Genomic DNA, 144,179 nt, shown 5'->3' with positions numbered 1-144,179 from the left:
CCCCCCATGAGCGCAGCCGATCGCTATGACATGCTATCCCGTCACTGGTAATTAAGTCCCAGGTCACCTTGACGGGATAGTACGTCAAATGGGATTAAGGGGTTAATGAGAAAAAAATGAACTTGTTTGAATTTACCAAATGGCTGCAATGAAACAAAGAATTAAAAATGTAAATGGGTATTAATACTTTACGTATCCACTATATTTCTGGTACAAACTCGAAACAGCAGGCTGAGGAAGTCTTGACGAATCTTCTAATTGTAAAAGTCATGCTGCATTACCTTCTAGTGTGGTCTTGTATTGTTTGATCCTATGCTGTTCATTGCTGCTGCTTTCCCTTGACAACAAACCAGGCACTATGCACTTTACCTTAATCTAGCCTGGGTTGCTGCTAAATCTATGGGTCTGAATTTTGAAATATTAATACTGAAGGTTATATTGCAGCACACTAAAACTTTTTTCCCCTAAAAAGGCATAGTAGCGTGTTGGACTCACTGTCCCTGAATTAATGGTGTCTTGTGGTCCTGATTTTATTGATGTGTAATTTTATACTTTATTAATAAAGATTTTGAATATAAGGATTATACTCCCTTTGTGGTCTTTTGTGTACCATAATTTTTGTAATGAACAGTATGTTTTGAGTTTTGTGTCCTTTATATTATATTGGGAACATTTTTTTTGAGTATTAATAGATTTGAGTTTGAAATTGTTTTGAGCAGATATTTGATTGTTTACAGGCCTCATCCACAGTTAAAAAAATACTTTCTTCTGTTAGTAACGTTATACAGCAGGCTAGATGTCATTATTAAATTTTTGGGTCCTTATATTGTTCTCCATACAGGGGTATACATGATAAAATCAAAATTGATTTTCTTACTATCGTGCTACCAAAAGCAGGCTACATTCCATCTTTTCATTCTTTGGTTCACATGTTGTTCTCCATAGAGGGGTACATATGATAAAATATTAATTTGTTCTGCTAGCATCATGCTCCAAAATTGTGGCTACATCTGAGGTTATCATTCTTTTGTGCTCAGATTCTGCTGTATCCAAGGCTCATTCACAGTAGCAAATCTATTTTTTTCTGTAACAACCATGCTACATAAAGCAGGACACATTTTATCTTTTAATTGCTATATTTTGGGCTGGTATTTATTGTGCTTAAAGCGTGGTCCTTAAACCATGCCACATTTAAGCATTGGGCATGGCTTTGAGAAGTATTTCTTACTTAGTTTGATCAGTAACTGGTGGATGAGTGACAGGTGTAGGTACTCTGAGAGCTGTGTCAAATTCAGGCATCACAAATGAAGGAGACCCAACTTGGAGAGCAAATGTTTCCACACACTTTGGGCAGATACCACAAAAAAGTTCAATTTCTATTTAAAATTTTTTTTAATCACTTACATAGTACCAATAATTCCACATCGCTTTACAAACATTTACAGATATTAGTGGCACTGTGCCCTTTGGGACTCACAATCTAAATTTCCTATCAGTGTGTCTTTGGAGTGTGGGAAGAAAAATGAGTACTGAGAGGAAACCCACGCAAACACGGGGAGAACATACAAACTCTTTGCAGATGCTGTCCTTGGTGGGGTCGGATTCCAAGACTCCACAGCTACAAGGCTGCTAATGTTTTTGTGTTGACGACTCAATGTTCCCATGGTTGGAAGCCCATCACTGCAATGCACACTATGTGCCTCGCTGCTGTCTTGGGTAAATCCACTGTCAAGATTGTCTTCAAGTATGTTTTGGTACTGCAGCATGGGCACGTCCCTTTCCAGGGGTGAAAGCAACTGTCAAAATTAACTTTTGTATCATGCATCGAACAGACTGACAACCCAGTAGTCAGCACTATTTAAAATCCCAACAATACGGGCAACAATCATGTTGCAGATAGTGCTGCAAGAAGGTGCTCATGGGTCAGTCTCTTTCCTGAGGTACAAGTCCATAGTGTGTTGGTGGCGGATAACACTCAAGCTTGCTTCCACCATCCCTTCCTGGCAACAATGGACAACAGAGGGGAAATCATTATTGCCTTTATCTCCTAACTGTTGGTGTCCATCACCTCTTCGTTCTTGTCCTTCTCCATTTGTTCCTCCCATGGCAACCGCCTATGAGACGACAGACCTAAACCTAGAGATATTGTTAACTCTTCCGCATCCTCCTCTGCATCTTCTGGGATCACCACCACATTCTCCCTCAGACCAGACAAAGTGTGTTCCATAATGTAGATAACAGTAATAGTGATGCTGAAGATGGCATCGTCAGTGTTAACCATCTTAGTAGCCATTTCAAAAACATTCAGAAGGGTGCAGAGGTCCTTCATATGTGTCCACTCGTCAAGTGTGAATTGCACCACGTCCTTAGTGCGTTGTGCCAGGCTATGCAAAATGTCATACTGCATCAGGTCTCGGCGCTGCTGCCACAGTTACTGCAATATGTGCAGAGCTGAATTCCATGGTGTGGTCACATCGCATATCAACCAGTTAACTGGTAGGCTGATAGATTACTATACCAACTTAAGTAGAATGATAGAAGTGAGCACAGAACGACAATGGTATCTGCATCATCGCATCCAGGCTGGAACTGTGGCGGAGGAATTGCTGTACCATCAGGTTGAGGATGCGAGCCATGCAGGCACGGCTGTGAGGTTGCCCTGGTGTAGAGCAGCCACCAGGTTTGCACTGTTATTGCACATGTCCTTCCCTGGCTTCAGGTTGAGTAACATAGAAACGTAGTAACATAGTTTTTAAGGCTGAAGGAAGACTTTAAGTCCATCTAGTTCAACCCATAGCCTAACATAATATGCCCTAACATGTTGATCCAGAGGAAGGCAAAAAAAACCCATGTGGCAAACAGTAAGCTCCACATTGGGGAAAAAAAATTCCTTCCTGACTCCACATACAGCAAACAGACTAGTTCCCTGGATCAACGCCCTATCAAGGAATCTAGTGTATACAACCTGTATCATTATACTTTTCAAGAAAGGCATCCAGTCCCTTCTTAAATTTTAGTAATGAATCACTCATTACAACTTCGTACGACAGAGAGTAAAGACAGCCATTGCTCAAACTCGGCATGGATAGCTGTCCAAAACTCTTGATCTGTATGACTGAGATCTCCAAGCCATATTAAATTAAACACTGTCTGATTGCGGTGAGCCCTGGCTACGCAGTGCAGAGGTGAGGGGGGATTCTCTCTGCAGTGTTGGAACCTGTGTCTCATTAAGGCAGGGGTTGAGGGTGCAGGTGGAGGCCCTAGAGGAGGTGGTGGAGGCAGAAGCACTGGAGGAAGTGTTAGATACAGAGATTTGTCCTGCAAGCTCTGGGGATTCCAAGACTTGGTGTCTAGTGACTCCTTGGTGTCTACTGCTTTAGTTCTCCATCCACTGGTGTCTACTAGTTTAGTTATCCAACCCAAGCTGTTTAGTAGTTTTGTTCTCCAACCCCTGTTGTCCAGTAGTTTAATTCTCCATCTTATGGTGTGTATTGGTTTAGTTCTCCATCCCCAAGCACCCTGCAAGCCTTGGGGATTCCAAGACTTGTGGAGCAGCCCCTTCCCCGACTGCCCCCCAAACCATTAGCATCACCCAGCGCCTAGTCAGCGAGATGTAACGTCCCTGTTCATGGTTGCTCATCCAGGTGTCATTGTTGAAATGCACCCTAGCAAACAAAGAAATTTTCAGGGAACGGGTGATGTTGTCTGTGACATGCTAGTGTAGTGCAGGCACATCTTTATTAGAGAAGTAATGGTGACTTGGCAACTGGTACTGGGAAACTGCAATGGCATATCGGCTTTTGGAAACTGTCTGTATCCATAAGGCGGAAAGGCTGCATTTCCATGTCCAACAGATTGGATTGGCCATCCAATAATCACAGAGATCACAAGCCGTGAGTCACACAGAACTACTCGCTGTGATCTTTGGAGTGAAGAGCTCTCAGCTAGCCCCTATCGTCCAGAAAATGACATGGTTGGGTGATAATCAACCGAGAAAGCCGCAGGCTGTTCGCAATATTTAGTTCTCAGAAAACTAATAGCGAGCATATGGCATATCCACCTCTGGATTGGAACGTACTGAATATATGTATATACCGCCGTACAATCATTGCTAACTCTACAATAACTCCTAGCTGCCACTAACAATCCTGTTTTTAAAAAAAATAAATAAATACAAGACCATTGGATGCCATTCTTCTTTGGCAGGGTCTTCCATCCTCTCTCCCTCTGAATAGTACTGATAAACCGTCCCCCAGGCTCACCGACCCACTTCCTTGACCACTTTTATGCCTTGCTGCCACACTTCATGTCCTCAGAATCGCCAACCCTTATCTTGGGAGACATTTACAGCCACACCTTCTGAACTGCATCCCAGTTTCTATCTCTAGCTACTTCACGTGGCCTCTCACAACTTTCAACCTCTGAGACACACATATGGTAACACTCCTGATCTGGTCTTTGTCCGGCTCAGTTCAATCTCTTACCTAGATATCTCACCCCTTACCCTTTCTTCCCCATGAAATTAGGAGTATAACCACAAATTATACATTTCTAGGTGCTCCCTAAAAACACATCTGTTTAGGGTTCCCTAATCAAAGGTTTTTTTTTATATATAGCCTATTTTCTACTTCTCTGACCATAATTCGCCATCAAACTCAACCATTCCCAAAAGCTTCATTCAGGCTTTTTCTACCGCCTATTTCCTCAAAATGGTTGGACCATCATTGTAAATAAGTGCCTGTACTTTGTGTCACCCCTGCAGATTATAAGCTGTGAAGAGCAGGGTCATCCTTATTTTAGATTTAATTGTTTATCGTAAACTTTCACAAGGATATCAGAAAAATATATATAAGGGGAGACAAGGGGAACAGAATCTAAGCGTAGGTGTATATTCACCGTGAAAAAAAAATTATTATATACTGTATGTTGTTGCACTCACCCTTTATCTTATAAATGCATTCAAATGATCCATGTAGTGGATCCGCTCCTTGTAATCATCCAGTCTGCAGCACAATTGCGGGAACTATGGCAGCCTTGGTCCAAGGTTTGCATGTGAATATATTGATAAATAAAAGATTTCCCTTCTCAGCGCTTCCGGAGGACCAGGATGGTTTGAAGTAGAGAAAGCTTTCTCAGTATCGAATTTATTAGGACAGTTAGATGAGAACAAAACAACGTGTTTCAGCGCGCAATGGCCTTCATCGGGTGAAAATATGTGCTTTTAAATTTTTTTTAAAAGAAAGTTGTCTATATAGACTGGTGACTACTGACACACAACAGGGGTGTGCCTCAACCAACTAGTGTCAATCCCAATTGGTTTAGGCACACCCCTGTTGTGTGTCAGTAGTCACCAGTTATTATTATTAGTAGATTGAATATGGTGAAGTTCAAGCTCTTAGCTTTGTCATGTGTAGGAGAAAACAATCTTTTATGTGAGCACAATTGCACAAGTGAGGGCTGGCTGCTGTGCTGACAGAGGGTGGAGTAGGGTGAACAAGACAAGCTACTGTACTGTGAGAGAGGCGCAGGCGGAGATGTTACAGTGGATTGAGAAAGATGAGGTGTGCTTGGTATGTAAAATCAGTCAAAAACAGCAGGCATGTCCACTTTCATATTAGCTGACTCATATCACTCACCCCGACTGTAGTGGCTAAACAAGTCGAGGTACTGCGGAGATCTCTGTGACAACACTTGCCAAGGTGAGGGAGGAGGAAGAATCAGAAGATGTGGTTAATGGGGTGGACGATGGTTGGCGAGGCCCGCTAGTCTGCAATTTAGTGAGATTCCCAGATTAATGCATGTGGATCGCGCATGTGCCAGTTCATGCATGTAACAGTCAATTTTTGCATTTTTTGACTCTGTCGTTTTTTTTAACAAAGCTGGCAGATAACGTGATTTTTGTCATTTTTGTGGTCTGAAAAAAAAGACCCAAGCTAGGCAACTGCAGACCCACTGACACTGCTGGCCACTGACAGAGTTGTGTCTGAGGATGCATTTCTTTTCGTCTTTGCATAACTCTGTGTCTGCAGGAAGCTGCAAAGTATCCTCCTTGTCTTCCTCCTCCTCTTCTGCTGAGCTTCTCAGCTGTTTGCTTCTAGGTTTACATAAAGTGGGATCTACTACCTCATTGTCATCCTCTCTGCTCTCCCACGCCTCACCCTGACAGTCACCCTCCTCCTCTTCCTGCCCTGACCTCACAGTAGAGTCCGTGGATGCCTCCATCCTCGGGTTTAATGTCTGTTGAGATTTTTGTATTCTGCTCGGACCTTACTTCGTCTGGCCTTGGATCAAACTGAAATTTTTTTTGGCATTGGTGCAGATGATTTCCTCCTCTTGACTCTGTGAATCTTTGGAGTACACTTCCGATGGTCATGGAATAGAATGTGTGAACAGATCTTCAGACTCAGCCAACTGTGGTTCCCTACAGTGAGTTGGTTGGTTGGAGAGTAGTGACATTGGGGAAAACAAGGGTAATTGGGATGCTACCTCTGAGAACTGTAGTGTGTGTGATGTTAAAGGGACTCTGTCACCCCCTCCAGCCGTTATAAACTAAAAGAGCCACCTTGTGCAGCAGTAATGCTGCATTCTAGCAAGGTGGCTCTTTTAGTTTTTGGTGCAGTTATTGCCAAAATAAAGCGTTTTATAATTTCGCCAAAATACCTTTCTTTATACAGGGAGGCAGGTCTTAACCCCCCTGCTGGAAACGCCACACTGCCGTCACTCAAATCTTCAGGGGCGCCGGGTGCCGCCCCCTCCGTGCTGTTTTCCCATGAAATCCGGCGCCTGCGCTGTTTAGTACTGGCTGGTGCAGGCGCAGTCTGCAAGACTGGATGTGACGTCAGATGGCCAGAGCTCACTGCGCCTGCACCAGCCAGTACTAAACAGAGCAGGCGCCGGATTTCATGGGAAAATAGCACAGAGGGGGCGGCGCCCGGCGCCCCTGAAGATTTGAGTGACGGCAGTGTGGCGTTTCCAGCAGGGGGGTTAAGACCTGCCTCCCTGTATAAAGAAAGGTATTTTGGCGAAATTATAAAACACTTTATTTTGGCAATAACTGCACCAAAAACTAAAAGAGCCACCTTGTTAGAATGCAGCATTACTGCTGCACAAGGTGGCTCTTTTAGTTCATAACGGCTAGAGGGGGTGACAGAGGCCCTTTAAGGTGGAGGAAGAGGATCAGAGGCCACTTGATGCAGCACTTGCCATCTACTGGAGCACTTGTTCTTTCTGGCCCTCACCTACAACGTGTACCGCTGTGTGACTGACAAAGAAAAGCAATGGAGTGGCCAGTCCAGTAACAGAAGTTCTAAAAATGCTGCGCAATTACTCACGGCAGCAAAACAAACTTACTTCTCATTTCTCATATCATAACTGTTTCACAAACCTAAACAGCTATTCAGTTCTTTGAATTCTCTCTTACGTCCACCAGCTCCCTCTCTCTATCCTCTCATCTCAGCTGAAGACTTTGCTTTACCACCTGTGAACTTGACCTAATAACGTCCCACCTTTTTCCAATCCTTACCACAGTCTTCATCCCAAGCCTAACCCACCTTTTCAACCTGTCACTAACAACTGGTGTCTGCCCCACCTTATGCCCTCCCTCTGTGTCTAGCTATTGCCCCATCTCACTTCTACCTCCTTCTCAAAGGGACCGCACGCATCGCCCTAAAGTGTTCCAAGCCAATAAGCTGCATCTGCTGGGTTGGCTGTAGTGGAAGAGGTGTTGGTAACCATTATACTAGTTCTACTCTGGTGAAATTGATGCCACTTTGGTAGTGTTTGCCACTAATTTTTGGAAAAGTGTAGACTCCTGGTTGGGTCTCCTTCATGTGTGTTGCCTGTAGCAGTAGGCCTCCACTTCCTTTCAGTCAGCTACCTATTTTACTATCCTTCCATTTTTCTGACAGTAGTAGTCTACGAAATTGATATTTGTGCCACCTGAGTGTGGTTCAGCATGAAACAGGTTGAGCTTTTGCGTGTGGTATCAGGGCTCCCAGCACAACAGGCCTTCACCAATCCCTCACCCACCTGGCCTTAGTTTGAATATTAAATTCAAAGCTGTAAATGCTGTACCAGACTCTGATACCTCATGCCTGGCAGATTGCTGCCATGCCATTCTAAAATTTGTACTGTGGGTGAATTCAGGCCACTTTTTTGGTGTTTGCCCCTAACTTGATGTGTTTTGGCAGCTTTTAGACCCATTTTGAAGGTGTTGTGTATGCATTTGTTTTTGCCTCCCGTTGACTCCAGTGCCGTTTGGCTATGTTCAGCACTAAATCGGCGAATATTGCAAAATCGGCGATCATAATCCGAACCGAACATTGAAATATTCGCTCATCCCTTGTGCTAACCCTTTTTATTTGTAAAGCACAAATGTGATGAGTGCATTTGTCATTTCTGTTAGGAAATATTCTATAGTATATATATATATATATATATATATATATATATATATATATATATATATACTAGCTGAAGAGCCTGGCGTTGCCTGGGCATAGTAAATATCTGTGGTTAGTTATAGCACCTCACTTCTCTCATTTTCCCCATCACATCTTACATTTTCCCCCTCACATCTCTCATTTTCTCCCTCACACCTCTCATTTTCCCCCTCACTCCTCTTATTTTCCCCCTCACTCCTCTAATTCCCCCCTAACACTTGTCATTTCGACCTCACATCTGTAATTTTCCGATCACTCCACTATTTTCCCTCACTCCTCTGATTTTGCACTCACACCTCTCATTTTCACCTCAGTATATACATGTTTGTCATTTCCCTTATATATAGTATACACCTGTATGTCATCTCCTGTATATAGTATATACCTGTATGTCATCTCCCCTGTATATAGTATATACCTGTGTGTCATCTCCCCTGTATATAGTATATATCTGTGTGTCATCTCCTCCTGTATATATTATATACCTGTTTGTCATCTCCTCCTATATATAGCATATACCTGTATGTCATCTCCTCCTGTATATAGTATATACCTGTATGTCATCTCCTCCTATATATAGCATATACCTGTATGTCATCTCCTCCTGTATATAGTATATACCTGTAGGTCATCTGCTCCTGTATATAGTATATACCTGTGTGTCATCTCCTCCTGAATATAGTATATACCTGTATGTCATCTCCTCCTGTATATAGTATGTACCTGTATGTCATCTCCTCCTCTATATAGTATATACCTGTGTGTCATCTCTCCTGTATATAGTATATACCTGTGTGTCATCTCACCGTACATAGTATATATCTGTATGTCATCTCCTCCTGTATTAGACCTCGTTCACACGTTATTTGGTCAGTATTTTTACCTCAGTATTTGTAAGCTAAATTGGCAGCCTGATAAATCCCCAGCCAACAGGAAGCCCTCCCCCCCGGCAGTACATATTAGCTCACACATACACATAATAGGCAGATCATGTGACTGACAGCTGCCGTATTTCCTATATGGTACATTTGTTGCTCTTGTAGTTTGTCTGCTTATTATTCAGATTTTTATTTTTGAAGGATAATACCAGACTTGTGTGTGTTTTAGAGCGAGTTTCGTATGTCAAGTTGTGTGTGTTGAGTTGCACGTGGCTACATACATGTAGCGACTTTTGTGAGATGAGTTTTGTGTGGCGACATGCATGTAGCAACTTTTTGTGCGTCGAGTTGCATGTGACAGGTTAGTGTAGCAAGTTGTGTGCAGCAAGTTTTGCGCATGGCGAGTTTTGTGCATGGCGAGTTTTATGTGTGGTGCCTTTTGAGTATGTGCAAGTTTTGTGTGAGGCAACTTTTGCATGTGTTGCAACTTTTGTGCATGTGGCAATTTTTCCGTGTGTGGCGAGTTTTCCATGAGGTGAGTTTTGCACATGTGGCGAGTTTTGCGTGAGCCTAGTTTTGCATGTGGTGAGTTTTGAGCGGCGAGTTTTGTTTCGACTTTGATGTGGCGAGGTTGGTGTATGTGTGGTGAAATGTGTGCTGAGGGTGGTATATGTGTTCAAGCACGTGGTAGTGTGTGGCGCATTTTGTGTGTGTGTTCATATCCCCGTGTGTGGTGAGTATCCAATGTCGGGGCCCCACCTTAGCAACTGTACGGTATATACTCTTTGGCGCCATCGCTCTCACTCTTTAAGTCCCCCTTGTTCACATCTGGCAGCTGTCAATTTGCCTCCAACACTTTTCCTTTCACTTTTCCCCATTATGTAGATAGGGGAAAAATAGTTTGGTGAATTGGAAAGCGCGGAGTTAAAATTTCACCTCACAACATAGCCTATGACGCTCTCAGGGTCCAGACGTGTGACTGTGCAAAATTTTGTTTCTGTAGCTGTGACGCCTCCAACACTTTTCCTTTCACTTTTTTCCCCATTATGTAGATAGGGGCAAAATAGTTTGGTGAATTGGAAAGCGCGGGGTTAAAATTTCACCTCACAACGTAGCCTATGACGCTCTCGGGGTCCAGACGTGTGACTGTGCAAAATTTTGTTTCTGTAGCTGTGACGCCTCCAACACTTTTCCTTTCACTTTTTTCCCCATTATGTAGATAGGGGCAAAATTGTTTGGTGAATTGGAAAGCGTGGGGTTAAAATTTCACCTCACAATGTAGCCTATGACGCTCTCAGGGTCCAGATGTGTGACTGTGCAAAATTTTGTTGCTGTAGCTGCGACACTTCCAACACTTTTCCTTTCGCTTTTTTCCCCATTATGTAGATAGGGGCAAAATTGTTTGGTGAATTGGAACGCGCGGGGTTAAAATTTCACCTCACAACATAGCCTATGACGCTCTCGGGGTCCAGACGTGTGACTGTGCAAAATTTTGTGGCTGTAGCTGCGACGGTGCAGATGCCAATCCCACACATACACACATACACACACACACACACACACACACACATTCAGCTTTATATAGTAGATATATATATATATATATATATATACACAGTCATGGCCAAAAGTATTAACACCCCTGCAATTCTGTCAGATAATACTCAGTTTCTTCCTGAAAATGATTGCAATCACAAAATCTTTGGTATTATTATCTTCATTTAATTTGTCTTAAATGAAAAAAACACAAAAAGAATTGTCCTAAAGCCAAATTGGATAGAATTCCACACCAAATATAAAAAAGGGGGTGGACAAAAGTATTGGCACTGTTGGAAAAATCATGTGATGCTTCTCTAATTTGTGTAATTAACAGCACCTGTAACTTACCTGTGGCACCTAACAGGTGTTGGCAATAACTAAATCACACTTGCAGCCAGTTGACATTGATTAAAGTTGACTCAACCTCTGTCCTGTGTCCTTGTGTGCACCACATTGAGCATGGAGAAAAGAAAGCAGACCAAAGAACTGTCTGAGGACTTGAGAAACCAAATTGTGAGGAAGCATGAGCAATCTCAAGGCGAACAAGTCCATCTCTGAAGACCTGAATGTTCCTGTGTCTACCGTGCGCAGTGTCATCAAGAAGTTTAAAGCCCATGGCACTGTGGCTAACCTCCCTAGATGTGGACGGAAAAGAAAAATTGACAAGAGATTTCAACGCAAGATTGTGCGAATGTTGGATAAAGAACCTCGACTAACATCCAAACAAGTTCAAGCTGCCCTGCAGTCCGAGGCTACAACAGTGTCAACCCGTACTATCCGTCGACGTCTGAATGAAAAGGGACTGTATGGTAGGAGACCCAGGAAGACCCCACTTCTTACCCCGAGACATAAAAAAGCCAGGCTGGAGTTTGCCAAAACTTACCTGAAAAAGCCTAAAACGTTTTGGAAGAATGTTCTCTGGTCAGATGAGACAAAAGTAGAGCTTTTTGGGCAAATGCATCAACATAGAGTTTACAGGAGAAAAAAAGAGGCATTCAAAGAAAAGAACACGGTCCCTACAGTCAAACATGGCGGAGGTTCCCTGATGTTTTGGGGTTGCTTTGCTGCCTCTGGCACTGGACTGCTTAACCGTGAGCATGGCATTATGAAGTCTGAAGACTACCAACAAATTTTGCAGCATAATGTAGGGCCCAGTGTGAGGAAGCTGGGTCTCCCTCAGAGGTCATGGGTCTTCCAGCAGCACAATGACCCAAAACACACTTCAAAAAGCACTAGAAAATGGTTTGAGAGAAAGCACTGGAGACTTCTAAGGAGGCCAACAATGAGTCCAGACCTGAATCCCACAGAGCACCTGTGGAGAGATCTAAAAATGGCAGTTTGGAGAAGGCACCCTTCAAATATCAGGGACCTGGAGCAGTTTGCCAAAGAAGAATGGTCTAAAATTCCAGCAGAGCATTGTAAGAAACTCATTGATGGTTACCGGAAGCAGTTGGTCGCAGTTATTTTGACTAAAGGTTGTGCAACCAAGTATTTGGCTGAGGGTGCCAATACTTTTGTCTGGCCCATTTTTGGAGTTTTGTGTGAAATGATCAATATCTTGCTTTTTGCTTCATTCTCTTTTGTGTTTTTTTCATTTAAGACAAATTAAATGAAGATAATAATACAAAAGAATTTGTGTTTGCAATCATTTTCAGGAAGAAACTGAGTATTATCTGACAGAATGGCAGGGGTGTCAATACTTTTGGCCATGACTGTATATATGTATTCTATATTATATGCTTTGTCCAATGTGCACAGTGAGCACACGAGAACTGATCTCAAAGGTTAAAAGAGAAATTATAACTCTGCGCTCAATCTTGAGGCATGATGGGACTGACATTTAGGATAGAATAGAGAGAGAGAGAGAGAGAGATGTATCACTTCTTTTATGTCTTCACTATTTATGCACCATGTGTCTGGCATTTTTGTTGAGCTGAGATTTTGTTGCTTTTATTTGGTCCCTGTGGGTCACAATTATTTCTGCGTCATGACAAATACATATTTGCTTGATGAATTTTAAGTTTATGAGAAAATTTGAAAATGCTGCAGAAATGTGGGCTTGCATGATAAGTGTTTTTTTTATTCTTTGCAACTAGGCTTTCAAGCAAATTGGTGACCAGAGTGAAGTCAACAAAATTCCTCCCTTGATAATCATTGGTATCCCAGGTTAATAGCTAATTTGGTTTGAAATGCTGCAAGAGTTAGTGGAAGTGGTTAAGGCAGAACCGATTAGCCACAACTTCATTTTAATTAATGTAGATAGATTAGAAATACTCAATGGTCCAAGTCCTCTGCTCTCCAACGCACCACAATATACTGATAAAAATCAGTCTGTAGCCACCACTAGATGGCGCACACTACATAGAAACACTGCATATGCAGCTCTCATTGATTTCAGTCATAAAACTATGTGCCCTGAGCTCCCACTAGTGGCAGTGGAAATATTTTGAACAGCTGGGCAGAAGTGTTCTGTTGAGGATATGACAGTGTGAAAAGAGGATATAATATCAGAAGAGATTTCAATAAGTGGGACTCTTTCTGAACATTGGGGGTAAAATGCCTAATTAGCTGTGGTTTATTGCCTTTGCACTGATATTTTGATGATTTAAAATAGACCATACAATATGATTCTTGCAATATTGTGCAGTTTGAGCTGTATGAAGAGGTGCTCTATAGCTCTAAAGTGTCATCTGGCACAGCACCCCAGTAAAGCAGGTTGTTAAGCAATGACCATATTCTAAATGCCATTAACAACTCCACTGTAACAAAATTCAGCTTGAATTTTAATTTCTTAGGATTTATTCTGAACATTAAGCAAGACAACTCTTATGTAGTTACTCCCATTAGGGTTTATAATTGATTTTACCCAAATAGCTAAATCTTAACTCTACTTATTGTCACTTTGTCAAATTGCAAATTTGAAATGGAATCCGTCAGCAGGTTTTTGCTATGTAATCAGAGAGCAGCGTAATGTAGCGAGAGAGAGACCGTGATTCCAGTGATGTGTCCCTTACCGGGCTAGTTGCAAAAAGGAAAAAAAGACGGCTCACGCAGTTGCCTAGTCTTGCCAGAGCACAGAATAAACGTTGCTGCCACTGGCGATGATAACCTGAATGTGGTAGAAGAAATCAGCTCAACAGTATAAAACCTTCTGCTATATTTATATATAGTTACCATATCCACATGCATCATTGGTCCATACATAGGGCTGCTTTCTGTAGTCTTGATAAAATCAGTATTTTATTAGCAGGAGATTATCATTAGAGGACTAGTAAACCTGATAGGTAGTTTTCCATGTTCATAACCTGGTGCTAGAACCATCAACTTTTTGTTTGACTTTTTAAGTCTGCAACCATGAATGTCCAGACTGCCCATAACCAGCAGAACAGTTGTGGTCTCTTCTGTCCTTTGAATTCAGTGACCTGACACATGTGAGGTTACACACTTGTGTTATGGTGCCATCTGCTCCAAGAAGCCGACATCATGTATGTTGTTCCCAGGGTCTTGTAGGAAAACTAAGGCATTTCAGGTCACAACATAACCTGGAAATGCACATGTCGTCACTGAAGCACTAGCAGTCTCAACATAGTAAATTCACATTTGAAGCAGGATTAACCTATCCTGGGGGCTAGCACATCCAAACTTGTGTGTATAGATGCCTATTAAAAAAGTATAACTATAAGAAAAGATTAAGTTGCACTCTGAATTTCTAAGAATGATAACTTTAGAAAATTGGAACTGCATTACTTTCATAGCAATATTACAGTTTCATTTTTCCAATATTCCATATGAGTTCAACTAATCTAGCCACACCCAAGCCTGATTACTGCCATACCTGTTCTCAATCAAGCAATCACTTATAAAGGACCTGCCGGACAAAGTGAAGTAGACCAAAAGAACCTCAAAAACTAGACATCATGCCACGATCCAAAGAAATTCTGGAACCAATTAAAAACAAAGTAATTGCGATCTATCAGTCTGGAAAAGGTTATAAAGCAATTTCTAAGGCTTTAGGACTCCAGAAAACCATAGTGAGAGCTATTAACCACAAATGGCAAAAACATGGAACAGTGGTGAGCCATCCCAGGAGTGGCTGGCCGACCAAAATTACCCCAAGAGTGCAGCAACCACTCATCCAAGAGGTCATAAAAGACCCACAAAAATGGCCTGCATGGAACAGTTCCAAAACAAAAACCACTGCTTTGCAATAAGAACATAAAGGCTCTTATCAGTATTGCCAGAAAACATCTTGATGATCCTAAAGACTATTTGCAGAACACCCTGTGGTTTGATGAGACAAAAGTTGAACTCTTTGGAAGACATATGTCCCATTACATCTGGCATAGAAGTAACATAGTAACATAGTAACATAGTTAGTAAGGCCGAAAAAAGACATTTGTCCATCCAGTTCAGCCTATATTCCATCATAATAAATCCCCAGATCTACGTCCTTCTACAGAACCTAATAATTGTATGATACAATATTGTTCTGCTCCAGGAAGACATCCAGGCCTCTCTTGAACCCCTCGACTGAGTTCTCCATCACCACCTCCTCAGGCAAGCAATTCCAGATTCTCACTGCCCTAACAGTAAAGAATCCTCTTCTATGTTGGTGGAAAAACCTTCTCTCCTCCAGACGCAAAGAATGCCCCCTTGTGCCCGTCACCTTCCTTGGTATAAACAGATCCTCAGCGAGATATTTGTATTGTCCCCTTATATACTTATACATGGTTATTAGATCGCCCCTCAGTCGTCTTTTTTCTAGACTAAATAATCCTAATTTCGCTAATCTATCTGGGTATTGTAGTTCTCCCATCCCCTTTATTAATTTTGTTGCCCTCCTTTGTACTCTCTCTAGTTCCATTATATCCTTCCTGAGCACCGGTGCCCAGAACTGGACACAGTACTCCATGTGCGGTCTAACTAGGGATTTGTACAGAGGCAGTATAATGCTCTCATCATAACACACCATTTCAGAAAAAGAACATCATACCCACAGTAAAAAATAGTGGTGGTAGTGTGATGGTCTGGGACTCTTTACCATGACCTGGAAGACTTGCTGTGGTAAATGGAACCATGAATTCTGTTGTCTACCATAAAATCCTGAAGGAGACTGTCGGGTCATCTGTTCCTGACCTGAAGCTGAAGCTCACTTGGGTTATGCAGCAGGACAGTGACCCAAAATACACCAGCATATCCACCTCTGAATGGCTTAAGAAAAGCAAAATTAAGCTTTGGAGTGGCCTAGTCAAAGTCCTGACCTATATTTGATTGAGATGCTGTGACATGACCTTTAAAAAGGCAGATCATGCTCAGAAACCCGCCAATGTGGTTGAATTGCAGCAATTCTGTAAAGATAAGTCAGCCAAAGTTCCTCCAGAGCATTGTAAAATACTCTTTCCAATTATCGGTAAAGCTTTATTGCAGTTGTTGCTGCTAAGGGTGACTCAACCAGTTATTAGGTTTAGGGGGCAATCACTTTTTCACACAGGGACTTGTAGGTTTGAATTTCTTTTTACCTTAATAAAACCTTAATTTTAAAACTGAATTTTGTGTTATCTTTGTCTAATATTTACATTTTTTTAGTGATCTGAAACATTTAAGTGTGACAAACATACAAAAGAGTAGGAAATCAGGAAGGGGCAAGCACTTTTCACACCACTGTATATAATCTGAGGGCAGCATGAGATACGGGCAGAAAGACAGATTTCAGTGGTTTCCTTTACTAGACTGGGTGTCGTTTCAACACAATGAATGTTTTTTCACCAGTAGATTATCACTGACTTGGATACCACTCTTGTGAGCCCTGATCTGGCCCTGCCCAGTCCACTAATAAGCAGCTCACTGTACATAGACAAGGTACACATAAAGCTATTGTTGGGGCTGGGTCAGCTTTTGAGCTCTGCTACATCTAAAAACATCTGATTGTGTCACGACTGCTGCACCCAGTAAACTAAGTGATATCATCATGGAATCAGGGTCTTTTTTCCTACATTATGCTGTGCTCAACTGATGCAGCAAAAACCTGGTGACCGATTCCTTTTAACACTGGCCCTGGTGGCCCTACAGACATGATAGTTTCTGCTATGATATTTAGGTTGCATCGGTCTTATATTTTCTTATTTTCTAACATTTTCCTACAATCAGGGCCGGTTTTACACAAAGTGGGGCCATGGGCAAAAGTTTAAAGTGGGACCCCAAATGCTCACATATTGCACCATCACACAGAAACATTTCAGTGGCATTTACATCTGCTGAGTTCAGGCCGTTAATTGAGCGTGATCGACAGTATTGAAGTAATTTGATGCTTGTTCCCGGGCCTCTATACATCGGCTGAGGAACAATGATGGGGACAGAACAATCACTAGTAGATGAATTTGTTCATGGAGCGCCCCCACATCAGGGCAATGGGGTACTCGGTACCGGGTCCTTCGGTTCTCGTCAGGGATGTCACGGTGGCTAGACCTGGCCCATAGCCCTTTGAGGGGCGCCCAATAAAAGGACAACAGTTTATAGAGATAGTGTTGGTGACGCCACCTGTGGTATTCGGTCAGGGCGACCGACGCTGCTTTGGGGTCCGCTGGGGTGATGTTATGGCAGCTAGATGGTATACCTTCCCACAGGTGAAGTGTGTCCCCAGGGCTTCCCAGAGGGATGATGGTGGATGGTGTAAGGCGCAGAGAATAACGAGGACACAAGGTTGCAGTCTCTTTACCTTTACTGAAGGCTTCAGCATCCACAGTCCAGGGTAGGGACCACAGGGTAGGCAGAGTCCAGCCGGTCTGAAGGCAAATCCAGAGTCCCCTTATCCAGGTGGAAATCAATAGCCTTCCCCTAGCGCACAGTAATACAGTTGGTCCCTATTTGCATAAGCTCCAATAAGGTCCTCACTGTTGTTACTCCTCTCACTGTTCCCCAGATGGTGTGGATAGAACAAAACACATATGACCGGTGGCCTGAGGCTTTTTATAGGGACCCTAGAGACGCCCCGGCCCCCACAAGTTGCCACCGAGCCTCCTGTGTATGATGGGTCGGACAGCCAACTTGGAGTTAACTGTCCTGCCAGTCTCTGAAGTAACGGCATAGAACTCTTTACTCCCTCGGTGTTCTGGCTACCGGCTCTGCGCTTCAGAAAGAGAGAACCAACCACAACTACAACCCGGATAGCCGAGAAAGTGCACCCACACAGAAGATCAATTAAAAAATAGCCTTTATTTGTGGTGATAGTTGGCACATAAGATAAAAATAATTAATAGTACGCGAATATAACAGGACACTAAAAAAGTATGTTAAAAAGAAATAGGATATAAATAGGTGACCTCAAGAAGAATTGTTAATGGATATATATTTCATGTGGTAACAGCCCAAAAAATTAAATTAATTAATAGTTGATATAGAAAAAATCCAAGAAAAAAATATAAAAAGTGCACTAAAAAATATAATTTCCAAGTTAAAAAATAAATTAAATATTATTTAAGGTAAGTGCAAAAAATGCAAAAAATATATATGTGTACTACCGCAAGACAAAAAACACATTTGCGGAATAAAATTGATTATAACAAAGTGCAAAAGTGCTGAACAGAACCACTATATAGAGGCATCTGCAGGGCATACAATGTGCCACAATCAGGTAATTGAGCAACACCATAAAAGTGCAATGTGCTAATGAAAAACGACCATACAAATCACAAGAGGCAATGTTACTCCACAATATACCTTATTCAAGGGGTCACCAGGTCCCGCTATCGCGCACCCCGACGCGCGTTTCGGAATCTCTTCCTTCGTCAGGAATTTATGACGTTTGCATAAATGCTTCAGAAAGAGGCAGCCTGCTTCTAGCTGGTCTCCCTCTGATGTTTCACTCCTGTTGCTACGACATTGTTGCTCACTCACTGCAACACACTTCCTTTCGTGTCCTTTCCCAGGATGCTGCCGCATGGGATGCAGGCGCAGCTCCGTGTACCCTTGTCCTCCTCAGACCGCAGTCTTGATCTGACTGAAGATCACTCCAGCCAGCTCGACCTGGAAACCTTTCCTCGTCGGTCCCCAGTCAGGAACTCCCTCTCTTCCTCCCCAACCCACCAGTTTTACCCTAATGTGAGGAGTGGCCTAGTAGATAGAACCTTTGCTCCACCTGGTGGACTGGAGTGTGGAGTGTATTTAATGGCTGTGATACCTGGACAGAAGATCTCCTTCATTGCCTTTAGACGCAACATCACTCCCCCTGGTGGAAGAATAACATTACTGCAACGAACAAGGACTCTTGGGTGCTGCATTCACATATAGTATCATGTTATCAGCAGCATATTTGCAGTTTTCACCAGGCGATGTGCTGCTAAGAACAGTGATTTTTGTTCTGACATAAACAATCCAATCCAGTCCTCTATATAGTATGATACACTCCCCATATTCCTCCATATAGTATAATACACTCCCCATCATCAACCATGTAATACAATACACTCCTCATAGTCCTCCATATTGTATAATGCTGCCTGCATAGTCCTCCATCAGAGTATAATGCAACCGTCCCATAGAGTATAATGCAGCCACCTAATAGAGTATAATGCAACCACCCCACAGAGTGTGTTGTAGCCACCCCACAAAGTATAATGCAGTCCCCCTCATAGAGTATAATGCAGCCCCCCTCATAGAGTATAATGCACTGCCCCACAGAGTATAATGAAGCCGCCCCATAGAGTATAATGCAGCCACCCCGTAGAGTGTTATGTAGCCACCCCACAAAGTATAATGCAGCCACCCATTAAGTATAATGTACCACCCCATTAAGTATAATGCAGCCACCCCATAGAGTAAAATGCAGCCCCCTCACAAAATATGATGCAGCCACCCCATAGAGTAAAATACAGCCCCCACAGAGTATAACGCAGCCTCCTATAGAGTATAATGCAACCCCTCATAGAGTACCTGGCAGCCCACCTCATAGACTACAATGCATCCCTCCTCAGAGGACAATGCAGTCACCCCATAGAGTATTAAACAGCCACCCCATAGAGTAAAATGCAGCCCCCTCAAAAAGTATAATGAAGCCACCGCATAGAGTAAAATGCAGCGCCCTTACAGAGTATAATGCAGCCTCACTCAGAGAATTATGCACCACCCCTCAGAGTATAATGCAGCCACCCCATGGTGTATAATGTAGCCATCCCGCAAAATATAATGCAGTCACCCCATAAAGTATAATGTACCAACCCATCAAGTATAATGCAGCCACCCCATAGAGTAAAATGCTGCCACCTCATAGAGTATAATGCAGCCACCCCATATAGTATAATGCAGCCACCCCAAAAGTATAACGCAGCCATCCCATAGAGTATAACACAGCCCCCCTCATAGAGTACAATGCAGCCCCCTCATAGAGTATAACACAGCCCCCTAAAGAGTAGTACATAGCCCCCATAGAGGATAATGCAGCCTCCCATAGAGTACAATGCAGCTAAAGTATAATGCAGCCACCCCATAGACCAGTGGTGGCAAACCTTTTAGAGACCGAATGCCAAAACGGCAACCCAAAACTCACTTATTTATCACAAATTGCCAATATGGCAATTTAACATCACATCACAGAAGACCTGCAAAGTACTCCCCCTTACACACACATACACACACACCCACACACACACATAACCTCTCTTAAAAGTATATACTCACACTCACTACCTCTCTGCAAAATATTTACACACACTACCCCTCTGCAAAATATATATAAACACACATATACAAATACACATACACGTCCTCTGAATAAAGCAGCCCCCCAACCCACCTCTCTCAAAACTAAACTTAATACATTTAATGTCCGTCTCCTGCTGGAACTCTTACCAGTGCACGCCTGCACTGTCTTTACTCCTTTTGGGCCCCGGCAGCAATGTTGCACATTGGACATGGGGCTGACAGCATCACCGGGGAGGCACATGGATCACCAGGGCGACACAGAGATCACCAGGGGTGGCACGAAAATCACAGAGGGGCACATAGCTGGAGGGAACAGAGATTAGAGGGGACACAGAGATCACATGGGAGCACAAATATTACAGTGGGTACATAGCAGGAGGCACAAGGATCACAGGGGGACACATAGATCACAGGAGGGCACAAAGCTGGGAGCCACAGAGATCATAGGGGTGCACATAGCTGGGGGGCACAGAGATCACAGGGGGCATAGAGCTGGAGGGCACAGAAATCCCAGGGGGCATATAGCTGGGGGGCAGAGCGATCACAGGGCGAACAGAGATCACAGGGGGCACATAGCTGGGGGCACATAAATCACGGGGCACATAGTTGGGGGCACAGGGATCACAGAGGGACATATAGCTATGGGGCACAGAGATCGCAGGGGGCACATAGCTGGGGCCAGAGAGATCACAGGGGGCATATAGCTGGGGGGAGCAAAGAGATCACAGGGGGCACAGAGATCACAGGGGGCACATAGCTGAGGGGCACATATCACCAGCACACAGACACAGAGCTGCGGGCACACAGATCGCTCTGGACTCTGGCAGCAGCTCCTTTTCCGGGACAGGAGGACAGGAGTGCATTGGGCGCTAACCCCGCCCACCCCAAAGACATCATCATTCATGTGCAGGCAGCGTTCTGTAATGAACGCTGTGTACCGTGCACTTGGGGGTTAAAGGCCTGGCAGTTGGCAGGATACGACTGCTGCCCGAGCATTGCGGACTCCGGGGACCTGCCCACTGGCCGCATGGAAATTCATTTGAACATCGGAAGGGCTCTCCATGCCAGCTGTGGCACGCGTGCCATAGGTTCGCCATCACTGAATAGAGTATAACAGCCCCCATAGAGTATAACGCAGCCCCCATAGAGTATGATGCAGCCCCATAGATTATAATGCAGCCCCACAGTCCTTCAGTATAATAAGTTCTCACTGATATAAAAAAAATATATACAACACTCACCTCTCCTCAGTCCCCTGCTGCTTTGGTCTCTGCAGAGGGTCTCAGCAGCTCCACTGCCCAGCACAGCATGGTGCGCAATGAAGGGACGTCATCGTGCACCTCCTGCATCAGAGGCAGAGGGGAAAGAAGGGGCAAAGAGTCTCATATGAAGCTCTCTCCTCTATCATTGCTTTCAACTGTATCGGCATCTATAGAAGCTACGTGGTGTGCCGCTATTAGCAGCACACCACCGGCTTGGGGCCTTTGGGTGAGTGGGGGCCCTAGGGACTGGGAGATGCCTAGTCTGCCTTCCCCTAATGCCAGCCCTACATACAATGTCATGCATAGTTGTGTGCTACATTTAGAATCCTTCTAAAGTCTGTTGGCAAACGTGGTAACTACTGAATATCATTAATAAGACAAAAACATGTGCCATAGGCAGCAGTGAAGCTGGCAACAAGGCTGGAAGTCACACAAATGAGTCCTAGTAATAATCCAACCTGCATTACCACTTCACGTCTAGACTCCCCCAACTGTTAGATGCTCCTCAAGATATTATCAGTTACTTGTGACCCTAAAGTTGTATTTAGATAAGCTGATAATCATCATTTTGCTAGTAAAGGTACCGTCACACTGAACGATATCGCTAGCGATCCGTGACGTTGCAGCGTCCTGGCTAGCGATATTGTTCAGTTTGACACGCAGCAGCGATCAGGATCCTGCTGTGATGTCGTTGGTCGCTGCAGAAAGTCCAGCACTTTATTTCATCGCTGGACTCCCTGCAGACATCGCTGAATCGGCGTGTGTGACGCCGATTCAGCGATGTCTTCACTGGTAACCAGGGTAAACATCGGGTTACTAAGCGCAGGGCCGCGCTTAGTAACCCGATGTTTACCCTGGTTACCATCGTAAAAGTAAAAAAAACAAACCCTACATACTTACCTTCCGCTGTCTGTCCCAGGCGCTGTGCTTCTCTGCACTGGCTGTGAGCGCCAGCCAGCCGGAAAGCACAGCGGTGACGTCACCGCTCTGCTTTCTGGCCGCTGTGCTCACAGTCAGTGCGGGAAAGCACAGCGCCGGGGACAGACAGCGGTAGGTAAGTATGTAGTGTTTGTTTTTTTACTTTTACGATGGTAACCAGGGTAAACATCGGGTTACTAAGCATGGCCCTGCGCTTAGTAACCCGATGTTTACCCTGGTTACCGGCATCGTTGGTCTGTGTGACAGCTCTCCAGCGACCAAACAGCGACGCTGCAGCGATCGACATCGTTGTCGGTATCGCTGCAGCGTCGCTGAGTGTGAAGGTACCTTAGAGTCGTTATCGATTATCCACTTATGTAAACCTGCCACTTATCACATGAAAAAGGAGTAAAACATTCAATTGGCAAGTGACTGGATGGCTTATTCTGCCAAAAAAAATCATTGTTATCACCATCACATCGCCCCATACAGAATAAACCGGGAGCATGCTGCTGATAACATGATGCTGTATGGGGAAAGAAATAACAATAGTTGTTACTTTTGGCCTATATTAACAGACCAGTAAATGACTGTCAATCACATTTTATGCAGTTAGTCGGCACTTAATAATGGGACCGCTGTATAAATGAACCTAAACATCACTGGTTATGGTTTAAAATGAAGTCTGTAATGAGAAAACACACAGAGATAAATATGGCCATTATAATCCTGATTCATAGGTACAGGACAAGCTGTATCAGTGCTAAACGCAGAAGTTTTTGAATACAACCCATCACCAAATTAAAGAGTAAACTTTCCTTTTTTATATAATTTTGTCCAGTATGGAAAGCTGTAAAACATTGCAAATCACTTTATTAGAGGATTTTCTTCATTCATATAAAAAAAATCCATCTGAGTGTCTTCCCCTTATTTTCACCACTCTGTCTGTCTGCACTGATATCAGAATACTCATTTGGAGAGAGTCAGAAAGACAGAGGGGCCGTGCAGTCACGTGAGGTTCTGCAGCTCCTGGAAAGGAGAGAGAAAACGATGGAACAAGCTGCAGAGATCGTGAAGGAGGAAAAGGAGCAAAGGAGAGTTGAGAGCTGGACAGAAGCTGCGACTGGCCTTCCTCCACCCTGAGCGCAGATACCGGTAGCCGGAAGACCGAGGTTGTGGGGGTACTCTATGCCCAACAGGAGAAACCGTTGGACAGCAGATTGTAAGTTACCTGTCCACCATTAACACCCGAAGGCACAGTAGCACATAGAGCCCGGGTCGGATAGAGATCCTGTAAAAAGGCTGGAGTTATCTATCGTATGGGTAGTGTCCTATCAACAAGGGGGACAGAGAAAAAACGTGAGGACCTTGTGAGAGGCCTAAGGCAGCAAGGGACTACAATGCAGCACTAGTAGGAAGGCTTCCAAACCCACCTGGTAAAGGGGATTCCAGATTCGCTTCCAAGCCGGCCGGACTATACCTGTACCTATGATCCGGGACCCTGGACTGTGCTTGCCTGAATTCATCATTAAAGAGGTAAAAAGACTGCAACCCTGTGTCCTCAGTTTCCTTTCTACACCACCTTCCACCTTTCCCTACTACACCGGGAGCCCTGGGGACCCAGCTTCATCTGTGGGAAGCCATACCATCCCCGCTGCCATAACATCACCCCAGAGGACCCCTTTAACCCCTTCAAGACCCAGCCTATTTTGACCTTAAAGACCTTGCCGTTTTTTGCAATTCTGACCAGTGTCCCTTTATGAGGTAATAACTCAGGAACGCTTCAACGGATCCTAGCGGTTCTGAGATTGTTTTTTCGTGACATATTGGGCTTCATGTTAGTGGTAAATTTAGGTCAATAAATTCTGCATTTATTTGTGATAAACACGGAAATTTGGCGAAAATTTTGAAAATTTCGCAATTTTCACATTTTGAATTTTTATTCTGTTAAACCATAGAGATATGTGACACAAAATAGTTAATAAATAACATTTCCCACATGTTTACTTTACATCAGCACAATTTTGGAAACAAAATTTTTTTTTGTTAGGAAGTTATAAGGGTTAAAATTCGACCAGCGATTTGTCATTTTTACAACGAAATTTACAAAACCATTTTTTTTAGGGACCACCTCACATTTGAAGTCAGTTTGAGGGGTCTATATGGCTGAAAATACCCAAAAGTGACACCATTCTAAAAACTGCACCCCTCAAGGTACTCAAAACCACATTCAAGAAGTTTATTAACCCTTTAGGTGCTTCACAGAAGCAGAAGCAACATGGAAGGAAAAAATGAACATTTAACTTTTTAGTCACAAAAATTATCTTTTAGCAACAATTTTTTTATTTTCCCAATGGTAAAAGGAGAAACTGAACCACGAAAGTTGTTGTCCAATTTGTCCTGAGTACGCTGATACCTCATATGTGGGGGTAAACCACTGTTTTGGCGCACGGCAGGGCTTGGAAGGGAAGGAGCGCCATTTGACTTTTTGAATCAAAAATTGGCTCCACTCTTTAGCGGACACCATGTCACGTTTGGAGAGCCCCCGTGTGCCTAAAAATTGGAGCTCCCCCACAAGTGACCCCATTTTGGAAACTAGACGCCCCAAGGAACTTATCTAGATGCATAGTGAGCACTTTGAACCCCCAGGTGCTTCACAAATTGATCCATAAAAATGAAAAAGTACTTTTTTTTCGCAAAAAAATTCTTTTAGACTCAATTTTTTCATTTTCACATGGGCAACAGGATAAAATGGATCCTAAAATGTGTTGGGCAATTTCTCCTGAGTACACCAATACCTCACATGTGGAGGTAAACCACTGTTTGGGCACATGGTAAGGCTCGGAAGGGAAGGAGCGCCATTTGACTTTTTGAATGAAAAATTATTTCCATCGTTAGCGGACACCATGTCGCGTTTGGATAGCTCCTGTGTGCCTAAACATTGGCGCTCCCCCACAAGTGACCCCATTTTGGAAACTAGACCCCCCAAGGAACTAATTTAGATGCCTAGTGAGCACTTTAAACCCTCAGGTGCTTCACAAATTGATCTGTAAAAATGAAAAAGTAATTTTTTTTCACAAAAAAATTCTTTTCGCCTCAATTTTTTCATTTTCACATGGGCAGTAGGATAAAATGGATCATAAAATTTGTTGGGCAATTTCTCCCGAGTACGCCGATACCTCATATGTGGGGGTAAACCACTGTTTGGGCACTCGGCAGGGCTCGGAAGAGAAGGCGCGCCATTTGACTTTTTGAATGGAAAATTAGCTCCAATTGTTAGCGGACACCATGTCGCGTTTGGAGAGCCCCTGTGTGCCTAAACATTGGAGCTCCCCCACAAGTGACCCCATTTTGGAAACTAGACCCCCCAAGGAACTTATCTAGATGCATATTGAGCACTTTAAACCCCCAGGTGCTTCACAGAAGTTTATAACGCAGAGCCATGAAAATAAAAAATAATTTTTCTTTCCTCAAAAATGATTTTTTAGCCTGGAATTTCCTATTTTGCCAAGGATAATAGGAGAAATTGGACCCCAAATATTGTTGTCCAGTTTGTCCTGAGTACGCTGATACCCCATATGTGGGGGTAAACCACTGTTTGGGCGCACGGCAGGGCTCGGAAGGGATGGCACGCCATTTGGCTTTTTAAATGGAAAATTAGCTCCAATCATTAGCGGACACCATGTCACGTTTGGAGAGCCCCTGTGTGCCTAAACATTGGAGATCCCCCAGAAATGACACCATTTTAGAAACTAGACCCCCAAAGGAACTAATCTAGATGTGTGGTGAGGACTTTGAACCCCCAAGTGCTTCACAGAAGTTTATAACGCAGAGCCATGAAAATAAAAAAAAAAATTATTTTCTCAAAAATGATCTTTTAGCCTGCAATTTTTTATTTTCCCAAGGGTAACAGGAGAAATTTGACCCCAAAAGTTGTTGTCCAGTTTCTCCTGAGTACGCTGATACCCCATATGTGGGGGTAAATCACTGTTTGGGCACATGCCGGGGCTCGGAAGTGAAGTAGTGACGTTTTGAAATGCAGACTTTGATGGAATGCTCTGTGGGCGTCATGTTGCATTTGCAGAGCCCCTGATGTGGCTTAACAGTAGAAACCCCCCACAAGTGACCCCATTTTGGAAACTAGACCCCCAAAGGAACTTATCTAGATGTGTGGTGAGCACTTTGAACCCCCAAGTGCTTCATAGAAGTTTATAATGCAGAGCCGTGAAAATAATAAATACGTTTTCTTTCCTCAAAAATAATTATTTAGCCCAGAATTTTTTAATTTTCCCAAGGGTTACAGGAGAAATTTGACCCCAATATTTGTTGTCCAGTTTCTCCTGAGTACGGTGATACCCCATATGTGGGGGTAAACTACTGTTTGGGCACATGCCGGGGCTTGGAATTGAAGTAGTGACGTTTTGAAATGCAGACTTTGATGGAATGCTCTGCGGGCGTCACGTTGCGTTTGCAAAGCCCCTGATGTGCCTAAACAGTAGAAACCCCCCACAAGTGACCCCATTTTGGAAACTAGACCCTGAAAGGAACTTATCTAGATGTGTGGTGAGCACTTTGAACCCCCAAGTGCTTCATAGAAGTTTATAATGCAGAGCCGTGAAAATAATAAATACGTTTTCTTTCCTCAAAAATAATTATTTAGCCCAGAATTTTTTATTTTCCCAAGGGTTACAGGAGAAATTGGACCCCAAAAGTTGTTGTCCAGTTTCTCCTGAGTACGCCGATACCCCATATGTGGGGGTAAACCACTGTTTGGGCACACGTCGGGGCTCAGAAGGGAAGTAGTGACTTTTGAAATGCAGACTTTGATGGAATGGTCTGCGGGTGTCACGTTGCGTTTGCAGAGCCCCTGGTGTGCCTAAACAGTAGAAACCCCCCACAAGTGACCCCATTTTGGAAACTAGACCCCCCAAGGAACTTATCTAGATATGTGGTGAGCACTTTGAACCCCCAAGTGCTTCACAGACGTTTACAACGCAGAGCCGTGAAAATAAAAAAATCATTTTTCTTTCCTCAAAAATTATGTTTTAGCAAGCATTTTTTTAGATTCACAAGGGTAACAGGAGAAATTGGACCCCAGTAATTGTTGCGCAGTTTGTCCTGAGTATGCTGGTACCCCATATGTGGGGGTAAACCACTGTTTGGGCACACGTCAGGGCTCGGAAGTGAGGGAGCACCATTTGACTTTTTGAATACGAGATTGGCTGGAATCAATGGTGGCGCCATGTTGCGTTTGGAGACCCCTGATGTGCCTAAACAGTGGAAACCCCTCAATTCTAACTCCAACACTAACCCCAACACACCCCTAACCCTAATCCCAACTGTAGCCATAATCCTAATCACAACCCTAACCCCAACACACCCCTAACCACAACACTAACCCCAACACACCCCTAACCCTAACCACAACCCTAATTCCAACCCTAACCCTAAGGCTATGTGCCCACGTTGCGGATTCGTGTGAGATATTTCCGCACCATTTTTGAAAAATCTGCGGGTAAAAGGCACTGCGTTTTACCTGCGGATTTTCCGCGGATTTCCAGTGTTTTTTGTGCGGATTTCACCTGCGGATTCCTATTGAGGAACAGGTGTAAAACGCTGCGGAATCCGCACAAAGAATTGACATGCTGCGGAAAATACAACGCAGCGTTTCCGCGCGGTATTTTCCGCACCATGGGCACAGCGGATTTGGTTTTTCATATGTTTACATGGTACTGTAAACCTGATGGAACACTGCTGCGAATCCGCAGCCAAATCCGCACCGTGTGCACATGGCCTAATTCTAAAGGTATGTGCACACGCTGCGGAAAGCGCTGCGGATCCGCAGCAGTTTCCCATGAGTGTACAGTTCAATGTAAACCTATGGGAAACAAAAATCGCTGTACACATGCTGCGGAAAAACTGCACGGAAACGCAGCGGTTTACATTCCGCAGCATGTCACTTCTTTGTGCGGATTCCGCAGCGGTTTTACAACTGCTCCAATAGAAAATCGCAATTGTAAAACCGCAGTGAAATGCGCAGAAAAAAACGCGGTAAATCCGCCATAAATCCGCAGCGGTTTAGCACTGCGGATTTATCAAATCCGCAGCGGAAAAATCCGCAGAGGACCAGAATACGTGTGCACATTCCTAACCCTAACCCTAGCCCTAACCCTAACCCTAGCCCTAACCCTACCCCTACCCCTAACCCTACCCCTAACCCTAACCCTACCCCTAGCCCTACCCCTAACCCTAACCCTACCCCTAACCCTACCCCTACCCCTAACCTTAACCCTAACCCTACCCCTAGCCCTACCCCTAACCCTAACCCTACCCCTAACCCTACCCCTACCCCTAACCCTAACCCTACCCCTAACCCTATTCTAACATTAGTGGAAAAAAAAATTTCTTTATTTTTTTATTGTCCCTACCTATGGGGGTGACAAAGGGGGAGGGTCATTTATTATTTTTTTTATTTTGATCACTGAGATAGATTATATCTCAGTGATCAAAATGCACTTTGGAACGAATCTGCCGGCCGGCAGATTCGGCGGGCGCACTGCGCATGCGCCCGCCATTTTGGAAGATGGCGGCGCCCGGGAGAAGACGGACGGGACCACGGCTGGATCGGTAAGTATGATAGGGTGGGGGGGGACCACGGGGGGGATCGGAGCACGGGAGGGGTGGAACGGAGCGCGGGGGGCGTGGAACGGAGCACGGGGGGGCTGGAATGGAGCACGGGGGGGTGGAACGGAGCACGGGGGGGGTGGATCGGAGTGCAGGGGGGGTGATTGGAGCACGGGGGGGTGATTGGAGCACGGGGGGAGCGGACACGAGCACGGGGGGGAGCGGAGCACAGGGCGGAGGGGAGCCGGAGCAGTGTACCGGCCAGATCGGGGGGGTGGGGGGGCGATCGGAGGGGTGGGGTGGGGGCACACTAGTATTTCCAGCCATGGTCGATGATATTTCAGCATCGGCCATGGCTGGATTGTAATATTTCACCCGTTATAATGGGTGAAATATTACAAATCGCTCTGATTGGCAGTTTCACTTTCAACAGCCAATCAGAGCGATCGTAGCCACGAGGGGGTGAAGCCACCCCCCTGGGCTAAACTACCACTCCCCCTGTCCCTGCAGATCGGGTGAAATGGGAGTTAACCCTTTCACCCGATCTGCAGGGACGCGATCTTTCCATGACGCCGCATAGGCGTCATGGGTCGGAATGGCACCGACTTTCATGACGCCTACGTGGCGTCATGGGTCGGGAAGGGGTTAAGCAACGTCGGTCACCCCTCACCAAATACCACAGGTGACGTCACAATCTTTTATTATTTCACAAACATCTTTAAAGACCGTCCCTTTAACATGGGCACCCAGGGCCACGGACTGGGTCACCACTGCCGTGACACATCCCTTTAAGTACCAAACCCCGTACCGAGTACCCCACGGCCCTGGCGGGCAATTCATAGACACTAAACTGTTGGCCAAACCCTTCATTATCGACTTGGATTCTGTACTTAAAAGCACAACATATTTTCTGTGCCTTTTTCAGTCTCCCAACAGAAGCCTATGAGGAATAATGCACATTTTAAAAGCGTCTTTAAACGCACAGTAGGGATGAGGTGTCATAAATTTACATCCACTTTGCTTGACTGTTAAATGCAGCAGATTTTCTGGACAAAAAAAAGCAGTTGAAAAGAGCAGCATTTATGTTATGTGTGAACAAGGCCTCAAGCTTGAGCCTCATGGGTAAACTCTGCTTATTAACCCCTTTCTGACCTCGGACGGGATAGTACGTCCGAGGTCAGATCCCCTGCTTTGATGCAGGCTCCGACGGCGAGCCCACATCAAAGCCGCGACATGTCAACTGTTTTGAACAGCTGACATGTGCCTGCAATAGCGGCGGGTCAAATCGTGATTCACCCGCCGCTATTAACTAGTTAAATGCCGCTGTCAAACTCTGACAGCGGCATTTAACTACCGCTTCCGGCCGTGCGGCCGGAAATGTGCTCATCGCAGACTTCCGTCACATGATCGGGGGTCAGCGATGCGTCAGGATAGTAACCATAGACGTCCTTGAGACCTCTATGGTTACTGATCCCAGCTTGCTGTGAGCGCCACCCTGTAATTAAGCTACATAGGGGTGATCTGATGATCGCTGCTATGTAGCTGAGCCGATCGAGTTGTGCCACCTTCTCGCCTCCCATGGAGGCTATTGAAGCATGGTAAAAGTAAAAAAAATGTTTAAAAAATATGAAATAAATAAAAAAATATAAAAGTTTAAATCACCACCCCTTTCACCCCACTCAAAATAAAACAATAAAAATAAAATCACATATACACATATTTGGTATCGCCAAGTTCAGAATCGCCCGATCTATCAATAAAAAAAGGATTAACCTGATCGCTAAATGGCGTAGCGAGAAAAAAATTTGAAATGCCAAAATTGTGTTTTTCTGGTCGCCGTGACATTGCATTAAAATGCAATAACAGGGGATCAAAAGAACATATCTGCACCAATATGGTATCATTAAAAACGTGAGCTCGGCACGCAAAAAATAAGCCCTCACCCGACCCCAGATCAAGAAAAATGGAGACGCTATGGGTATCGGAAAATGGCGCAATTTTTTTTTAGCAAAGTTTGGAATTTTTTTTCACCACTTAGATAAAAAATAACCTAGACATGTTTGGTGTCTATGAACTCATAATGACATGGAGAATCATAATGGCAGGTCAGTTTTAGCATTTAGTGAAGATAGCAAAAAAGCCAAACAAAAAACACGCATGGGATTGCACTTTTTTTTGCAATTTCATCGCACTTGGAATTTTTTTCCCATTTTCTAGTACACGACATGGTAAAACCAATGATGTCGGTCAAAAGTAGAACGCGTCCCGCAAAAAACAAGCCCTCACATGGCCATATTGACGGAAAAATAAAAAAGTTATGGCTCTGGGAAGGAGGGGAGAGAAAAACGAACACGGAAAAATGGAAAATCCCAAGGTCATGAAGGGGTTAAGCTGCTCAGAGTGTCCTATTTATTTATTTATTTTCATGAACTGTAAGTGCAGCGCTGTCTTGCTGGGAGCCTTGCCCTTAGTCTTAGGCCGGAGTCACACTAGTCCATAATACGGACGATTGCTATGATATAAAAAAATCGCATTGCACTCGGACCAATGTTAATCTATGGGGCAGCTCACATCATCCGTTGTTTTCTTTGCAGTATTATACGTGCGAGAGAAATTGCAGCATGCTGCAATTTTCACGGTATATCGGCCGAGACTCGCCAATGAAAGTCTATGGGTGCGAGAAAAACTCTCACACCACATGGACCATCAGTGTGACTTGCGAGAAATACGCACCGGTGTCCTGTAGAAAAGCTGGCTATTCAGTGCGGTGTACAGTAAAATCACACTGACAGGTTAGAATAGAATAGATCAAATAAATGTCTACACATAGTATAGGTATATATATAAATATAAATGTCAGTGAGACACACATATATATACTGTATATCTGAATATTTTCCCATGCAACAGTTCATATGAGTTCATGCCACCAGGGGGCGCAGCTTCTATGATGGCACTGCTAGTCACCGAAGCTCCGTTCCCTGCATTTCATTCCTTCCCCAGTCTTTTACACCCGGGAGAGGCCGCATTAGCAGGCTCCTGGCTGTAAATGTTTTTAACCCCTTCAGATGGATTTACAGCGTGGGACTTGACTGTACGGCAGACAGGTATGGGATATTGTTTTTTTTTTTTTTTCAGAAGAACGAGGGCTTTGCTTTGGATTGAGTGTACATTAAAGATATTAAAAACCTGTGTGTTTCTTTCTTTCATTAAAATACTTTATTCTTAAAGGGAACCTGTCACCCCGAAAATCGCGGGTGAGGTAATCCCACCGGCATCAGGGGCTTATTTACAGCATTCTGTAATGCTGTAAATAAGCCCCCGATGTTACCTGAAAAAGGAGAAAAACACGTTAGATTATACTCACCCAGGGGCGGTCCCGCTGCTGGTCAGGTCGGATGGGCGTCTCCGGTCCGCTGCGGCGCCTCCTGTCTTCTTTCCATGACGTCCTCTTCTGATCTTCAGCCACGGCTCCGGCGCACGCATACTTTGCTCTGCCCTGTTAAGGGCAGAGGATAGTACTGCAGTGCGCAGGCGCCGGGCCTCTGACCTTTCCGGCGCCTGCGCACTGCAGTACTATCCTCTGCCCTCAAGAGGGCAGAGCAAAGTACGCGTGCGCCGGAGCCGTGGCTGAAGATCAGAAGAGGACGTCATGGAAAGAAGATAGGAGGCGCCGCAGCGGACCGGAGACGCCCATCCGACCTGACCAGCAGCGGGACCTCCCCTGGGTGAGTATAATCTAACGTGTTTTTCTCCTTTTTCAGGTAACATCGGGGGCTTATCTACAGCATTACAGAATGCTGTAGATAAGCCCCTGATGCCAGTGGGATTACCTCACCCGCGATTTTCGGGGTGACAGGTTCCCTTTAATGTGTGTATTTTTAACCATTTCCTACTATTGGATTAATAATGGATAGGAGTGTTATTGACGCCTCTCCATTATTTACCAGGCTTAATGTCACCTTACAATAGCAAAGTAACATTGACCCCTCATTACCCCATATGCCAATGCCACAGGGCAGTGGGAAGAGGGAGGCTAAGTGCCAGAATAGGCGTATCTTACAGATGCGCCTTTTCTGGGGTGGCTGGGGGCATATGTTTTTAGCCGGGGGGGGGGGGGGGGGCTATAACTATGGTGCCTCTCTAGGCTATTAATACCTGCCCTCAGTCACTGGCTTTCCCTCTCTGGCAGAGAAAATTGCACGGGAGCCCAAGCCAGTTTTTCTGTGAATTAACCCTTTAAATTAACACCTACAGCTCCTAAATTTAACACACAAACACTTCTACCATTATTAGTGAGGGATATGTAAAAATCTAACGGATATGAAATGGTTTACTGTATGTAAGCCATGTCTCATATCCTGTCGGGTTTGATAAGGCGATAGCAAAAGCCGGCAATTGAATTACCAGCTTTTCTGCTATCTAGCTCTGTATGAAATAAAAATATATAGATATATACATGTGTCTCAGTGACATATATAGACTGTATATATGTTTTAAAGAATATTTGAGCCCATGGACCCATTGTATGTCCATTTTGTAAGCCGGCGAGAAAATCTCGCCGTACGGATGTCATACGGATGCCATACAGATGACTTGGGGAAAAAATTTGCATCCTCACACTGCACACGGATCACTGTTCATCCATTCATGTTGTGTGTGACATTGGCCTTATAGTCACTTACAAATATGATTTTTTGGTCCTTAATTACTGAAATGATCAGCCATAGTCCCAGGTGGAAATCCGCAGCCATCATGCAGATGTTTCCACTCTAGCACTTTGATTTGTAGCCATTCAGGGAAATGTTGTAAACTGTCATCTCTAATTTATTTTGTATATTCCAGATGTTCCTCAATAACCTTGGAGGTGTAGTAACCATTCCTATCATTTCCTGTCCATTTGGCTTGACACATAAGAATGTGATATAATAGGCAGAATTTGCTCTACTTCCTCTTCACACAGCTGGACTTTCAAACTTTTTTTTAAAAACATCATACATTTGATGATCTATTTAATGCAAAAAATAGTGATATTTTCAAAATATATTTCCCTCAAGCATAGAAATTGTTCAAACAATGTTATTGTTGACCCCAACATGGGAGCCAGCAGCAGATTGAATTCATTTTTGTTTTAGGGTGAGATTAAAAGCATTGTCCATTTTCACTGAAAACGTAGAGCTTTCACATATGTGACACAGTGAATTTTTTATTACTCCTTTGCTTCCTAAATGTAATTGGTATGGGACTGACTACTGGGATAACCACCAATTTTAAGAATGAAGTGGCCAGAATTAAAAGGAATCTGTCATGAGGTTTTTGCTATTTAATCTGAGAGTAGCATAATATAGGGCAAGTGAGCCTGATTCCAACAATGTATCACTTAGTTTACTGGGTGCAACTGTTGTGACACATAGTTTTTAAATGTAGCATGTAGCAGAGCTCAGAAAGCTAATACCGCCCACCCCGCAGCTTTATATAAATTGTCTATTGACAGTATGCTGCTTATCAGAGGAGAGGGCGTGGTCGGACCTAGGCTCAAGTGCCCTGTGGCCAGGGCAGCGATAGTGTCATGGTGATAACTCTTTTATTGTAAGTAAACAACAGCACACAACCTAGTAAGTGACACATCCCTGAATTCAGTGTCTCAGCTGCTACACTATGCTGTCCTCAGATTGCATAGCAAAAACCTAAGATTCCCTTAAATGAAGTTCTTGACAGTTGGACGCCTACTGATGACAAAGTGATAGCATAGCTTTATCAGTTGGGGTGACCCCTTTAATAGGTAGGTATTACATTATAGTCAGTAAAAATATGGCCAACGGCTCTTGTAATTGCATTATCTATAACTTCTTATGTGCATAAAACCTATCCCAAAAATCAATGGATACACTAACAAGACTAAAGCTTTTTGTCATGATGGGTAGAGAATCTAATATGTTAGGCTTACTGATTGTGCCACTATTATAGATGTTAGTGAAAACAAGCAATATCAAGACTCAAGGATAAAGATCAGTGATGAGCGAATATACTCGGTACTCGTAAATCATTCAGCTGCGGGGAGGAAAACTAAATCTTCGAGTACTTACAAATACTCGGAGGACACCGGAGCGTGCTCGGGAAATCTCGAGTACCAAGTATATTCGCTCATCAGTAATAAAGATGAGTAATTTGTTTAAAATTCAAAATGGTTGGCTTCACCAAGATTTTCACCAGGAATTTGATTTGCGTCCAATAAATTTGCAGTGCGCTGCACTACTACAGAGACTAATTACCAGAAAAAATGTGTATAATGCTTTAACCCCTTAGTGACAGAACCAATTTTGTGCTTAATGACCAGGCCAATTTTTACAATTCTGACCACTGTCAATTTATGTGGTTATAACTCAGGAACACTTTAACGGATCCCACTGATTCTGAGAATGTTTTTTCGGGACATATCGTACTTCATATTAGTGGTAAAATTTCTTTGATATGACTTGCATTTATTTATGAAAAAAAATGGAAATATGGCAAAATTTTTCAAAATTTAGCAAATTTCAAACTTTGAATTTTTATGCACCTAAATCAGAGAGTGGTCTCACACAAAATTCTGAATAAATAACATTTTTCACATGTCTACTTTACATGAGCACAATTTTGGAAGCAACATTTTTTTTGTTAGAAAGTTCTAAGGGTTAAAAGTTGACCAGTGATTTCTCATTTTTCCAACAAAATTTACAAAACCATTTTTTTAGGGACCACCTCACATTTGAAGTGAGGGGGTCTATATGGCTGAAAATACCCAAAAGTGACACCATTCTGAAAACTGCACCCCTCAAGGTGCGCAAAACCACATTGAAGAAGTATATTAACTCTTCAGGTACTTCACAAGAACTAAAGCAATGTGGAAGAAAAAAATTAACATTTTACTTTTTTCACAAAATTTTTTACTTTGGAACCAATTTTTTTATTTTCACAAAAGCATCAAGAGAAAATTGACCACAAAATGTGTTGTGCAATTTCTCCTGAGTACGCCGATACCCCATATGTGGGGATAAGCCACTGTTTGGGTCCATGGCAAGGCTCAGAAGGAAGGAAGCACCGTTTAACTTTTTCAATGCAAAATTGGCTGGAATCAATGGTGGCGCCATGTCGCGTTTGCAGACCCCCTGGTGTACCTAAACAGTGGAACCCCCCAATTCTAACTCCAAATCTAACCCCAACACATGCTTAACCCCAACTCTAACCAAAACCCTAACCACAACCCCAACCCCAACAAACCCCTAACCCTAATCCCAACCCTAACCATAACCCTAACCACATACCTAACCCCAACACACCCCTAACCCTAATTCCAACCCTAACCCTAGCCCTAACTCTAACCCTAGCCCTAACCCTAGCCCTAACCCTAACCCTAGCCCTAAAACCTAACTTTAGCCCAACTCACTTTAGCCCAACTCAATTTAGCCCAACTCTAACCCTAATGGAAAATGGAAATAAATACATATTTTTTATTTTATTACGTTTCCCTAACTAAGGGGGTAATAAAGGGGGGTTTATTTACTGTTTTTTAAATTTTGATCACTGTGATAGGGTCTATCACAGTGATCTAAATGAACCAATAGGAAAAATTTCCTATTGTTGCCGGGCGCCAGCCGGCAGATCTCGGCAGGCACACTGCGAATGCACCTGCCATTTTCTCCTGGAAGAAGACTCCGGCGGCCAAGGGGACTTCTTGGGGGGATGCCTGGACACCAGAGGTACAGGAGGGGTGATCGAGGGACCGGAGGACCCTATTTCTCTCTCCTCTGATGTACGATCATATTAGAGGAGTGAGAAATTAAATAAAAAATCAGACTTTTTTTTTGCGGTTGCAGTTATACCATTAATAAAGGTGATCGCAACACCAAGGTAGGAATCATGTTGTCTGGGGTCTCAGCTACCCCCGGTAGCTGAGACCCTGGAGAAATTCCGACGCTGGGGGGCGCTATACACTTAAACCTCAGCGCTGTTAAAAAGCGGCGCTGTGGTTTAAGTACCCTTAACTGCCGCCGTTAAAAGGCGTGTCGGTGGTCGTTAAGGGGTTAGTTTCATACGGAATGTATTGAAGCAGTTTTGAGCTCTGTAATGACTGCACAGCCTTTTAAATATAAGAGGTGGTAAACAGCAGGTTATTTAACCCTTTCACAACCTTGCAATTTTCCATTTTTGCGTTTCTGTTTTTGCTCCTTTTTTTTTCCAAGAGCTGTAACTTTTTTTAGTTAATATGGCCATGTGAGGGCTCGTTTTTTGCGGGATGTACTTTTGAACAACGTCATTCATTTTACTATAGAGTGTACTGGAAAACAGGAAAAAAATCCAAATGCAGTGATTACAAAAAAGTGCAATTCCACAATTGTTTTTTTTTGTTTTGCTTTTTGCCATGCTCCCTAAATGCTAAAAATGACATGCCATCATGATTCTCCAGTTCTGTATGCAGATACCAAACATGTATAGGTTATTTTTCATTTAAGTGGTGAAAAAAAAGTCTAAAGTTTGTAAGAAAACAAAATGGCGCCATTTTCTGTGACTTGTAGCATCTCCATTTTTTTTGCTTGGTGAGGACTTATTTTTGCGTTCCAATCTTACATTTTTATTTGTACAGTTTTGGGGTAGATACAATGTTTTGATAGCCTGCTATTGCATTTTATTGTAATGTTGACAGGCAAACGATGCCATCTATGCACTTGACTAGCCTTATAATCCTCAAGGTCCCTTTGATATTTCTTACTCCTAACCTGGACGATCTCCTTTTCCCATTTTGTAAAGTCCAAGTCAAGTTCATTATTCAGTTTAGACATAGCCTCAGTAGTCAGCTGTTTAGCCAACATTTCCTTTTTGCCGCTGCACGTAGCTTGTGTGGGCGGTCCCTCATTGGGCTGACGTCACTGATGGCATCTTCACGTGGCGATCTGTAATTATGCCAGCTAGTCGAGTGTATAGATGGCGTCGTTTGCCTGTCAAGGGCCATAGGAGACCGTCATTCCAAGCCAGGTCAAATTCCTTCTCTTCTGCTTCCTCCATGGATGATAAATCAACTCTGGGAGCTTGTGGTGGTCCAAAGTGGAATGAGAGGTTAGGACTAACAAAAACTGTGAATACCTCTAAGGGGAAATTTAACAAACATAAAATAACCCCACCTCAATCCATGGAGAAAAAAGTAAAACCTATTTAGCGGTAATAAATTTATCCTCACAGATTCTAACGGAAGCACAATGTTAAGTGTTACGGCTTGGTTTGGCGTTTGTCCCGAATAAGAGCTTTGATTTTTTCACTGCAGTGAAGGACCTCTTTCTGTTCTCAAGAAAATTGATTATTAAAAAATTACAATGTAAAAACGACTTGAATATGGATGTTAACATTAGGGCTGAAGAAGAAGCCCTTCGTGTTCTTGAAGAACTAGAGAGAGAAAACACTGAGACTCTTACAGGTAATTTTCCGTCATCCATTCTCCCTAGATCCACCACATTCCCCCCTCTCTCCTTGTTTCCCCAAGTTGAGATATTCTGCAAATTGGTTATGCAAGATCTGAAAACTATTCCAACTGGTAGGGTGCGGGATAATCTAACGGGGACACAGAGGAAGGCTTTGTCTGAATTGAGATCACTAACTGACGTGGTCTTTAAGCCAGCTGACAAAGGGGGGAACGTGGTGGTTTGGCCTTTTAAAATGTATGAACGGGAGGCCTTTTGTCAGTTGAGGAATAGGGAATCATATGATAAATTGACATATAACCCCATTTCCTCCTTTCAGAAGGAATTATTTAAAATCTTGGACAGAGCACTTCTTCAGGGATCATTGCCAAAAAAGTTTTTGAAGGCTTACTAAGGGAGTCTCCGGTTGTACCGACACTGTACTTACTACCTAAGGTGCACAAAGACCCTCTGACCCCCCCTGGACATCTGATTGTCTCTGGCGTGGGAGGGTTATGCGATCCCATCTGTAAGTTTATCGATCACTATTTGCATCCCTTGGTTGAGACGCTCCCCTCCTACGTCAGAGACACTAGTGACGTCCTTCGGAAATTAGATGGTCTTAATTTTGAGCATGATATGTGGCTGGTCACGGCAGATGTCGAATCCCTGTATACATGCATAGCACATCAGGATGGATTGAGGGCCACTAAATTTTATCTTAGTACAAGTAATCTGGATGTCACTCTCCAATCTTTGAGTTATGAGTTGCTTAGTTTTATCTTGACACACAATTTTTTTTACTTTTAAAGATCACTTTTTTCTGCAGAAACGTGGTACCACGATGGGCGCAGCGTGTGCGCCGTCGTACGCTAACCTCTTTCTCGGTTATTGGGAGAGGGAGGTTTTCGGTGATGGCGCATGCGCCGCCACCCCAGTGCAAGCGTGGTACCGCTATATTGATGACTTGCTAATTTTTTGGCAAGGTTCAAGTGACGATCTTGGGGGTTTCATTTCTTACCTCAACATGAACAAGTATAACATTAAACTTACGCATAAATTTCATAGAAGACAAATTGATTTTTTTGGACAACCAGATTCTTGTTGGAGATGATGGGGGGTTCAAACTGACGTCTTTAGGAAAGAGACGTCGGTGAATGCCCTTCTACATGCCTCATTGGTCCACACTCTGTCCACTGTGCAGGCTATCCCGATGGGCCAGTTCCTGCGGGCCAGACGTTTATGTTCTACCGAAGAACGATTTGAGGGGTAAGCTCTGGACCTTCAGGACCGTTTTTATGCACGAAGTTACAGTAAACGCAGTGTGAAACGTTGTTATCAGCGGGCTAAGGCATCTAGCCGTGATCAGCTCCTTTCTGGCTCTAAGAGGGTCTGGGATGAGCCTCATCAAATTAGGTTTATCTCTAATAATAGGTGGGGTACAATTCAGGACATTTTATATAAACATTGGTCAATTTTGAAGACGGAATCAACTATAGGAGGTTTACTCCCCGAAAGGCCACTTATGACAGCCAGGAGGAGTAGCATTTTAAGGGATCTTTTGGTTAAGAGCCATTATGTAGCAAATCCCATTCCTTTTTTCTCTACTGGAAAACCACGCTGGGGATGTTTTCCATGTGGATCCTGCCTGGCATGCCGGAATGTTGAACGAGCAAAAGATTTCTGCTCTTCTGATGGTAGACAAGTCTTCCAAATTTGGGAATATATTTCGTGCAGCAGTGACTTTGTGGTTTATTATGCCACATGCCCCTGCGGCCTTATTTATGTAGGGCTGACATCCCGGGAATTACGCGTTAGAACCAGGGAGCATGTTAGAGACATCAAGGCATCCCAGACAATTGTTGATATTGCGTCCTTGAAGACCTTTCCACGCCATTTCAGGCTGTGCCATGCCTGCAATTCGGATCTCCTTAAAGTGTGCGGCATTGACCGAGTGCATGGTGGGATTAGAGGTGGTGATCTGAAATGCAGGCTGGCGCAGCTTGAGTGTAGGTGGATCATAAGACTGAACACCATGACCCCTTCGGGTCTTAATGAAAAACTTAGTTTTTCTTCCTTTTTATAGCACCAATATGATCTTTTGATGGTGTTACCTATGATGGTGGTCATCTAGCTGTCTCTGGAATATTTACATTTCTTTTTAATCATTTTGATTTTAACTGTGTGTTTTGTGTTTTATTTCTTAATAGCGGATGTTATCTCAGCATTGATTAACGCCATTTGGTTCTGCATACCCTAACTTAATGTCTCATACAAGGATGCCATATCTATTATCTATGGAGCAGAGCAGGGGTGTCAAACTGCATTCCTCGAGGGCTGCAAACAGGTAATGTTTTCAGGAATTCCTTGTACTGCACAGGTGATAATTTAATCACCTACACAAATAATGAGTTGGTGATTAAATTATCACCTGTGCAGTACAAGGAAATCCTGAAAACATGACCTGTTTGCAGCAGTCGAGGAATGCAGTTTGACACCCCTGGAGCAGAGTATTCTGACATGAATCCTGTCACCAATCGTGGCTGCACACGTGATGCATAATCAGCCGATGGATCTGAAGAACTTATATGATTTTCATATTATATTATACTATCTGAATGATATACTGATTGTGGCTGGATGTGTCTATATGTTTTTCTTATATTTTGTATGTATTTTGTTTTGCCCTTTTTTGGTTGCCCTTAATCATGATGGCTGCTCCTGTTGTATGGATTGGGTTTAATACGCTGCCTTTTTGCCGCTGCGCGTAGTGTGTGTGGAAGGTCCCTCATTGGGCTGACGTCGCTGATGGCATCTTCACGTGGCGATCTGTAATTATGCCGGCTGGAACATTTGTTTCCTTTACTCACCGCGTCCATGATGCCGGATGTGACGCGCTGTATCCTGTGTGGCTCCGCCCTCGCACGCTCATTCAACGCAGCGTTAGGAGGCGTGTGTCCTTTTCTGGGATGTTGATTGGTTGCCTATTGGTGGGATATTTAAAATGGCGTTTGTGACACATTATGCACTGCTCCCCGAAGAAGCAACAGTGAAACGCGCATCGGGGCACCAGCGCATTGGGTGGTCATTAGTATGGGGGATTTCTTTGCTCTTAACATAATGTCAGTGAGTTATGGATCTTCACTGAATCAGTGACTATCACTTGGATTTCATTATTTTGAAGCAAACCTTCTGCTTTTATCTGCCCTGCTTCCCTGCAATTCATGGGGATATTCCAGTGCGCATAATTGTTGATTATTATGTTACCATGCACTATGCACTTTATGGACAACTGAGAATGCCATAAATAATTTAATCACATGTGCATCTGGATGCCTTTATGTATTTACATTGTGCACCTCCCATCACTTTCCATGGTCCAGTATTGCTGCCCACTTGCTCTCCTTTTAATATAGATAGGACTATTTTGATGGATTAAAATTCTTATGGTTGTAAACAATATGATTGTATAAATAAAATACATTTTGTAACTTTACAGAATTCTAAGTGAGGTTTTATTGACAACCTTGATTTATTTAGGAACCAAACCAAAAGGAAAAAAAATCTGCACTGAACAGCTGCTGAAACACTGGTATAGGGTATACAAAGCTTGCTATGCGTTAAACAAGCCAGTTCATGAGATTGGGGTGCTCATTGAAAAAAGCCAAAGTCCAACACGATATGCAAAAATAAAAAGCATCATGAGAAACTACTGTTCTCCCTGTGGGACCCTGCTGTTATTTTAATGCCACAATAAGGACTAAGAATTAATTTGGACGGTGAGTGCTCTTTTTTTGCTTTTTGTTTTTGCATATCTTGATTTATTTAGGATTACATGTATTGATTAGGATCAAAAAACTCTCTGTGTTCTCTATGCATCAATTATGGGATGCATTATACTACTATGGGGGTGCATTATACTACTATGAGGTTGCATTACACTACTATATATAACTATGGGATGCATTATACTGTTATGGATGACAATAGGGGCAAAATAGAGGGACATGGTGGCAGTATGGAGAGACATGAGGCAGAATGGGAGGACACGTCAGAATAGGTGGACACGTGGGGTCCAGAATGTGGGATATTATTACTCTAGCGGCTAATTAAAGGATATTATTTTTGAGGATACTGTTTTCAGTGTGTGGGAGGAGAGATCCTGATACTATGCAGGGTGACACGGTCATTTTTTTTCATCTGGCATGATGTAGAGGTTGGGGAAAAATTGGTGAATTTTGGGGAATACTTTGCTATTTTCTGCAGAGACGAGTCCTGGCTGGATGAAGTGATGGCGGTGTGCACTGGATGAAAATGAAAAGCGAAGATGAAGGACTTCAACTAGAGATGTTACCGGTGAGTCCGTATGTTACCTGTACACTAACACTATACACTGTATACTATATATAGAGGTCCTGTGTATAATGTCACCGGTGATCAGCATATTATCTGTGCAGTGACACTATATAGAGCATCTGTGTATAATGTCACTGGTGATCACTGCATATTATCGGTATACCGACACTATATACAGAGTTCCTATGTATAATGTCACTGATGATCACTGTATTACCTGTACACTGACACTATATACAGAGCTCCTGTGTAAAATGTCATTGGTGATGACTGTATTACCTGCACACTGTATACAGAGCTTCTATGTATAATGTCATTAGTGAACATTGTGTTACTTGTACACTTTATTCTATATACAGAACTACTGTGTATAATGTCACTGGTAATCACTGTATTACCTGTATACTATACACTGTATACAGAGCTCCTATGTATAATGTCATTAGTGAACATTGTATTACTTGTACACTGTATGCCATGTAGAGAGCTCTTGTGTATAATGTCACAGGTGATCACTGTATTATCTGTGCACTGACATTATATACAGAGCTCCTGTATATAATGTCACTGGTAATCACTGCATTATCTGTACACTGACACTATATACAGAGCTCCTGTGTATAATGTCACGGTGATCACAGTGCTACCTGTACACTGACACTATATACATAGCTCCTGTGTATGTCACTGGTGATCACTGTATTACGTGTACACTGATACTATTCACTGTGTATATTGGCACTTATAGTAAAACTAGATGGTGGCCCGATTCTAACGCATCGGGTATTCTAGAATATGCATGTCCACGTAGTATATTGCCCAACCACGTAGTATATTGCCCAACGACCTACTATATTGCCCAGCGATGTAGTATATTGCCCAGCCACGTAGTATATTGCCCAGTCACGTAGTATATTGCCCAGCCACGTAGTATATTGCCCAGTGACGCAGTATATTGCCCAGCCACGTAGTATATTGCCCAGCCACGTAGTATATTGCACAGTCACGTATTGCCCAGCCACATAGTATATAGCACAGCCCACGTAGTACGGTATATTGCCCAGTCACGTAGTATATTGCCCAGCCACATAGTATATAGCAGAGCCACGTAGTATATTGCCCAGTCACGTAGTATATTGGCCAGCACAGAGCCACGTAGTATAGATACTGAAAAAAAAACACCATATACTCACCTATAGCCCGTTGAAGTCCTGCTATACTTACCATCCGCCGCCTTTCCCGCTCCTCGCCATGCTCCTGGGATCGCTACATTGCAAGCGGCAGCTTGCAGTCCCAGGGCTGGTGTGAGCAGGACCTATGATGATGTCGCGGTCAGATGACCGTGACGTCACGGCATCGGCAGCATCAATAGTAAATAGTTGGGGACACACAGGGTTAATAGCAGCGGTAACGGAGTGCGTTACACCGCGGGCCGTTACCGCTGCCATTAACCCTGTGTGAGTGGTGAGCGGAGGGGATTACGGAGCGGGCGCCGAGCAGTGAGTGCAGGGGAGTAGGGGAGGGACTAATCAGACTGTGGCCGTCGCTAATTGGTCGCGGCAGCCATGACAGGCAGCTGCCGAGACCAATCAGCAAACGAATAACCATGACAGAAGGACAGACAGACAGACGGAAGTACCCCTTAGACAATTATGTATATAGATTAGTATTGTGTTTTTTATTAACCCCTCCATGACCGGAGGTATATTTGATTTTGCGTTTTCATTTTTTGCAACCCTTCTTCCCAGAGCCATAACTTTTTAAATTTTCTGTCAACATGGCCATAACATATCGTGCACTGGAAAATGGGGAAAAAAAATCCCAAGTGTGGTAAAATTTCAAAAAAGTGCAATCCCACAGTTGTTTGTTGTTTTGCTTTTTTATTAGGTTCACTAAATACTAAAACTGACCTGCCATTATGATTCTCCAGGTCATTACGAGTTCATAGACACCAAACATGTCTTGATTCCTTTTTATATTAAGTGATTTTTTGTGATCTTGGGTTGCGTGAGGGTTTATTTTTTGCGCATCGAGCTGTCATTTTTAATGATACCATTTTGGTGCAGATACGATCTTTTGATTGCCAATATTATTGCATTCTAATGCAATGTCACGATAACCAAAAAACGTAATTCTGGCGTTTTAACTTTTTTTATCGTTACGCCATTTAGCGATCAGGTTAATTTTTTTTATGGATAGATCGGGTGATTCTGAATGCGGTGATACCAAATATGTGTATGTTTGATTTTTTTATTGTTTTATTTTGAATGGTGCAAAAGGGGAGTGATTTGAACTTTTATATATATATTTTATTAATATATATATATTTTTTTTCACTTTTGGCTTGCTTCAATGGGAGACTAGAAGCTGCTATAACCCAATCGCCTCTGCTACGTACAGGCGATGATCAGATCGCCTGTATGTAGCAGAATACCCCACTTGCTATGAGTTACGAGCACCAGGCGGCTCTCATAGCAATCTGGCAGTGACCACCATAGAGGTTTCCAGGAGACCTCTGGTTATCATGCCAACTCATCGGTGACCCACGATCACGTGACAAGGGTCACTGATGGGCGGATTTCTGGTGCGATTGCCGAAGTGCATGTTAAATGCCACTGTCAGCATTTGACATCAGTATTTAACGGGTTAATAGCGGCGGGTGGATTTCACCAGCGGCTGTTCCGGCCAGATGTCAGCTGTTCAAAACAGCTGACATGTGCCAGGAAAGATATGAGGTCACCGCCGGAGCCCACATCAAAGGGAGGGTGTCCGACATCAGCGTACTATTATGCCTGTTGTCTGAAAGGGGTTAATGATTGGTACTGTAATATTAGGTCACTATGTTGTTGTAATATGTGGTCCGGCCATGGTGTGGCTGTATTTGTCCCTTGTATGTGATATTATTCGGTAATTATGTTGTGGTAATATGTGGTCTGGTCATGATGTGCTGGTATTTGTCCCTTGTATGTGGCATTATTTGGGCACTATGTGGTGATAATGTGGTCTGGTCATGGCGTGGTGGTATTTTTCCTTTTACGCCTGTTGTCTGAAAGGGGTTAATGATTGGTACTATAGTATTAGGTCACTATGTTGTTGTAATATGTGGTCCGGCCATGGTGTGGCTGTATTTGTCCCTTGTATGTGATATTATTCAGTAATTATGTTGTGGTAATATGTGGTCTTGTCCTGGTGTGGTAGTATTTGTCCCTTGTATGTGGTATTATTGGTCACTATGTGGTGGTAATATGTGGTCTGGTTACGTGTGTGATAGTATTTGTCCCTTGTATGTGGTATTATTGTTCATTTTCAAAAATGAACCTTAAACATTCCCTTAAAGAAACGTAAATAAAAATATACCTTAAAGAGTATTGGGTATTTTAACAAATATTTAATAGGTTAGTGAAGAGAGTAGGTGTTAGGGCTAGCGGAACGCACCAAATAATAAGACAGATAGAGTATGGTGCGTTCGCAGCCCGGGGTCCACCGTGCAGAGATGGAACCTGCTGCCAAGTAATGACGGACTATATGGCGGTACAAAGTGAATACACACATGGGCTAACCTCACCCTGTGTGAAGGAAGCGAACCCTGTTACGTCACAGGGCCGTGGTACCGCACCAAGAGCGCAAGCAACGAGTCTCAGAACTCAATCCCAAGACACAGGATTTGAGTACATAGACCTCATGCGCTCGACACCGCTACTGAGGTGTCAGAGTGACAGCAATAGAAGCACGAGAGTGCATGCAGTGCCGCACTGGCGAACGCCACTAACCACCCAGGCTTGGGTCAGGAAAGCGCTGTGAAAGCACAAGGCGCCGCACTGGCGGTCACAGCAATAAGACGCTGTATTGTGTGTTTACGTGCTGATGGCTAAGTCAGGCGCTAGATAGCAAACATACACCTTCCGCGAACAGTCATCCAATAGGGAGGGTTATTTAAAGAGCGACTTTCACTCACAACACACACACATTTACAAATGTACACTAGCGCATGGCCGTGCGGTCATGCGCAGCTTATATAGTTGCAGCACGTTCAGGACCTTCCGATAAAGGACCAATGGGAAGCTGCTACCAAAGTTTTGCCCTTTCAGGACCTTCCTGGAGGACCAATGGGATGTGCTGCAGTACCTGAGCATGTGACCCTCGATCTCCAATGGGAGATCTTGCCCTGGGCATGCTCAGAAAGAGAAAAGCAGGATTTAGCCCCAAAAGCATCTGCTCGCCGCTGCCCAACACTGACTTCAATGGCAGAAGCAGGAAAAGCAGCAGTAACTCTTTGTACAGAGTGAGACTGAGCAAGACGCTGGGACCGATGTCTCTGCTGAGCAGACTCCACTGCGGCTGGATAAGAATGGGAGACCGCAGCGGAGATGGCTCGAGATTCCCCTTGTGCAGATGCGGGAACTCGACACCTAACATTACCCCCCCTCCTAGGACCCCCCCCCTCCTTGGGCCTCGCTACGCTCGAAGGCAGCAATGAGCTGTGGGGCCAGAATGTTTTCAGCAGGCTCCCAGGACCTGTCCTCTGGGCCATAACCCTTCCAATCCACCAGATAGAACTTTTTGCCACGTACCACCTTGCACCCCAAAATAGCGTTCACCTCATAATCGTCCGTAGACGAACTCGATGTCCCGGCAGATGACTCGGAAAACCGGGACATGTATACGGATTTCAAGAGGGACACATGAAAGGTGTCGGTGATACCCAAGAGTGGAGGAAGGGCCAGACGGTAGACCACAGGGTTAACCTGTTCAAGGACCTTGAAGGGACCCAAGTATCGAGGTGCAAACTTAGTGGACTCAACACGCAGCCTGATGTTACGGGCGGAGAGCCACACTAAGTCGCCAGGAGCAAAAGTCGGAGCGGGACGCCAATGAGCATCGGCGGAGGACCTCATTCTCTCCTTGGAGGCCCGAATGGCATCCTGAGTGCGGTCCCAAATGTCCCGTGCCTCCACAGCCCAGTCTGCCACCCTGGAGTCAGCAGAAGACACAGAAATGGGCACAGGGACACGCGGATGCTGGCCGTAATTTAGGAGGAATGGAGTCTGACCGGTGGAGTCGGCTACGGCGTTGTTAAGCGCAAACTCTGCCCACGGTAGAAAGGATGCCCAGTCATCCTGCCTGGCAGAAACAAAATGTCGTAAATATGTGACCAAGGTCTGGTTGGCCCTCTCTACCAACCCATTCGTCTCGGGATGATATGCCGAAGAGAGATTCAACTCAATACTGAGTAGACGACAAAGCTCTCTCCAGAATCGAGACGCAAACTGGGGACCCTGGTCACTAACAATTTTGTCTGGCATACCGTGTAGGCGAAAGATATGTTTGATGAACAAGACAGCCAACGCCCGTGCAGAAGGTAGCCATGGAAAAGGCACCAAGTGCACCATTTTGGAAAAATGGTCGGTGATCACCCAGATAATGGTGCAGTTACGAGACTTGGGTAAGCCCACCACAAAGTTCATCCCGACCATCTCCCAGGGCCTGTCCGCCACCGGCAGAGGGTAAAGCAAACCAGCTGGCCGTTGCCGAGGGGCCTTGTTCTTGGCGCAAGAGACACACGCCCGAACATATTCTGCGACATCACGAGCCATATGCGGCCACCAGTATGTCCTCGCCAGTAACTCAGATGTCCTTTTGGAACCAAAATGTCCACCCACCCTGGACGAGTGTGCCCAAGAGAGAACCTCCGGTCGCAAACTGGATGGTACAAAAGTCTTGCCCGGAGGCACAGACTCTAGCGAAACCGGGGCCACAGTTCTCAAGCTCTCGGTGGGGACAATAAGCCGAGGCTCCTCTTCCTCCTCCGCAGATGACACAACGGAGCGAGAGAGAGCGTCGGCCCGAATGTTCTTCTCCCCAGAAAGAAAATGGAGGGTGAAATGAAACCGGGAGAAGAATAAGGACCATCTGGCCTGGCAAGAATGCAACCGCTGGGCTGTCTGCAGGTACACCAAATTTTTATGGTCTGTGAAGACTTGGAAGGGAAAACGTGCTCCCTCCAAGAGATGTCTCCACTCCGAGAAAGCCAACTTCATGGCTAGCAACTCCCTGTCCCCGATGGAATAATTCCTCTCTGCTGGTGAGAAGGTCTTAGAAAAGAAGAAGCAAGGATGCTGCCGACCTTGAGCATCCTTTTGGAAGAGGACTGCTCCAGCACCAACAGAAGAGGCATCCACCTCCATGATAAATGGCTTATCAACATCAGGGCGATGTAGGATGGGAGCGCTAGCGAAGTGTGACTTTATGGAGTTAAAGGCCTTGGAGACCTCCTCAGACCACAATTTGGGATATGCCCCCTTCTTGGTGAGGGCAACCAAAGGAGCTACCAAAGTTGAGAAGTGCGGAATGAACTGGCGATAATAATTAATGAACCCCATAAAGCGCTGCACCGCTTTAAGAGAATGGGGTTCCTGCCAGTCCATCACAGCCTGTAGTTTGGCAGGATCCATAGCCAATCCCTGGGCAGAGATGATGTAGCCTAGGAAAGGTAAGGACTCCTGCTTGAACATACACTTCTCCAACTTGGCATAGAGGGAGCTTGCCCGTAGGAGGTCGAAGACTTTGCAAACATCTCTCCGGTGGGAGTCAATATCTGGAGAGTAGATGAGAATATCATCCAGATAGACTACGACCGAGGTGGAAAGCATATCCCGGAAGATGTCGTTCACAAAGTCTTGGAAAACAGCTGGGGCATTACAGAGCCCGAAGGGCATCACCAGATATTCATAGTGCCCATCCCTGGTGTTAAAAGCCGTCTTCCATTCGTCCCCCTCACGGATGCGAATCAGGTTGTAAGCACCCCGCAGATCTAATTTAGTAAATTCCCTTGCTCCCCGAAGCCTATCGAAGAGCTCAGATATCAAGGGCAAAGGATACTTATTCTTAACGGTGATGGCGTTAAGACCCCTGTAGTCTATGCATGGACGCAATTCCCCATTCTTCTTCTGCACGAAGAAGAACCCTGCCCCAGCAGGTGACACTGACTTCCTAATGAAACCTCTTGCCTGATTTTCCTGGATGTACTGTGACATTGCCTCCGTCTCCGGGAGAGATAACGGATAGACTCGACTCCGGGGAGGCTCAGCACCAGGCAAGAGATCAATAGGACAGTCATAGGGGCGATGGGGCGGAAGGATCTCCGCCACCTTTTTGGAGAACACGTCTGCATAAGACCAATACTGCTTGGGGAGAGAGGATAGATCTGCGGGTACCTCTGTAGTAGCAACCTGAACGCACTCCCTCTGACACCTACCCCCACAAGATTCACCCCATCCCAGAATTCTGCCTGAGGACCACTCGATATGAGGAGAGTGGTACCGTAGCCAAGGTATTCCCAACAGGACCTCATCAATTCCCTCAGGAATGATGAGCAGAGATATAATCTCCTGATGAGATGGCGACATGGACAGAGTAAAAGGGATGGTCTGGTGTGTTATCTGTGAGGGCAGTGTCGACCCATTCATCACTCGTACCGTTACTGGTTGAGCTAGCATAACCAGGGGTATTGCGTGACGTTGGGCGAAGGCAGAAGACATAAAATTGCCCTCCGCCCCAGAATCCACGCAGAGCTCTACCGAGTGGGAGAATGAGCCTATAATAATTGTCCCCTTAAAGGACAATTTAGAGGCAAACGTCGCCGTGTCTAGTGTACCTCCACCTACTACCACTAGACGCTGACGTTTCCTCGACCGCTGAGGACATCTGGTGGCTAGATGTCCTGACTGCTGGCAAACATGACAGACCTTGAGTGCACAAGCGGTCCGGGACTTAGATCCCGCTTGTGACACTTCCATGGCCTCATGTGACTCAGGAACCAGGACCGGAGATTCCAGAGGTTTGGCGAAGGTAGGAGCCAGCCGAAACCTCTGCCTACACTGGGCTCGCTCTAACCTCCGCTCGTTAAAACGGAGGTCAATTCGAGTGTGAGACAGTTATTAACTCCTCCAGTGTGGCAGGAATCTCCCTAGTGGCCAGAGCATCCTTAACGTGGTCAGCCAGCCCCCTCCAAAATATAGGGATAAGGGCTTTATCTGACCACTCCAGCTCAGATGCTAGAGTGCGGAAATGGACGGCAAAAAGGCTGACCAAGGACGAGCCCTGAGTCAGTGCCAACAGTTGGAGCGCCGTGTCATGGGTGACACGAGGTCCTAGAAAGACCTGTTTCAGAGTGCTCAGGAACAGCGGAGCACTCTGCACCACATGATCTCCACGCTCCCACAGCGGCGTAGCCCATTCCAACGCCATGTCCGACAAGAGAGACACTATAAATCCCACCTTAGCCCGCTCTGTGGGAAAACGTGCAGCCAGGAGCTCGAGGTGAATAGAGCACTGACTCACGAATCCTCTACAAAATTTGCTATCACCAGAAAATTTTTCTGGCAGCGGGAGGCGAGATAATGTCGGAACAGGGGTGGCAATGGACAAGGTTGCTGCAGCCACGCTAGCAGCCTGTACAGCAACTGTGGTAACATCCACAGCTGAGGTTGAGCTCTCGAGAGCCGCCAACCTACCCTCCAGCTGCTGGATATACCGCAAGGATTGCTGTTTGTCCATCATTACTAGCCAGACCCTGGCGCTAGTGTAATGTTAGGGCTAGCGGAACGCACCAAATAATAAGACAGATAGAGTATGGTGCGTTCGCAGCCCGGGGTCCACCGTGCAGAGATGGAACCTGCTGCCAAGTAATGACGGACTATATGGCGGTACAAAGTGAATACACACATGGGCTAACCTCACCCTGTGTGAAGGAAGCGAACCCTGTTACGTCACAGGGCCGTGGTACCGCACCAAGAGCGCAAGCAACGAGTCTCAGAACTCAATCCCAAGACACAGGATTTGAGTACATAGACCTCATGCGCTCGACACCGCTACTGAGGAGTCAGAGTGACAGCAATAGAAGCACGAGAGTGCATGCAGTGCCACACTGGCGAACGCCACTAACCACCCAGGCTTGGGTCAGGAAAGCGCTGTGAAAGCACAAGGCGCCGCACTGGCGGTCACAGCAATAAGACGCTGTATTGTGTGTTTACGTGCTGATGGCTAAGTCGGGCGCTAGATAGCAATCATACACCTTCCGCGAACAGTCATCCAATAGGGAGGGTTATTTAAAGAGCGACTTTCACTCACAACACACACACATTTACAAATGTACACTAGCGCATGGCCGTGCGGTCATGCGCAGCTTATATAGTTGCAGCACGTTCAGGACCTTCCAATAAAGGACCAATGGGAAGCTGCTACCAAAGTTTTGCCCTTTCAGGACCTTCCTGGAGGACCAATGGGATGTGCTGCAGTACCTGAGCATGTGACCCTCGATCTCCAATGGGAGATCTTGCCCTGGGCATGCTCAGAAAGAGAAAAGCAGGACTTAGCCCCAAAAGCATCTGCTCGCCGCTGCCCAACACTGACTTCAATGGTAGAAGCAGGAAAAGCAGCAGTAACTCTTTGTACAGAGTGAGACTGAGCAAGACGCTGGGACCGACGTCTCTGCTGAGCAGACTCCACTGCGGCTGGATAAGAATGGGAGACCTGTTGTGAATTCTGTGGCTGAATTCACTCCTGTGGTCACAAGTGGTACTGCAGCTTCTGAGCTTCCTCCCTCAGGTGTTCTGGTGAGCTCGTTAACTGCTTCATTACTTAACTCCGCCTGATGCTGCTATCCTTGCTCCTTGTCAATGTTTCAGTGTTGGATCTGAGCTTCTCCTGATTGTTCCTGTGACCTGCTGCTCTGTATAGCTAAGTGCCTTTTGCTTTTTTGTTGCCTTTTTTTCTGTCCAGCTTGTCTTTTGTTTTGCTGGAAGCTCTGAGACGCAAAGGGTGTACCGCCGTGCCGTTAGTTCGGCACGGTGGGGTTTTTTTGCCCCCTTTGCGTGGTTTTGCTTTAGGGTTTTTTGTAGACTGCAAAGTTCGCTTTACTGTCCTCGCTCTGTCCTAGAATATCGGGCCCCACTTTGCTGAATCTATTTCATCCCTACGTTTTGTCTTTTCATCTTACTCACAGTCATTATATGTGGGGGGCTGCCTTTTCCTTTGGGGAATTTCTCTGGGGCAAGTCAGGCCTATTTTTCTATCTTCAGGCTAGCTAGTTTCTTAGGCTGTGCCGAGTTGCCTAGGTAGTTGTTAGGCGCAATCCACAGCCGCTTTTAGTTGTGTTTAGGATAGGATCAGGTGTGCAGTCTACAGAGTTTCCACGTCTCAGAGCTCGTTCTTGTATTTTTGGGTATTTGTCAGATCACTGTGTGCGCTCTGATCGCTAAGCACACTGTGTTTCTGGATTGCCTTCATAACACCTGTCATTAGCAAACATAACAGTACAAGGAGCCCAACTAATGATTCTCAATAGAGGGAAAGAAAAAGTTCTGACATCATTTTTTTTTTTTTTTTTTCTGCTCTGTGTTCATTTTTTTTTTTTCCCCTAGACATTTGGGTGATTCTGGACACAGGTGTGAACATGGATATTCAGGGTCTGTGCTCTTCAATGGATAATCTCGTTATAAATGTACAAAAAATTCAAGATACTATTGATCAGAAATCTATGTTAGAACCAAGAATTCCTATTCCTGATTTGTTTTTTGGAGATAGAACTAAGTTTCTAAGTTTCAAAAATAATTGTAAGCTATTTCTGGCCTTGAAACCTCATTCTTCTGGTAATCCTATTCAACAGGTTTTGATTATTATTTCTTTTTTGCGCGGCGACCCTCAAGACTGGGCATTTTCTCTTGCGCCAGGAGACCCTGCATTGAGTAGTGTCGATGCGTTTTTCCTGGCGCTCGGATTGCTGTACGATGAGCCTAATTCAGTGGATCAGGCTGAGAAAAATTTGCTGGCTTTGTGCCAGGGTCAGGATGATATAGAAGTATATTGTCAGAAATTTAGGAAATGGTCAGTACTCACTCAGTGGAATGAATCTGCGCTGGCAGCTTTGTTCAGAAAGGGTCTCTCTGAGGCTCTTAAGGATGTCATGGTGGGATTTCCTATGCCTGCTGGTTTGAATGAGTCTTTGTCTTTGGCCATTCAGATCGGTCGACGCTTGCGCGAGCGTAAATCTGTGCACCATTTGGCGGTACTGCCTGAGGTTAAACCTGAGCCTATGCAGTGCGATAGGACTATGACTAGAGTTGAACGGCAGGAATACAGACGTCTGAATGGTCTGTGTTTCTACTGTGGTGATTCCACTCATGCTATTTCTGATTGTCCTAAGCGCACTAAGCGGTCCGCTAGGTCTGCCGTCATTGGTACTGTACAGTCCAAATTCCTTCTGTCCATTACCTTGATATGCTCTTTGTCGTCGTTTTCTGTCATGGCGTTTGTGGATTCGGGCGCTGCCCTGAATCTGATGGATTTGGATTATGCTAAACGTTGTGGGTTTTTCTTGGAGCCTTTGCGGTGTCCTATTCCATTGAGAGGAATTGATGCTACACCTTTGGCCAAGAATAAACCTCAATACTGGGCCCAGCTGACCATGTGCATGGCTCCTGCACATCAGGAAGTTATTCGCTTTCTGGTGTTGCATAATCTGCATGATGTGGTCGTGTTGGGGTTGCCATGGCTACAAACCCATAATCCAGTATTGGATTGGAATTCCATGTCGGTATCCAGCTGGGGTTGTCAGGGGGTACATGGTGATGTTCCATTTTTGTCGATTTCGTCATCCACCCCTTCTGAGGTCCCAGAGTTCTTGTCTGATTATCAGGATGTATTTGAAGAGCCCAAGTCCGATGCTCTACCTCCGCATAGGGATTGTGATTGTGCTATCAATTTGATTCCTGGTAGTAAATTCCCTAAAGGTCGATTATTTAATTTATCCGTGCCCGAACACGCCGCTATGCGCAGTTATGTGAAGGAATCCCTGGAGAAGGGACATATTCGCCCATCGTCATCACCACTGGGAGCAGGGTTCTTCTTTGTAGCCAAGAAGGATGGTTCGCTGAGACCGTGTATTGATTACCGCCTTCTTAATAAGATCACTGTTAAATTTCAGTATCCCTTGCCATTGTTATCTGACTTGTTTGCTCGGATTAAGGGGGCTAGTTGGTTCACTAAGATAGATCTTCGTGGTGCGTATAATCTGGTGAGAATCAGGCAAGGAGATGAATGGAAAACTGCATTCAATACGCCCGAGGGTCATTTTGAGTATCTAGTGATGCCGTTCGGACTTGCCAATGCTCCATCTGTGTTTCAGTCTTTTATGCATGACATCTTCCGTGAGTATCTGGATAAATTCCTGATTGTTTACTTGGATGACATTTTGATCTTCTCAGATGATTGGGAGTCTCATGTGAAGCAGGTCAGAATGGTTTTTCAGGTCCTGCGTGCTAACTCTTTGTTTGTGAAGGGATCAAAGTGTCTCTTCGGTGTGCAGAAAGTTTCATTTTTAGGGTTCATCTTTACCCCTTCTACTATCGAGATGGATCCAGTTAAGGTCCAAGCCATCCAGGATTGGATTCAGCCGACATCTCTGAAAAGTCTGCAAAAGTTCCTGGGCTTTGCTAATTTTTATCGTCGCTTCATCTGTAATTTTTCTAGCATTGCCAAACCATTGACCGATTTGACCAAGAAGGGTGCTGATTTGGTTAATTGGTCTTCTGCTGCTGTGGAAGCTTTTCAGGAGTTAAAGCGTCGTTTTTGTTCTGCCCCTGTGTTGTGTCAGCCAGATGTTTCTCTTCCGTTCCAGGTCGAGGTTGATGCTTCTGAGATTGGAGCAGGGGCGGTTTTGTCACAGAGAGGTTCTGATTGCTCAGTGATGAAACCATGTGCTTTCTTTTCCAGGAAGTTTTCGCCCGCTGAGCGTAATTATGATGTGGGCAATCGAGAGTTGCTGGCCATGAAGTGGGCATTCGAGGAGTGGCGTCATTGGCTTGAAGGAGCTAAGCATCGCGTGGTGGTATTGACTGATCATAAGAACTTGACTTATCTCGAGTCTGCCAAGCGCTTGAATCCTAGACAGGCCCGTTGGTCGTTATTTTTTGCCCGCTTCGACTTTGTGATTTCGTACCTTCCGGGCTCTAAAAATGTGAAGGCGGATGCTCTGTCTAGGAGTTTTGTGCCCGACTCTCCGGGTTTATCTGAGCCAGCGGGTATCCTCAAAGAAGGAGTCATTGTGTCTGCCATCTCCCCTGATTTGCGGCGGGTGCTGCAAAAATTTCAGGCGAATAAACCTGATCGTTGTCCAGCAGAGAAACTGTTCGTCCCTGATAGGTGGACTAATAAACTTATCTCTGAACTTCATTGTTCAGTGTTGGCTGGTCATCCTGGAATCTTTGGTACCAGAGAGTTAGTGGCTAGATCCTTCTGGTGGCCATCTCTGTCTCGGAATGTACGTACTTTTGTGCAGTCCTGTGGGATTTGTGCTAGGGCTAAGCCCTGCTGTTCTCGTGCCAGTGGGTTGCTTTTGCCCTTGCCGGTCCCAAAGAGGCCTTGGACACATATTTCGATGGATTTCATTTCTGACCTTCCCGTTTCTCAAAAGATGTCAGTCATTTGGGTGGTCTGTGATCGCTTTTCTAAAATGGTCCATCTGGTGCCCTTGGCTAAATTGCCTTCCTCCTCTGATTTGGTACCTTTGTTCTTTCAGCATGTGGTTCGGTTGCATGGCATTCCTGAGAATATTGTTTCTGACAGAGGTTCCCAGTTTGTTTCAAGGTTTTGGCGAGCCTTTTGTGGTAGGATGGGCATTGACCTATCCTTTTCCTCGGCTTTCCATCCTCAGACTAATGGCCAGACCGAACGAACCAATCAGACCTTGGAAACATATCTGAGATGTTTTGTTTCTGCAGACCAGGATGATTGGGTGTCCTTTTTGCCGTTGGCTGAGTTTGCCCTTAATAATCGGGCCAGCTCGGCTACCTTGGTTTCTCCATTTTTTTGCAATTCTGGGTTCCATCCTCGTTTCTCTTCAGGACAGGTTGAGTCTTCGGACTGTCCTGGTGTGGATTCTGTGGTGGATAGGTTGCAGCAGATCTGGACTCAGGTAGTGGACAATTTGATCTTGTCCCAGGAGAAAGCTCAACTTTTCGCTAATCGCAGACGCCGTGTGGGTCCCCGACTTCGTGTTGGGGATCTGGTTTGGTTATCTTCTCGTCATGTTCCTATGAAGGTTTCCTCTCCTAAATTTAAACCTCGTTTTATTGGTCCGTATAGGATTTCTGAGGTTCTCAATCCTGTGTCTTTTCGTTTGACCCTCCCAGACTCCTTTTCCATACATAATGTATTCCATAGGTCGTTGTTGCGGAGATACGTGGCACCTATGGTTCCATCTGTTGAGCCTCCTGCCCCGGTTTTGGTGGAGGGGGAATTGGAGTATATTGTGGAGAAGATTTTGGATTCTCGTGTTTCTAGACGGAAACTCCAGTATCTGGTTAAATGGAAGGGCTATGCTCAGGAAGATAATTCCTGGGTTTTTGCCTCTGATGTTCATGCTTCCGATCTTGTTCGTGCCTTTCATGCGGCTCATCCTGGTCGGCCTGGGGGCTCTGGTGAGGGTTCGGTGACCCCTCCTCAAGGGGGGGGTACTGTTGTGAATTCTGTGGCTGAATTCACTCCTGTGGTCACAAGTGGTACTGCAGCTTCTGAGCTTCCTCCCTCAGGTGTTCTGGTGAGCTCGTTAACTGCTTCATTACTTAACTCCGCCTGATGCTGCTATCCTTGCTCCTTGTCAATGTTTCAGTGTTGGATCTGAGCTTCTCCTGATTGTTCCTGTGACCTGCTGCTCTGTATAGCTAAGTGCCTTTTGCTTTTTTGTTGCCTTTTTTTCTGTCCAGCTTGTCTTTTGTTTTGCTGGAAGCTCTGAGACGCAAAGGGTGTACCGCCGTGCCGTTAGTTCGGCACGGTGGGGTTTTTTTGCCCCCTTTGCGTGGTTTTGCTTTAGGGTTTTTTGTAGACTGCAAAGTTCGCTTTACTGTCCTCGCTCTGTCCTAGAATATCGGGCCCCACTTTGCTGAATCTATTTCATCCCTACGTTTTGTCTTTTCATCTTACTCACAGTCATTATATGTGGGGGGCTGCCTTTTCCTTTGGGGAATTTCTCTGGGGCAAGTCAGGCCTATTTTTCTATCTTCAGGCTAGCTAGTTTCTTAGGCTGTGCCGAGTTGCCTAGGTAGTTGTTAGGCGCAATCCACAGCCGCTTTTAGTTGTGTTTAGGATAGGATCAGGTGTGCAGTCTACAGAGTTTCCACGTCTCAGAGCTCGTTCTTGTATTTTTGGGTATTTGTCAGATCACTGTGTGCGCTCTGATCGCTAAGCACACTGTGTTTCTGGATTGCCTTCATAACACCTGTCATTAGCAAACATAACAGAGACTGCAGCGGAGATGGCTCTAGATTCCCCTTGTGCAGAAGCGGGATCTCGACACCTAACAGTAGGTTGCTGCCAAAGAAGTCTACCTACATTTTGTTAGCCAAAACAAAAGCTGCTGGCTACTGTATATATGTGATCTGGTGTTGATTAGAACTGATAATGTGTGATTGGGGAGGACATGGTGCAGATGTGGGGTTTTTCTATGAGTGGACGGTGGGACTGTGGAAGGTTCGAGGGTTGGAGGCGGAGGTGGGGGGAGTCTCAAGGGGAATTTCCAAAAATTTTGTCAGTATGGGGCCCCGAAATTCCTGGTGGTAGCCCTGGTCATACCAACCGGATGTTAAATGCTGCTGTCAGTGATTAACAGTGTCATTTAACATATTAACAGCCACGGATGGATTGCGATTCCACCCACGGCTGTGTTAAGGTACTGTCACACTAGACGATATCGCTAGCGATCCGTGACGTTGCAGCGTCCTCGCTAGCGATATCGTCCAGTGTGACAGGCAGCAGCGATCAGGCCCCTGCTGGGAGATCGCTGGTCGGGGAAGAAAGTCCAGAACTTTATTTCGTCGCTGGACTCCCCGTAGACATCGCTGAATCGGCGTGTGTGACACCGATTCAGCGATGTCTTTGCTGGTAACCAGGGTAAACATCGGGTAACTAAGCGCAGGGCCGCGCTTAGTAACCCGATGTTTACCCTGGTTACCATCCTAAAAGTAAAAAAACAAACACTACATACTTACCTACCGCTCTCTGTCCTCCAGCACTGTGCTCTGCTCTCCTCCTGCTCTGGCTGTGAGCGTCGGTCAGCCGGAAAGCAGAGCGGTGACGTCACCGCTCTGCTTTCTGGCTGCCCGGCGCTCACAGCCAGACCAGAGAAGCAGAGCGCCGAGGACAGACAGCGGAAGGTAAGTATGTAGCGTTTGTTTTTTTACTTTTTAGGATGGTAACCAGGGTAAACATCGGGTTACTAAGCGCGGCCCTGCGCTTAGTTACCCGATGTTTACCCTGGTTACCGGGGACCTCGGGATCGTTGGTCGCTGGAGAGCTGTCTGTGTGACAGCTCTCCAGCGACCAAACAGCGACGCTGCAGCGATCCGGATCGTTGTCGGTATCGCTGCAGCGTCGCTATGTGTGACGGTACCTTTATGCACATGACAGCTATATATGTACCAAAAATAATTAATACTGGAGTATAAATCAGGTATAAACCAAAATCAAAAAATAATACCCCTAAAATGTAACCTTTAATATTCTTAGGTAAAATTACCCTTAATATAGGGTCAGGAGATAATAGCAACCTTAACAATATAATCTTATCAATATCAGTCTAAACAATGCTAAAAAGGATAGAGACTAATGTGGTGAGGCAGTGATCTCTCCCTTAGGGTACCGTCACACTATAACATTTCGATCGCTGGATCTCCCGCTGTCATCGCTCGATCGGTGTGTGTGACACCGATCTAGCGATCTAGCAATGCGTTCGCTTGTAACCAGGGTAAACATCGGGTAACTAAGCGCAGGACCGCGCTTAGTTACCCGATGTTTACCCTGGTTACAAGCGTTAAACTAAAAAAAAACAAACAGCACATACTTACATTCTGGTGTCCGTCAGGTCCCTTGCAGTCTGCTTCCAGCACTGTGACTGCCGGCCGTAAAGTGAAAGCAGAGCACAGCGGCTGTGCTTTCACTTTCACTTTACGGCCGGCAGTCAGTGAGTACGGGAAGCAGAGACTGCAAGGGACCTGACGGACACCAGAATGTAAGTATGTGCTGTTTGTTTTTTTTTAGTTTAACGCTTGTACCAGGGTAAACATCGGGTAACTAAGCGCGGTCCTGCGCTTAGTTACCCAATGTTTACCCTGGTTACCCAGGGACCTCGGCATCTTGGTCGCTGGAGAGCGGTCTGTGTGACAGCTCCCCAGCGACCACACTACGATTTACCTACGATCACGGCCAGGTCATATCGCTGGTCGTGATCGTAGGTAAATCGTATAGTGTGACGGTACCCTTACTCACCCTACCTCACAGCGGAGGTTGGCACCCTAAGTTCGACATGGCGCTTCCGCTCAACGACGGCTTGCCGGGAACTAACAAAGAAACACCACCAATAACACTAAATATTACCTAAAGTGCAATTTTGCTAGAAAGTGCTTAGTCAAAAGCTGCAACAGTATTTTTTTCTCGTAAATATCAGGTTGTTTCAGGGTTAATAGTTTTCAGACCCTGATATATACTAAGGGTGCATTTGTGTGTAATATCAGGGACAAGGATAAATCTCAAAATTGTAGTAGCTATTGCAGTTTAAATAGTACTCTTCCTTTTGTTAACCTCTTATCTAGTAATACATGACCGACGATAGAGAGAGCAAGGAAAATAGCACTGGATGAAAATGAAAAGCGAAGATGAAGGACTTCAACTAGAGATGTTACCGGTGAGTCAGTATGTTACCTGTACACTAACACTATACACTGTATACTATATATAGAGGTCCTGTGTATAATGTCACCGGTGATCAGCATATTATCTGTGCAGTGACACTATATAGAGCATCTGTGTATAATGTCACTGGTGATCACTGCATATTATCGGTACACCGACACTATATACAGAGTTCCTATGTATAATGTCACTGATGATCACTGTATTACCTGTACACTGACACTATATACAGAGCTCCTGTGTAAAATGTCATTGGTGATGACTGTATTACCTGCACACTGTACACAGAGCTTCTATGTATAATGTCATTAGTGAACATTGTGTTACTTGTACACTTTATTCTATATACAGAACTACTGTGTATAATGTCACTGGTAATCACTGTATTACCTGTATACTATACACTGTATACAGAGCTCCTATGTATAATGTCATTAGTGAACATTGTATTACTTGTACACTGTATGCCATGTAGAGAGCTCTTGTGTATAATGTCACAGGTGATCACTGTATTATCTGTGCACTGACATTATATACAGAGCTCCTGTATATAATGTCACTGGTAATCACTGCATTATCTGTACACTGACACTATATACAGAGCTCCTGTGTATAATGTCACGGTGATCACAGTGCTACCTGTACACTGACACTATATACATAGCTCCTGTGTATGTCACTGGTGATCACTGTATTACGTGTACACTGATACTATTCACTGTGTATATTGGCACTTATAGTAAAACTAGATGGTGGCCCGATTCTAACGCATCGGGTATTCTAGAATATGCATGTCCACGTAGTATATTGCCCAGCCACGTAGTATATTGCCCAACGACCTACTATATTGCCCAGCGATGTAGTATATTGCCCAGCCACGTAGTATATTGCCCAGTCACGTAGTATATTGCCCAGCCACGTAGTATATTGCCCAGTGACGCAGTATATTGCCCAGCCACGTAGTATATTGCCCAGCCACGTAGTATATTGCACAGTCACGTATTGCCCAGCCACATAGTATATAGCACAGCCCACGTAGTACGGTATATTGCCCAGTCACGTAGTATATTGCCCAGCCACATAGTATATAGCAGAGCCAAGTAGTATATTGCCCAGTCACGTAGTATATTGGCCAGCACAGAGCCACGTAGTATAGATACTGAAAAAAAAAACCCATATACTCACCTATAGCCCGTTGAAGTCCTGCTATACTTACCATCCGCCGCCTTTCCCGCTCCTCGCCACGCTCCTGGGATCGCTACATTGCAAGCGGCAGCTTGCAGTCCCAGGGCTGGTGTGAGCAGGACCTATGATGATGTCGCGGTCAGATGACCGTGACGTCACGGCATCGGCAGCATCAATAGTAAATAGTTGGGGACACACAGGGTTAATAGCAGCGGTAACGGAGTGCGTTACACCGCGGGCCGTTACCGCTGCCATTAACCCTGTGTGAGTGGTGAGCGGAGGGGATTACGGAGCGGGCGCCAAGCAGTGAGTGCAGGGGAGTAGGGGAGGGACTAATCAGACTGTGGCCGTCGCTGATTGGTCGCGGCAGCCATGACAGGCAGCTGCCGAGACCAATCAGCAAACGAATAACCATGACAGAAGGACAGACAGACAGACGGAAGTACCCCTTAGACAATTATGTATATAGATTAGTATTGTGTTTTTTATTAACTCCTCCATGACCGGAGGTATATTTGATTTTGCGTTTTCATTTTTTGCAACCCTTCTTCCCAGAGCCATAACTTTTTAAATTTTCTGTCAACATGGCCATAACATATCGTGCACTGGAAAATGGGGAAAAAAAATCCCAAGTGTGGTAAAATTTCAAAAAAGTGCAATCCCACAGTTGTTTGTTGTTTTGCTTTTTTATTAGGTTCACTAAATACTAAAACTGACCTGCCATTATGATTCTCCAGGTCATTACGAGTTCATAGACACCAAACATGTCTTGATTCCTTTTTATATTAAGTGATTTTTTGTGATCTTGGGTTGCGTGAGGGTTTATTTTTTGCGCATCGAGCTGTCATTTTTAATGATACCATTTTGGTGCAGATACGATCTTTTGATTGCCAATATTATTGCATTCTAATGCAATGTCACGATGACCAAAAAACGTAATTCTGGCGTTTTAACTTTTTTTTATCGTTACGCCATTTAGCGATCAGGTTAATCTTTTTTTATGGATAGATCGGGTGATTCTGAATGCGGTGATACCAAATATGTGTATGTTTGATTTTTTTATTGTTTTATTTTGAATGGGGCAAAAGGGGAGTGATTTGAACTTTTATATATATATTTTATTAATATATATATATTTTTTTTCACTTTTGGCTTGCTTCAATGGGAGACTAGAAGCTGCTATAACCCAATCGCCTCTGCTACGTACAGGCGATGATCAGATCGCCTGTATGTAGCAGAATACCCCACTTGCTATGAGTTACGAGCACCAGGCGGCTCTCATAGCAATCTGGCAGTGACCACCATAGAGGTTTCCAGGAGACCTCTGGTTATCATGCCAACTCATCGGTGACCCACGATCACGTGACAAGGGTCACTGATGGGCGGATTTCTGGTGCGATTGCCGAAGTGCATGTTAAATGCCACTGTCAGCATTTGACATCAGTATTTAACGGGTTAATAGCGGCGGGTGGATTTCACCAGCGGCTGTTCCGGCCAGATGTCAGCTGTTCAAAACAGCTGACATGTGCCAGGAAAGATATGAGGTCACCGCCGGAGCCCACATCAAAGGGAGGGTGTCCGACATCAGCGTACTATTATGTCTGTTGTCTGAAAGGGGTTAATGATTGGTACTGTAATATTAGGTCACTATGTTGTTGTAATATGTGGTCCGGCCATGGTGTGGCTGTATTTGTCCCTTGTATGTGATATTATTCGGTAATTATGTTGTGGTAATATGTGGTCTGGTCATGATGTGCTGGTATTTGTCCCTTGTATGTGGCATTATTTGGGCACTATGTGGTGATAATGTGGTCTGGTCATGGCGTGGTGGTATTTTTCCTTTTACGCCTGTTGTCTGAAAGGGGTTAATGATTGGTACTATAGTATTAGGTCACTATGTTGTTGTAATATGTGGTCCGGCCATGGTGTGGCTGTATTTGTCCCTTGTATGTGATATTATTCAGTAATTATGTTGTGGTAATATGTGGTCTTGTCCTGGTGCGGTAGTATTTGTCCCTTGTATGTGGTATTATTGGTCACTATGTGGTGGTAATATGTGGTCTGGTTACGTGTGTGATAGTATTTGTCCCTTGTATGTGGTATTATTGTTCATTTTCAAAAATGAACCTTAAACATTCCCTTAAAGAAACGTAAATAAAAATATACCTTAAAGAGTATTGGGTATTTTAACAAATATTTAATAGGTTAGTGAAGAGAGTAGGTGTTAGGGCTAGCGGAACGCACCAAATAATAAGACAGATAGAGTATGGTGCGTTCGCAGCCCGGGGTCCACCGTGCAGAGATGGAACCTGCTGCCAAGTAATGACGGACTATATGGCGGTACAAAGTGAATACACACAGGGGCTAACCTCACCCTGTGTGAAGGAAGCGAACCCTGTTACATCACAGGGCCATGGTACCGCACCAAGAGCGCAAGCAACGAGTCTCAGAACTCAATCCCAAGACACAGGATTTGAGTACATAGACCTCATGCGCTCAACACCGGTACTGAGGTGTCAGAGTGACAGCAATAGAAGCACGAGAGTGCATGCAGTGCCGCACTGGCGAACGCCACTAACCACCCAGGCTTGGGTCAGGAAAGCGCTGTGAAAGCACAAGGCGCCGCACTGGCGGTCACAGCAATAAGATGCTGTATTGTGTGTTTACGTGCTGATGGCTAAGTCAGGCGCTAGATAGCAAACATACACCTTCCGCGAACAGTCATCCAATAGGGAGGGTTATTTAAAGAGCGACTTTCACTCACAACACACACACATTTACAAATGTACACTAGCGCATGGCCGTGCGGTCATGCGCAGCTTATATAGTTGCAGCACGTTCAGGACCTTCCGATAAAGGACCAATGGGAAGCTGCTACCAAAGTTTTGCCCTTTCAGGACCTTCCTGGAGGACCAATGGGATGTGCTGCAGTACCTGAGCATGTGACCCTCGATCTCCAATGGGAGATCTTGCCCTGGGCATGCTCAGAAAGAGAAAAGCAGGATTTAGCCCCAAAAGCATCTGCTCGCCGCTGCCCAACACTGACTTCAATGGTAGAAGCAGGAAAAGCAGCAGTAACTCTTTGTACAGAGTGAGACTGAGCAAGATGCTGGGACCGATGTCTCTGCTGAGCAGACTCCACTGCGGCTTGATAAGAATGGGAGACCGCAGTGGAGATGGCTCGAGATTCCCCTTGTGCAGATGCGGGAACTCGACACCTAACATTACCCCCCCTCCTAGGACCCCCCCCTCCTTGGGCCTCGCTACGCTCGAAGGCAGCAATGAGCTGTGGGGCCCGAATGTTTTCAGCAGGCTCCCAGGACCTGTCCTCTGGGCCATAACCCTTCCAATCCACCAGATAGAACTTTTTGCCACGTACCACCTTGCACCCCAAAATAGCGTTCACCTCGTAATCGTCCGTAGACGAACCCGATGTCCCGGCAGATGACTCGGAAAACCGGGACATGTATACGGATTTCAAGAGGGACACATGAAAGGTGTCGGTGATACCCAAGAGTGGAGGAAGGGCCAGACCGTAGACCACAGGGTTAACCTGTTCAAGGACCTTGAAGGGACCCAAGTATCGAGGTGCAAACTTAGTGGACTCAACACGCAGCCTGATGTTACGGGCGGAGAGCCACACTAAGTCGCCAGGAGCAAAGGTCGGAGCGGGACGCCGATGAGCATCGGCGGAGGACCTCATTCTCTCCTTGGAGGCCCGAATGGCATCCTGAGTGCGGTCCCAAATGTCCTGTGCCTCCACAGCCCAGTCTGCCACCCTGGAGTCAGCAGAAGACACAGGAATGGGCACAGGGACACGCGGATGCTGGCCGTAATTTAGGAGGAATGGAGTCTGACCGGTGGAGTCGGCTACGGCGTTGTTAAGCGCAAACTCTGCCCACGGTAGAAAGGATGCCCAGTCATCCTGCCTGGCAGAAACAAAATGTCATAAATATGTGACCAAGGTCTGGTTGGCCCTCTCTACCAACCCATTCGTCTCGGGATGATATGCCGAAGAGAGATTCAACTCAATACTGAGTAGACGACAAAGCTCTCTCCAGAATCGAGACGCAAACTGGGGACCCTGGTCACTAACAATTTTGTCTGGCATACCATGTAGGCGAAAGATATGTTTGATGAACAAGACAGCCAACGCCCGTGCAGAAGGTAGCCATGGAAAAGGCACCAAGTGCACCATTTTGGAAAAATGGTCGGTGATCACCCAGATAATGGTGCAGTTACGAGACTTGGGTAAGCCCACCACAAAGTCCATCCCGACCATCTCCCAGGGCCTGTCCGCCACCGGCAGAGGGTAAAGCAAACCAGCTGGCCGTTGCCGAGGGGCCTTGTTCTTGGCGCAAGAGACACACGCCCGAACATATTCTGCGACATCACGAGCCATATGCGGCCACCAGTATGTCCTCGCCAGTAACTCAGATGTCCTTTTGGAACCAAAATGTCCACCCACCCTGGACGAGTGTGCCCAAGAGAGAACCTCCGGTCGCAAACTGGATGGTACAAAAGTCTTGCCGGAGGCACAGACTCTAGCGAAACCGGGGCCACAGTTCTCAAGCTCTCGGTGGGGACAATAAGCCGAGGCTCCTCTTCCTCCTCCGCAGATGACACAACGGAGCGAGAGAGAGCGTCAGCCTGAATGTTCTTCTCCCCAGAAAGAAAATGGAGGGTGAAATGAAACCGGGAGAAGAATAAGGACCATCTGGCCTGGCGAGAATGCAACCGCTGGGCTGTCTGCAGGTACACCAAATTTTTATGGTCTGTGAAGACTTGGAAGGGAAAACGTGCTCCCTCCAAGAGATGTCTCCACTCCGAGAAAGCCAACTTCATGGCTAGCAACTCCCTGTCCCCGATGGAATAATTCCTCTCTGCTGGTGAGAAGGTCTTAGAAAAGAAGAAGCAAGGATGCTGCCGACCTTGAGCATCCTTTTGGAAGAGGACTGCTCCAGCACCAACAGAAGAGGCATCCACCTCCATGATAAATGGCTTATCAACATCAGGGCGATGTAGGATGGGAGCGCTAGCGAAGTGTGACTTTATGGAGTTAAAGGCCTTGGAGACCTCCTCAGACCACAATTTGGGATATGCCCCCTTCTTGGTGAGGGCAACCAAAGGAGCTACCAAAGTTGAGAAGTGCGGAATGAACTGGCGATAATAATTAATGAACCCCATAAAGCGCTGCACCGCTTTAAGAGAATGGGGTTCCTGCCAGTCCATCACAGCCTGTAGTTTGGCAGGATCCATAGCCAATCCCTGGGCAGAGATGATGTAGCCTAGGAAAGGTAAGGACTCCTGCTTGAACATACACTTCTCCAACTTGGCATAGAGGGAGCTTGCCCGTAGGAGGTCGAAGACTTTGCAAACATCTCTCCGGTGGGAGTCAATATCTGGAGAGTAGATGAGAATATCATCCAGATAGACTACGACAGAGGTGGAAAGCATATCCCGGAAGATGTCGTTCACAAAGTCTTGGAAAACAGCTGGGGCATTACAGAGCCCGAAGGGCATCACCAGATATTCATAGTGCCCATCCCTGGTGTTAAAAGCCGTCTTCCATTCGTCCCCCTCACGGATGCGAATCAGGTTGTAAGCACCCCGCAGATCTAATTTAGTAAATTCCCTTGCTCCCCGAAGCCTATCGAAGAGCTCAGATATCAAGGGCAAAGGATACTTATTCTTAACGGTGATGGCGTTAAGACCCCTGTAGTCTATGCATGGACGCAATTCCCCATTCTTCTTCTGCACGAAGAAGAACCCTGCCCCAGCAGGTGACACTGACTTCCTAATGAAACCTCTTGCCAGATTTTCCTGGATGTACTGTGACATTGCCTCCGTCTCCGGGAGAGATAACGGATAGACTCGACCCCGGGGAGGCTCAGCACCAGGCAAGAGATCAATAGGACAGTCATAGGGGCGATGGGGCGGAAGGATCTCCGCCGCCTTTTTGGAGAACACGTCTGCATAAGACCAATACTGCTTGGGGAGAGAGGATAGATCTGCGGGTACCTCTGTAGTAGCAACCTGAACGCACTCCCTCTGACACCTACCCCCACAAGATTCACCCCATCCCAGAATTCTGCCTGAGGACCACTCGATATGAGGAGAGTGGTACCGTAGCCAAGGTATTCCCAACAGGACCTCATCAATTCCCTCAGGAATGATGAGCAGAGATATAATCTCCTGATGAGATGGCGACATGGACAGAGTAAAAGGGATGGTCTGGTGTGTTATCTGTGAGGGCAGTGTCGACCCATTCATCACTCGTACCGTTACTGGTTGAGCTAGCATAACCAGGGGTATTGCGTGACGTTGGGCGAAGGCAGAAGACATAAAATTGCCCTCCGCCCCAGAATCCACGCAGAGCTCTACCGAGTGGGAGAATGAGCCTATAATAATTGTCCCCTTAAAGGACAATTTAGAGGCAAACGTCGCCGTGTCTAGTGTACCTCCACCTACTACCACTAGACGCTGACGTTTCCTCGACCGCTGAGGACATCTGGTGGCTAGATGTCCTGACTGCTGGCAAACATGACAGACCTTGAGTGCACAAGCGGTCCGGGACTTAGATCCCGCTTGTGACACTTCCATGGCCTCATGTGACTCAGGAACCAGGACCGGAGATTCCAGAGGTTTGGCGAAGGTAGGAGCCAGCCGAAACCTCTGCCTACACTGGGCTCGCTCTAACCTCCGCTCGTTAAAACGGAGGTCAATTCGAGTGTGAGACAGTTATTAACTCCTCCAGTGTGGCAGGAATCTCCCTAGTGGCCAGAGCATCCTTAACGTGGTCAGCCAGCCCCCTCCAAAATATAGGGATAAGGGCTTTATCTGACCACTCCAGCTCAGATGCTAGAGTGCGGAAATGGACGGCAAAAAGGCTGACCAAGGACGAGCCCTGAGTCAGTGCCAACAGTTGGAGCGCCGTGTCATGGGTGACACGAGGTCCTAGAAAGACCTGTTTCAGAGTGCTCAGGAACAGCGGAGCACTCTGCACCACATGATCTCCACGCTCCCACAGCGGCGTAGCCCATTCCAACGCCCTGTCCGACAAGAGAGACACTATAAATCCCACCTTAGCCCGCTCTGTGGGAAAACGTGCAGCCAGGAGCTCGAGGTGAATAGAGCACTGACTCACGAATCCTCTACAAAATTTGCTATCACCAGAAAATTTTTCTGGCAGCGGGAGGCGAGATAATGTCGGAACAGGGGTGGCAATGGACAAGGTTGCTGCAGCCACGCTAGCAGCCTGTACAGCAACTGTGGTAACATCCACAGCTGAGGTTGAGCTCTCGAGAGCCGCCAACCTACCCTCCAGCTGCTGGATATACCGCAAGGATTGCTGTTTGTCCATCATTACTAGCCAGACCCTGGCGCTAGTGTAATGTTAGGGCTAGCGGAACGCACCAAATAATAAGACAGATAGAGTATGGTGCGTTCGCAGCCCGGGGTCCACCGTGCAGAGATGGAACCTGCTGCCAAGTAATGACGGACTATATGGCGGTACAAAGTGAATACACACATGGGCTAACCTCACCCTGTGTGAAGGAAGCGAACCCTGTTACGTCACAGGGCCGTGGTACCGCACCAAGAGCGCAAGCAACGAGTCTCAGAACTCAATCCCAAGACACAGGATTTGAGTACATAGACCTCATGCGCTCGACACCGCTACTGAGGTGTCAGAGTGACAGCAATAGAAGCACGAGAGTGCATGCAGTGCCACACTGGCGAACGCCACTAACCACCCAGGCTTGGGTCAGGAAAGCGCTGTGAAAGCACAAGGCGCCGCACTGGCGGTCACAGCAATAAGACGCTGTATTGTGTGTTTACGTGCTGATGGCTAAGTCGGGCGCTAGAAAGCAATCATACACCTTCCGCGAACAGTCATCCAATAGGGAGGGTTATTTAAAGAGCGACTTTCACTCACAACACACACACATTTACAAATGTACACTAGCGCACGGCCGTGCGGTCATGCGCAGCTTATATAGTTGCAGCACGTTCAGGACCTTCCAATAAAGGACCAATGGGAAGCTGCTACCAAAGTTTTGCCCTTTCAGGACCTTCCTGGAGGACCAATGGGATGTGCTGCAGTACCTGAGCATGTGACCCTCGATCTCCAATGGGAGATCTTGCCCTGGGCATGCTCAGAAAGAGAAAAGCAGGACTTAGCCCCAAAAGCATCTGCTCGCCGCTGCCCAACACTGACTTCAATGGTAGAAGCAGGAAAAGCAGCAGTAACTCTTTGTACAGAGTGAGACTGAGCAAGACGCTGGGACCGACGTCTCTGCTGAGCAGACTCCACTGCGGCTGGATAAGAATGGGAGACCGCAGCGGAGATGGCTCTAGATTCCCCTTGTGCAGAAGCGGGATCTCGACACCTAACAGTAGGTTGCTGCCAAAGAAGTCTACCTACATTTTGTTAGCCAAAACAAAAGCTGCTGGCTACTGTATATATGTGATCTGGTGTTGATTAGAACTGATAATGTGTGATTGGGGAGGACATGGTGCAGATGTGGGGTTTTTCTATGAGTGGACGGTGGGACTGTGGAAGGTTCGAGGGTTGGAGGCGGAGGTGGGGGGAGTCTCAAGGGGAATTTCCAAAAATTTTGTCAGTATGGGGCCCCGAAATTCCTGGTGGTAGCCCTGGTCATACCAACCGGATGTTAAATGCTGCTGTCAGTGATTAACAGTGTCATTTAACATATTAACAGCCACGGATGGATTGCGATTCCACCCACGGCTATGTTAGGCACATGACAGCTATATATGTACCAAAAATAATTAATACTGGAGTATAAATCAGGTATAAACCAAAATCAAAAAATAATACCCCTAAAATGTAACCTTTAATATTCTTAGGTAAAATTACCCTTAATATAGGGTCAGGAGATAATAGCAACCTTAACAATATAATCTTATCAATATCAGTCTAAACAATGCTAAAAAGGATAGAGACTAATGTGGTGAGGCAGTGATCTCTCCCTTACTCACCCTACCTCACAGCGGAGGTTGGCACCCTAAGTTCGACATGGCGCTTCCGCTCAACGACGGCTTGCCGGGAACTAACAAAGAAACACCACCAATAACACCAAATATTACCTAAAGTGCAATTTTGCTAGAAAGTGCTTAGTCAAAAGCTGCAACAGTATTTTTTTCTCGTAAATATCAGGTTGTTTCAGGGTTAATAGTTTTCAGACCCTGATATATACTAAGGGTGCATTTGAGTGTAATATCAGGGACAAGGATAAATCTCAAAATTGTAGTAGCTATTGCAGTTTAAATAGTACTCCTCCTTTTGTTAACCTCTTATCTAGTAATACATGACCGATGATAGAGAGAGCAAGGAAAATAGCACGGCTGTGTTTTCAGAATAGCATAGTTCTGTTCCAATAATACATACACCTCTTAGTTCTTATAATAAAACTGATGGAGATAAATAATAATTTCATAAATTGACAGTGGTCAAAGAAATAAGGATGTACTCATCCAATTTGTTGCCAATCTCGACGCGATTCCCCCAGGACAATAAACCAGGGTTCATCGGTGAAGGAACAGGGCTTCTCCCAGCACGAGGCAGCTATAATAAGCCGTGTCTCGTCGTGATCGCTTGCAATAAAGGGATGTGACTGCTCCCAAAGTCATCAGGATCGTCGTGAGACATTATAGATTATCTACTCTGCGGCCAAGTGAGGAATATTGTGGTTTATTATTTTATTTTTGTTGCAGGAGACGTTGACTTCAGTGGATTAGGCAATCAGTAAGTATGGTTTAATTTATATTCAATAAAGGAGTCTGTGTTATTATTTTAAATAAAGTTGGGTTGGTAATGCGGGCATCTTATAGACGCCTCTCCATTACTAACCTGTGGGCTTGATGTCACTTGACAATACGAAGGTGACATCAATCTCCCCTACCATCACCCCACTTGCCACAGCTACAGGGAAAGTGGGAAGAGGGAGGGTAAGTGCCTGATTTGGCACATTTTTATAGATGCTCCTTTACTGGGGCAGCTGAGAGATGATGTTTTTAGCCTGAAGGGGGACAATATCCATGGCCCTTTTCTAGGCTATTAATATCAGCCTGCAGTTGTCTGCCTAGCCTTTGCTGGTTAGATATTATAGGGGGCCCTATGTCAATTATTTCCAGGGTCCCCCTATAAAATAGCCAGTAAAGTCTATGCAAACAGCTGTGAACTGGTATTAACAGCCTGTGAACCTTCATGGCTATTAGCTCCTTCCCAGAATATTAACATCAGCCTCCAGCTGTCAGCTTTCCCTCTGCTGGTTATGAAAATTACGCGGGAGCCTAGCAAATTTTTTTTTTCAATTTTTTTTCTTTAACTTAACAGTTGCTCTTTGGTTACAGCCTATGTAGATTCATTCTGTTAATTCTCCTACATACAGGTGCTTCTCACAAAATTAAAATATCATCAAAAAGTTAATTTATTTAAGTTTCTCAATACAAAAAGTGAAATTTATATATTATATAGAGTATTTACAAAACAAAGTGATCTATTTCAAGTGTTTATTTCTGTTAATGTTGATGATCATGGCTTGCAGCCAATGTAAACCCAAAAGTCATTATCTCAGTAAATTAGAATACTTTATAACACTAGCTTGTAAAATGATTTTAAAATCTGAAATGTTGGCCTACTGAAATGACTGTTCACTAAATGCACTCAATACTTGATTGGAGCTCCTATTGCATCGATTACTGCATCAATGCGGCGTGGCATTGAGGCGATCAGTCTGTGGCGCTGCTGAGGTGTTTTGGAAGCCCAAGTTCCTTTGATAGCAGCCTTTAGCTCATCTGCATTGTTGGGTTTAGTGTCTCTCATCTTCCTCTTGACAATACCCCATAGATTCTCTATGAAGTTAAGGTCAGGCGAGTTTGCTGGCCAATCAAGCACAGTGATGCTGCTGTTTTTGAACCAGGTATTGGTACTTTTAGCAGTGTGAACAGGTGCCAAGTCCTTCTGAGGATGAAATTTCCATCTCCAAAAAGCTTGTGGGCAGAGGAAAGCATGAAGTGCTCTAAAATTTCCTGGTAGACGGCTGCGCTGACTTTGGTTTTGATAAAACCCAGTGGACCTACACTAGCAGATGACATGGCTCCCCAAACCATCATTGCTTGTGAAAACTTCACACTAGACCTCAAGCAGCTTGGATTGTATGCCTCTCCACTCTTCCTCCAGACTCTGGGACCTTGATTTCCAAATGAAATGCAAAATATACTTTAATCTGAAAACAACACCTTGGTCCACTGAGCAACAGTCCAGTTCTTTTTCTCCTCAGCCCAGGTAAGATGCTTGTGGCATTGTCTATTGGTTATAAGTGGCTTGACAAAAGGAATGTGACACTTGTAGCAAATGTCCTGGATATGTCTGTGTGTGGTCACTCTTGAAACAATGACTCCAGCAGAAGTCCACTCCTTGTGAATCTCCCTCAAATTTTTGAATGGCCTTTTCTTAACAATCCTTTCAAGGCTGCAGTTATCCCAGTTGCTTGTGCACCTTTTTTACCACACTTTTTCCTTCCACTCAATTTTTCATTAATATGCTTGGATACAGCACTCAGTGAACAGCCAGCTTCTTTAGCAATGACCTTTTGTGGCTTACCCTCCTTGTGGACTGTGTCAGTGACTGCATTCTGAACATCTGTCAAGTCAGCAGTCTTCATCATGATTGTGGAGCCTATTGACTTACTGAAACAAACTAAGGGACCTTTTTAAATGCTTAGGAAGCCTTTGCATGTGTGTTTTGTTAATTATTCTAATTTACTGAGATAATGACTTTTGGGTTTCCATTGGAAGCCATAATCATCAACATAAAAAGAAATAAACACTTGAAATAGATCACTTGGTTCGTAATCACTCTACAATATATTAGTTTCACTTTTTGCATTGAAGAACTCAAATAAATTAACTTTTTGATGATATTCTAATTTTGTGAGAAGCACCTATAGGCTGGTGACAAAGTGTGTGTGGGTTTCTGTGTATTTGTGTGTTTTTGTTTGTGTGCGTGTTTGTGTTTACTGACCGACTTAGTAATGAGGGTGTCAGGCTGACACCTTTTCATTACTAAAGGTACCGTCACACATAACGATATCGTTAACGATATCGTTGCTTTTTGTGACATAGCAACGATATCGTTACCAAAATCGTTATGCGTGACAGCGACCAACGATCAGGCCCCTGTTGGGAGATCGTTGGTCGCTGGGGAATGATCAGAACTTTATTTTGGTCGCTGATCACCCGCTGTCATCACTGAATCGGCATGTGTGACGCCGATTCAGCGATGTCTTCACTGGTAACCAGGGTAAATATCGGGTTACTAAGCGCAGGGCCACGCTTAGTAACCCGATGTTTACCCTGGTTACCATTGTAAATGTAAAAAAAAAACACTACATACTTACATTCCGGTGTCTGGTCACGTCCCTCGCCTTCAGCTTCCCGCACTGACTGTGAGCACCGGCCGGCCGTAAAGCAGAGCACAGCGGTGACGTCACCGCTCAGCTTTACGGCCAGCCGGCACGCCGCTCACAGTCAGTGCGGGAAGCTGAAAGCGAGGGACATGACCAGACACCGGAATGTAAGTATGTAGTGTTTTTTTTTTTTTACATTTACAATGGTAACCAGGGTAAACATCGGGTTACTAAGCGCGGCCCTGCACTTAGTAACCCGATGTTTACCCTGGTTACCCGGGGACTTCGGCATCGTTGGTCACTGGAGAGCTGTCTGTGTGACAGCTCTCCAGCGACCAAACAGCGACGCTGCAGCGATCGGCATCGTTGTCTATATCGCTGCAGCGTCGCTTAATGTGATGGTACCTTAAGTCTAGGACTTGGTGTCAATGACAGCTGCTGTCACGAAGCACTAATCCCATTATCCTGACGCTACTGCATCAGATTGAAAAATGTGGTGTTAAACCAAGAAATTACATCACAAAACTTTTTTTTTATATCTTTATTTAGCTCAAAAAAGCATTCACTGCTGTACAAAAACGCATACAAAACCGCAGCAAAAACGCACCCAAAATCGCAGCAAAATAAGTGTTTTTGCCACAGCATTTTTCCTACCAAGAGATGCAGAAACCGTGCAGAAATTTCTGCAAGCAAATACTCAATGTGCGCACATAGCCTAAGCAATAATTATCATTTTTTGGGTTCCGCAACAGGTTTTCAATTCACAAAATGATACGCAATTACAAAGGCTATGTGACTAAAGATTATGAAGCCTCACATTGCAGGCAGCATACGCTGAAAAGTTTCTCTGGTGCTGGCAGCAAGACCAAATAGTAATTTGACCTGACGTATGCAAAATGTAGAGTTTTATGATAAACCTCACCAACTCCTTTAAATGGAGCATTTAAAAAATTAAATCTGTTTTACAGATGGACAGCAACACATTACAAATACATACTCTGCTCAAAAAAATAAAGGGAACACTAAAATCCCACATCATAGATATCACTGAATGAAATATTCCAATTGTAAATCTTTATTCATTACATAGTGGAAAATGTAGTTACAAGCTGATCCAACTGCAGTGGAAATGCCTCAAGACAAGGAAATGGTGCTCAGTAGTGTGTGTGGCCTCCACATGCCGTATGACCTCCCTACAATGCCTGGGCATGCTTTTGAAGAGGTGGCGGATGGTCTCCTGAGTGATCTCCTCCCAGACCTGGAATAAAGCATCCACCAACTCTTGGACAGTCTGTGGTGCAACATGATGTTGGTGGATGGTGGAGACATGATGTCCCAGATGTGTTCAATCGGATTCAGGTCTGGGGAATTGGCAGGCCAGTCCATAGCTTCAATGCCTTAATCTTGCAGGAACTGCTGACACACTCCACCTACTTGAGGTCTGGCATTGTCCTGCATTAGGAGGAACCCAGGGCCAACCGCACCAGCATATGGTCTCATAAGGGGTTTGAGGATCTCATCTTGGTACCTAATGGCAGTCAGGCTACCTCTGGCGAACACATGGAGGGCTGTGCGGCCCTCCAAAGAGATGCTACCCCACACCATTACTGACCCACTGCCAAATCAGTCATGCTGAAGGATGTTGCAGGCAGCAGATCACTCTCCATGGCATCTCCAGACTCTATCATGTCTGTCACATGTGCTCAGTGTGAACCTGCTTTCATCTGTGAAGAGCACAGGGCACCAGTGTCGAATTTGCCAATCCTGGTGTTCTGTGGCAAATGCCAAGCGTCCTGCACGGTGTTGGGCAGTGAGCACAACCCCCATATGTGGATGTCGGGCACTCAGACCATCCTCATGGAGTCGGTTTCTAACCATTTGTGTGGACATATGCACATTTGTGGCCTGCTGGAGGTCATTTTGCAGGGTTCTGGAGGTGCTCCGCCTGTTCCTCCTTGCTCAAAGGCTGAAGTAGCAGTCCTGCTGCTGGGTTGTTGCACTCCTATTGCCCCCTCCACATCTCCTGGTGTACTGGCCTGTCTCCTGGTAGCGCCTCCAGCCTCTGGACACTGCGCTGACAGACACAGCAAACCTTCTTGCCACAGCTCGCATTGATGTGCCATCCTGGATGAGTTGCACTACCTGAGCCACTTGTATGGGTTCTAGAGTCTATCTCATGCTACCACGAGTGTGAAAGCACAACCAACATTCAAAAGTGACCAAAACATCAGCCAGAAAGCATTGGTACTGAGATGTGGTCTGTGGTCCCAACCTGCAGAACCACTCCTTTATTGATTGTGTCTTGATAATTGCCAATAATTTTCATCTGTTGTCTATTCCATTTGCACAACAGCATGTGAAATTGATTGTCAAACAGTGTTGCTTCCTAAGTGGACAGTTTGATTTCACACAAGTTTGATTTACTTGGAGTTATATTCTGTTGTTTAAGTGTTCTCTTTATGTTTTTTGAGCAGTGTATTTTCATTTTATCTCTTGTGCCCAACAGGGCACAAATTCTTGTTCATTGACAATGTAGTTTCCTATGATAATTTCATTTTTCTAGTATAATGGTTGAAAACTTCTCAGATGGAAGCTTATTACAGCTATCAATTATATTGTGATGCATAACATATCCCTCTTTTTTTCATTTTGTTGTATAGACAATAAATCTTTTCATAGCAGTTGAAAGTGCTTGCTGAATTCAATCTTCTGTAATTGTGAATTTTGTTGCGAAGAGCATTCATTTCCAAACAAAATAATCCATGTAAATGTTTCTGAGTAATGTGTTGTAGCTAAAAACTCTGACATTTATACTATGTGTGTCTTTACGCCAAATAGACCTGTGAAGCAAAGATTATGTTCCTGAGGAACAAATGCTGAAGCTTCAGCAGGAGGAGAGACATAAGCTTGGCAATAAATGAAAAACAAATGTAACACATTTTATAGATATTTGAGTTATTGATTGGTGTGAGCAACGATATGCTTATGTACTTGACCAAGTATGGGATTGACAGGACTATGGTTAGATGGATTCATAACTGGCTCAGTTATCATATTCAAAGTGTGGTAATACAGGTGATCTCACAAAATTAGAAAATCGTCAAACAATTTATTTCAGTTCTTCAATACAAAAAGTGAAACTTGTATATTAGAGTCATTACAGAGTGATGTATGTCAAGTGTTTATTTCTGTTTATGTTGATGATTATGGCTTACAACCAATGAAAACCCAAAACTCATTATCTCAGTAAATTAAAATATTTTATAACATCACATTGAAAAAATGATTTTTAAATTTGAAATGTTGGCCTACTGAAATGTATATTCAGTAAATGCACTCAATACTTGGTCGGGGCTCCTTTGGCATCAACTACTGCATCAATGCGGCGTGGCATGGAGGCGATCAGCTTGTGGCACTGCTGAGGTGTTATGGAAGCCCAGGTTGCTATGATAGCAGCATTCAGCTCATCTGCATTGTGGGGTCTGGTGTCTCTCATCTTCCTCTTTACAATGCCCCATAGATTCTCTATGGGGTTAAGGTCAGGTGAGTTTGCTGGCCAATCAAGCACAGTGATACTGTTGTTTTTAAACCAGGTATTGGTACTTTTGACAATGTGGACAAGTGCCAAGTCCTGCTGGAGAATGAAATTTCCATCTCCAAAAAGCTTGTAGGCAGAGGGAAGTATGGTATAGAGGAAGATGAGACGCCAGACCCCACAATGGAGAAGAGCGGAATGCTGCTATCAAAGCAACCTGGGTTTCCATAACACCTCAGCAGTGCCACAAGCTGATCGTCTCCATGCCCCGCCGCATTGATGCAGTAATTGATGCCAAAGGAGCCCTGACCAAGTATTGAGTGCATTTGCTGAACTTACATTTCAGTAGACCAACATTTTGGATTTTAAAATCATTTTTTCAAGCTGGTGAATAAAGTTTTCTAATTTAATGAGATAATGACTTTTGGGTTTTCATTGGCTGTAAGTCATTATCATCCACATTAACAGAAATAAGCGCTTGAAATAGATCACTCTATTTGTAATGACTCATATTTTATAGAGTTTTTTGTATTGAAGAACTGAAATAAATTAACTTTTTGATGATATTCTAATTTTGTGAGATGCATCTGTATCCTTCTTTTATACCTCTGCTTGAATTTTCACCACCAATTTTCTTTCCAATTTTGTCCCGGACGTAACCTCTTGGTATCGACACTGCATGACAATCCTTCTTGCTGCCACATCGGTCAACAGCTGACTCTGAATTCCCGGCCCAGTGGTCTCTGTGTATGTCCAGAACTCTGTGCATGGGTTGAAAGGTGAAGGCAAAGGCAACCTCTAGGATCTGGTAACTAGAGTGGCCTTCGCTAAGCTTGTCTGTGGAAGCTCTATTAAAAGCTGAAAAGATTCCAAGTACATTGCAATTGTGACAGTTATCGTTAAGGGGACTCGTTTTCCCCGCTATGAGCTGATCACTGTAGATCTAGCTCCTGGCACAACCCATGAATAGCCGTTTCCACTAGACATTTTGTTTGGTTATAATACAAACTAGCCAAATAAATGAATAGCCTCCCATGATGGACTAGGTAGCCCAGGTGTCACGATATGGTATGAAATATCATAAGTAGTTCTCTAGCCTGTGTGGGCTAAGCCCCCCTTCTTGGAGTAACAGTTTGTAGCTGCAAATTCCTGGCTTTCCTTCTCAGAGAGTGTGGGGGTTAGAAGTTTTATGGCCGAACGGAATTTACGACTGGCATTTCCTGTGTAAGCTCTTGTCCAGCTAGAACAGGAAAAATGGCTCCAAAAATTCATGAAAGATTCTTTGTTTAGTTTTTGTTAGATATTAGGCAAACGATTTAAGCTAGAAATACGAAAATATATATTCGTAGTCCCACTCGGTGTAGGTACCAATCCCTTTAAACTCGGGTTTCTAACTCCATCTGGTAAAGAAGTAGGGATTTCTCTGTAAATAGGTATCACAGATAGGACATATTTGATCTCATTAGAATGCTCACGTTAATCTGAGATGAATGATGAGCTTTTTAGGACGCTGACATGTTTTGTAGTGAAGTTATAGAAAGCAGAGGAAATAGTTTAAAGTTTCCTCAGAATGTAGAGAGAGGAGGGTCTGGATAAGCCAGCCTTTCTGTGATGTCACAGCCTTAATGTTTTAAGTGTCTGGCAGGCTCTGAGGAGTCTTTTCTGCTGATTTCTCCTTCTGGACTGCTTTGTCCTATTGTCCTGGAAGAGCTGAGTACATCCCATGGACTGGGATGTATGGAAACTGCACTAGCCTGGATGCCTGCAATGCTTTTAATATGTGAGTGTTATCTTTTCTCATTTATTCCCTTTATGTTATAATTACCCTTGTACATATTTGCAATTGTCTCATGTATAACATCTTTATAAACTATTTTTGATAAGGCACTGCCTAGTTATTTTGAATGGGATATACTATTATATATTAGTTCTTCTCCTGCTCTAAACTGTACCCTAAGTCTCTTGAAGGGAAAATTCGCTACTGTTACTGTTGAGTTGGGTTAGCTTCGGACCCGTTTAATCGAAGCTGGTGGCAGCGAAAGTGTGCTGACGGTTGGATTATGCTGAAGCAACTGCGGGTTTGATAATTATTGTTCCTGCCTGTGTGGGAGTAGTTATCGCGTCGCTGCAGCGTGCCCAATAGCCAGTACATAGCAGGCAGCCTTTCTGGCGACTAATTACCCAGGGTGCAGTACCTAATCTGACCTGAGAGTAAGGGGGGCGCCAGAGAGCTGCAAGTGTTAAGTGGAACTGTAAGCGGGATATACATAAATCCCTGCAGTTCGTGGTATATAGAAAAGCAGTGGGATACCTAGAATAAGCCCCTGCTGTAAACTAAGAGGTCAATAGCCTTGTGTGTGGTTTTTTCATCACATTGTTAGCAGTGGAGGGATAACTAAGATAAGCCCCCCTGCACATGTGATAGCCGTCTGTTGGCCTAAAGTCACCCTGATCCGTGACGTAGGGGTGACGGTCACGGTGTGAATCCTGACCCAGTGGTGACAGCGGTCAGGGGAATCGTGACAAATTGGTGGCAAGGCGGTGGGATATCTTAGAGCATTAGTGATTTGGTTTGAGTAATCATTCCTCTCACTAAAAACTTGCAGAAAGTTCTTGCGAGGACTCTGCGCAAATAAGTTTGGAGAACGAACTCAGTGCTTTTTAGTTGTGAGACAATTGCGTACTGGTAATTATCCCCTCCCTTTCTCTTCGTTTTTCTATCCTATCTTTTATTTGGCAACCATGGTTGAGCTGGGAGAAACCTTCTATGAGCAGCAGACCAGAGACACCCTTGTTGCCTTATGCAAGTCACAGCACATTGACTCTGCAAGCAAAAACAAAGCCCAACTGGTCGCAGATCTGGTGCAATGGGAAGCCGCTCGAGACCAATCTCAGAGCTCAGAGGCCGCAGAAGCCAGCACAAGCGAACATGGTGCTGCAGCAGAGGTCCAACCACTGAATGCTGGCCCTGTTAGCAATCCGGGCGAATTGGACCCCCACCTGCAGGCGGCCTTGAAAGAATTCCCCATTGACGACCATGAGGGACGTCGGCAGCTGATTCAGCAATACCGGCAGGAGGCCCGAGCTGAGAGAGAGGCCCGAGCTGAGAGAGAGGCACAGGCCCAGCAAGCCGAGCGGCAAGCTGAGCGGGAGTACCAGCTGCAGTTAGCCCGACTGCAAATGCAGGGGTTGTCTCAGACCAACCGTGAGCCTAGCAGCGCTCAGACACCGAAGCCCCGGCCTGATCACTTTCCTGTTATGGAGAAGGACGGAGATTTGGACACTTTTCTGTGGGCCTTTGAGAAAGCCTGCAGACAGTACCGGCTGCCTACAGATGAATGGGCCCGATACCTGACACCAGGGCTGAAAGGTAAAGCTCTGGAGGCGTTCGCTGCCCTCCCTCAAGAACAAGATGGAGACTATGAGGCCATCAAGCAGGCCCTGATAGCCAAGTACCAGCTTACACCCGAGGTGTACCGTAGAAAGTTCCGGACCCTCCAACGTGGCCCACACGACAGTTACAGTGATGTGGTGCATGGACTGGGGACCCACTTTGACCAGTGGACCCAAGGACTGTCAGTGACCACCTTTGCACAGCTGCGAGACCTGATGATCAAAGACCAGTTCTTTCATCTTTGCCCAGCTGAGGTACGACAGTTCGTGATGGACAGAGAACCCAAAGACGTGACGAAAGCAGCACAGATTGCCGATGCCTATGAGGCCAACCGTAGATCGGAAGTGCGGAAGCCAGTCACCACCAGCTGGAGAGGGGGTAAGCCTGCAACCAACGCCAGTACCCCTGCCAGCCAACACACCAGAGGTCCTGTCCCCGTGGCCAACAGCACCAGACCTACCACCGAACCTCGCAAGTGTTACACCTGCCATCAGACTGGTCATATCAGTCCCTCCTGCCCAACCAAGCAGAAGAACACCCCAGCCAAGGCCCCAGGGCCTAATGCAGCAGTTCTTTTGGTGGGGGATGTGGTTGGGAGGGTGTGTGACAACGTACAGCACGTCACGGTGGGAGGCCATGTTGCTACAGGCCTCAAGGACACCGGGGCTGAACGAACCCTCATCCGACCCGAACTGGCGGCCCCTGAAGAAATCATTCCGGGGAAAACCCTAACTGTCACTGGGATTGGGGGCATCAGCTGTCCCTTACCGATGGCGCGGGTTTTTATTGATTGGGGTGCCGGGAGCGGGGTGAAGGAAGTGGGGCTGTCTGATAATTTGCCCACTGATGTTTTGTTGGGGACTGATTTGGGGAGGATGGTTGCATACTACGTCACTGATACCCCTCCCCAATCTACTAATGAGGGTAAAGTTAACCCTGATGATGATGATAATGATGGGAAATCGCATGTGTTACCTGACCATGCTTTATCTTGTAATGATGCATCTAATAACCATTTTTTCCCTAGGATTGATGGTGAAAATGTTGTACCTGTGCCAACTGAACCTGATAATGATTTTTCTGTGAAGGTTAATGTGTCCATAGGTGCAGGCGTGCCCAGCCACGTCGCTCTGCGGAGTGAGACGGCTGAGGAACCCCTAACAGGGGCAAGTGTCGGTGCTACAGGAAATGGGGAGATGCATGGGAACCGTGAGGAAGGTGACGCCATGAAAGTGACCAGTGCCACCGAGGAAGGTAACTGGCCCATAAGTAGCACTGCCCCTGGAGTGTTGGGGGTGGATGGGGAGGTAGAGCCCATAGCAGCGCCGGCTGATGGGCCTGTAGAAACCCCCGGGGAGACAGCCTATGTAGCTGCTGTCACCCGCAGTCAGAGTGCCCGGAACGCAGATAACTGTCTGCCTTCCGGACCCTCCTCAGTCATCACTGTGACTGAACCAGAGGTGGACCCAGAGCAGGTCCAAGAGGGTTCCCGTGGGGAAGGGACCCTGACGTCGCTTTTGGCTTCCCCTAGCCAGGAGTTTCAGGCCGCTCTGCACACAGATGCGAGCCTAGAGAGTTTGAGACAACTTGCCGAGACGCCCACCTCCGTGACTGATAAGGAGAAGGTGTTCTGGGAACAAGGAAGGTTGTACCGGGAGACAGTACCCGGAGAATCACAAAAGGAGTGGTTGAGGGAAAGACAGCTGGTCGTCCCGCAGCAATTCCGGGGTGAGTTGTTGCGGATTGCCCATGAGATCCCGCTAGCTGGACACTTGGGGATCAGCAAAACTAAGGCCCGGCTGTCTCAACACTTCTATTGGCCTAAGATGGGGACAGATGTGTCAAACTACTGCCGCTCCTGTATCACTTGTCAAAGAGTGGGGAAGGCGGGGCCTGCTCTTAAGGCTCCCCTGATCCCTTTGCCAGTGATAGAGGAGCCTTTCCAGAGGATCGCGGTGGACATTGTGGGCCCGCTGGCCGTCCCCAGCAGCTCTGGAAAGCAATACATCCTTACTGTGGTAGACTACGCTACCCGGTACCCAGAGGCAGTAGCTCTGTCCTCAACTAGGGCAGATAAGGTGGCAGATGCCCTGTTGGCCATCTTTTCACGTGTAGGATTTCCCAGGGAAATGCTTACTGGTCAAGGGACCCAATTTATGTCTCGCCTAATGGAGGCTCTCTGTAAGAGAATGCAGGTTAAGCACCTGGTATCGAGTGCGTATCACCCACAGACCAATGGCTTGTGTGAACGCTTCAATGGTACCCTCAAACAGATGCTACGCATGCTGGTTGAGACTCAAGGGCGCGACTGGGAGCGGTACCTCCCACACCTGTTGTTCGCTTACCGAGAGGTGTCGCAGGCCTCGACGGGGTTCTCCCCCTTCGAGCTCCTGTATGGCAGGCGAGTTCGGGGACCCCTTGGGTTGGTAAGAGAATCCTGGGAAGAGGAGCCGAACCCTTCTGAAGTGTCCATAGTGGAGTATGTCATGCGCTTCCGTGACAAGATGCAGACCTTGACGCAGTTGGTGCATGACAACATGACGCAGGCTCAGGCTGATCAGATGCACTGGTACGACCAGAACGCCCGGGAGCGGACCTACCACGTGGGTCAAAAGGTGTGGGTGCTGGTCCCCGTACCAACGGATAAGCTTCAGGCAGCCTGGGAGGGCCCGTACGTCGTCCACCAACAGCTCAACCCGGTCACTTACGTGGTCACGCTTGACCACGCTCGGGGTAGGCGAAAGGCCTTTCACGTCAACATGATGAAGGCTCATCACGAACGTGAACCTTTCGTTCTACCGGTCTGCAGCTTGCCCGAAGACGGTGCGGAAGACACCCTCCTGGACTTGCTGGCCCAAGCCAAGGCCAATGGGTCCATCGAGGATGTAGAGGTAAGCGCCTCGTTAACTGAACCCCAGCGGGTGCAGTTGCAAACCACACTGGAACCTTTCCGGGTCGTGTTCTCCAACCGACCTGGGAGGACTGAGTTAGCAGTCCACGAGGTGGACACCGGGAATCACGCCCCACTACGGCGAACACCCTATCGAATCTCTGACCAGGTGCAGCAGACTATGCGCCAAGAGATCGATGAGATGTTACAGCTGGGGGTGATTCGAAGGTCAAAGAGCGCGTGGGCATCGCCTGTAGTTCTCGTGCCAAAGAAGGACCGGACCACACGGTTCTGCGTGGACTACAGGGGGCTCAACGCCATCACAGCCTCGGATGCGCACCCAATGCCGCGCATCGAGGAGCTGCTTGAGAAGTTAGCTGGCGCAAATTACCTAACAATAATGGATCTGAGTCGAGGATACTGGCAGATTCCCCTGAGCCCCGAGGCGCAGGAAAAGTCCGCCTTTATCACACCCTTTGGACTGTACGAGTCCACGGTCATGCCCTTCGGCATGAAGAATGCCCCTGCCACTTTCCAGCGGATGGTCAACCTCCTGCTTCAGGGACTGGAGAAGTACGCCGTGGCGTACTTGGATGACATTGCCATCTTCAGTCTCTCCTGGGAGGAACACCTGCAGCATCTCGAGGAGGTGCTCAGGCGAATCCACCAAGCAGGACTGACTATCAAGCCGGGAAAGTGCCAGATGGGCATGAGGGAGGTTCACTACCTGGGGCACCGGGTAGGCGGGAACACCCTGAAGCCAGAGCCTGACAAAGTGGGAGTGATCGTGAACTGGCCCACTCCCGTGACCAAGAAACAGGTGATGTCCTTCTTGGGCACTGCAGGGTACTATAGGCGCTTCGTAAAGCACTATAGTAGCCTGGCAAAACCTTTGACGGACCTCACCAGGAAGAAGCTACCTCACATTGTCAACTGGACAGATGGCTGTGAGGGGGCCTTCCAGGCGTTGAAAACCGCACTGTGCAACGCCCCTGTGTTGAAAGCAGTCGACAGCAGTCGACCGTTCTTGGTGCAGACCGACGCCAGCGAGTTTGGCCTTGGTGCTGTGCTCAGCCAGGTTGACTCGGAGGACCAAGAGCACCCCGTGTTATACCTGAGCCGGAAACTTTTGCCGAGGGAAGTGGCCTACTCCACAATTGAGAAGGAGTGCCTGGCCATAGTCTGGGCCCTGCAGCGCTTGCAGCCCTACTTGTATGGTCACACTTTCACTGTGGTGACCGACCACAACCCTCTTCGCTGGCTAAACGCCATGTGTGGAACCAACGGCAGGTTGCTACGCTGGAGCCTTGCCCTTCAGCAGTTTGACTTCACCATTGAACATAAAACGGGCAAAGAGCATGGGAATGCAGATGGACTCTCCCGCCAGGGTGAACCTACTGAGGTGCCCATGGAGGCATACCGTGGGGTACTGCCTCCCTAGCGCACACCAAAAGGGGGAGGTGTCACGATATGGTATGAAATATCATAAGTAGTTCTCTAGCCTGTGTGGGCTAAGCCCCCCTTCTTGGAGTAACAGTTTGTAGCTGCAAATTCCTGGCTTTCCTTCTCAGAGAGTGTGGGGGTTAGAAGTTTTATGGCCGAACGGAATTTACGACTGGCATTTCCTGTGTAAGCTCTTGTCCAGCTAGAACAGGAAAAATGGCTCCAAAAATTCATGAAAGATTCTTTGTTTAGTTTTTGTTAGATATTAGGCAAACTCGGTGTAGGTACCCATCCCTTTAAACTCGGGTTTCTAACTCCATCTGGTAAAGAAGTAGGGATTTCTCTGTAAATAGGTATCACAGATAGGACATATTTGATCTCATTAGAATGCTCACGTTAATCTGAGATGAATGATGAGCTTTTTAGGACGCTGACATGTTTTGTAGTGAAGTTATAGAAATCAGAGGAAATAGTTTAAAGTTTCCTCAGAATGTAGAAAGAGGAGGGTCTGGATAAGCCAGCCTTTCTGTAATGTCAGAGCCTTAATGTTTTAAGTGTCTGGCAGGCTCTGAGGAGTCTTTTCTGCTGATTTCTCCTTCTGGACTGCTTTGTCCTATTGTCCTGGAAGAGCTGAGTACATCCCATGGACTGGGATGTATGGAAACTGCACTAGCCTGGATGCCTGCAATGCTTTTAATATGTGAGTGTTATCTTTTCTCATTTATTCCCTTTATGTTATAATTACCCTTGTACATATTTGCAATTGTCTCATGTATAACATCTTTATAAACTATTTTTGATAAGGCACTGCCTAGTTATTTTGAATGGGATATACTATTATATATTAGTTCTTCTCCTGCTCTAAACTGTACCCTAAGTCTCTTGAAGGGAAAATTCGCTACTGTTACTGTTGAGTTGGGTTAGCTTCGGACCCGTTTAATCGAAGCTGGTGGCAGCGAAAGTGTGCTGACGGTTGGATTATGCTGAAGCAACTGCGGGTTTGATAATTATTGTTCCTGCCTGTGTGGGAGTAGTTATCGCGTCGCTGCAGCGTGCCCAATAGCCAGTACATAGCAGGCAGCCTTTCTGGCGACTAATTACCCAGGGTGCAGTACCTAATCTGACCTGAGAGTAAGGGGGGCGCCAGAGAGCTGCAAGTGTTAAGTGGAACTGTAAGCGGGATATACATAAATCCCTGCAGTTCGTGGTATATAGAAAAGCAGTGGGATACCTAGAATAAGCCCCTGCTGTAAACTAAGAGGTCAATAGCCTTGTGTGTGGTTTTTTCATCACATTGTTAGCAGTGGAGGGATAACTAAGATAAGCCCCCCTGCACATGTGATAGCCGTCTGTTGGCCTAAAGTCACCCTGATCCGTGACGTAGGGGTGACGGTCACGGTGTGAATCCTGACCCAGTGGTGACAGCGGTCAGGGGAATCGTGACACCAGGAATGACTCTTTGAAGGGGGTCCAGAGAAGTGGGTTAGTAAACAATCTATGTGTCTTCAGGATGTTAACATATAAATAACCAATGTAATTTACAAGAAATTTAAAAAGAAAAAGCATGATGGTCATAAGCTTTGGAAGCCATCTGATAATTAGATTTTTAATAATGAATCTAAGTCAAAGTTCAATAGCTAATGATCTGCACAGCTTTATTAAGGCTCAGTCAACTAAAACCTTTATACCATCATGAGGTAAACAGAGTTGATTGCCAGCTTAGTTATATTAAATTATATATGTGTTGTATTTTCCTGAGCCATTTTTTATATGCTATAAACAATGGCCCAAGAAAATACAACAAATACAGTGGGGCAAAAAAGTATTTAGTCAGTCAGCAATAGTGCAAGTTCCACCACTTAAAAAGATGAGAGGTGTCTGTAATTTACATCATAGGTAGACCTCAACTATGGGAGACAAACTGAGAAAAAAAAATCCAGAAAATCACATTGTCTGTTTTTTTATCATTTTTTTTGCATATTATGGTGGAAAATAAGTATTTGGTCAGAAACAAACAATCAAGATTTCTGGCTCTCACAGACCTGTAACTTCTTCTTTAAGAGTCTCCTCTTTCCTCCACTCATTACCTGTAGTAATGGCACCTGTTTAAACTTGTTATCAGTATAAAAAGACACCTGTGCACACCCTCAAACAGTCTGACTCCAAACTCCACTATGGTGAAGACCAAAGAGCTGTCAAAGGACACCTGAAACAAAATTGTAGCCCTGCACCAGGCTGGGAAGACTGAATCTGCAATAGCCAACCAGCTTGGAGTGAAGAAATCAACAGTGGGAGCAATAATTAGAAAAAGGAAGACATACAAGACCACTGATAATCTCCCTCGATCTGGGGCTCCACGCAAAATCCCACCCCGTGGGGTCAGAATGATCACAAGAACGGTGAGCAAAAATCCCAGAACCACGCGGGGGGACCTAGTGAATGAACTGCAGAGAGCTGGGACCAATGTAACAAGGCCTACCATAAGTAACACACTACGCCACCATGGACTCAGATCCTGCAGTGCCAGACGTGTCCCACTGCTTAAGCCAGTACATGTCCGGGCCCGTCTGAAGTTTGCTAGAGAGCATTTGGATGATCCAGAGGAGTTTTGGGAGAATGTCCTATGGTCTGATGAAACCAAACTGGAACTGTTTGGTAGAAACACAACTTGTCGTGTTTGGAGGAAAAAGAATACTGAGTTGCATCCATCAAACACCATACCTACTGTAAAGCATGGTGGTGGAAACATCATGCTTTGGGGCTGTTTCTCTGCAAAGGGGCCAGGACGACTGATCCGGGTACATGAAAGAATGAATGGGGCCATGTATCGTGAGATTTTGAGTGTAAACCTCCTTCCGTCAGCAAGGGCATTGAAGATGAAACGTGGATGGGTCTTTCAACATGACAATGATCCAAAGCACCCCGCCAGGGCAACGAAGGAGTGGCTTCGTAAGAAGCATTTCAAGGTCCTGGAGTGGCCTAGCCAGTCTCCAGATCTCAACCCTATAGAAAACCTTTGGAGGGAGTTGAAAGTCCGTGTTGCCAAGCGAAAAGCCAAAAACATCACTGCTCTAGAGGAGATCTGCATGGAGGAATGGGCCAACATACCAACAACAGTGTGTGGCAACCTTGTGAAGATTTACAGAAAACGTTTGACCTCTGTCATTGCCAACAAAGGATATATTACAAAGTATTGAGATGAAATTTTGTTTCTGACCAAATACTTATTTTCCACCATAATATGCAAATAAAATGTTAAAAAAACAGACAATGTGATTTTCTGGATTTTTTTTTCTCAGTTTGTCTCCCATAGTTGAGGTCTACCTATGATGTAAATTACAGACGCCTCTCATCTTTTTAAGTGGTGGAACTTGCACTATTGCTGACTGACTAAATACTTTTTTTCCCCACTGTATATAATTTCATTTGAACACATCTTTCTGTACAGTTGTCAGTAACTGAGATTTCACTATTTTGCAGAAAAATGTGTCAGGATGAATATGTCTGGCTTTTCTCTCTCTGATTACATGAATATATTTCATTTGAAAGGAGCAGTGTTTTCCAACATACCGAGACATACAGAATGAAGACTATCAAACGTGATAGAAAATCATTTGATCTTCAGTTTTGAAAATTAATTCCTTAGCAACTAGGTTCTTCAGAAGTGGCTGCCTTGTGAACGCAGAATTTGAATGCAAACTGCAATATTTATTCTCAGACTTCCATCTCCAACCATAATGTTTTACATTGTATTTGCATAATATTTTGACTGTTGTCACCACTGTTTGAGCCGGTGTCAGTTTGTTTTTTGAAGGATGTTATGCTAGTTATTTACATAGTCGAATGAAAATTCTGGTCCACAACTAGCAACAAACAATGCAATGTATATTTGCATGGACAGTCATTTGTGAAGATCAACCTGCAAAGATTTATACACCTGCATGCAAAATCATTGCAAGGGTTAGGCTTATAATGCATACAAAGTAAGGTCACTTAAAAAGCCCACACCATTATTATCCAATATTCCGAAATCATACATACACATATTATCTCTACATGACTCATACAGAACAAACCATGCATGCTGCATTTTTTTGGTCAATTTGTATGACATTGTCAGTTCTTGGCATTAATAGGGCTTTCCGATAATGTAATAAAATGGCCCTTGCCACATAATTCAAATGGCAGCATTGTCTAGTAATGTGTCAGGGCAGGCTACAGTTTGAAGAAACACAGCTCCTGAGACGCATGTCTTAATGACAGAGAAACTGTTTTCTACGCACCTATACCTCTGTGAGGGGAAGGACTGTGACATCAGAAAAAATGAATCTTCTTCTTGGCAAACTGAACAAAAAACATTTTTCTGCAAAGTTAGTTCTCCATGCATATTCAGCCAGCCAAGGGAAATATTTCTTTCTTCTCCTTTATGAGCCCTTCCCCAGGAGTATGTGTGTTTGCAATACAGATCATTTGTCAGTTGAGACCCAGGTCTCGTGAGCAGTGTTTCATTGGACTGCAGCCCATTCTAACGCGTGACTTTAATAGTCTGCTGTTTGAATCACATGATGGGGCCATTTTACTACATTCTTGGAGAATCCCTTTAAGTATTTGTGCATATATTGATTTGTGAGACACTGGTAACACATAGGTTATTTGTACTTCCAGTAAATTGATATCCTCTATGACAGTGTTCCCCAAGTAAGGTACTCAAGAGCCACCCACAGGTCATGTTTTCAGGATTTCCTTAGTATTGCACTTATCACTTGGGCAATAGTTAGGAAATCCTGAAAACTTGATTGGTTGGTGACTTAGTCTTGAAGACTGAAGTTGAGGAACACTGCTGTTTGATCTTAGCTAATTTCCACAAAAAGGTTGTAAACATGGCAGAAATAATAATACTATAATATCCTAAATATGTTTAATCTCTTCCCACCATAGCATGTTATTTTGCATCACCATTTTCGGAGAATTGAAACTTTCGGATTTTTTCATGACTGGAGCTGAGGGAAGACTTGTTTCTTTTTGTTTGTGTTGATTTCTTTTTATTACATTTTTTTTGGGAGCTGCAGCAACCGAAAGAGGCAATTCTGGCATTTTTGCTGTTATTTGCTTTACAGCTTTAAGGTTAAACAATTTTACATTTGATGCTGTATATCACACTATATAAGCAAGAGAACAAACTGCATAGATAGAAACTGAACCAAATGTATTACATAAATACATGAACTGAATCGAGTTTACTATATACAGTAGATATGGGAACAGAACAAAGCTTACTATATAGATCTGATGACAAAATGAAGCTTACTACATAAAGTTACAGTGGGGCAAAAAAGTATTTAGTCAGTCAGCAATAGTGCAAGTTCCACCACTTAAAAAGATGAGAGGTGTCTGTAATTTACATCATAGGTAGACCTCAACTATGGGAGACAAACTGAGAAAAAAAAATCCAGAAAATCACATTGTCTGTTTTTTTATCATTTTTTTTGCATATTATGGTGGAAAATAAGTATTTGGTCAGAAACAAACAATCAAGATTTCTGGCTCTCACAGACCTGTAACTTCTTCTTTAAGAGTCTCCTCTTTCCTCCACTCATTACCTGTAGTAATGGCACCTGTTTAAACTTGTTATCAGTATAAAAAGACACCTGTGCACACCCTCAAACAGTCTGACTCCAAACTCCACTATGGTGAAGACCAAAGAGCTGTCAAAGGACACCTGAAACAAAATTGTAGCCCTGCACCAGGCTGGGAAGACTGAATCTGCAATAGCCAACCAGCTTGGAGTGAAGAAATCAACAGTGGGAGCAATAATTAGAAAAAGGAAGACATACAAGACCACTGATAATCTCCCTCGATCTGGGGCTCCACGCAAAATCCCACCCCGTGGGGTCAGAATGATCACAAGAACGGTGAGCAAAAATCCCAGAACCACGCGGGGGGACCTAGTGAATGAACTGCAGAGAGCTGGGACCAATGTAACAAGGCCTACCATAAGTAACACACTACGCCACCATGGACTCAGATCCTGCAGTGCCAGACGTGTCCCACTGCTTAAGCCAGTACATGTCCGGGCCCGTCTGAAGTTTGCTAGAGAGCATTTGGATGATCCAGAGGAGTTTTGGGAGAATGTCCTATGGTCTGATGAAACCAAACTGGAACTGTTTGGTAGAAACACAACTTGTCGTGTTTGGAGGAAAAAGAATACTGAGTTGCATCCATCAAACACCATACCTACTGTAAAGCATGGTGGTGGAAACATCATGCTTTGGGGCTGTTTCTCTGCAAAGGGGCCAGGACGACTGATCCGGGTACATGAAAGAATGAATGGGGCCATGTATCGTGAGATTTTGAGTGTAAACCTCCTTCCGTCAGCAAGGGCATTGAAGATGAAACGTGGATGGGTCTTTCAACATGACAATGATCCAAAGCACCCCGCCAGGGCAACGAAGGAGTGGCTTCGTAAGAAGCATTTCAAGGTCCTGGAGTGGCCTAGCCAGTCTCCAGATCTCAACCCTATAGAAAACCTTTGGAGGGAGTTGAAAGTCCGTGTTGCCAAGCGAAAAGCCAAAAACATCACTGCTCTAGAGGAGATCTGCATGGAGGAATGGGCCAACATACCAACAACAGTGTGTGGCAACCTTGTGAAGATTTACAGAAAACGTTTGACCTCTGTCATTGCCAACAAAGGATATATTACAAAGTATTGAGATGAAATTTTGTTTCTGACCAAATACTTATTTTCCACCATAATATGCAAATAAAATGTTAAAAAAACAGACAATGTGATTTTCTGGATTTTTTTTTCTCAGTTTGTCTCCCATAGTTGAGGTCTACCTATGATGTAAATTACAGACGCCTCTCATCTTTTTAAGTGGTGGAACTTGCACTATTGCTGACTGACTAAATACTTTTTTTCCCCACTGTAGGTACCGAACCAAGCTTATCACATAGTTACAAGAACATAACTGAGCTTACTACAAAGATCAAGGAACAGAACAAAATTTACTACACAGATTTGGTATCAGAACCAAGCTTACTACATAGATCCAGAAAAAGAAAAAGCTTACTACATAGAAAACAAAACAGAGCTTACTAAGTAGATATAGGAGAAAAACATAATTCTCAACATAGATACAGGAACAAAACCAAGCTTACTGCATAAATACAGGAGCAGAACTGAGCTTACTATATGGATAAGGGAACTGACCCGAGTTTACTGCATAGATAAAGGAGCAGAACTGAGCTTACAATGTATCAATGGGAACTGAACAGATGACCAGAGCTTACTGCACAGAACAGAACTTACCTCATTGAAACTGGAACAGAGCCAAGCTACATGCATTTATACTAAAACAGAACCAAGTTTACAACATAAATACGGGAACAGAATCAAACTTACTTTATAGACATAGAAACAGAACCAAACCAAACTTATTACATAGATATGATAACAGAACCAAGCTTACTATATAGGTAAGGGAACTAAACCAAGTTTACTATAAAGATGAGGGAACTGAAGTGAGTTTACTGTAAAAATATGGGAACAGAATTGAGCTTGCAACAAATATGAGAACAGAACCCACCTTACTACATTTATACAGGAACAGAACCAAGCTTACAACATAGATGCAAGCGTACTACATAGATATGGGAATGCAGCCAAGTTTTTTACAAAGACGCAGGAATAAAACAGCTTACTACATAGATATTGGAACTGAACTGAATGCCCAGATAAAGGAATAGAATTGAGCTTACTACATACAGTACAGACCAAAAGTTTGGACACACATTCTCATTTAAAGATTTTTCTGTATTTTCATGACTATGAAAATTGTACATTCACACTGAATGTGTCCTGTGTCCTTAATCCCCCACCACTGTGCTCCTCCAACTTTCTCAATTCATTATAATTACAAGCGCCTTCCCCCCAATTTATTACACTTTTATGGAAAGTGACTGTAAATTAACTTGATGAAAGAGTCCAGTGGCTAATTAATTTATATTTTATTGAATTGTTATTATTGTTATTATTATCGAATTGTATTTTTATTGAAAAGTGTCTAATTATAGCTAACTAGATGGTGGCAAAATTTAGTATATAGCAGCCACGTAGTATATAGCACAGCCTGTAGTATATAGCAAAGCCACATAGTACATAGCACAGCCATGTAGTATATAGCACAGCCACATAGTTTATAACACAGCCCACATACTATATAACACAGACAGCCACGCAGTATATAGCAGCCACGTAGTATATAGCACAGCCCATAGTATATAGCACAGCCACGTAGTATATAGCACAGTCACGTAGTATATAGCAGCCACATAGTATATAGCAGCCACATAGTATATAGCACAGCCACGTAGTATATAGCACAGCCACATAGTATATAACACAGCCACGTAGTATTTAGCACAACCATGAAGTATATAACACAGCCCACGCAGTATATACCACAGCCCACGCAATATATAGCACAGCCCACGCAGTATATAAAACAGCCACATAGTATATAGCACAGCCACATAGTATATAGCAGCCACATAGTATATAGCAGCCACATAATATATAGCACAGCCACGTAGTATATAGCACAGCCACATAGTATATAGCACAGCCACGTAGTATATAACACAGCCCACGCAGTATATAGCACAGCCACGTAGTATATAGCACAGCCACGTAGTATATAGCAGCCACATAGTATATAGCATCCACATAGTATATAGCAGCCATATAGTATATAGCACAACAATGTAGTATATATCACAGCCATGTAGTATATAGCTCAGCCACATAGTATATAACACAGCCCATGCAGTATATAGCACAGCCCACGCAGTATATAACACAGCCACGTAATATATCGCACAACCACGTAGTATATAGCACAGCCACATAATATATAGCACAGCCACATAGTATATAACACAGCCCACGTACTAATTAACACAGACAGCCACATAGTATATAGCAGAGCCACATAGTATATAGCACAGCCACATAGTATGTAGCAGCCACATAGTATGTAGCAGCCACATAGTATATAGCACAGCCACGTAGTATATAGCACAGCCACATAGTATATAGCAGCCACATAGTATGTAGCAGCCACATAGTATATAGCACAGCCATGTGGTATATAGCAGCCACATAGTATATAGCAGCCACGTAGTATATAACACAGCCCACACAATAAATAACACAGCCCAAACAGTATATAACACTGCCCACGTAGTATATATCAGTCACGCAGTATATAACATAGCCCACATAGTATACAGCAGTGTGGGCACCATATCTCTGTTAAAAAAAAGAATTAAAATAAAAAATAGTTATATACTCACCCTCCGGCGTCCACCGATGCACGCGAGCGGTGAGGCTGCCGCCAGCTTCCGTTCCCAGTGATGCATTGCGAAATTACCCAGATGAGACCGCTAAGTCATCTGGGTAATTTCGCAATGCATCTCTGGGAACGGAAGCTGGCCGCAGCCTCGCTGCTTGCGCGCATCGGTGGAAGCCGGAGGGCGAGAATAGCACCATTTTTTATTTATTTTTTAAATTATTTTTAACATTATATCTTTTACTATTGATGCTGCATAGGCAGCATCAATAGTAAAAAGTTTGTCACACAGTGTTAATAGCAGCGTTAACAGACTGCGTTACAGCGCGTTGTAACGCAGTCGGTTTAACGGACTGCTAAAACACTATGTGGGTGGCGGGCGCTGACTGGGGGGGAGTATGGAGGGGGCACTGACTGCAAGGGAGTAGGGAGCGGCCATTTCACGGCCGGACTGTGCCCTTCGCTGATTGGTCGCGGCCGCTGGCCGTGACCAATCAGCGACTTGGGATTTCCGTGACAGGCAGACACACAGACAGACAGACAGACAAACAGACGGAAGTGCCCCTTAGACGATTATATATAGATGGGATGCACAATGTTGACAACTTATATTTTGAATGATGGGTTGGATAACAATTTTACATATATTTTTTGTTCCCAGGTATTAAATGTGTTGTCATAATTCGTTGTACTTAAAATCAATAGAAAAAGAAAAAGTAAATAGAAAAATAGAAAAGTTATTATTCCCCATAAACTTTGCTTTTGTGGGCGGCAAAATTATATTTTTAAATATACCGTATATCTGTTTTTAGGAATATTCACAAAATATTCAGTGCTGAATATAGACTTTAAGAAGCTTCTGGAACTGTAAGTTTCTAGAATTGCACGGAATTGTATAGAACTTTCTTGAGTTGTCCAGAAGTGTACATAGCAGTATTAATACAGTTATCTTAAAGTAACCATTTTTTTGCTGTTCTGAAGAGTAAATACATTTTTGTACACAGCTACAGCTAATTTAGATGGCATCAAAAGGTTGCATACATCCGGCAGACGCATTTTGCTATGTCTGTGGCCAATTTATAAAGATAACGGCGAAAAAGTACTCTGTGAAAGCATCTGCTAAGATGAGTATGGCCTAGAAAGCATACTTTGACGTGCCTGTTGGGGGTCAAGACAAACAGTGGGCACCTAATTTCACATTTGAGCACTGCAAGAAAACTCTTGAAGGTAAGTAGATGACTGCTGCTCTCTCAGACGGCAGATTTTTCTTTTTATTTTACAAAAGTTTGATATATTTTAAACTTTAAAAGAGCTGTAATGAAGACCTTTTTTCACACATTTCAATGTTCTAGCAAAATATACAATACAATAACTGTGTTAATAATATCTTACATATCACTAGTGATGTGTGAAATAAATTAAATTCTCAATCCAAATTTTGTTTTATTTGCTTAGATGTTGGTACAGGGGAGAATTGAGAGCCATGCATTTTGCTACCCCAAGAATCATCTGACCACTGACCCAATTGATACTTCTGCATGGTGGACCCTTCCAACTGTCAAAAACGTATCTCCTGTCATGTATCTATCGCCCCAGTACTACACTGCCTTGAGCTCTCTGTATCAAATCCTCAAGAGATCAATCACTGAGGAATATGTTGAAGATTCCAATTTCAAATTTTCAGATGCAGTGGAGGAACAGAAGCCATACTACCCTAACCAAAAACCCCAATTCCAATGCTGAGATTCCGACATCAATTGCCAATCAATGGAACTTATTAGATGAAAGCATCCAAGTCACAGATGAGAAGGATCAGCAAGCTTTTTCCAGGTTCTTCCTTTGTCAAGATGGACAGTGTTTCTGCAACAATGTGGCCAGTCTATTTGAGGCTATATGAATCACTTCTAAACCCAAGTAGTGGCACCAGTTCATAGATAGTTCAAGCAGGAGCCTCAAAGCCATGCTGCTCCACAATGGGAACAACTATCTGTCTCTTCATGTGGCTCACCTGAAAGAGGAATATACCAGTGTCAAGATAAGATGGTGCTAGGTGCCTTGAAGTATAATGAGTATGGCTGGGAGGTTATTGGAGATTTCAAAATTGTGTACTTCCTGAAGGGCCTTCAAGGAGTTTTTACAAAGTTTCCTTGCTTTCTTTACCTCTGGGACAGCTGGAACACTCAGGTGTACTATCACAGTCAGGATTGGCCTCAGCAGACATAGTTCTCTGTGGGGAAGAGCAATGTAACGGTGAAGCCACTGGTGGACTCCTGCAAGGTGCTGATGCCACAACTGCACATCAAGTTAGGGCTCATAAAACAATTTGTCATGGCTCTTGATAAGGAGTCGAGATCTTTCAAGTACCTCCAAGATCTTTTCCTCAAGCTGTCTAAGGCATAGGTCAAACCTGATGTCTTAGTCAGACCACAAATAAAGAAGCTCATAGACTGCTGTGAATTTCCCAAGAAGCTGAATAGGAAGCAGAAAGTGGCTTGAAACAGTTTTGTCGCAGTGGTTCATGGCTTCCTAGGCAATCTTAAGGATGAAAACTATGCACAGCTGGTACAGACTCTGATAAAGAACTTTGCTTCAATGGGCTTCAGGATGTCACTCAAAGTCCATATCCTTGATGCTGATCTTGATAAATTCAAAGAAAACATGGGAGGTTATTCACAGGAACAAGGCGAGTGCTTTCACCAGGACATAATGAACTTTAAATGTCGTTACCAAGGACAGAATGATGAGAAGATGATGGGAAACTATATCTGGGAACTGATTCACAAAAGTGATATACAAAATAGTTGCAAATCCAGAAAACTATAATCATTTTTGAGCTAATATACTCAGCATTGATCAACTTTCATAAGAATTGCATATTTGTAATGAAATGTGACTGTTTCTATGATAAAACATAAGCACGAGTCAACATTTTGTGTTTTATCACAATAAATAAAAAACTAGCATAGGTCATTGTCATAAAATCCAAGATCATGAGGAAAGTTAGTGACTTTTGGTGTGGAAATTTTTATATTCAGAGAACAAACGTATATACAGTACAGTTGTGTGAAAAAGTGTTTGTCCCTTTCCTGATTTCTTGTTCTTTTACATGTTTGTCACATTTAAATGCTTCAGATCACCAAGCAAATTTAAATATTAGACAAAGATAACACAAGCAAATACAAAATGCAATTTTAAATGAAGGTCTTTATTATTAAGGGAAAAAGAAACCCAAACCTGTGTGAAAAAGCTAATGCCCCTCCCCCTTAAAACATAAATTAGCTGTGGTCTATCATATCTTTGGGAAACTGAGCTCAAATTCCCTAGCCACACCCAGGTCTGATTACTGCCACACCTGTTCTCAATCAAGAAATCACTCAAATAGGACTTGCCTGACAAAGTCAGACCAAAAGGTCCCCAAAAGCTAGACATAATGCCGTGATCCAAAAATATCCTGGAATAAATGAGAAACAAAGTAATTGAGATCAATCAGTCTGGAAAAATATATAAAGTAATTCCTCAAGCTTTGGGACTCCAGCAAACCACAGTGGGAGCCATTATTCACAAATGGCAAAAATATGGAGCAGTGGTGAACATTCCCGGGAGTAGCTGGCAGACCAATATTACCCCAAGAGCACTGCAATGACTCATTGAAGAGATCTTGAAAGACCCCACAACAACATCCAAAGAACTGCAAGCTTTACTTGCCTCAGTTAAGGTCAGTGTTCATGACTCCTCCATAAGAAAGATACTGGACAAAAATGGCCTACATGGCAGAGTTCCAAGCTGAAAACTACTGCTGAGCAATAGGAAAATAAAAGCTTGGCTCATTTTTGACAGAAAACATCTTGATGATCCCCAAGACTTTTGGGAGAATACTCTGTGGACTGATGAGACAAAATTTGTTTGGTGATCTGAAACATTTAATTGTGACTAACATGCAAACGAATAGGAAATCTGTAGACTCTGTAGGAATTGAGTTATGGCTTTACAACATAGACATAAAGATTTGACAATTTGAAGAAGATTCAAGAAAATGGCCCTAATCAGAATTAGATGTCAGTGGTATTTTACTGGATGTAAATATTTATTCTGTTTCTACACTGTATAGGGGTACATTTACACTGTATAGGGGCACTAAACGATCACTGATCGGTAAACCTTTAACTATCGGCGACCTTAATAGCCCATTTACACAAGCAGTCTATAATAAATTATGCACACTGAGAGATCTGTAAAAAAAATAGCTTGGGGCAAATGGGTTGCCATAGTTTTGGCAATGCAATCCTATTTATACAGGGTGGAGCGCGGTAATTTGCTTTTTTGCACTGCATGCTGTGGCGGCACTGTCAGTCGAAGAGAGGGGAGAGTGGGTGTGGCTTACAGTGGCTGATGGGAGATTTGTATTCCTCTGCCTTTCAGTTGCCATCATGCAGTGGACACGTGAGGAGAGGTCATTTTGTGTTGAAGCGTATTTTTCAAATGCCCACTCGATCATTGCAGTGCAGCGTGCTTTTCGTTTACAATTCGCTGTTCCTCCACGCGGACGTGTTCCTGGACGGCAATCAATTGTAAATTGGGTGAATGCATTCAGAACAGCAGGGAATGTGTCATGTGTACGAAGGGGACCTGAGAGAAGGATTACAACACCACAAAACATCGAGAGAGTTAGAGCAGCAGTACTGCAATCTCCGAAACGCTCTGCTCGGAAGCAATCATTTGCTCTTGGCATTTCAAGACGTTCTCTCCACCGGATTCTTCATGATGAACTGAATTTTCACCCGTATAAAATGTGCGTGGTCCAACATTTGTCAGCATGGGACTATTTGACACGGCGGACCTCTTGTGAAGACATGTTAGCAACGATACCCCGTGACGCAATTGTGTTTTTTTCTGATGAGGCACATTTTCACCTCAGTGGGTGTGTAAACAAACAAAATATGCATTACTGGAGTGAAACAAACCCCAGAGAAGTTCACGAGAGACCTCTGCATTCGGACCGCGTCACTGTGTGGTGCGCCATATCACGAGTAGGCATCATTGGTCCTTCCTTTTTTCAGGATAATGGTCGTGCCATAACTGTGAACTCCGAACGGTACTTGTCTATGATACAGGATTATTTTCAGCCGGCTCTTGAGGCAATGGAACTAGAGGATACATGGTTCCAACAGGATGGTGCCACTGCACACACAGCGAGGGTTACCATGAATTGTTTGAGGCAAATGTTTCCTGGACGGCTTATCTCTTTGAGGGGAGATGTGAACTGGCCAGCACGCTCACCAGATTTAGCCCCATGCGATTTTTTCCTTTGGGGTTACCTGAAGTCTAAGGTGTATATCAACCGTCCCAACACCTTGGAAGACCTAAGGAACAATATTGAAGCTGAAATTGGCAGAATACCAGTGGACATGCTTGTTAGAGTTCATGAAAACTTCAGAAAACGTATGCAGCAGTGTGTGGATAGCGAAGGTCGACATTTGCCAGATACACTATTTAAAACCATGTACGGTAATTTAAAAATTCCATTACTGTTCAGTATAATTAAAATATAAAATAAATTTTTCTAATGATCATAATTTTTTTATTTCATTCCCAAATCAGCAAATTACCGCGCTCCACCCTGTACTTAGACTGCAATATTCTAATGCAAACAGAGCCTTAGTTTTCTGTAAATTACTTTTTTGTACATTATTATTATTATTATTATTATTCATTTTTATAGCGCCATTTATTCCATGGCGCTTTACATGTGAACGGGGCAAATATAGACAAGTACAATAAACATGAGTAAAACAAGGCACACACAAGTACAGGAGGAGAGAGGACCCTGCCCGCGAGGGTTCACAGGGGATGGGTGAGGATACACTAGGTGAGGGTAGAGCTGATCATGTGGTGGTTCAGTTGACTGAGGATCACTGCAGGTTGTAGGCTTGTCGGAAGAGGTGGGTCTTCAGGTTCCTTTTGAAGGTATCAAAAACAATCTTAAATACTGTAGCAGAAGATTAGTTCATTTCATTTCTTCGGCCAGCAAGAAGTCCAAGGCTATGCATATTCATTTTCAGGACAAAATCTATGCGTCGTCAAGATAAAAATACATCATTTTTCTTCACGATGTGAGTTTTTTCCATCTTCTGTTGAGTAAATTCCAAAACAGTTGATAGCATCCGCATGAGGTTTTCATCTTTCCATCCGTAACAGGCTGCTCCACAGGCATCACTCTCCTTAGTGGCAGAGCGATACTACTGCAACGACCAGGTCTCTGGGGCGCTGCACTCCCCCCGGTTAAATCCAGTACTCCTGGACAGTGACGTCTCTAGGTGAAGTCCTTCATCTTTCATCCAGCACAGACCGCCATCATTTCTTCCAGCCAGGACTCGTTTCTGTCGATATCTGGCAGCAGCGTTTTCATGTTGCACTGTTGCCGTCACAGCCAGGGGTCTACTGACAACCCCCTGCCAGTACTCCTGTGAAAGCTGGCTCATTGCTGGTATTCATAGGAGACTGTGACTATTGCTGTACATGGAGAATCCTGTTATGAAAGGTAATTCAGTACCACAATGGACATAGAGGTCAGCGCACATACAGTGACCTGGCAATAACCCAAAAAACAAGAACGAGCTCTGAGACGTGGGAACTCTGTTGACCGCAATCCCTAATCCTCTCCAACCACACTAAAGGCAGCCGTGGATTGCGCCTAACGCTGCCTATGCAACTCGGCACGGCCTGAGAAACTAGCTAGCCTGAAGATAGAAAATAAGCCTACCTTGCCTCAGAGAAATACCCCAAAGGAAAAGGCAGCCCCCACATATAATGACTGTGAGTTAAGATGAAAAGACAAACGTAGAGATGAAATAGATTTAGCAAAGTGAGGCCCAACTTTCTGAACAGAGCGAGGATAGGAAAGGTAACTTTGCGGTCAGCACAAAACCCTACAAAAACCACGCAAAGGGGGCAAAAAGACCCTCCGTACCGAACTAACGGCACGGAGGTACACCCTCTGCGTCCCAGAGCTTCCAGCAAGCAGAAAAAAACAAATTGACAAGCTGGACAGAAAAAAACAGCAAACAAATAGCAAAGAGGAAGTTAGCTATGCAGAGCAGCAGGCCACAGGAACGATCCAGGAGGAAACAGGTCCAATACTAGAACATTGACTGGCGGCCAGGATCAAAGCACTAGGTGGAGTTAAATAGAGAAGCACCTAACGACTTCACCACATCACCTGAGGAAGGAAACTCAGAAGCCGCAGTACCACTTTCCTCCACCAACGGAAGCTCACAGAGAGAACCAGCCGAAGTACCACTTGTGACCACAGGAGGGAGCTCTGCCACAGAATTCACAACAGTACCCCCCCCTTGAGGAGGGGTCACTGAACCCTCACCAGAGCTCCCAGGACGACCAGGATGAGCCATATGAAAGGCACGAACAAGATCGGGAGCATGGACATCAGAGGCAAAGACCCAGGAATTATCTTCCTGAGCATAACCCTTCCACTTAACCAGATACTGGAGTTTCCGCCTTGAAACACGAGAATCCAAAATCTTCTCCACAATATACTCCAACTCCCCCTCCACCAAAACCGGGGCAGGAGGATCAACAGATGGAACCATAGGTGCCACGTATCTCCGCAACAATGACCTATGGAATACGTTATGTATGGAAAATGAATCTGGAAGGGTCAGACGAAAAGACACAGGATTAAGAACCTCAGAAATCCTATACGGACCAATAAAACGAGGTTTAAACTTAGGAGAGGAAACCTTCATAGGAATATGACGAGAAGATAACCAAACCAAGTTGTCACGATATGGTATGAAATATCATAAGTAGTTCTCTAGCCTGTGTGGGCTAAGCCCCCCTTCTTGGAGCAACAGTTTGTAGCTGCAAATTCCTGGCTTTCCTTCTCTGAGAGTATGGGGGAAGAGAGGTTTTATTGCTCTGGGGTCGTAAATTCCAGGCTCAGAGGAAAGTCCCTCACCCCTCCCACATTCTCTAGTTCAAACTGGAAAAGTGGCTCCAAGATTCAGGAAAGATTCTTTGTTTAGTTTTTGTTAGATATTAGGCAAACGATTTAAGCTAGAAATACGAAAATATATATTTTTATTCTCACTCGGTGTATCTACACAACCCGCGAAACACGAGCTTCTAACTCCATCTGGTAAAGAAGTAGGGATTTCTCTGGAAATATGTATCCCAGATAGGACATATTTGATCTCATTAGAATGCCCACGTTAATCTGAGATGAATGAGGAGTTTGGTCTGACTCTGACATGTTTTGTAGTGAAGTTATAGAAATCAGAGAGAATAGTTTAAAGTTTAGGCAGAATGTAGAGAGAGGAGGGTCTGGATAAGCCAGCCTTTCTGTGATGTCACAGCCTTGAAAGTATAACTGGCTGCACACATCCCCAGCTGTCTCTCTGCTAGATTTCTTCCTGACTTCTTGTCCTCTCCTGAAGCCAGCAGCATCCCATGGACTGGGATATATGGAAACTGCCCTAGCCTGGTTGCCTGTCATGCTTTGAACATGTAAGTGTTGCTTTTTCTCATTTATTCCCTTTATGTTATAATTACCCTTGTACATATTGGCAATTGTCTCCTTTGTAACTTCTTTATAAAATATTTTTCATAAAGCACTGCCTAATTAATTTCAATGGAATATACTATTATATATTAGTTCGTTCATCCATGCTCTAAACTTACCCTGTCTTCTGAAGTGAAATACGCTACTGTTACTGTTGTGTTGGGTTAGCTTCGGACCCGTTTAATCGAAGCTGGTGGCAGCGAGAAGTGTGCAGACTTTTGGGTTATGTTGTAGCGGCTGCGACGTTAATAATTATTGTTCCTGCCTGAGTGGGAGTAGTTATCGCGTCGCTGCAGCGTGCCCAATAGCCAGTACATAGCAGGCAGCCTTTCTGGCGACTAATTACCCAGGGTGCAGTACCTAATCTGACCTGAGAGTAAGGGGGCGCCAGAGAGCTGCAAGTGTTAAGTGGAACTGTAAGCGGGATATACATAAATCCCTGCAGTTCGTGGTATATAGAAAAGCAGTGGGATACCTAGAATAAGCCCCTGCTGTAAACTAAGAGGTGAATAGCCTTGTGTGTGGTTTTCAACGCCTGGAAGGCCCCCTCACAGCCATCTGTCCAGTTGACAATGTGAGGTAGCTTCTTCCTGGTGAGGTCCGTCAAAGGTTTTGCCAGGCTACTATAGTGCTTTACGAAGCGCCTATAGTACCCCGCAGTGCCCAAGAAGGACATCACCTGTTTCTTGGTCACGGGAGTGGGCCAGTTCACGATCACTCCCACTTTGTCAGGCTCTGGCTTCAGGGTGTTCCCGCCTACCCGGTGCCCCAGGTAGTGAACCTCCCTCATGCCCATCTGACACTTTCCCGGCTTGATGGTCAGTCCTGCTTGGTGAATTCGCCTGAGCACCTCCTCGAGATGCTGCAGGTGTTCCTTCCAGGAGGGACTGAAGATGGCAATGTCATCCAAGTACGCCACGGCGTACGTCTCCAGTCCCTGAAGCAGGAGGTTGACCATCCGCTGGAAAGTGGCAGGGGCATTCTTCATGCTGGGCCCTGCAGCGCTTGCAGCCCTACTTGTATGGTCACACTTTCACTGTGGTGACCGACCACAACCCTCTTCGCTGGCTAAACGCCATGTGTGGAACCAACGGCAGGTTGCTACGCTGGAGCCTTGCCCTTCAGCAGTTTGACTTCACCATTGAACATAAAACGGGCAAAGAGCATGGGAATGCAGATGGACTCTCCCGCCAGGGTGAACCTACTGAGGTGCCCATGGAGGCATACCGTGGGGTACTGCCTCCCTAGCGCACACCAAAAGGGGGAGGTGTCACGATATGGTATGAAATATCATAAGTAGTTCTCTAGCCTGTGTGGGCTAAGCCCCCCTTCTTGGAGCAACAGTTTGTAGCTGCAAATTCCTGGCTTTCCTTCTCTGAGAGTATGGGGGAAGAGAGGTTTTATTGCTCTGGGGTCGTAAATTCCAGGCTCAGAGGAAAGTCCCTCACCCCTCCCACATTCTCTAGTTCAAACTGGAAAAGTGGCTCCAAGATTCAGGAAAGATTCTTTGTTTAGTTTTTGTTAGATATTAGGCAAACGATTTAAGCTAGAAATACGAAAATATATATTTTTATTCTCACTCGGTGTATCTACACAACCCGCGAAACACGAGCTTCTAACTCCATCTGGTAAAGAAGTAGGGATTTCTCTGGAAATATGTATCCCAGATAGGACATATTTGATCTCATTAGAATGCCCACGTTAATCTGAGATGAATGAGGAGTTTGGTCTGACTCTGACATGTTTTGTAGTGAAGTTATAGAAATCAGAGAGAATAGTTTAAAGTTTAGGCAGAATGTAGAGAGAGGAGGGTCTGGATAAGCCAGCCTTTCTGTGATGTCACAGCCTTGAAAGTATAACTGGCTGCACACATCCCCAGCTGTCTCTCTGCTAGATTTCTTCCTGACTTCTTGTCCTCTCCTGAAGCCAGCAGCATCCCATGGACTGGGATATATGGAAACTGCCCTAGCCTGGTTGCCTGTCATGCTTTGAACATGTAAGTGTTGCTTTTTCTCATTTATTCCCTTTATGTTATAATTACCCTTGTACATATTGGCAATTGTCTCCTTTGTAACTTCTTTATAAAATATTTTTCATAAAGCACTGCCTAATTAATTTCAATGGAATATACTATTATATATTAGTTCGTTCATCCATGCTCTAAACTTACCCTGCCTTCTGAAGTGAAATACGCCACTGTTACTGTTGTGTTGGGTTAGCTTCGGACCCGTTTAATCGAAGCTGGTGGCAGCGAGAAGTGTGCAGACTTTTGGGTTATGTTGTAGCGGCTGCGACGTTAATAATTATTGTTCCTGCCTGAGTGGGAGTAGTTATCGCGTCGCTGCAGCGTGCCCAATAGCCAGTACATAGCAGGCAGCCTTTCTGGCGACTAATTACCCAGGGTGCAGTACCTAATCTGACCTGAGAGTAAGGGGGCGCCAGAGAGCTGCAAGTGTTAAGTGGAACTGTAAGCGGGATATACATAAATCCCTGCAGTTCGTGGTATATAGAAAAGCAGTGGGATACCTAGAATAAGCCCCTGCTGTAAACTAAGAGGTCAATAGCCTTGTGTGTGGTTTTTCATCACATCGTGGAGTGGAGGGATAACTAAGATAAGCCCCCTGCACATGTGATAGCCGTCTGTTGGCCTAAAGTCACCCCAACCCGTGACGTAGGGGTGACGGTCACGGCGTGAATCCTGACCCATTGGTGACAGCGGTCAGGGGAATCGTGACACAAGTCCCCAACCCGAAGTCGGGGACCCACACAGCGTCTGCGATTAGCGAAACTTTGAGCCTTCTCCTGGGACAAAGTCAAATTGTCCACTACATGAGTCCAAATCTGCTGCAACCTGTCCACCACAGTATCCACACCAGGACAGTCCGAAGACTCAATCAGCCCTGAAGAGAAACGAGGATGGAACCCAGAGTTGCAGAAAAACGGTGAAACCAAGGTAGCCGAGCTGGCCCGATTATTAAGGGCGAACTCAGCCAAAGGCAAAAAGGACACCCAGTCATCCTGATCAGCAGAAACAAAGCATCTCAGATATGCTTCCAAGGTCTGATTGGTTCGTTCGGTCTGGCCATTAGTCTGAGGATGGAAAGCCGAGGAAAAAGACATGTCAATGCCCATCCTACCACAAAAGGCTCGCCAAAACCTCGAAACAAACTGGGAACCTCTGTCAGAAACGATATTCTCTGGAATGCCATGTAAACGAACCACATGCTGGAAAAACAATGGCACCAAATCAGAGGAGGAAGGCAATTTAGACAAGGGTACCAAATGGACCATCTTAGAGAAGCGATCACAGACCACCCAAATGACTGACATCTTTTGAGAGACGGGAAGATCTGAAATAAAATCCATAGAGATATGTGTCCAAGGCCTCTTCGGGACCGGCAAGGGCAAAAGCAACCCACTGGCACGAGAACAGCAGGGCTTAGCCCGAGCACAAATCCCACAGGACTGCACAAAAGTATGCACATCCCGCGACAGAGATGGCCACCAAAAGGATCTAGCCACTAACTCTCTGGTACCAAAGATTCCAGGATGACCAGCCAACACCGAACAATGAACCTCAGAGATAACTTTATTCGTCCACCTATCAGGGACAAACAGTTTCTCCGCTGGGCAACGATCAGGTTTATTAGCCTGAAATTTTTGCAGCACCCGCCGCAAATCAGGGGAGATGGCAGACACAATTACTCCCTCTTTAAGGATACCCGCTGGCTCAGATACACCCGGAGAGTCGGGCACAAAACTCCTAGACAGAGCATCCGCCTTCACATTTTTAGAGCCCGGAAGGTATGAAATCACAAAGTCAAAACGGGCAAAAAACAACGACCAACGAGCTTGTCTAGGATTCAACCGCTTGGCGGACTCGAGATAAGTCAAGTTCTTATGATCAGTCAAGACCACCACGCGATGCTTAGCTCCTTCAAGCCAATGATGCCACTCCTCGAATGCCCACTTCATGGCCAGCAACTCTCGATTGCCCACATCATAATTACGCTCAGCAGGCGAAAACTTCCTGGAAAAGAAGGTGCATGGTTTCATCACCGAGCAATCAGAACTTCTCTGCGACAAAACAGCCCCTGCTCCAATCTCAGAAGCATCAACCTCGACCTGGAACGGAAGCGAAACATCTGGTTGACACAACACAGGGGCAGAAGAAAAACGACGCTTCAACTCTTGAAAAGCTTCCACCGCAGCAGAAGACCAATTGACCAAATCAGCACCTTTCTTGGTCAAATCGGTCAATGGTTTAGCAATACTAGAAAAATTGCAGATGAAGCGACGATAAAAATTAGCAAAGCCCAGAAACTTTTGCAGACTTTTCAGAGATGTCGGCTGAGTCCAATTATGGATGGCTTGCACCTTAACAGGATCCATCTCGATAGTAGAAGGGGAAAAGATGAACCCCAAAAATGAAACCTTCTGAACACCAAAGAGACACTTTGATCCCTTCACAAACAAAGAATTAGCACGCAGGACCTGAAACACCGTTCTGACCTGCTTCACATGAGACTCCCAATCATCCGAGAAGATCAAAATGTCATCTAAGTACACAATCAGGAATTTATCCAGGTACTCTCGGAAGATGTCATGCATAAAGGACTGAAACACTGATGGAGCATTGGCAAGTCCGAATGGCATTACTAGATACTCAAAATGGCCCTCGGGCTTATTAAATGCAGTTTTCCATTCATCGCCTCGCTTAGTACGCACAAGATTATACGCACCACGAAGATCTATCTTGGTGAACCAACTAGCCCCCTTAATCCGAGCAAACAAATCAGACAACAGCGGCAAGGGGTACTGAAATTTAACCGTGATCTTATTTAGAAGGCGGTAATCTATACAAGGTCTCAGCGAACCATCCTTCTTGGCTACAAAAAAGAACCCCGCTCCCAATGGCGACGATGACGGGCGAATATGCCCCTTCTCCAAAGACTCCTTCACATAACTCCGCATAGCGGCATGCTCAGGCACAGATAAATTAAACAGTCGACCTTTGGGGAATTTACTACCAGGAATCAAATCGATAGCACAATCACAATCCCTATGCGGAGGTAGGGTATCGGACTTGGGCTCATCAAATAAATCCCGGTAATCAGACAAGAACTCAGGAACCTCAGAAGGGGTGGATGACGAAATAGTCAGAAATGGGACATCACCATGTACCCCCTGACAACCCCAGCTGGACACAGACATGGATTTCCAATCTAAAACTGGATTATGGACTTGTAGCCATGGCAACCCCAACACGACCACATCATGCAGATTATGCAACACCAGAAAGCGAATAACTTCCTGATGTGCAGGAGCCATGCACATGGTCTGCTGGGTCCAGTACTGAGGCTTATTCTTGGCCAAAGGCGTAGCATCAATTCCTCTCAATGGAATAGGACACTGCAAGGGCTCCAAGAAAAACCCACAACGCCTAGCATACTCCAAGTCCATCAAATTCAGAGCAGCGCCTGAGTCCACAAATGCCATGACAGAATGCGATGACAAAGAGCAGATCAAGGTAACAGACAGAAGAAATTTTGACTGTACCGCACCAATGGTGGCAGACCTAGCGAACCGCTTAGTGCGCTTAGGACAATCAGAGATAGCATGAGTGGAATCACCACAGTAGAAACACAGCCCATTCAGACGTCTGTGCTCTTGCCGTTCAACTCTGGTCAAAGTCCTATCGCACTGCATAGGCTCAGGTTTAAGCTCAGGTAATACCGCCAAATGGTGCACAGATTTACGCTCGCGCAAGCGTCGACCGATCTGAATGGCCAAATACATAGACTCATTCAGACCAGCAGGCATAGGAAATCCCACCATGACATCCTTAAGGGCTTCAGAGAGACCTTTTCTGAAAATAGCTGCGAGCGCACCTTCATTCCACTGAGTGAGTACGACCACTTTCTAAATTTCTGACAATATACCTCTATTTCATCCTGACCCTGACACAGAGCCAGCAAATTCTTCTCTGCCTGATCCACAGAATTAGGCTCATCGTACAGCAATCCGAGCGCCAGGAAAAATGCATCGATATTACTTAATGCAGGATCCCCTGGCGCAAGGGAAAATGCCCAGTCCTGAGGATCGCCACGCAAAAAAGAAATAACGATCCTAACTTGTTGAACTGGGTCACCAGAGGAGCGAGGTTTCAAAGCCAGAAATAGTTTACAATTATTTTTGAAACTCAGAAATTTAGTTCTATCTCCAAAAAACAAGTCAGGAATAGGGATTCTCGGTTCTAACATAGAATTCTGAACCACAAAGTCTTGAATACTTTGTACTCTTGCCGTGAGCTGATCCACACATGAAGACAGACCTTTAATGTCCATTGCTACACCTGTGTCCTGAACCACCCAAATGTCTAGGGGAAAAAAAAGGCAAAACACAGTGCAAAGAAAAAAAAATGGTCTCAGAACTTCTTTTTTCCCTCTATTGAGAATCATTAGTACTTTTGGCCGCCAGTACTGTTATGAAAGGTAATTCAGTACCACAATGGACATAGAGGTCAGCGCACATACAGTGACCTGGCAATAACCCAAAAAACAAGAACGAGCTCTGAGACGTGGGAACTCTGTTGACCGCAATCCCTAATCCTCTCCAACCACACTAAAGGCAGCCGTGGATTGCGCCTAACGCTGCCTATGCAACTCGGCACGGCCTGAGAAACTAGCTAGCCTGAAGATAGAAAATAAGCCTACCTTGCCTCAGAGAAATACCCCAAAGGAAAAGGCAGCCCCCACATATAATGACTGTGAGTTAAGATGAAAAGACAAACGTAGAGATGAAATAGATTTAGCAAAGTGAGGCCCAACTTTCTGAACAGAGCGAGGATAGGAAAGGTAACTTTGCGGTCAACACAAAACCCTACAAAAACCACGCAAAGGGGGCAAAAAGACCCTCCGTACCGAACTAACGGCACGGAGGTACACCCTCTGCGTCCCAGAGCTTCCAGCAAGCAGAAAAAAACAAATTGACAAGCTGGACAGAAAAAAACAGCAAACAAATAGCAAAGAGGAACTTAGCTATGCAGAGCAGCAGGCCACAGGAACGATCCAGGAGGAAACAGGTCCGATACTAGAACATTGACTGGCGGCCAGGATCAAAGCACTAGGTGGAGTTAAATAGAGAAGCACCTAACGACTTCACCACATCACCTGAGGAAGGAAACTCAGAAGCCGCAGTACCACTTTCCTCCACCAACGGAAGCTCACAGAGAGAACCAGCCGAAGTACCACTTGTGACCACAGGAGGGAGCTCTGCCACAGAATTCACAACAGAATCCCTCCAAATTGAATATAATTACAAATGGATTGTGGCTTTTATTTATTCCAGTTACTCATGGTAGTACAAGAGTTAGGCCAGAGTCACATCAGCGTATAGCATGCTATGCAAGAGCAACATATGCGATATGCTAATGACACTCGGCTCCTTCTCTGCTGCGAGTGGAAGCCAAGCGTCAGTGCTCTGTGCTCTGATCCTCTCATATAAGAGATTTGGAGCACAAGTGTGGAGGAGACGGAGAAATTAATTTCTCCACCTTCTCTGTTGCCGGCGTCCATTTTCGTCCACTCTGACCAATGTTATTAAATGAGTCAGTGCTCATTTGTGAGGTTTTTCTCAGTTCTAATCGGAGCAAGGAAAATTATCGCAGCATGCTACTATTACACACAGCTATAGGACTGGACTCACCAAAGCAAGTCTATGGGTGCTAGAAAAAAATCAGTTGGCACACGAACCATGTGTATGCAACCCAACTTTTAAGGACGCATCTCAAAGGAAACCCGACATATCATCAGTCAAGTACAGTAAATTCACAGCCCGAACTGTCAGAATAGAGAGATAGATAATAGATAGAATCGATATATTTCCTGTAGCTATTTAATTTCACATTCCCCTTACATACAATAAACTTGCACAATTTAGTGCCTTTCATGTGACATTAAAGTAGGGATGTGAAACTCAAATACACAGAGGGCCATAATTAAATGTTTGGACAAAGTCGAGGGCCAACCTTGAAATTTATTAAAATAATGTCTACAATTGAGGAAGTTTTTCTTATCATCAAATATAACGATTAACTTTTTCATATGGAAACAAACTTAAAGGGGTTGTCCCATGAACAAGGTACATTTTAATCAATAGATCTTAGGATAAAATATTGGAATTTTATGTTATGTAAGAGCAGTAAAAAGCATATGGACCAATGGCCTAATTTAAATATGTAGTAAAGGCTAAAAAACCTTGAATAATACAGAAATTTTAAAATTATGATGCAAACAAGAGTGCCCCCAAGCACAGTATTATACCTCCACAGTACCCTCCACACGCACGGTGTGATGACCCTACTGTACCCCCCTTGCTCAATTCCCCCATCACAATATGATTCTCCAACTGTAATCACCACACAGCTCTCCATTCAGTATAATGACCACAGAAAGTGGAGCCCCACATAGCGCTCCATACAGTATAATGCGGCCCCATATAGTACTCCAGACAGTATAATGGGCACCGCATAGTGCTCCATACAGTATAATAGGCCCTACATAGCGCTTCATACAGTATTATGAATCCAAATAGTTCTCTATACAGTATAATAGGTCCCACATAGTGCTCAATTCAGTATAATAGGTCCCACATAGCGCTCCATACAGTATAATAGGCCCAAATAGTTCACTATACAGTATAATAGGTCCCACATAGTGCACCATACAGTATAATAGAGCCCAGATAGTGCCCCATACAGTATAATAGGCACCACATATTGCTCCATACAGTGTAATAGGCCCAAGATAGTGCCCAATACAGTATAATAGGCCCTACACAGTGCTCCATAGAATATAATGTCCTCTCATAATGCTCCATATGGTTTATTTGGTCCCACATAGTGCTCCATACAGTATAGTGGCCCCACATAGTTATCCATACAGTATAATACGCCCCACATTAAAAAAAATAAATACTCACATCTGCCCCCTCCCTTACAGCTCAGGTCTCTTCATGATTTCTTCAGATCCTCTGCACATCTCGGTACAGCGGGTGCATTGTAATGATGCTGAGATGTCAGAAGCAGAGGTATTAATAAATAAATAATTTTAAAAACATGCAGTGGGGATCCATCCTATTTTTGATAACCAGCAAAGGTAAAGCAGACAGCTATGGGATTATATTATCAGGCTGGGAAGGTTCCTGGTTATTGGACCCTTTCCAGCCTAAAAATACTAGCCTGTAGCCATCTTAGAATGACATGAAATGTGCTAATTCTGGTGCTCTGCCCTGCTGTGGTGGCACTCACAAAGCTTCACTATAGTCCACGTTCCTCACATCTAACTCTGGAGACTGTGAATAGCAGTGCAATGCCAATACTGTTGAAAGCAATAACAGAGGAAGGAGTGTCAACTGATGCTCCATCTACTGTCATTTCCTGGTTAAATAAGGGTAAACACTCTTTAATTAAAAAATGAAAGGCACTCAAGGGTGTCATTTTACTATATATAGGGTGCTTGTGACATTTATCTACAGGATACAGTGGGAAAAAAGTATCTAGTCAGCCATCAATTGTGCTAATTATCCCACTTAAAAAGGTGTGAGAGGCCAGTAATTGACATCACAGGTAGACCACAACTATGAGAGTCAAAATGAGGTCATTAAAAAAAGTTTATCTCAATATTTTGTTACGGTATATATCCTTTGTTGGCAATGACAGAGGTCAAACATTTTCTGTAAGTCTTCACAAGGTTGGCACACACTGTTGGTGGTATGTTGGCCCATTCCTCCATGCAGATCTCTTCTTGAGCAGTGATGATTTGGGCCTGTTGCTGAGCAACAAGGACTTTCAACTCTTTCCAAATGTTTTCTATGGGGTTGAGATCTGGAGACTGACTAGGCCACTCCAGGACCTTCATATGCTTCTTATGAAGCTACTCCTTTGTAGCCCTGGTGGTGTGCTTGGGATCATTATCATGCTGAAAGACCCATCCACGTTTCATCTTCAATGCCCCTTCTGATGGAAGGAGGTTTGCACTCAAAATCTCACGATACATGGCCACATTCATTCTTTCATGTACACGGATCAGTCGTCCTGGTCCCTTTGCAGAGAAACAGCCCCAAAGCATCATGTTGCCAGCCCCATGCTACACAGTAGGTATGGTGTTCTTTGGATGCAATTCAGGATTCTGTATCCTCCAAACACAACGAGTTTTGTTTCTACCAAACAGTTCTACTTTGGTTTTATCAGACCGTATGACATTCTCCCAATACTCTTCTGGATAATCCAAATGCTCTATAGCAAACTTCAGACAGGCCTGGACATGTACTGGCTTAAACAGGGGGACACGGCTGGCACTGCAGAATTGGAGTCCCTGGTGGTGTATTGTCTTACTTTGTCTTACTTTGCTCTATGCAGGTCATTCACTAGGTCCCCCCGTGTGGTTCTGGGATTATTGCTCACCGTTCTTGTGATCATTTTGACCCCACAGGGTGAGATCTTGCGTGGAGTCCCAGATCGAGGGAGATTATCAGTGGTCTTGCATGTCTTCCATCTTCTTATTATTGCTCCCACAGTTAATTTCATCACACCATGCTGCTTGCCTATTGCAGATTCAATCTTCCCAGCCTGGTGCAGGGCTACAATTTTGTTTCTGGTGTCCCTTGACAGCTCTTTGGTCTTCACCATAGTGGAGTTTGGAGTGTGACTGTTTGTGGTTGTGGACAGGTGTCTTTTATGCTGATAAGTTCAAACAGGTGCCATTACTACAGGTAATGAGTAGAGGACAGAGGAGCATCTTAACGAAGAAGTTACAGGTCTGTGAGAGCCAGAAATCTTGCATGTTTATAGGCGACCAAATACTTATTTTCCTCCATAATTTGCAAAATAAATCTTGCCAAATCAGACAAGGTGATTTTCTGGATTTGTTTTCTCATTTTGACTCTCATAGTTGTGGTCTACCTATGATGTCAATTACAGGCCTCTCTCATCTTTTTAAGTGGGAGAACTTGCACAATTGGTGGCTAGCTAAATACTTTTTTCCGCACTGTATCTATCTATCTATCTATCTATCTATCTATCTATCTATCTATCTATCTATCTATCTTATTAGTCTGTAAGATAGCTTTAAATTATATAGAGAATTACATTATATAAAAGATAATGTTAAAAACGTACTGCATACAGATTGCATATGGATGTCATACGGATGCTAGCTAAGAAAAATCGCATTGTAATCGCTTGACACTCGTTATACTTTTCTGGATCTACATTGGACCGATTTTTTATACGATCGTGTGACCTCAGCTTAAGATATGTGAGCCAGTTATCAAGCACAAAATTAAAATACTCATGCATTCAGTTATTTACTCTGAATTGGCAATTTGTTAAGCAATGTATAGCATATGACATTGATAGACACAGCAGTTTTCTTCCTTGGTTTCACTTCATTTCATCCCTTTTGCTCCTATATCTTGCAGGCATGTATGCTAATGTGTTATTTCAGTGTCCACTTGATGGCAGTGTGATTATCTCTCTAGAATTGCTCAGTGCTAAGATCCAGGCAGGGGAGGGGAGTCTGTCTGTACAAGTCACATAATAAAGACCAGAAGTAAAGGTGTATGTGTGTTGGATTACTGGGAAGAACAACTGTGGCAGCGTCTTGGGGCTCTGCGTGTGGCTGCTGTCCTTACGCCCCATCTTAATCGGTGCTGCTGTCGCTGCTGCTAACATGACCTCCACAGTTCTCTGCAGAGGTCTGGATTATAAAGGCTGAGCAGTGTATCCTGAGTCTTTTCAAGAGGGTCTCTGACAGCCCCAGAGAGTTCATACCGATCATCTCATTGGTGAGTGATTATGGGGCTGCATGTCATTGGGTTATGATGGGTCAAGGGCTGCAGAGACGCACGTTCATAGATGGATTTCTATATGTATATTTCGCAAAAGATCATCCGATTATTCTATGATTCGCTCTGCTACTCTGCTTTACATCTAATCTCCATTTGATTGAAAAAAATCCACAAATTCATGACTTTTTTGACTAAAGAACAGGAATTAGAGTCAACAGATGGGTTATGAGAGTGAGGGGGAGGCGAGGGAGCTTTTGTTTTATGCATATTGGTTATAAAGGTTGTCTTGGCTGCTAGAATTCCTGATCTTTGCACTATAACTATGCATGGATTAAATCATGGAGGTCTATAAGGTTTGCGGTAATATATGATGTGTCGTATCCTTGGCGAATCAATGAGTGCCTTTGATCACTATGTGTTTCTCTCAGTGATACCACTAGTAACTGCTGATATCTTCTGTCTTACCAATGATCGAAGAGTAACAATTCATTGAATGAACTCTGGCTCTTCACTACAATAAACGGTTCGTCACGTAATTTGAAGTCTATGACATTTTATTAAAATAAATCAATCCCAATATTATGGCAAACGTTAGCCGTGTAAATTGCAATCAAATGGATTGCCATTCAGTAAACTGTAGGAATCCATTTTGTATAAATAAATCATAGTGTATGTATAGATAGAAAAAGCTAAGGAATAGAAGAATGGTTGTCTGGGGTCCAATTAAATCGAATTATCTGAGTGCATTACCTGGATACGGTGGTGGCTCAGCAAACCTACATAGCAGCTGTGTCTGTTCAAACAGGTCTTTATAGAGCTGTCGCATTTTGACACTTAGAGCATGTACATTATTCTTTCTATTGGTTCGCGTGCGCACTGTCTTCTTTTCAGACAGGTCCCATGACTGTGCATAGGATATTAAAAATGCACCATTTTAAAATTGGTACTTGTGCATTTTTAAACCCCTTCTAAATCATGGGTGCACCCATGCGATGATGCAGGTTCAACAACTCGTTTTTGTTCAAAGAAATTGAAGGCAAATCAATGGACCATTAATGTCTTCCAGTGTGAGCCACGTTTATTTATAGTGGCTCTCTGGTCTAAGTTAAGCAAGTTGAAGATGAAATGTCTAAAAGAGCTAATGTTAAAGATGACACATTTCCTTTGAATTTTAGGCAAAAAAATAAATATTTTTTCATCTTTTACATTTTAAAAATTACAAAAAGGAAAATGGGCCAATGCAAAAGTTTGAGCTCCTTGCATAGTTAGTACCAAGTATCAGGACTGCTACCAGAAATTTTGGGGCTCCATAATGGCAAAATTTTCAGGCCCCCTTGACACTCCGCCCAGGCTCCACCCCCGGCTCCGCCTCCAACCCTCAAACCTTCCACAGTCCCATCGCCACTCTTGGGATATATCCACTTCTACACCATGTCCAGCGAGAGCAGGCATACAATGATGAGGATGCTCATCAGCTGGTGCCTGTGTTATAAGTAAATAAATAATTTAAAAAAATGGCGTGGGGTCCCCTCTGTTTTTTCTAACCAGCGCAGACAAAATCAACAGCTGCAGCCTGTAAATAATTTAAATAAACAGCGTGGGGTCCCCATCATTTTGACAACCAGCCAAGCTAAAACAAAAAGCTGGGTGCTGGAATTCTCAGACTGGAAAGTGGCCATGGATATTGGCCTTCCATAGCCTAAAAATAGCAGCCTGCAGCCACCCCAGAAAAGGCTTGTCTAGTAGATGTACCAATTCTGGCACTTTTCCCAGCTCCCATTACTATCCCCATAGTTATATTGCCAAAATAAAGTCCTTTGATTGAAATAAAACTCTACATAATATTTTAGCTATTTTTTTTTTAAAGTTAAAAAACACCATATTCCTTATCTGTCCCATGATGCACTCCAACTCTGCTATATCTGGATTTCATGGTTGAGCAGTGGCATGATGTGACTACTCAGCTGTGAATCCAGGAGAACTTCTGCGGTGGAAGGGGTTGTCCAGTTAAACTAAATTATACCTTAAGGGAATCTGTCACCAGGTTCTTGCCTCCATAACTAGTAGCAGCACAACATAGGGGAAGAGACCCTAGTCTCACTGATGCATCACTTGCTGGGATTTTTGTGACAGTTTTGATAAAATCACAGTTTGCAACTGCTGCAGATCTACCAAGGAATGATAAGCTCTGTATAACCCCGCCCACACTACTGATTGACAGCTTTCTGTGTACACTGTTCATAGTCAGCTGCTAATCATAGGTGGGGGCGGAGTTATACAGAGCTTATCAATATGGATGACTACCTGGCAGCAAGTTTACTAGTCCTCTAGTAATAATCTCCTGCTGATTCACTAATTTTATCAAAAGTATGGCAAACAGTCTAGTAAGTGAGACTTCTCTGAAATCAAGGTCTCTGTCTCTGCATTATGTTGCCCTCAAATTAGGTGGTGGGAAAAACCCAGAGACAGTTTAACTAAACTTTTTTCATTTTTAAACTACAAATGTAACTTTCATATTTTTTTGTAATAGGGCTAATTAACCTTTTTTCTGCCTTCATGAAGGAAATACGGTAGGTGCTGCAGTGTGTTTACCATACCTTCCAACTTTAGTGAACAGAAAGATGGACATATGCAAATTTTGACCTCGGCCCTGGTCAGACCCCAATCCACACCCATTTACCATTTCTTTCTACCCTGGCAGGAGGAGTTGTCAGAGGAGCAGTGGTAGTGAGGGAAATTCAAATGAGACTGAGACTGCGGGATGTAGACCCAAATCCAGGACTGTCCGCTGTATCTGGGACAGTTGGGACTAGAGATGAGCAAACTGAATCACAGGACTCCGGTCCTGCGTCCAGATCAGTGCTACCTGGTGACTGAATGTGTGGCCATGAATCACTTACCTTCCAGGAGGAACTACAGAGCGATGAAAACATTGGATGAGTATTAGAAGCTGAATCTGGGACGATTAGTAGCTATGTGTTTACTAAGTGCATAGATCCATACTCTATATCTGGAGTATGGCTTTCCCAATCATGATATAGCAGTCGGCCCAGGAGTGCAGAAGCCGGTACTCGTCTTAGGCTGGGATCACACATACGCGAGATACGGCTGAGTCTCGCAGGTGAAATCCCTCCTTTGGCGCCGGCACTTGGGAGCGAAGCGTGCAGCTCCATGTGTTGCTATGCGGCCAAATGCTCCGCTCCAGAGTGCCAGCGCTAGAGGAGGGATTTCACCTGCGAGACTCGGCCATATCTCGCGTATGTGTGATCCCGGCCTTACCGATCCTCTTCCACTCTTCGTTCAATCCTGCATAATTCCTGGACGGTTTCTGTTTGGTCCAAAGAGACATTAGGCATCTGCCACCAATTACTGTTGCCCGTTGTTGCAGGAAGGATCGAGACCCAGGCAGCATGCAAGTCAGTTAGTCCATGGAAACCATCGGACTGCACTCGGATGACATCTTGAGTATAGTCTGATTTTCTTGAACTCACATATTGGAAAATATGAAGACTTTTTTTCAGAGTTTGAAATACCACAGAATTGCTATGTATAGCAAAAATCACTATCTCCTATGAACCCCAGCCACAGCCTGGCTTTCACAGTAGTCCCGCCATGACCACACGCGAAAATCTTCAGCAGACCACCATCCGTCATGCCAACCCATTGGTGTGCCATAATCTCATATACATATAAGGCAAAGGTCATTTTCTGATGATAGCTTAATAGTGAAAATATCATATCAACATTAGTGTTGAGTGATACCTTCCGATATCCAGAAATATCAGATCGGATTGGATCGGACCGATACCCAAAAAATATTGGGTATCTCCGATTCCGATACTGGAAACCAATGCAAGTCAATGGGACACAAATATAGGAATTAAAATAAACCCTTTCTTTCCCTGTAGGTTAATTCTACATGAAGGAAAACTAAGAATAATGTAGGATGTATTGGGGGAGGTGGAGGAGACATTAAAGGCATAGAGGTTTAGCCCAATCAAATGGAATAGCAGGAATTAATTTTTTTTTAAGACGTTCGGAGTTACAAAGATATTGACTATGTTAAGCTTTTTTATATTTTGTCAGATATTTGTTTCACTACTTCCATGCTCTTCACCTTCTTTTTTACTTCTCCCACACTTTCTTCTTCATCATCCTCAGCAGCAGCATCTTTTTCATCAACTTCTTCTTCACCTTATTCATCTTCTTATTCACCTTCTTCCTATTATTCTTTTTTTACATTCTACATATTCTTCTTATTCAACTATTCTTCTTCATATACTACTTCTTTATCTTCTTCATATTCTTCTTCTTCATCATATTCTTATTTGTGACAGGCATTCCTGTAGTTGTTATCTATAAACGTTTGAAGATTACACCTTCCGTTTTGCCTGTCACAAAAGATTTACAACAGGATTTGTCCGCGTTCAGTTTGGCCTGCAGCAGCAGGTTTTTTCCAGGGGCACCACGAGGAGGAATGGACTCACCCCATACACTGCTTAGTCTTCTTCTGCTTATAATTTAGATAATATCTCTTGCTCTGATTTTTAGTCTTATGCTTAATGTTCTTCTGCTTTTTGTTCTGCAGCTTCTTGTTCTTCTGCTTCTTGGTCTTCTGTCTCTTGTTCTTCTGTATCTTGGTGGTTGTCTTCTTGTTCTTTGTCCTTTTGGTCATCTTCTTCAGGGTATCATCTTGGTCTTCGTGGTGGTCTTCAGGGTCGTCGTCTCCAGGGTCGTCATCTCTGGGGTCGTCATCTCCAGGGTTGTTGTCTTCTTCAGAGTGGTCTTCAGGGTCGTCATCTCCAGGGTTGTCGTCTCCAGGGTTGTCGTCTTCTTCGGGGTGGTCTTCAGGGCGACTGTGCATAGTGGTAACTTTACTGTTGTCCACAGACACTGGAGACAAAGAAGAAGATGGACATGGATTACTTTATTGGATCATTTTGTTAATAAATCGGTGAACGAGGGCTAGTGTGGGGAGTCTTTAACCCCTTCCCGACCCATGACGCCACGTAGGCGTCATGAAAGTCGGTGCCAATCCGACCCATGACGCCTATGTGGCGTCAGGGAAAGATCGCGTCCCTGCAGATCGGGTGAAAGGGTTAACTGTAATTTCACCTGATCTGCAGGGACAGGGGGAGTGGTAGTTTAGCCCAGGGGGGGTGGCTTCACCCCCCGTGGCTACGATCGCTCTGATTGGCTGTTGAAAGTGAAACTGCCAATCAGAGCGATTTGTAATATTTCACCTATTAAAACTGGTGAAATATTACAATCCAGCCATGGCCGATGCTGCAATATCATCGGCCATGCCTGGGAACACTAATGTGCAGGCAACCCCACCCCACCGATCGCCCCCCCCCAAGCCACCGATCTGTCCGGTAGACTGCTCCGGCTCCCCTCCGTCCTGTGCTCCGCTCCCCCCGTGCTCTTGTTCGCTCCCCCCATGCTCCAATCAATCCCCCGTGCTCTGATCCAACCCCCCTGCACTCCGATCCACCCCCCGTGCTCCGATCCACCCCCCGTGCTCCGTTCCACCCCCCGTGCTCCGTTCCACCCCCGCGCTCTGATTACCCTCCCCATGCTCTGATCCCCCCCGTGCTCCCCCCACCCCATCATACTTACCGATCCTGCCGGGGTCTGTCCGTCTTCTCCCTGGGCGCCGCCATCTTCCAAAATGGCGGGCGCATGCGCAGTGCGCCCGCCGAATCTGCCGGCCGGCAGATTCGTTCCAAAGTGCATTTTGATCACTGAGATATAATCTATCACAGTGATCAAAATAAAAAAAATAATAAATGACCCCCTCCTTTGTCACCCCCATAGGTAGGGACAATAAAAAAAATAAAGAATTTTTTTTTCCCCACTAAGGTTAGAATAGGGTTAGGGTTAGGGTTAGGGCTAGGGTTAGGGCTAGGGTTAGGGTTAGGGTTAGGGCTAGGGTTAGGGCTAGGGCTAGGGTTAGGGTTAGGGTTAGGGATAGGGCTAGGGTTAGGGCTAGGGTTAGGGTTTCGGTATGTGCACATGTATTCTGTTCCTCTGCGGATTTTTCCACTGCGGATTTGATAAATCCGCAGTGCTAAACCGCTGCAGATTTATGGTGGATTTACCGCGGTTTTTCTGCGCATTTCACTGCGGTTTTACAACTGCGATTTTCTATTGGAGCAGTTGTAAAACCGCTGCAGAATCCGCAGAAACAAGTGACATGCTGCAGAATGTAAACTGCTGCGTTTCCGTGCAGTTTTTCTGCAGCATGTGTACAGCGATTTTTGTTTCCCATAGGTTTACATTGAACTGTAAACTCATGGGAAACTGCTGCGGATCCGCAGCATTTTCCGCAGTGTGTGCACATACCTTTAGAATTAGGCTATGTGCACACGGTGCGGATTTGGCTGCGGATCCGCAGCAGTGTTCCATCAGGTTTACAGTACCATGTAAACCTATGGAAAACTAAATCCGCAGTGCCCATGGTGCGGAAAATACGGCGCTGAAACGCTGCGTTGTATTTTCCGCAGCATGTCAATTCTTTGTGCGGATTCCGCAGCGTTTTACACCTGTTCCTCAATAGGAATCCACAGGTGAAATCCGCACAAAAAACGCTGGAAATCCGCGGTAAATCCGCAGGTAAAATGCAGTGCCTTTTACCCGCGGATTTTTCAAAAATGATGCTGAAAAATCTCACACGAATCCGCAACGTGGGCACATAGCCTTAGGATTAGGGTTGGAATTAGGGTTGTGGTTAGGGTTGTGATATGGCTACAGTTGGGATTAGGGTTAGGGGTGTGGGGGTTAGTGTTGGAGGTAGAATTGAGGGGTTTCCACTGTTTAGGCACATCAGGGGTCTCCAAACGCAACATGGCGCCACCATTGATTCCAGCCAATCTTGTATTCAAAAAGTCAAATGGTGCTCCCTCACTTCCGAGCCCCGACGTGCGCCCAAACAGTGGTTTACCCCCACATATGGGGTACCAGCATACTCAGGACAAACTGCGCAACAATTACTGGGGTCCAATTTCTCCTGTTACCCTTGTGAAAATAAAAAAATGCTTGCTAAAACATCATTTTTGAGGAAAGAAAAATGATTTTTTATTTTCACGGCTCTGCGTTGTAAACGTCTGTGAAGCACTTGGGGGTTCAAAGTGCTCACCACATATCTAGATAAGTTCCTTGGGGGGTCTACGCAACGTGACGCCCACAGACCATTCCATCAAAGTCTGCATTTCAAAAGTCACTACTTCCCTTCTGAGCCCCGACGTGTGCCCAAACAGTGGTTTACCCCCACACATGGGGTATCAGCGTACTCAGGAGAAACTGGACAACAAATTTTGGGGTCCAATTTCTCCTGTAACCCTTGGGAAAATAAAAAATTCTGGGCTAAATAATTATTTTTGAGGAAAGAAAACGTATTTATTATTTTCACGGCTCTGCATTATAAACTTCTGTGAAGCACTTGGGGGTTCAAAGTGCTCACCACACATCTAGATAAGTTCCTTTCGGGGTCTAGTTTCCAAAATGGGGTCACTTTCTACTGTTTAGCCACATCAGGGGCTCTGCAAACGCAACGTAACGCCCACAGAGCATTCCATCAAAGTCTGCATTTCAAAATGTCACTACTTCACTTCCGAGCCCCGGCATGTGCCCAAACATTGGTTTACCCCCACATATGGGATATCAGCATACTCAGGAGACACTGGACAACAACTTTTGTGGTCAAATTTCTCCTGTTACCCTTGGGAAAATAAAAAATTGCAGGCTAAAATATCATTTTTGAGAAAATAATTTTTTTTTTTATTTTCATGGCTCTGCGTTATAAACTTCTGTGAAGCACTTGGGGGTTCAAAGTCCTCACCACACATCTAGATTAAATCCTTTGGGGGTCTAGTTTCCAAAATGGGGTCACTTGTGGGGGGTTTCTACTGTTTAGCCACATCAGGGGCTCTGCAAACGCAACATGACGCCCGCAGAGCATTCCATCAAAGTCTGCATTTCAAAACGTCACTACTTCACTTCCGAGCCCCGGCATGTGCCCAAACAGTGGTTTACCCCCACATATGGGGTATGAGCGTACTCAGGAGAAACTCGACAACAACTTTTGGGGTCAAATTTCTCCTTTTACCCTTGGGAAAATAAAAAATTGCAGGCTAAAAAATCATTTTTGAGAAAATATATATATATTTTTTTTCATGGCTCTGCGTTATAAACTTCTGTGAAGAGTGGAGCCAATTTTTCATTCAAAAAGTCAAATGGCGCTCCTTCTCTTCCAAGCCCTGCCGTGCGCCCAAACAGTGGTTTACCCCCACATATAAGGTATCAGCATACTCAGAACAAACTGGACAACAACATTTGGGGTCCAATTTCTCCTATTACCCTTGGCAAAATAGGAAATTCCAGGCTAAAAAATCATTTTTGAGGAAAGAAAAATTATTTTTTATTTTCATGGCTCTGCGTTATAAACTTCTGTGAAGCACCTGGGGGTTTAAAGTGCTCAATATGCATCTAGATAAGTTCCTTGGAGGGTCTAGTTTCCAAAATGGGGTCACTTGTGGGGGAGCTCCAATGTTTAGGCACACAGGGGCTCTTCAAATGTGACATGGTGTCCACTAACAATTGGAGCTAATTTTCCATTCAAAAAGTCGAATCGCGCACCTTCCCTTCCGAGCCCTGCCGTGTGCCCAAACAGTGGTTTACCCCCACATATGAGGTATCGGCGTACTCGGGAGAAATTGCCCAACAAATTTTAGGATCCCTTTTATCCTATTGCCCATGTGAAAATGAAAAAATTGAGGCGAAAAGAATTTTTTTGTGAAAAAAAGTACTTTTTCATTTTTACAGATCAATTTGTGAAGCACCTGAGGGAATAAAGTGCTCACTAGGCATCTAGATAAGTTCCTTGGGGGGTCTAGTTTCCAAAATGGGGTCACTTGTGTGGGAGCTCCAATGTTTAGGCACACAGGGACTCTCCAAACGCGACATGGTGTCCGCTAACGATGGAGATAATTTTTCATTCAAAAAGTCAAATGGCGCTCCTTCCCTTCCGAGCCTTACAATGTGCCCAAACAGTGCTTTACCCCCACATGTGAGGTATCGGTATACTCAGGAGAAATTGCCCAACAAATTTTAGGATCAATTTTATCCTGTTGCCCATGTGAAAATGAAAAAATTGAGGCTAAAAGAATTTTTTAGTGAAAAAAAGTACTTTTTAATTTTTACGGATCAATTTGTAAAGCACCTGGGCGTTCAAAGTGCTCACTATGCATCTAGATAAGTTCCTTGGGGCATCTAGTTTCCAAAATGGGGTCACTTGTGGGGGAGCTCTAATTTTTAGGCACACGGGGGCTCTCCAAACATGACATGGTGTCCGCTAAAGAGTGGAGCCAATTTTTCATTCAAAAAGTCAAATGGCGCTCCTTCTCTTCCAAGCCCTGCCGTGCGCCCAAACAGTGGTTTACCCCCACATATAAGGTATCAGCATACTCAGAACAAATTGGACAACAACTTTCGTGGTTCAATTTCTCCTTTTACCATTGGGAAAATAAAAAAATTGTTGCTAAAAGATAATTTTTGTGACTAAAAAGTTAAATGTTCATTTTTTCCTTCCATGTTGCTTCTGCTGCTGTGAAGTACCTGAAGGGTTAATAAGCTTCTTGAATGTGGTTTTGAGTACCTTGAGGGGTGCGTTTTTTAGAATGGTGTCACTTTTGGGTATTTTCAGCCATATAGACCCCTCAAACTGACTTCAAATGTGAGGTGGTTCCTAAAAAAATGGTTTTGTAAATTTCGTTGTAAAAATGAGAAATCGCTGGTCAAATTTTAACCCTTATAACTTCCTAGCAAAAAAAAATTTTGTTTCCAAAATTGTGCTGATGTAAAGTATACATGTGGGAATTGTTATTTATTAACTATTTTGTGTCGCATAACTCTCTGGTTTAACAGAATAAAAATTCAAAATGTGAAAATTGCGAAATTTTCAAACTTTTCACCAAATTTCCGTTTTTATCACAAATAAACGCAGAATTTTATGACCTAAATTTACCACTAACATGAAGCCCAATATGTCATGAAAAAACAATCTCAGAACCGCTAGGATCCGTTGAAGCGTTCCTGAGTTATTACCTCATAAAAGGACACTGGTCAGAATTGCAAAAAACGGCAAGGTCTTCAAGGTCAAAATAGGCTGGGTCATGAAGGGGTTAATTTATTTAAGTTTCTTTCTGTGTTTGTGTTTATTTGTTTTTACTACTGGGTAAGTAATTGGTGTTTCTGACTGACAAGTCTCCATTACTAACCCCAAAAGCAATTACCCCAATTGCCAAAGCTCCAGGGCAATAGAGAAGAGCTGAGGCTATATTACTCATCAAATATTATGCGCTACTTATGGGTCGATTACAGACTGATATTTGTAGAGTGGGAATGGCCCAATAACCATGTGCATTTCCAGGCTTTTAACATCAGCCCAAAGCTGTCTGCTTTCCCTTAGCTGGTTATTAAAAATAGGGGGAACCCACACAGTTTTTTCATTTATTTATTACTAATAAATGGAAAATACTACAAAATAAATAAATGAAAAAAATTATGTATGTTCCCCCTATTTTTAAAAACCAGCCAAGGGAAAGCAGACAGCTGTGAGCTGGTCTTATTCTGGGAAGGTGCCAGTATCCATGGACCTTGCCAACTGATTAATATTAGCCCCTAGCCATCTGCTTTGCCTTTGCTGGTTAATAAAAATGGGGGACCCTAAAAAAATTACTTCCCCATTTTAAATAACCAGCTAAGGCAAAACAGACAGCTGGGGACTGACATTAAAAGGCTGGGAAGGGCCATTGATATTAACCCCTTCCCAACCTAATAAGACCAGCCCTCAGCAACCCTAGAAATGGCACATCCTCTAGATGCACTAATTCTGTCACTTAGCCTTGACTCTTCCCAATTGCCTTGGTGCGGTGGCAATCAGGGAAATGGGATTGTGGGGTTGATGTCAGCTGTATAATGTCTGTTGACATCAAGTCAACAGGTTAGTAATGGACAGGCATGTATCAAACACCCCCATTACTAGCCCAGTAAGTAGAAATAGAAGAAGACAGATGGAAAAAGAATATTTATATGAAAAAAACCTCAGAAAAAAATATTTATTTGAAAAAACTCCCAACAGTTTTCCTTGTTCCACGATTTGTTAAAAAAAAATATAAAAATAATAATCCACAGGGTCTGTTGTAATCCATAATATAGAGGTACCACTATGATCACAGTTGTCTTCATCCAATCTATGGAGCTCTGTTCAGAGAACGCAGCTCTATAGACTAGAGCCCAGCAGGAGACCCGGCTGTTGTGAACTGAGGTGACATCAGTAAGGTTATCTCAGTTCACAGTGGCAGGATCTCACACGGGCAGTGCCACTGTGAATTGAGCTGAGGTTAAGCACCAAACTGGCGCATGTAATGGATGCACCTTTTCTGGGGCCTCTGAGGCCTGGTCTCATTAGGCTGTGAAGCGGCTAATGTCCATGAAATACAATGTTAACCCAAAGTATAAAATGATTGCAACATTTTGTATGCAGCCCACAATAAAGTCACACAGGAGTATAGTGGGGTATTTGTGTAAGGCTTCAGTACGCATAACCCAACATTGAAATGCATTTTTTAATATCTTTATTATAATGCAAAATGACAAAACCATTTGCAAGATTTTACAACTATATCCTTCCTTTCTCCTCACTCTTGCCTCCCCAATGTCTTTTTATTGAGAAAAAAAATGTCCATTCAATTAAAGCTTTTCATTTCCAAAACCAAACCAAAATTTTACAAACAATTGTTACTAATCCATTTTGCTACATAATGACCAAGGACAATGCATGTTAGGGCTCATACTCACTTTTGCGAAACTCGGATGAGTCTCGCATGTTAATACCCGGCGCTGCTACCGGCACTCAGATCAGAGCGTGCGGCCGCATAGGAATACATGCAGCCGCACGCTCCGCTCCTCTGTGCCAGGTGCAGTGCCGAGTATTGCTGTGCGAGACTCATCCGAGTTTCGCGCAAGTGAATATGAGCCCTAATAGTGATTTACACGTGCCACACATATACTGTATAATGAACACCATAAAAGCTAAACTTGGTACTGATAAGGTAAAATGAGTGGGGTCATTCAAAAGTACAACTTGGCCAGAAGAAAACATATGTTTATGTAGCTGAATTAAATAAATATGTTATGGTTCCTGTAAGGAAAAAATGAAAACGCAAATTTAAAAAGGGCAGCAGCGAGAGATAGTTACATGTTTCACCAATTTTTTTTTAATGGCCTTCAGCTCAATCTCAAGCCATGGTGACTTGATAGATGAATGCTTTCTCGAAGGATTGATCTTGTGCAAGCCTAGATAGGTCCACCTGGGTCTTCTCCATCGTTATCTTGATAGCATCAAGCCATTGGGTTGCTGGTCTTCCTATTCGCCTTGTTCTTTCCATTCTTCTGACTATGATGTCATCCTCCAGTGATTGCACTTTTCATAAGATGTGTCCAAAGTAGGCAAGTCGTAGCTTGGTGTTTCTTGCTTTGAGTGACATGTCTGGCTTGATTTGTTCTGAGATTGATTTGTTTGTTCCTCATACCATCCATGGTATAGATAACATCCTTCTACAGCACCACATTTTGAAGGTGTTTATTCTCCTTCTGCCTTTCTTTATCATCCAGATTTCGCCTTCGTGTGTTACTACAGATTTCATTTAAAACCTGATGCTGACACAAATTATTTTTCTAATCTATGTTATGTTCTGATTGTAGATTTTTTAATTCTATTTTCTGTACATGATTATGGAGGCAACCAACTTAGCTAGGGTGCTGTTAACTGTATTCAATGACATGCTTTCCAACAGCCTCATGAACTTGGTACATAATAGACAGATGTTCAATAATATCTATAGGAAAGTTTTCTAGACATGCCCTGTAATCTGCGCAGAGGTTATTGCGCAGAGAGCTGGAAGAGATGATATATGACCTTCCTTTATTGTGAATGCTAAATCATTTGTTGTGTGTTACATATCGATGTTGTGTTTCACTGTAATCCGTCTTGTGATTATAGAAAGATGATTGCTGAGAGGTGATCGCTACAGAACGGGAACTTGTTAGCCTTTAGTAGACTCATTAGATTTCAATACATCTGGATTCTTAAAACATCTAGCAATATAGAAACATAAAATAAATATAATCAAAGTTCTTAAAACAATGTTTAGCATAAAAATTGATGAATATAATAGGCTATTTTCTTTTAGAAATTGTAAACTCATTGATTATTGTGCTGATAGACCAAATAATAAACTGCCTGACTGGTGATGATTGCAGGTATATTGCCCTATAGCGCACAAACTAGATTTTAAAAGCTTTAAAAAGGGCAATGTATTTTACTAGCTCAAAAGATGAAATGACATTGTTCAAAGGGGAGTTTCATTGAAAATGATGTGCAAGTGGCATAAGGAGAACAATCTTTCCCGTCTGTAGACCTGTCATTTGTAATAATGCTGCTTGGAGAGTACCTCTGCATACTGCCTGCAGCGATACTTGCTCTGTAAAAGCCACTAGATTAGATGAAGATTTCTTTAAATCTATATGACAGTTCAAGTATTACTCTGAAACAGTCACGCTCTTGGCCTTTTAATGCCATAGGAATAGAAAGCATCTATATAGAGGCATACCATGGATCTGGTCTTCAGAGCATTTACTGGAGGGAAAACTAGTCACAATTTAGCTGATACAGATAGCAATTCCCATATTTCTCTTTTATTACATGTGCAGAAATAAGAACACAATGGCAATGCTGGACACTCTATGTGCCAAAAACCAGCAGTAATTGATGGACCAAAATTAATTTAATGGGGTTTGTCGGGTTTCCATTAGAGGGACCACATAAAATCTACAACAGAGCCCCAAACAGAAGATCCAACACAAATGTGAACATGTCCTTAGTTGGAGGCAGTCATACTCTTTTAATGTAACTTTTCTTACAGAGCATGGCATATAAAAATAATTTTCAAATGCTTTACATATCATCTATGAAATATCTTGAACTTGCATTGCCTCAACCAGTACTTTTTTTTCTACCTTGATTTACAATGTGATGTAGTTTGCTGTCAAAAGGTTACACTCAAGTGGAGTTTTCTATTAAATTTCCAGCTCAAAAAACATGTAGACATGGTATCTGTAACAATGACAATGCTGTTTTTCTCTCCTACATCGAAACAGCTAAACAAGGTCTGGTCTTTTGTCTACTTGAATTATTAGTGTGGTGATATGCTGCAGGACAGGAGCCATTTTTTATAGTGCATTGCTATTCTAATAATCATTGACTTACGATATTTTGTTTCCATTTTGCCCAACTCCAAGCTGAAAGAACTGTTTCTACAGCCTTTTTCATGCAATTTGAGCAGCTAATTTGAACTGTAGCTGTGCTAAAAAATTGTATTTTACTGTGAGCTTCAATGCTCCCCTCCGCAATACTCAAATACTATTTCTTTTTAGAACAATAACTTTTTATTGAAGTTTAAGGTTTTACAACCTTGTGTGAGTAACCATATCAAAGACGTTACTTTTACACAGTGAATATTAAAAGAACAAATATGCTTATGATACCACACAAGCAAACATGGATAACATCAAATCGGTGTTACAAATATGTATAATAAAGCATGTTAATCCATATATTAAAGTTAGATAGGTAAAGTCCCTCAGGGAATTCCTGTGCCTGGAGAAAAATAGCAGTTACACCTAAGTTGTATTCTTTGGGTGTTGAGCCAGAGCTTCCAAACAGATATAAAAGCCCGTAAACAATTATTCTTGTGAGCATTCATCTTTTGAAATGAAAAGGTTTTATTGATGGAAAATATGACGTCTACCAAACTTGAGGGTTAGATTTTTTTTCCACAAAATGGTGATGGCCATTTTAGCTGCCAGTAATGTATGAGCATTAAACACACTCCCTTTTTCAGGCATGGAGAAAATATCCAGCAATAACAGAGCTAATGAAGGTGAGTTATTAACTTTAGCCTGAATAGTAGACAAAATCAATTGAAAATGGAAATCCAAAAGTCTGATATAGCAGGATATTCACACAGGACATGCAACAGAGTACCTTTCTGGACACAGCCCCGCCAATAAAAATGAGAGGTGTTCAAAAACATATAACTATTATAACATATATAATAGAAAAAACTTGGCACTCAGTAGTGAGAAAAATTATTTTGCTTCTTTTTATTATTAATGCATCCAGACAAAATTGAGGAATAAACGTTTTCGGTCTGGCAAAGGACCTTCATCAGACAATCCTTTAGTGTGAACTGGATGTAGAAGCAATCTAAGAAGGTATAAGGAGCGTCCACAGATTATATAGGTTATATAACAGCCCACTGCAATAGGTATAATATGCTGCAATAGGTATGATCTGAGATATGGAACACCAATCACACAGGGAGGATAAAGCGCCGGGGTATGTGGCAACATCAGTTGCAGAGGCAAAGCGCTGTGTCTGGATCGCTTTGCCTCTGCAACTGATGTTGCCACATACCCCGGCGCTTTATCCTCCCTGTGTGATTGGTGTTCCATATCTCAGATCATACCTATTGCAGCAGATTATACCTACACTGTGTTCCAAATTATTATGCAAATTATATTTTTCTTGGATTTTCCTAAATGGTCGGTGCAAATGACAGTCAGTCTAATAAAAGTCATCACCCATTAGATTATACATCAAATTTTATTGAAGGCCAAGTTACATGTTAACATAGGAACCCTTCTTTGATATCACCTTCACAATTCTTGCGTCCATTGAACTTGTGAGTTTTTGGAGAGTTTCTGCTTGTATTTCTTTGCATGAAGTCAGAATAGCCTCCCAGAGCTGCTGTTTTGATGTGAATGGCCTCCCACCCTCATAGATCTTTTGCTTGATGATACTCCAAAGGTTCTCTGTACTGTTGAGGTCAGGTGAAGATGGTGGCCACACCATGAGTTTATCTCCTTTTATGCCCATAGCACTCAATGGCTCAGAGGTATTCTTTGCAGCATGAGATGGTGCATTGTCATGCATGAAGATGATTTTGCTCCTGAAGGCACGTTTCTGCTTTTTAGACCATGGAAGAAAGATGTCAGTCAGAAACTTTAAATACTTTGCAGAGGTCATTTTCACACCTTCAGGAACCTTAAAGCATCCTACCAGCTGTTTCCCCGTGATTCTGGCCCAAAATGATGTGACTCCTCCACCTCCTTGCTGACATCGCAGCCTAGTTGGGACATGGTGGCAATCCACCAACCATCCACTACTCCATCCATCTGGACCATCCAGGGTTGCTTGACACTCATCAGTAAACAAGACTATTTGGAAATTAGTGTTCATGTATGACTGGGCCCACTTTAACCATTTTTGCTTGTGAACACTGTTTAAGCGTGGCTGAATATTAGGTTTATGCACCACAGCAAGCCTTTTGAAGGATCCTACACCTTGAGGTTCGAGGGACTCCAGAGGCACCAGCAGCATCAAATAACTATTTGCTGCTTTGTAATGGTATTTTGGCAGCTGCTTTCTTAATCCTATGAATTTGTCTGGCAGAAACCTTCCTCATTATGCCTTTATCTGCATGAACTCTGTCTGTGCTCTGTTTCAGTCACAAATCTCTTCACAGTATGATGACCACTCTTAAGTTTTCGTGGAATATCTAATGTTTTCATACCTTGTCCAAGACCTTGCACTATTTAATGCTTTTCAGCAGCAGAGAGATCCTTTTTAGTTCCCATATTACTTGAAACCTGTAGCCTGCTTAATAATGTGGAACATAATCTTTAAGTAGTTTTCCTTTAATTAGAATTACCTGGAAAACTAATTATCACATGTGTTTAAGATTGATTTCAGTGATCCATTGAGCTCCGAGACACAATACCATCCATGAGTTTATTTGAAAAACAAAACAATTAAATCTTTATGACACTTAAATCCAATTTGCATAATAATTTGGAACACAGTGTATTGCAGCAGGCTATTATATAACCTACTAGATGGTGGCCCGATTCTAACGCATCGGGTATTCTAAAATATGTATTTATATATGCATATAGCAGCCACATAGTATATAGCACAGACCATGTAGTATATAGGAGCCATGTAATATATAGCAGACAAATACTACGCGGCCTGTGCTATATACTATGTGGTTGCTATATGCATACATATTGTAGACTACCCAATGATGCATTAATACAGGCCAGGCAATATATAACAGTGGCCACGCAGTATATAACACAGCCACGTACTATATAACACAGCCCACTCAGTATATAGCAGCCACGCAGTATATAACACAGGTGACATAGTATATAACACAGGCCACGCAGTATATAACACTGGCCATGTAATATATAGCACAGCCCACGCAGTATATAGCAGCCACATAGTACATAACACTTCCCACGCAGTATATAGCAGCCACGCAGTATATAACAATGCTCACGCAGTATATAACAGTGGCCACGTAATATATAGCACAGCTCACGCAGTACATAACACAGGCCACATAGTATATAACAGTGCCTATGTAGTATATAGCACAGCCACGTACTATATAACACAGCCCACACAGTATATAGCAGTCACGCAGTATATAACACTGGCCACGTAATATATAGCACAGCCCACGCAGTATATAGCAACCACGTAGTATATAACACTGCCCATGCAGTATATAGCAGCCACATATTATATAACACTGCCCACTCAGTATATAACAGTGGCCACGTAATATATAGCACAGCTCATGCAGTACATAACACAGCCCACATAGTATATAACAGTGCCTATGTAGTATATAACACAGCCACGTACTAATATAACACAGCCCATGCAGTATATAGCAGCCACGCAATATATAACACAGCCATATACTATATAACACAGCCCACGCAGTATATAGCAGCCACGCAGTATATAACACAGGCGACGTAGTATATAACACAGGCCACGCAGTATATAACACTGGCCACATCATATACAGCACAGCCCACGCAGTATATAGCAGCCACGTAGTGTATAACACTTCCCACGCAGTATATAACAGTGGCCACGTAATATATAGCACAGCCCACGCAGTATATAGCAGCCACATAGTATATAACACCTCCCACACAGTATATAACAGTGGCCATGTAATATATTGCACAGCCCACGGAGTATATCACACAGCCCACATAGTGTATAACACTGCCTATATAGCAGCCACGCAGTATCTAACACAGCCCACGTAGTATACAGCAGTGTGGGCACCATATCCCTGTTAAAAAAATAATTAAAATAAAAATAGTTATATACTCACACCCTTGGATCCACCGAAGATCCGGCGATACGCGCGCGGCTGTCGCCATGTTCCATTCCCAGGATGCATTGCGAAATTACCCATATGACTTAGCGGTCTCGCGAGACTGCTAAGTCTTCTGGGTAATTTCGCAATGCATCGCCGGGAATGGAAGATGGCGGCAGGCGCGAGCGGCTCGGTGGACTACGGAGGGTGAGAATAGCAGGTTTTTTGTTTTTTATTATTTTTAACATTACATTTTTTTACTATTGATGCCGCATAGGCAGCATCAATAGTAAAAAGTTGGGGACACACAGGGTAAATAGCAGCGGTTATGGAGTGCGTTACCCGCGGCATAATGCGGTCCGTTACCGCCGGCATTAACCCTGTGTGAGCGGTGACTGAAGGAGAGTATGCGGGCACCAGGCACTGACTGCGGGGAGTAAGGAGCGGCCATTTTCTTCTGGACTGTGCCCGTCGCTGATTGGTCGTGGCTGTTTTGCCGCGACCAATCAGCGACTTGGATTTCCATGACAGACAGAGACCGCGACCAATGAATATCTGTGACAGACAGACAGAAGGACAGAAAGACGGAAGTGACCCTTAGACAATTATATAGTAGATAACTATTATAACATATAATCATATAACTAATACCAATGTAATAGTGTTTTCATGTAGGCTTCATAGTAAGAGGCACATGAAAAGGTATGAATTACGAACTTGAGGGTATCAGGCCAAAAATAAATCCTGGAAGTGCTTTGTTTTTTGTTTTTTTTCCCAAGACAAGAATGGAGTGGATTTTAAAAAAGGTATTTATTACCAAGCAGAGATGGAGTTGTATTTGAGATGGAGTTGTATTTGACAATATATACTGTATAATAGCTCATAAGTAACTTTGATATGTAAAAGAGTTGTGTTTTGTATAAAGTGCCTTATAAGCACATATTTATAACATTCGCTATTTGGGATTTGGATCTTAAGTCGTTAAGATTAACAGTCAAAAGCAGAGGAGATGAGCCTAACAGAAGGGTCTTTAACAGTGTGTGGTAGCAGGAAAGGCTTTTCTTATAAATTTCAACTGGTTTATCAACTGGCTTCATGAACCAGACCATGCAAAATAGACTGAGTCCATCTTCTTGACATAAACAAATAAAACAGTACACACTATAGTCCTTTTAACTGTGGGGATATGCCCACACAGGAATTAGGTTTCAGCTCTGTTTACCAAGAGTCCAACTATGGAGCTCAGCTCTCCTCCCGCCTACTCTTCAGCTGTTCACTGAAAAACTCAACCCTTAACATGGCTGATTATCCCCTCTCAACACTTAGCGTGTTGGAGCATTTTGCCAGGTTCTAATCACTGAAGCTAATATCCTCAGTGATACATATCTCCCATCCATTATTTTGCCAGTGACCTTGTCCCATATTCCCCCCCGCCAAAAGCCAGGGGTGTTGGCACCTTCAGTCACTAAACAGTTAACTATAGACAGGGCATCTGCGTTACGTTACTTTGTAGATTCCAAGGATTGTGGTCCATATGGAAGCTGAAGTCCTGGAATGCTAGAAACCACCTAGTCACCATGGTATTCTTCCCTTTCCCTTCCCTCATCCATCTCAGGGGCTCATGGTCTGACGCTAGCCTGAATGTTTGGCCTAACAGGTAGTATGTCAGAGTGACAATTGCCCATTTGATGGCCAAGAATTTTTTTTTCTAAGATGACATAATTTGTTTCACAGGAGAAGAGTTTCCTACTGAGCTATAAGATTGGATATTCTTCACCATTTATTTCCTGGGACAACACAGCTCCCAACCGGACCTCTGAGGCATCTGTCTGGACCATGAACTCCTTACTGAAGTCAGGTACGACCAAGACTGGCTGTTTACACAGGGCGAGCTTCAAGTTTTGGAATGTCATCTTCACTTTAAATGGCCATTTGGCCATCGATGTCTTCGTGCCCTTAAGAAGGTTGGTCAGGGGTGTGGCTATCTGGCAAAATTAGGGATAAATTGCTGATAATATCCCACAATTCCCAGAAACGCCCTAACCTCTTTCTTGGACTTTTGAATCATCTTTACTTTGTTCACTTGCGGCTTTATTTCAACCGTGCTGTCAATATAGCCTAAGTATTTTGCCTCCTCCTACCCACTGTGTACTTCTTTGGGTTTATGGTAAACCCTGCCTTCCTCAGCGCATTCTGGACTGCCTGCACCTTCTGCAGATAACTTCCCCAATCTGGGCTGAAGATCACAATATCGTCTAGGTAAGCTGTGGCATACTTCCTGTAAGGGGCTAGAATGCAACCCATGGACCTCTGGAAGGTGGCTGGGGCTCCCTGCAAGCAACCATTTGGTGTAAAGAAGGCTATCTTCTCCTTGGCACTTTGGGACAGGAGAAGTTGCCAATACCCTTTCATTAAGTCAAGGGTGTTGATGTGTCTGACTGACCCTAGGCACTCAATGAGTTCATCATGTTGGGGCATTGGATACGCATCGAACTTGGATACCTCATTCATCTTCCTATAATCATTACAAAAGCACCATTTTCCATCAGGTTTCGGCACAGGGACAATGTGGCTGAACCAGCCTCTCTTTGACTCCTCAGTGATGCCCAGGCTCAGCATTCTCCTCATCTCATTTGAAATCACCTCTCCGCAGCTTCAGGAGTTTAAAATGGCGTTAGGTTTATGCACACATTTGGTTCCGTAAGGATTTCATGCTTGCCAACCTGCTTACACCCTGGCAACTCTGAAAACAGGTCTCAGTTCTGCTGATGCAGTTCTCAGCACTGATGTTTCTGGGATGCTGACAGTGTCTCTGCCACTATGATATCTTCGACCTTAGTATAAGGATTGGACCCAATGCACATAGCTTACACCGGTTTCCTTTCTCATCACAGCTTAAGCAGATTGACGAGGTACACTTGGTACGCTTTTCTTCTCCCTGGCTGGTGGTCCTTGTGCTTGACATTGCTCAGCTTCATATGGTCCCTGCCACTTCGCCAAGAATTCACTTTCAACAGTGGAAATCAGCACTAACACCCAATCTCCAGGGCTAAACTGGCTCAGTCTCGCTAACCAATTGTAGACTCTAGCCTGAGCCTCTTGTACTTCGAGGAAGCTCTCTTTCATCATGTTCACAATCCTTTCCTGCATCTTGGACACATGCTTGCTGATGCTCCAGTGGGGCATAACCTTGCTTTCCCAGGTCTCCTTTGCAATATCGAGTTCTCTCAGAGTGCCAGCCATATAACAGCTCACACAGTGAAAACCGTGTAGATGCCTGTGAAACTTCACTAATAGAAAACAGCAAGTATGGAAGTAGGCAATCCCAGTCTCGGCCATCCTTCTCCATGACCTTCTTAAGCATGGACTTCAGGGTCTTGTTCAACCTCTCCAGCAGGCTGTCCATTTGCGGATGGTATACCGGCATCCAGACTTATGTAATCTTGAGAGCCTTACACAACTCCCTCATCACTTTGGACATGAAAGGAGTTATGGACCAGCTCTTGGGCTATGCTCATGGTAGAACATAGCTAAGGCATATAATAGAATAAGCCGTGTCTATATCCTCAGGATCAAAATGGGATTAGCTGTGGAGGATATCCACTATATAAAACATAACCTTTAATCAATGTAATTAAAATACTCGGATCCTAACAAACACATATACAAACACTAAACAACGTGCTCAGGTGCAACAGTGCTCAAGATAAAAAATTGGAACGGTCTTACCAATTAGACGGACATATACAGTCATGGCCAAAAGTATTGACACCCCTACAATTCTGTCAGATAATACTCATTTTCTTCCTGAAAATGAAAGCAAACACAAATTATTTGGTATTATTATCTTCATTTAATTTGTCTTAAATGAAAAAACACAAAAGAGAATGAAGCAAAAAGCAAAACATTGATCATTTCACACAAAATTCCAAAAATGGGCCAGACAAAAGTATTGGCACCCTCAGCCTAATACTTGGTTGCACAACCTTTAGCCATAATAACTGCGACCAACTGCTTCTGGTAACCATCAATGAGTTTGTTACAATTCTCTGCTGCAATTTTAGACCATTCTTCTTTGGCAAACTGCTCCAGGTCCCTGATATTTGAAGGGTGCCTTCTCCAAACTGCAATTTTTAGATCTCTCCACAGGTGTTCTATGGGATTCAGGTCTGGACTCATTGCTGGCCACCTTAGAAGTCTCCAGTGCTTTCTCTCAAACCATTTTCTAGTGCTTTTTGAAGTGTGTTTTGGGTCATTGTCCTGCTGGAAGACCCATGGCCTCTGAGGGAGACCCAGCTTTCTCACACTGGCCCCTACATTATGCTGCAAAATTTGTTGGTAGTCTTCAGACTTCATAATGCCATGCACACGGTCAAGCAGTCCAGTGCCAGAGGCAGCAAAGCAACCCCAAAACATCAGGGAACCTCCGCCATGTTTGACTGTAGGGACCGTGTTCTATTCTTTGAATGCCTCTTTTTTTCTCCTGTAAACTCTATGTTGATGCCTTTGCCCAAAAAGCTCTACTTTTGTCTCATCTGACCAGAGAACATTCTTCCAAAACGTTTTAGGCTTTTTCAGGTAAGTTTTGGCAAACTCCAGCCTGGCTTTTTTATGTCTCGGGCTAAGAAGTGGGGTCTTCCTGGGTCTCCTACCATACAGTCCCTTTTCATTCAGACGCCGACAGATAGCACGGGTTGACACTTTGTACCCTCGGACTGCAGGGCAGCTTGAACTTGTTTGGAAGTTAGTCGAGGTTCTTTATCCAACATCCGCACAATCTTGCGTTGAAATCTCTTGTCAATTTTTCTTTTCCGTCCACATCTAGGGAGGTTAGCCACAGTGCCATGGGCTTTAAACTTCTTGATCACACTGCGCACGGTAGACACAGGGACATTCAGGTCTTTGGAGATGGACTTGTAGCCTTGAGATTGCTCATGCTTCCTCACAATTTGGTTTCTCAAGTCCTCAGACAGTTCTTTGGTCTTCTTTCTTTTCTCCATGCTCAATGTGGTACACACAAGGACACAGGACAGAGGTTGAGTCAACTTTAATCCATGTCAACTGGCTGCAAGTGTGATTTAGTTATTGCCAACACCTGTTAGGTGCCACAGGTAAGTTACAGGTGCTGTTTTTTTTTAAATTTATTACACAAATTAGAGAAGCATCACATGATTTTTCAAACAGTGCCAATACTTTTGTCCACCCCCTTTTTATGTTTGGTGTGGAATTATATCCAATTTGGCTTTAGGACAATTCTTTTTGTGTTTTTTCATTTAAGATAAATTAAATGAAGATAATAATACCAAATAATTTGTGTTTGCAATCATTTTCAGGAAGAAAATGAGTATTATCTGACAGAATTGCAGGGGTGTCAATACTTTTGGCCATGACTGTAGAAGAAATCCCTCAAATTCTGTAAGGGAGGTGGTTCCAAAAGTAGTATTCGGGCCGAAGGGTAGGGAAATAATATGTCACCACTGTCTTCCCTGTAAACCCTCCAAAGAGCTCCTGTCCTGACAAGGACAGGCCCCAAGTAGGTCCTGCTATGGACAACCACCAACCAAATAATGACAAAAAATGTCTCTTTTCTCCCAAAGAAAAGAGACATTTTTTGTCATTATTTGGTTGGTGGGTGTCCATAGCAGGACCTACTTGGGGCCTGTCCTTGTCAGGACAGGAGCTCTTTGGAGGGTTTACAGGGAAGACAGTGGTGACATATTATTTCCCTACCCTTCGGCCCGAATACTACTTTTGGAACCACCTCCCTTACAGAATTTGAGGGATTTCTTCTATTTGTCCGTCTAATTGGTAAGACCGTTCCAATTTTTTATCTTGAGCACTGTTGCACCTGAGCACGTTGTTTAGTGTTTGTATATGTGTTTGTTAGGATCCGAGTATTTTAATTACATTGATTAAAGGCTATGTTTTATATAGTGGATATCCTCCACAGCTAATCCTGCTATGCTCATGGTGGAGGAGTTTCGCAATGGTGCCACCTCTGGGTACCGTGTTGCACAGTCCAAGACCACTAGGATATATTGGTGCCCTCTGGCAGACTTAACTAGGGGTCCGACAAGATCCATGGAAATTCGGTCAAATGGGACCTCTATAAAGGGTAATGGAACCAGGGGACTGCAGAAGTGGGAGACAGGAGCAGCTTCTTCTGCTCTGCAATGCTTTCAAATATTGCTATAAATGACTCAACATCATCCCCACTGGGTCATCTTTTGCAAAGCGCGTTTTACCACCTTCCAGATGTGAGTCATCATCTGGACTTGGGGTTGGAGCAGCCACCTTGCCATGAACCGCCTCTGTGCTTAATTCAATCTACTGCTGTTGTTGTTGCTGTTGTCAGTGCTGCTGGATCTATTCCTGGTGCTGCTGCTGGAGCTGTTGCATAAGCAGCTTACTTGCCTCCTGTTGTGCCAGCTGTTGCTGCTGTAATTGTTCGGTTTGCACCAGGAATTTATTGAGGTCCTCCATTCTTTCTGACGCTGCTCACTGGCCTACATCCACTTTCACCCAGGACATGCAGTTTGTTCACAGACGTCACACTTGCTTCCATGGGATCTTAACCGGGATTAGTCACCACCCGTGGTTGATTGGCGCAACTGGTTTATTAAAAGAGGCTTAATAAACTAGTCAAAACAAAACTAACAGACATATTCCATCTTCTTGACATAACCAAACAAAATAGCACACACTACGGTCCTTATAACTGCAGGGATCTGCCTGCACAGGAATCAGGTTTCAGCCCTGTTTACCAAGAGCCCAGCTCTCTGACAGAGTACACAGAACACCTAAAGAACCAAAAGGCTTCACATTTAGCTTCTGTACAACACACTGAGGTAAAGATATGGTGAACGGCCTTCTACCTACTCTTCAACTGTTCTCTAAAAAACCCAGCCCTTAATATGGCTGATTAACCCCTCTCAGTGTGCTCAAAAATTTTCTCTGATTCATATCACTGAAGCTAACATCTTCAGTGATACAGTTAGGGCCAGAAATATTTGGACAGTGACACAATTTTCGCGAGTTGGGCTCTGCATGCCACCACATTGGATTTGAAATGAAACCTCTACAACAGAATTCAAGTGCAGATTGTAACGTTTAATTTGAAGGGTTGAACAAAAATATCTGATAGAAAATGTAGGAATTGTACACATTTCTTTACAAACACTCCACATTTTAGGAGGTCAAAAGTAATTGGACAAATAAACATAACCCAAACAAAATATTTTTATTTTCAATATTTTGTTGCAAATCCTTTGGAGGCAATCACTGCCTTAAGTCTGGAACCCATGGACATCACCAAACGCTGGGTTTCCTCCTTCTTAATGCTTTGCCAGGCCTTTACAGCCGCAGCCTTCAGGTCTTGCTTGTTTGTGGGTCTTTCCGTCTTAAGTCTGGATTTGAGCAAGTGAAATGCATGCTCAATTGGGTTTAGATCTGGAGATTGACTTGGCCATTGCAGAATGTTCCACTTTTTGGCACTCATGAACTCCTGGGTAGCTTTGGCTGTATGCTTGGGGTCATTGTCCATCTGTACTATGAAGCGCCGTCCAATCAACTTTGCAGCATTTGGCTGAATCTGGGCTGAAAGTATATCCCGGTACACTTCAGAATTCATCCGGCTACTCTTGTCTGCTCTTATGTCATCAATAAACACAAGTGACCCAGTGCCATTGAAAGCCATGCATGCCCATGCCATCACGTTGCCTCCACCATGTTTTACAGAGGATGTGGTGTGCCTTGGATCATGTGCCGTTCCCTTTCTTCTCCAAACTTTTTTCTTCCCATCATTCTGGTACAGGTTGATCTTTGTCTCATCTGTCCATAGAATACTTTTCCAGAACTGAGCTGGCTTCTTGAGGTGTTTTTCGGCAAATTTAACTCTGGCCTGTCTATTTTTGGTATTGATGAATGGTTTGCATCTAGATGTGAACCCTTTGTATTTACTGTCATGGAGTTTTCTCTTTACTGTTGACTTAGAGACAGATACACCTACTTCACTGAGAGTGTTCTGGACTTCAGTTGATGTTGTGAACGGGTTCTTCTTCACCAAATTAAGTATGCGGCGATCATCCACCACTGTTGTCATCCGTGGACGCCCAGGCCTTTTTGAGTTCCCAAGCTCACCAGTCAATTCCTTTTTTCTCAGAATGTACCCAACTGTTGATTTTGCTACTCCAAGCATGTCGGCCATCTCTCTGATGGATTTTTTCTTTTTTTTCAGCCTCAGGATGTTCTGCTTCACCTCAGTTGAGAGCTCCTTTGACCGCATGTTGTCTGCTCACAGCAACAGCTTCCAAATGCAAAACCACACACCTGGAATCCACCCCTGACCTTTTAACTACTTCACTGATTACAGGTTAACGAGGGAGACGCCTTCAGAGTTAATTGCAGCCCTTAGAGTCCATTGTCCAATCACTTTTGGTCCCTTGAAAAAGAGGACGCTATGCATTACAGAGCTATGATTCCTAAACCCTTTCTCCGATTTGGATGTGGAAACTATCATATTGCAGCTGGGAGTGTGCACTTTCAGCCCATATTATATATATATAATTGTATTTTTGAACATGTTTTTGTAAACAGCTAAAATAACAAAACTTGTGTCACTGTCCAAATATTTCTGGCCCTAACTGTATATACCTCCCCTCCATTATTTCACCAGCCACCTTGTCACAAGTATAATTACAAGTGCTTTCCACAGGAGCAGGTCTAGACCAGAAATGAATAATTCCGGAGTCTAAATGGGGGCTATTGAAAAGCTATGAGTGGAAGAAGGGTATTTTTTGTGGAATAAAGCCTAATTGGGTATTGGAGAGACTGTAAAATATAGGACATTGTAGGTTCCTGTCGAGGCAATTAGGGAAACACAAATGAGGCACCTCAAACTCGATTCAATCCAGAGGCAAGACGTCTCACCCTTCCACCTGGATTTAATTTGATCTAACTGAGAGGCTATGTAGTAGTCCTCTGGACCAGGGAGACATAAACCCCCTCGCCTTTTTGATCTACAAAGTAACCTGCTTACAAGACATGTTTTTTTCTCCATTCAGACAAAACAGTTTATTATCTGGTGAGCTTTATTGAAAAAACTTTGTGGGAGAGGAATAGGCTGCATGCAAAATAAGTACAGGAATTTAGGTAGAGAGAACATCTGAAATGCCGCTATCCTGCCTATCCAGGAAATCTCAAATTTAGAGAACTGTGTCAAATCATTCTTTATTGTAGTGGGGAGGGAGAAAATTAGCTCTGTAAAGAGACAAAATGGAATGAGTTAATTGCATGCCTGTGCTGGTTACCAGTCCAAAGTAAATTGTTTCTGTAGAGAAACTAGTGTAGTATTGTAGTATTAGGTATATTTATTGAATCTGAGATTTCCCTTTATTGATCTTATAAAAATAAAGAATGCTAAAAGTTGGGGTTTTGCCTAATTGCTGGTGCTTAATTCAGTATGTTTTGGTAGTAACATAGTAACATAGTTAGTAAGGCCGAAAAAAGACATTTGTCCATCCAGTTCAGCCTATATTCCATCATAATAAATCCCCAGATCTACGTCCTTCTACAGAACCTAATAATAGTTAATAATAGTCATTATGCAAACTAGGGGCAGGTCACTGAGGAAGCAGTTAAATAAATAGGGCAGCATACTGCAGCGCCAAAACATGTAAACTTGAAAAAACGAAATTTAAACTGCATTACTGCACTAGAAATATGAAAAATGAGAGCTTTTAGCGCACAAAAATGGCCAATTTTATGTGTACCTCGTAGCCACGTTAAGGCATCTCTCTTATACGAGGTCCTAAGTTTGACCTACCTCACTGAGAATAAACGTCTCCATCTGAATGGGTACATGCAAAAACCTCTTCTTGGACTCAAATTCTCTCTCTTTGTGGAGGGGTATTGGACCTACTATAATTAAAACACCTGAAGCTAGGAGGCGGGGAGTGCACGATCAGAAGGCTAGAGAATACATTTCAAAAACCTGACCTGCACATCCAAACATAGACTGAGTGTGAACAGGTGCTGAACCCAGAGTCGCCAACTCGTATATAGTTAAATAAATAGGGCAGCACACTGCAGCGCCAAAACATGTAAACTTGAAAAAACGAAATTTAAACTGCATTACTGCACTAGAAATATGAAAAATGAGAGCTTTTAGCGCACAAAAATGGATGAAAAATTGGATGTGCAGGTCAGGTTTTTGAAATGTATTCTCTAGCCTTCTGATCGTGGATGTGCAGGTCAGGTTTTTGAACTGAGGAAGCAGTGACCTGTCAGCAGTCTGCATTATGAATATCTAATCAGAGCACCAC

Source organism: Ranitomeya imitator, chromosome 5 (genome assembly GCF_032444005.1).
Source record: "Ranitomeya imitator isolate aRanImi1 chromosome 5, aRanImi1.pri, whole genome shotgun sequence".
Taxonomy (NCBI): domain Eukaryota; kingdom Metazoa; phylum Chordata; class Amphibia; order Anura; family Dendrobatidae; genus Ranitomeya; species Ranitomeya imitator.
Note: the sequence above shows the minus strand (reverse complement) of the source record.